General features: G+C 41.7%; 1 protein-coding gene across 1 annotated transcript; it reads left to right on the top strand.

Annotated features, from left to right (window-relative positions):
- Window positions 1-26,656: 26,656 nt before the first annotated feature.
- Window positions 26,657-129,273, top strand: PPP2R2A (protein phosphatase 2 regulatory subunit Balpha). The gene is made up of 10 exons (XM_036750477.1): window positions 26,657-26,777; window positions 29,564-29,638; window positions 98,999-99,096; window positions 111,748-111,913; window positions 117,002-117,114; window positions 119,741-119,918; window positions 120,333-120,497; window positions 122,005-122,174; window positions 124,209-124,300; window positions 128,267-129,273. Exons 1-10 carry the CDS (start codon window positions 26,771-26,773, stop codon window positions 128,544-128,546), a joined length of 1,344 nt encoding a protein of 447 aa, XP_036606372.1. The 5' UTR covers window positions 26,657-26,770; the 3' UTR covers window positions 128,547-129,273.
- The last annotated feature ends 14,906 nt before the right edge of the window (window positions 129,274-144,179 follow it).

Below are 144,179 nucleotides of genomic sequence, written 5' to 3'. Positions count from 1 at the left end.
CAGAACAGCCCTTTAGACACCCCTCCATGTCACCCCTATCTTCTGCTTATCTCCCACTTCCTTTCTGCTAAGAGGACAAATGTGAAGGTGAGCAAGGGGGATTAGGCCTTTTCTCCAGAGGGAGCAGGGACCAGGGGAAAGAGATTTGGCTTGTTTTCCCCTTGCTCCTGGCTCCATGAATTTAATAGAAAAAGCTCTGGTTTTAGATCAGGAGACACATTCAAGTCTGAACTGTGGAGAAGCCAAGGACTCATTTGCTCAGCTGGAGCACACGGATCAGGGGCTCCCCTTGGCTCACCCCAATTATATACATGGGAAGCCTGGGCCAGATTACCTACCCACTCTCAGGGTCTCAGTATCCCTTGCTGTAAAGTGAGGGAGTTGCATTAGACAATTTCTGAGGCCCTTCCAGCTCCAAGGACCTTGATGCTACAACCTTCAATCCATCTAGTATTCATTAATCTATCATGTGGCAGGCACTGTGCTAGGCACTGGGGATAGCAAGACTTTAAGAACAAGTCCCCGCCCTCAAGAAACTTATGTTCTACTGCCCTCATATACATTGATATTTAAACAAGCATTTTATGGCTTTCATTGACCCATTATCTATAATTAAGGTCCTTAAATAGAAATTAATTTTGAGATAGATGAATGGCAAAGTAGTGTTGGGCCTAGGAATCAAAGTCCTGACACTCACTCAGTGTGTGGCCCTGGGCAAGTCACTTAAGCATTGCCTGCCTCAGTTTCCTCAACTGTAAAATGGAGATAAAGATAGGACCTACCTGTCAGGGTTGATGGGAGGATCAAACGGCATAATATTTGTAAAGCATTTGACATGGTGCCTGGCACATAGTAGGTGCATAATAAATGTTTATTCCCTCTCTCCTCTGAGATGCATTATCAGTGAGGCTCTTCCCACCGTGAGCTTCGCTCCACAGCCTGGACATTAGTTGAGTGATATGATTATTTTCTTTTTTATGCATAGGTGTCAGGGCTCAGAACAGGGTGGGATGGTATTTACATTTTTGGCCAGCTGCCACATCCCACATGGGGTGGGTCACCTGCTCCTAAAGAGGCAGGGTAGCCTCCAAGTAGCCAGGCTCCAGATAATTTCAGCCTATTAGCTGACAAAGACAAAACAAACAAACAAACAACCTCAGGCCCTGCCCTGAAGGAGCTTACAATCCACTTACATCCATTAATAGATATTTCAAGCAACAGACATTTCCTCTTGGATTGTTTTATTAAGTAAAGAGGGAAATTGAGGTGTCACAGAATTGGGAAGTTAACTTCTAAACTAGAACTTGGAATTATGTGCAACTGCAAACCCTGAGCATCCCTCCCTTCCCCAACGGTCCCTCTTCCTGGAACTCCCCCTACTGCTTTGGGGACTATTTCGCTCACTCAGACCCAAGGATGTGAGCTTCATGGGACAGACATCACACAAGGCTAGCCCTTTTGGAGCTCTTTTCAAACTCCCAATATCATCCTTCCATGATTCAGAAAGTAATCCCACTCACCTGGGCATTACATCACTTTACTCATCCCTCCCCTTTGCTTCCAATGTCTCATCTCAGAGTGAAGCCAATATCCACTGTCTTCATCCATTGACTCTAAGCTCTTTTAATGTCACATAACATCTCATTCTAAAATTTGTTATCCAGCCACCACAATAAGCCTCATTTACAAAGGGATGAGAGGGAGAGAAGGAGGAAGGAAGGAAGGAAGGAGGGAAGGAGGGACTAGGAAGGACTATCGACACCTAGAGTAATTAAACTGCCCACCAGATCTGTATATCTATACTATGTCCATACTTTCCTGATGGAGCAATAGACAAAGAGAATAGGGGAAGGAGGGAGGGAAGGAAAAAGAAAGGAAACAAGGGACAGAGGAAGAGAAGCAGAAACCGAGGAAGATTGGTTTTCAGGAGGCAGATGATTCAAATAGCTCTGAACAAATAAGGAAAGCAGGCAGGGCAGCACTGACAGAGTAATTCTTGCTTGATTGTGGGAGGCAAGCTAATAAAGATTAAGATGGAGCAGGTGGCATTGAGTAGGCGAGGAAGAAAAAAAAAACCTTTTCTCTTCCCCCTCCTCCAATCCTCCAGGAGAATCCAAATACAGCTAGAAGGGTCCTTCAATCCTGATTCTGTTACTCACTGGCTGTGTGACTTTGGACAAGTCATTTAACCTCTCTGTAACTCGGTTTCCTCATCTATAAAATGAAGGAGGTGGGCTAGAAGGACCCTAAGGTCATTTTCTAGTTTAAAAAACAAGATACTAAAAACTTATGCCATCTAGTTCAAAATCTCCATTCTACAGATGAGAAGAGTAAGGCTCAGAGAAGAGAAGGAGCCAACAGCTTGTTAGTGACTGAGCCAAGAATAGATCCTGGGGTCTCCTTGCTCTTGGGCCCCTGCTAGGACACCCCCACTGTATTGAGGGGTAGGGATCTCATGGTAGATGAGCAGAGACCCAGTAAACCTGAAGAAAACAAACCAAGTCATTAAACCACTTTGCCCCCCTTACCTAATTGGCTCTTTCTGAAACCTACACTCACTGGCGCCCATGCAACATTTTCAAGTGTGTGGGTTGGGGAGTGGGGAGGCTGTGTTCTTTTTCAATTTTCTATCACATCACTAACATTCATTCACTCAACAAGCATTTACTAAGCTCCTACTGTGTGCCAGATTGGGGACCCAAAGATGACAACAATCCTTAAGGACCTGATGTTCTACCTTCTATTCCCATTGTTTCAGAACTGACCTAGGACTTCATCAGTAGAGGATCTCCCAATGAGGGCATCTCTGAGGGAGATCGCACTGAGGGATACCGGGACTGGGACCCTGTTAGAGGTCAAGGCCAACACCCTCATTTTACAGATGAGGAAACTGAGGTCCAGAGAAGTTAATGGTCTTGCCCAGGATCACAGAGCTAATGTCAGAGGCAGGATTCGAACACAGGGCTTCCTGACTCCACGTCTACTGTGCCACTTAGCTTCCAAAGCAGATCAGCCTCTGCATGTTTGCTCGGGGCCCTGAGTGGTGAAGTGATTTGCCAAGGCAGGTCTAGAACTCAGGTCTTCCTGACTGAAGCCATCATTCTCTTTACTGCTGCCTCTCTAACCTAACCCTTACAATGATACTTTTATGGGGGAGGAGGGAGAACTTGTGATTGTTCTCTAGAAATATCCCAGCACCCTTCAGCTCACCTGATTTAAATGCCAATTAAGCTGTGTCAATCAATAGTTTGCTGGCTCCAAGCCCCACCTGTGACTTCTCTTCCTTGCCTTTGTTTGCACTCTAGCCTTCTCTGGTGACCTTCCAAGAACAGCTTCATTGGTAAACCCTGGGGCATCAGAAAAGGGCCCCTCTCCCTACTTTCTGCTCTGGTCCTGTGTTCCCTTCCTAAAACGAAGGCACCTACCCATACACATGTCACTTCTCTTTGCCCAGAGATGCAGTGTTGCTTCTCAGGTGAGTTCTCAGCATTTTCTTTCATACGGTGCTTCTGTGGAAGTAGGCAAGAATTACACACCTTTGCTAGGACTGCCCTGTTCTAGTGCTCTTGGTAGTCCTGGGGTGTGAGTGTGTTCCTGAGGACACATCACAGACCCAGGAGGCAGCTTCCTCAGGGCAGAGGAAATCTGCCTTGCAACTTTTAGCAGATTTCCTGTCCATATTATGGCTTAATGGTAACTGCTTTATGGAGGGGTCCTGTTACCTTGAGATCCTGATATCTTGGAACAGGCCAGGAGGAGGGTCCTGGTGGTCATTTAATTTAACAGAGGCTTATTAAGCACTGAATACATATGGTACCAGCCCACTGTCTCTCACATAGTAGGTGTTTAATAAGCATCTATTGGACAGAGAATTGGCCTTGGAGTCAAGAAGGTCACAGATTTAGAGAAGGAAGAGCTATAAATGACCATCAAATCCAATCCCTTTATTTTACAGATAAGTGAATTGAGGCAGAGCTATGTAACTTTCCATGAGTTATTCAGCTAGTAAGTATCTGAACCTAGACTTGGGTTCCAGTCTTGCCTCTGACAAGTAGTAGCTCTCCAGTGCCTAGCACAGTGACTGGCACATAATAGGTACTTATTGCATGTTTATTGACTGACGAATGCCCCAGGTAACTCTCTAAGACTTAAGTTGCTGAGTAGGTGACAATCTGCATCAGAAGTTCTCTATATTAATGAAACCCCAAGTCTGGTTCAATCCAATTATGTTTGAGGCTTTGGGTTAGATTTGGGAACACAAAAGTGAAAAAATGCCACCACCACCCCCCTTGCCCTCAAGCATCTTCCATTCTATTAGGGGAGAAATTATATGTACAGGGATGAGAGTTCCATATGGCAAAGGAGAAATCTGGACATAAACCCTTCAACCGGGGGATCAGAAATGGAGAGAGGAGAGTGCAAGGTCAGGGAGATAGGCCGGCATTTCTGGAGGAAGTAGTATGTGAGCCTTGAAAGAAGATAAGGATTTTGACAAACAGGTCATGGGATCACAGCCATGGAGCAAGAAAAGACCCCAGAGGCCTTTAGGTTTAAACCTTCCCTTTACATACATGGTAACTGAGGCACGGAGAGGTTGTGACTTACCTAGCGTCTCACACAGGCAGGATTTGAATCCAAATCCTGGCTGCCAGACCAGTGTGATATCCATTTCACCATGCTGTAAGATGAAAAATAGGAGCATCTTTCAGGTAAGGGATATGGTCTGTAGGAATGCACGAGGGTGGGAAATGAGATACTGAGTTTGGAGAATAGCTAGTCATCCACTGTGGCAAGAATATGCTGTGTTTGAATGAGAATAATACGCCTAGGCTAGAGGCAGAAGTCGGAAGGGTCTTAAAGACTAGAAGGAGGAGCATACGTTTTATGGCAGAGGCAACTGAAGTCACTGAAGGCTTTTAAGTGGGGAGAGTGGCATGGTCACTTTTTCCGTACTAACTTGATTTTTGTGGCTCAAGTCAAAAATGGATTGAAGAAAGAAGGGTCTGGAGAAAGGTAGACAATTTAGGAGATTATCAACCGGATCAGGTGAAAGATGATGAAGGTCAGAAGTTCAGTGGGACCTGCGTGAACAGAGAGAAGTGTGTCTCTGGGAAAATCACTCCGGAAAACTAACATTTGTTTTGGTTTCATTTTCACAAATTGAGGGCAGGAAGGCAGGGCTTGTACCGAGCTGGCAAGACTCTCTGCCCCTTGGTGATTTCCCCGTTTGGGCTTCTAGTCCCTGCATACTCAATTACATCTGTATAAGCTCCATTACTGAGCTTGATACTTTGTAGCATCCCAGAAGCTGCTGGTGTTATCCAAGGTCTCCTATCATGACTGGTTTTGGCAGTAAGGAAGACCACAGCTTTGACTAATTCAGGTTGATTATTGGCCCTTTAGATTGTCCAATGATGCCCAACTTTCCCCAAGTCCTAGCACTATAGTAATGTATTTGTATTTCATGAGCTCTCCTCTCAGCCTAGAAAGAATGTAGATCAATGAATGGGAATTAAATTCAGATTTGTTTTGAAATTTTTCTCAGTATTCATGGTGCTTATTTGAGATACACTAGAGTGTCTAGAAACACAGGTTGGGAATCCATTTGTGCTAGAAAAAAGAAATTCAATCATTCATTTCAGCAGGCACTTAAAAAATAATTGTTGCTATCTTTTGTTTTTATATCGCCTTCATTTCCAAATATATCCCTCTTCAGTCTCCTAGCCAGCAAGGAATCCCTTGTAACAAAAACATTAAAAAGAAAGAGAAAGGAAAAAAAGTCATTCAGCCTAAACTAACATCTTAACTAAGTAAGAAAGTATGTACGATGCTCCATGCCAGAGCTCAGAACTTAGAATCAAAGAGATCAGGGTTCAGAAAATCCTGGCTGTGCAGCTCAAAGTCTGCTAACTTGTCTCTGCCTCAATTTTCTCGTTACAACAGAGCCTGTCTTAGAGCTTGTTGCGAGGATCAGATGAGATGCTCTAGTGAAAGCATGTTGCAATCCTTGGAGTTGTCTACCAACCTAGTCCTTACTCTTATTACAATCCTCCAACTATCCAACAAAGAGACAAAGGTATAGTTTCCTCATGTCTTCTTTGGGGATAAATCAAATGTTTAAGTGCCTACTACGTACCAAATAGTAAGAAGACAGAAATGAAAACAGTCCATGCCCTCAAGGAGCTTACATTCTACTGGGGAAAAAGGGGATAACAAAAAGTAATTTTGGAGGAAGGGACAATGACACTAAGAAGCGGAAAGAGAAGGGAGTCAGAGAAGGGCTCACATGAGAGTTGGTACCTGAGCTAATTATTGAGAGGGAGAGATATTGAGAGATGGAGGAGAGGAGGGAGGGTGTTCTAGCAAAGCAAAGGCTCGGAAGTGGGGGATGGGATGGTAGGTGTATAAGTTAGCACATAGGCTAGGGACCACCCAACATGATCCTCATGTGACTCCAGTGTCTCTTTTGGGCAACTTGCTTGGGACTGATGGGTGGAGGAGGTTCAGTTCGTGAAGGCAGGAACTTGGAATAGGGAAGGAGTGCCTCATCTAATTTCCCTTGCTTAAAGCTATTATGAAATTTGGCTTTCCAAGTGAAGAGTTTATTAGATTTAAAAGTCGACTTCAAATGATGCCGAGGCATTATTATGTCAGAGAGCTTCAACAGCTCAGTTAAGGCTGAAAAGGATTGTACTTACTGGGCTTTACTTCGGTTTTTAAAGTTAATTTTCAGTGCTTCTAGAAACACCCCTTGCCATGCTTCAGGCAGTCTGCTCTGAGGAATGTTGATTCAATGGGGGCGTGAGAGGATGTCGGGTATAGCTGGACTCAGAAACCTGCCACTGACATTGACTAGCTTTTCAGGATAGCCCCTCAGAAAATTAACCTTCACCTTTCTGCCTTCATTTCCTTATCTGTAAAACAGCAGTAACAGTATTTGGAATACCTCACGAGAGGCAGCAGGGCGGCACAGTTGACAGAGTGCTGGACCTGGAATCAGGAAGATCTGAGTTCAAACCCAATCTCAGATATTTCCTAGCTGTGTGACCCTAGGCAAGTCACTTTACCTCTCTCTACTTCAGCAGACAGTTTCCTCATCTGTAAAACGAGTATAATGGCACCCACCTCACAGGGTTCTTGTGAGGAGCAAACGAGGTGATAATATTTGCCAAGGGTTTTGCAAATTATAAAGCACTACATGAATGCACTATTATTACGATGATGCCATAGTGGAGAGAGGGCCAGCCCAGGGGTCAGGAAGTCCTGGGTTCAAGTGTAAATCCTGACACACATTAACTGTGTGACTCAAGGTGAGTTGCTTATCTTCCGTGGGGTGTCCCAAGGCACCTCTGAGTCTGTAAGTTGTGAAGCAGGGGCTGACCTGCATGGGTGGAGGCAATTTCCTCACCAAGGAGCTCTTAATCCCAATGAAATCACAGGTCTGCTCCAAAACAAATAAACCTCATAGGAATCTTGAGAGAGGGAGGGAGGAAGGAAGGAAGGAAAGAAAGAAGAAAAGAAGAAAGGAGGGAAGGAAGGAAGAAAAGAAAGAAGGAAGAAAGGGAAGGAACGAGGGAAGGAAGAAAGGAAGGAGGGAAAGAAAGAAAGGAAGGAGGGAAGGAAAGAAAAGAAAGAAGGGAAGGAAAGAAGAAAAGAAAGAAGGGAAGGAAGAAAGGAAGGAAGGAGGGAAGGAAAGAAGAAAGGAAAGGAGGGAGGGAGAGAGGAAGAAGCAGAGAGAGCAGAATGCATTGTGACGTAGCTCCCTTTCTTGGAATCTATGCAATCCAAGGTTATGTTAGTTTTTAGTTTTTTTTTTTTTAATGCTACATCCCACTGCTGATTTATACTTAACCTGAAGTTCACTAAAGCCCCTCCATCTTTTTTCAGAACAAATGCTGGTTTCTTTGAGCCACTTGTGAGTGTTTATACCTCAACCCTAATAAGCTGTTAAACTTTTATGGACAATTATTACCTCTTAAAAATGATCACCTACTTGACAACTCACCCCAATTCCATTCCTTTGTCTCATCAATTCCACAGCCACATGCCCCTCTCCTCCCAAATTTGGCCAAACACTATCTGTTTTACCAGTTCTTCCCACCCACCAATCAACTTTATCAACAATTTCCTTAACCTTCTTATTGTAGTGGGAGGAGGAAAAATATTGGCTTTTTTTTTGTTACTGCCATGTCATGAATTTAGTCCCTCATTACTTCTGAGTCAGAAGTAAAGAGGAGGAGGAGGAGGAGGAAGATTGGGCTAAGGCTCTTCTCTCCCAGAAGCACATTGCCCAGAACTCTCCTCTCTAGAAGCCAAGATCCTAAAACTCAAAATTGGAGTTACTCTTAAAAATTGTTTTTTTTGGTGAAACTAATCACCAGGGTTCCTTTCAGTGCAATTTCTACAGCTGGCACTGCCCAATAATTCTCCCTTCTCTGTCTAGAAGGCTCAATTCCACACTGCCTAGGAAATGTTCTCCTAACTAGGGGCTCAGGAATGTCATAATCCTGGGACTCCTTTCTGTGGTCATGTGGGCAGAGACACACAGTTTCTCCAGGATGCCCCGCTCTTCCTCTGGCTGCTTCCATCTCTTGGGCTGGGGACAGTCCACGCTCTGCTTGGGCAAAAACATGCAGCTCAAATGTGCTTTTGTCCCAAGTCAGTCATTAATTATTGGGGAGACTTTGGCTATACTCAGTAGTTGTCTTTACCATAGGGTCATCCAGGCTTAGATGTCAGGAGGATCTGTGGTCTTGGATAAGAAAAAAAAATTAGGTCTTTATAGCAACATCATAAGTTTCCCTTCTAATCTTGTGTATTTTATTCTATACATTTAAAATCATTATTCTGAGAAAGAGTTTATAGATTTTGCCAGACTACCAAAGGGGCCCATGACAGACAAAAGATTAAGACAATCTCTGCTACACAGCTCTTCCAGGTCAGTCTGGCTGTGTTCTTTCTGGTCTGTCCTCTGAATGACAGCAGCAAAAAAAAAAATAAATAAATAAATGGTGAAAAGGGATGAGCATATTTGTCATCTTACCTTTATAGGCCAGCACAAAGAATTGTTCCAAACACACACATATACACGCATATACACACACGCGCCCATATACACACACATGCACGTGCATGTACAGTAAACTCATAGGAGAAGAGGAAAGAATAAACATTTATATAGCACCTATTATGTGCCAGACACTATACAAAATGCTTTCTTACATTTACCATCTCATTTGATCTTTGTGCCAACCCTGGGAAGTAGATGCTGCTATTATCTCCATAACTGGGGAAACTGAGTCAGAGGTTAAGTGACTTGCCCAGGGTCACACAGCTAGTAAGTTTTGATCAGATCTTTCTGATTCCAGGCCTAGTGCTCAATCTGCTGTGCAGCTACCTGGCTGCCACGGACTTTGGAGTCAGAATGGACTCTATGGGTTTTCTAGATCAGTTGCCTCAGTTTACTGATTAGGGCAGTTGGCTAACTCAAGGTCACATGGGTACTAAGTGGTAAATCCAGGATTTGAACCCAGGTCTTCTGACCCTGAACCAGTGCTGGTGCTCTTATCTGGTTGTCTTCCAGGTGCAGAGGCAGCTGTGAGGTATTCCTTGTTTTGTTTTTAAACTCCAGGTGGTCGACCCACTGGGACTGGATCTGGAGGCAGTAAAACTGGGCAGTGAGCCTGGGTAACGAGCTAACTGCTGGTGAAGAGGAGGCTTGGCACAGAGGTTCCTCGGATGGAGACCACCCCTCCCTGCAATGTCAGGGCCCTGTTTTGCCATCTGGGCCTGAGCAGAACAGCGTGGCAGTGGTGCTGAGGGCACTGGATTTGGAATCAGAGCACTTGGGGCTGAATCATAGCTTTAACACAAACAGGACTCTCATCTACTAATAATAGCTGGCATTTATGTGGCATCTATCAGGGGCTGTTTGATCCGCACAACTCCTCTTGGAGGTAGATGCTACTATTATGACCATCTCATATTGGAGAAAACCAAGGCAGACAGAGGTCAAGTGACTTGTGCAAGGTCACACAGCAAGGACGTGTCCGAGGCTGGATTGGAACAAGGTTCTCTAAGACTCCAGGTCCGGTGTCCGCCCTTCTGCTTAAATGCTTCAGTCTTCTGATCTGACCCCCTCATTTAATAGAGGAAGAAACTGAAGCTATTGGAAGTGTCTTGGTGAAAATCCAGCTGTACGCTTACAAGTAGTAAGTGACCATGGCAGTATTTGAACTCAGATCCTCTGACTTCAAAGTAAGCACCACATTGACTACCATCAGGGTGAGTGGCCATGAGAGGAGATGGAAGGGGTACGTCAAAGTGGCTACGTGAAGGCTTTAACTTTTTTTTGGAGGGGGGAGGCTAGGCAATTCAGGTTAAGTGACTTGCCCGAGGTCACACAGCTAATGTCAAATGTCTGAGGCTGAATTTGAACTCAGGTCCTCCTGACTCCAGGGCAGGTGCTCTATTCACTCTGCCACCTAGCTGCCCCAAGGTTTTAACTTTTAAAAGGTACATTATCACTTCCGAATCATTTGTTGTTCAGTCATTTCAGTTGTGACTCATTGTGACCCCATTTGGGGTTTTCTTGGCAGAGATACTGGAGTGGTTTGCCATTTCCTTCTCCAGCTCATTTTGCAGATGAGGAAACTGAGGCAAACAGGGTTAGGTGACTTGCCCAGGGTCACACAGCTGACAATTAAATGACAAAACAGCATTGCTGCCAGAGAAATCCTGCCCACAAACTAGCTAGATAGGACAGTGGATAAAGTGAGGGATCTGGAATAAGAAAGTTCTGAGTTCAAATCTTTTCTCGGATAGATCAGGTCTGAAACTCACACCTCTTGCCCTTGGGGCCCCTCCTTCTCTCTGATTGGAGAGGGTGGACCTTGGAGAGCTCCTCTCAGATCCTTCACCATTTTATGAGATCCCCCAGGGTATTCACCTCATCATTTCTCACCCAGCTACAGGACATCACCCGGTCCTTGCCCCTTGTACCCACTCTTCCAGCTCCCCTGCCCCCCAGTTTAGATTCCTCCTTTAGATTATGAGCCACTTGAGGGCAGGGATAGTCCTATGCCTTTTCTTTATAACCCCAGAACTTTGCACAGTGCCTGGCATAGAGTAAGCACTTAATAGATGTTTACTAACTGAGTCTTAAACCCATTGCTCTTGGTTTTGTCCACTGGGGCACTGAGACCAGCCTTCTTTGTGCTGCCAACTCGTTGTTCCCAGTTTGGTACCTTGGGGCCCAATATGGTTCTGACCTTGTTGAAAGGGCCCTGCATTGGGGTGGGAGAACCTGCATCTGAATCCTGGATCTGCCATTTACTTTTTATATGACTTCTCTGGGTCTTAGTTTTTTCCTACACCAAATGCGAGGGTTGGATTCAAATACCCTTAACGTCCCCATTCACAGCCCTAAATCCGAACTCTTATCTCTCTTCCATTTTTTCCCTCTACTAGAAAGTAGGCATTGTGTGTTAGCTAAACTTTGTCTCTCCTCTAGTGCCTAGCGTGGTGCTTAGCTGTCATGTAGGCCAATGGCAATTAAACTCTCGAAGAACTGAAGCTTCACCTGTATAAAACTGACAGCAAAGTGCCCAGGTGTTTGAGTGTAAAGCTGAGGAGAGGACAACTAAAGAAAGAAAGTCCAGAAGCCACGACTTTGGGAAGTCCTATAAGTATATTATCTAACCCGGAGGCATGCCACTCACTAGTCAAACTGCTAGTAACAGTGGCAGCTGATAGACCACCTGGGTGTGCTGCTGGAGAAGAGTGAGTCAGAGAACTCCGATGAAAGCCTTCGAGCTGACCCTGAGGCTGGGCTGGAGAGTTTCAAATAGTCTAAGATGACAGCCACAACTGCAAATCAAAGAATGTTCATTCCATGTGGCCATGCTGTGATTGTGTGTGAGTGAGGGCAAAGACCATCCCATCTCCAGTGGCATTATGGGGCATCCCTCGCCAGTCCAACTGATCTTCCTAAAGATCTGACCCTGTCACTCCTCCACCCAAGAAGCTCCCAGGACCCCTCTTGGCTCTGTGACAACCTATAAATTCCTCTGTTTGGCTCTTGGAGAGGAGTGAAGGAAATATTTTTTAAAATATTTTGACATATCACTTTTGTTTTTATATCACCTATATTTCCCAGTGTTTCTCTCTTTTCTCTCCTCCTAAGGACACATGTTTTTTAACAAGTGAGTGAAAAAGTGAGGAGAAGACTCCAACAAAACTGAACAACAATCTACCAAGCCTGACATGTTCAATTCTATGCCTATAGTCCACTATCTCTGCAAAGATAGAAGGAAAATGATTTCACACGGCTTTTCCTTGAGACTAAGCTTTTTCCATGACGCTTTCATAGCATTCTGGCTCCATTGCGTTATTGCTCTTTCCATTTATGGTTGCCATATTATTTTCCTTTTGTGCTTACTTGATTTTGTATCAGTTCATGTGTCTTCACATATTTCTCTGAATTCTTCATATTCATTATTTTTTAATAGGGCCACAACATTCCATTATGTCCCAACACCATTATTAAATTAGTATTCCCCAATAAAGGGCAGCTAGATAGGTCAATGGATAGAGCACCAGCCCTGGAGTCAGGGGAACATAAGTTCAAATCTAGCCTCAAACTAACTAGCTGTATGACCCTGGGCAAGTCACTTACCTGTTTACCTCAGTTTACCCATCTATAAAATGAGCTGAAGAAGGAAATGGCAAACAACTCCAGTATCTTTGCCAAGAAAAACCTGAAAGGGGTCACAAAGAGTCAGACATGACTGAACAAAACATTCCACAATGGACAGGCATCCGCTTTGTTTCCAGTTCTTTTACTCCTACAAAAATTGCTTCTATAAATATGTTGGCATAGCCTTTTTATCATTGACCTCATTGAGGTGTGTGCCTATCAGTGGGATCTTTGGGTCAAAGGGCATGAACAAGTTAGTCACTTTATTGGCATAATTTCAAGTTGCTTTTCTAGGATGGTTGGACCGAGTCACAGTTCTACTAACAGTATGTTAGTGTACCTGTCCTTCTGCAACCACTCCAACACACATTATTCACCTCTTTTGTTATCTTTGCCAATTTGTTGGATGAGGTAAAACCTCAGGGTTTTTTTTTAATTTTAATTTCTCTTATTTTTACAATGGAGCCGTCTTTCACGTGACTGTTAATGACTTTCATTTCTTCCTTTGTTTGCTCATGTCCTTTGACTACTTCTCTATTGGAGAATGGCTTTTCATCTTATATATTTGTGTTAGTTCCCCTTATATCTTAGATATCAAACCCTTATCAGAGATATTTGATGAAAAATTCCCCCCACCCTTTAGTTCTTGAAGCCCCTTACAATCTGGCTCCAATTACCATTCCAGGCTTATTCTTCATTACTTTCATTCACACATTCAACAGTTCAATCAAACTGACCTATTTGTATTGCTCATAAATGACATTCCATCTCTTACCCCAAAGCCTTTGCATAGTCTGACCCCATGTTTGGAAATATGCTTCTTCACCCCTACCTAATGGAATCCCTGTCTAATTTTCAAGGCTCAGTTCACGTGCCTTAATCCTAAGGAAGTCTACACTGATATCTCCTTCTCTTTCCCTGCATCTTCTAGTATCCTCCCCCCAGAAATTACTCTGTGTTTACTTTGTGCAAATATATTAAGTTTTCTCCATACTTGTTATTTTCTTCTAATAGAATGTAAGCTCCCTGAGGGCAGGAATAGTTCCTTCCTTCTTCCTTCTTTTCTCCCTCCTTCCCTCCCTCCCTCCCTTCCTCCCTTCCCACCCTCCCTCTCTTCCTCCCTTCCCTCCCTCCTTCCTTCCTCTCTTCCTTCCTCCCTCTCTTCCTCTCTTCCTTCCTTCCTCCTCCTTCCTTCCTCTCTCCCTTTCTCCTCCCTCCCTCCCTCCTTCTTTCTTTCTTTCCTCTCTTCCATCTCTGTATCTCCAGTACAGCACATAGCAGGGACTTAAAAAATTCTTGTTGATTGGCTGAATGTGCCCTCTCAGTAGAAGAGACAGTGCTGTGTAGGGGGAGGACTACTGGACCTGTTGTGAGACAAGTTGTCCTGAAGTTCCACTTTGCCCTTTTGTTAGTCACCTGACTTTGAGCAAATCCCTTGACTTTTCAGGGACTATTTGTCTCTTCTGTAAAATGGGTGTAATATCTTCTAGCTCCTTTAAAGGTGCATATGTACACTCTAGAGCACTGTGGTTCATTCCTATTCATGCAGTGCCAAAAGGACTAGGGATCCCGGGGTCAAAGAGATAATCAGAGGCTGGGGAGTGATTAGTCTCTCCTGTTCAGGCCCCAACATTTAACAGCAACAACTCCCTAAATGGATTATTACGTGGTAATAATTGCCACCCCGAAACCAAACAGTGAAAAGAGCCCAACCTATAATTTCTATATCTGAGTGGGACTTATTAAAGGATGTAATCTACCCAAGCACCACGATCCTAAGGTGATATGAAGTGCCAACAAACCTTCAAGCTCTATAAAAATGATCAGGAAGAAGGCCTCTAAAGTTCCTTGAAGTCTCCCTGTCACTACACAAACCATGGAGAGTGCAGGGATTCATGTTTCTTGGGAATTTGTGGGATTTGAAGCTGGATTGGTTTTGCTTATGTAGAGGAAGTTTATTGCTTAGCAGTAAGGTCTGGCCTTGAAAGTTAAGGGGGCATTGATTGGCCAGGGTACAGGTAGCTGACGTATGTTTGAAAGTTGGGGGGCATTGATTGGTCAAGATCCAGGTGGCTGATCTAGTCTTAACTCTTGATCAGTCTGTTGGCAGCTTGGCCTTGGCAGACAGCAACCTTGGGAAGCAGCTATGAGCTCAGGGCACAGATTTTTTTACAGTGGAAAATACACTGATTCCAGATTCAGAAGACTTCAGTTCAAATCCTATCCCTGGCACTTATTGTCTGCCTTTGGGAAAGTCACTTAATCCACAGAGCCTCAGTTTTCTCATGTATAAAATGAGAGCATTGGACTAGGGAACTTCTGAGGTTCCTGAGAAGTCTAGATCTATGAGCAACCAGAATGAAGCGACTAGCATTTGGTAAGTACCTCTTATGTTCTCAGCACTGTGCTGGGAATATCAGCACAGACATGGAATAGTACCTGCCCTCAAAAAGCTTACATTCAGTAGAATATAATATGTTCATAGATAATTAAGTATACAATATAAATGCAATTGTTTGGATACGGAGTGGTGAATGAAGTGAGTATTGCTGAACCTTGCTAACTGGAATAATGGTAGTATCCTTGACATCAATAGGAAAGTTAGGAAGAAGGATGAGTTTAGGGGGAGAGGTTATAAGTTTGGGCTTGCAGTACCAGCAGGCCATCCATGAGATGTATGACCTTGAGAAAAAGCAGGAAACAACAGTCTATATGGTAAGGCTCATCCCCCAAATTACCAGGTGGGGGGGGAAAATCCTATCGAACTTTTAACAGGTAAGCTAAGAGCTTACAATAGATTATTAATATACTTCAAAGAAAGCTATTTAACTCAACCTGTAGGGAGAAGAAGCAATAACGCATTATACTTAAGAGCAGCACGTAATCTACCAGAGAAGGGAATCTCCCAAAATGGGAGGCGTATTCACAGTTTAGGACGTAGTAATCACAATGGCTAGCATTTTCAGAACTCTTTAAAGTTGACAGAGCACTGTACATATATTATCTCTACATGTATTTACATCCATTGTCTTTACACATATATTATCATTATTATCCAAGAAGCAATAAAAGGAACCCCTCTCCCACAGAACCTTGGGTCATCATTTAACCTCGTAAAACAGAAATTTGAACATCAGTGTGACTCTAGGAGTCACATAAAGCATTGACATCTGAAGCAAGCTCCCCAATACTTTAGGTGAACCTCATGTGGCAGATTTGGGGGGAGAGGTGGGGCATGGACAGAAGCGACCCGGGATAGGCAGTTGTGGATGAAATAAGCATCAATGGAGGACATACTGCACTCTCGAACCCAGATTCATTCCAGTGTATTATACAGCATATTTCCGATGATCTATAAATAAGAAATGACATGAAGGATGTCATCTAGGAAAGGGACAATCAGAGAAAGGAGGTGCACTACACTGGTACTTAGAGAATATGAAGAAATTTGGAGGAAAACCTCCAGAATATTTGGTGAATCTTCTATGGGAGGAATTCTCAGACTTTTTGTGTGTTAAGGTACCCTTTTGGCTTTCCAGTGAAGCCTTCTCAGCAAAATGTTTTTAAATGCATGAAACAAAATACGTAAGATTACAAAGGTATATTGAAATATAGTTAGCAAAAAAATGTTTCTTTTAAAGAACAAGTTCATGTTGCCTAGGCTAAGAATCTTTCTTCCATAGAAAGTTTTTTTGGGGGAAATAAAAAGAATTGCTCTGGATGAGAAGGCATGGGCTTTTATATTTGTTAGGGAGCCAATGGAGTTTATTGAATGGGGGTGACATGGTCTGACCTATGCTTTGGAGGATCAATTTTCCAGCTGGAGTGGAGTGGGGGGAGACTTGAGGCAGGGGGACCTACTGGCAGGCTATTGCAGTAGTCCAGGCATGAAGGAATAAGGGCCTGTACTAAGGTGGTTTTAGTGTCAAGGGAGAGGAGAAGTCACATTGGAGAGGTATTGCAAAAGTGACAGGACTTGGCAGGAAATTTGCTGGTTGGGTGGTAGGCATGAGAGGGTGAGGAGTTGATTAGGACAGGTTGTGAGCCTGAGTGATTGGGAGGAGATGCCCGCAACAGGAATAGGAAGTTTGGAAGGGAGGAGAGCATGGGAGAAGGGGAGATGAGGAACTCAGTTTTAAACATGTTGAATTTAAGATGTCTGTGGGACATCGAGCTCAAGACATCCGATAGGCAGATGGAGATGTGAGTCTGGAGGTCAGGAGAGAGGCTGGGGCTGAATAAATAGATTTGAGAAACATCAGCATACAGATGATGATTGAATCTGTGGGAGTTGGTGAGATCACCAAGTGAAGCAGTATCAGAGGGAGAAGGGAAGAGGCCCCAGCACAGAGCCCTGTAGGATACCCATGGTTAACTCGGATGAAGATCCAGCAAAGGATACTGACATTTTCCTGACATCTCTAGGATACTATCGGTACCCTCACCTTAAATTTAATAATAATAACTAGCACTTTAAGGTTTGCAAAGATATTGTAAATATCTCATTTAATCCTCTCAACAACCCTGGGAGGTAGGAGTTATTATCTCAATTTTACAGATGAAGAAACTGAGGCAAGCAGAATGAAGCGACTTGCCCAGGACCACACAGAAAGTATGTGTCTGATAGCAGATCTGAACTCATGTCTTCCTGACTCCAGGTCAAGGCTCTATATACAGTGCTAAATAAATTCTTTTTTTTTTTTGAGGGGGGAAGGCAGGGCAATTGGGATTAAATGACTTGCCAAAGGTCACACACTTAGTAAGTGTGTCGAGTGTCTGAGGCCGGATTTGAACTCAGGTCCTCCTGACTCCAGCGCCCATACTCTACTCACCATGCCACCTAGCTGCCCCTAAATAAATTCTTTATGGAATTGAATTAATACAAGAGATGTCATACCTTGAGATAAACATACAGGAGAGTGTGGTATGATTATGACAAAGGGGCAAAGAAAGCATTCCAAGGGCTCAGGGAAGGGAGAGAGGGAGGGAGGGGTGCAATGAAGGAAGGCTTCATGGGTCAAATCCCATCCCTTTGGATCAAAGGAGAGAGAACAATTCACAAAATCATGTGAGAGGCCCATAACACAGATGTTGTCTGTGTTCACCGTCGCTATTATTATGAGCTTGTTGTAGCACCCGTACTCTTGGCCTGATTTTCACTCTTCTCTGAATTCCGCGTTGATTTTTAGGAAAAAAAAAAAAGGTGCCCAAGGGTGAATGTGAAGATCTACATACAGAATCAGTATGGAAAACCTGCCTATCCCACCGCCCTGCCCTGGTGAGTCAATTCATGTATCCCAGGATGATTATGGCTCCAAAGCCATGTTTGATTATGTGTTTGCCTTATTGCTACACCTTTTCTGGCTACAGCCCCCAATTTCATCTCCAACTCCACTTTCCTTTTCAGTTTTGGCCCTCAATGGGATTTTAACCTTAGGTGTGGCTTGAGGTGGGTGCTAAGACACCTGGGTTCCGTACTCTGATGCTTAGCTCTTTGTGTGACCTTGAAGAAATCACTTCATCTCACTGTCCGTCCCTTGTAAAATAGAGGTTATATTTGAACTCCCTGTCTCCCAAAGTTATTGTAAAGATAACTAGGAGGTGCAGTGGATAGATCACCAGGCCACAAATCAGGAAAATTCATCTTCCTGAGTTCAAATCCAGCCTCAGATACTTACTAACTGTGTGACTCTGGGCAAGTCACTTAACCCTGTTTGCCTCAGTTTTCTGATCTGTAAAATGAGATGGAGAAAAAAATGGCAAACTATTCCGGTATCTCTGCCAAGAAAACCCCACATGGGGAGCACAAAGAGTTGGACACCCCTCAAAATGACTGAAAAACAACATTGTAAAGACCAGGAATTCCTTACTTATAGTCTGTGGGCTCCTTGGTTTGGAAATGGACTCATTCCTTCTATTGCACAAGTGAAAAAGGCAACTTTCTTTCTTGGCCCTGCAGATTGCAAAGGCAAAGCCAGAAATCTTTTGGAAAAGAATACTGCCCTGATGTTACACTTACATGGAATTAATGTGACTGTAGTCAGTTGTTGTTCTTGTCAAGACATCATGAAGGACAAGGCAAGAAGCTGCTAGACTTAATGGAAGACTCATTTCAGGGAGTTCACGAACTTAGAGAAAATATAAGATTTATTTTCATTATCCTTTGGTTTCCTTTGTATTTTATTTTGTGCATTTAAAAACACGATTCTGAGAAGGACCCATCAGCTTCAGCACATCGCCAAAGGAGCCTTGGTACTGGACAGATGTAAGTGATGACTATTGGTAGGGATGTGGGAGGAGGGGCAGTCGAACTTGTATCTTTGCATAACTGAGCCTCAGATGAACTCCTTCCCTGCCCTGGGTCCTTCCAAAGCACAGCACGCATCCCACATTGTTTCTAGTATGTCTTTGCAGCCATAGTGCCAAGCCTAGTACCTTGTGCTTAGTAACAAACTCTAGTTGAGTTGAATGTAAGCATACTACTAATCCAGACTGGAGGAAAGTCCAGTGTGTCTCAATCTTGCAATTATTTTAATCATTTCAATCTCTGGTAGACCTAGTTCAGTCTCACCTTTCTGGTCTTTCTTCTCTTAGACTCAAATAGATCTGTGCTAACCACTTAGCAAACTGTGTGTGGGTGTGGGTGTGTGGGTGTGTGTGTGGGACAATCCACTATATGTGTGTAATCTTGTACTTGCTTCACTGAGATTGGAATCGAGAGATCTCCCAGACTTGGAAACTGAAGGAAAGGATTTCACTAGGCATCGGCTTAAAGGGAACTTTTGTCTGGTGTGGCAGCAGGGACTCTGGAGTTTATCTATGCAAGGAACATTCTTTTTGTTCCTAAGCCAAGGTAAGGCTTTTGAGTCTGGGGGAAAGAAGCTTGAATCTAAAAGACATGTGATAAATTGGGTCCACTACTTAGTAAGGGTGTCCATAGGCAAATCAGAGCACCTTTGAGACTCAGTTCCACCGTCTGTAAAATGGTAATATTTGCACGATAGGAAGAAAGTCCTATTGTAAAATGCTACCTAAATGTAAGCTAATAATAGTTATTATTCACCTGTTTTTCAATCTTGTCCACTCTTCATGATGTCATTTCAGGTTATTTTTGGCAAAGATACTGTAGTGGCTCACCACTTTCTTCTCCAGTTCATTTTACAGATGAGGAAAGTGAGGCAAACAGAGTGAAGTGACTTGCCCATAGTCACACAACTAGTAAGTATCTGAGGCTGGATTTGATCTCAGGAAGAGTCTTCCTGATTTTTGGCCTGGCACTCAATCCACTGAACCACCTGGCTGCCCAAGCTAATGATACATGAAGATTATCTCAGGAAGGCTTAGTCTGGTATAGTGGAAATAGCTTTGGACAACTGTCAGAAGATGTCAAGTATCAGTTCCTATAATTACTAAGGTCATAGATTTAGAGCTGCACTCTCTTAATTTTGGAGACAAGGAAACTGAGGCCTAAAGAGGTTAAGTGACTTGTCTAGGTATAGCATGTATATACTATGGAGCCACTGACTATCTATTTATGCTGGCAGGCTGGGTCCCCAGGGCAGGGCTACTAGGATTAACCCTCTGGAATTGGAGAAGGTCTTTTCTAATGCTAGAGCTCATAACCTTCCCCCCTCTAAAGATCATCATTGTCATTGGGCAGCTGTGGGTTGCAGTAGCCCTGGAGTCAGGAAGACCTGAATTCAAAACTGGCCTCCGACACTTACTAATGGTGTGACCCTGGGCAAGTCATTTAACCCTGTTTGCCTCAGTTTCCTCATCTATAAAATCAGAGTCAAAGCTATGGTTTTTCCAGTAACAATGTATGGCCATGAGAGTTGGACTCTAAGGAAATCTGAGTGCCCCAGAACTGATGCTTTTGAATTGTGCTAGAGAAGACTTTGGAGAGTCCCTTGGACAGCAAGGAGGTCAAATCAGTCAATACTCAGAGAAGTTAATTCAGGCTATTCACTGGAAGGTCAAATACTGAAGCTGAAGCTTAAATCCTTTGGCCATATAAGGAGAAGACAGGATTTATAGGAAAAAACCCTGATGTTGGGAAAGAGGGAAGGCAAAAGGAAAAGGGGATGGCAGAGGATGAGATGGATAGAGAGTGTCATGGAATCAATGAACATGAACTTGGACAGACTGCAAGAGATAGAGGAGGGTAGAAGAACCTGGCAAGCCATTTTCCATAGGATCACTAAGGGTCAAACATAACTGAATGACTTTATCGCATTCTTTTCTCTCTCTCTTCCCCTCTTGTTGCTCATTCTCTCTGGTGGTGTGGCTTTTAATATGTAAGTGGAGTTTCTGTTTTGAGATTATTGTATTATGTGGTATAAGTTGATGATCTAAACCTAATTTCTGCCAAATGGCTTTCCATTTTCCCCCACAATTTTTGTCACATAGGGAATTCTTCCCCAAGTAATTCATATTGTTGAGTTTATCAAACATTGGGTTATTGAATTCAGTTGTCTCTGATTCTTCTTTAGCCTGTTCTAATCACCTACTTTTCTGTTTTGTAAAGCTAGTACCAAAGAGTTTAGCTGATACTTGTTTATACCATAATTTTGAGTTTGGAAATACTATTCCCTTTCTATTTCTACTCTCCCTCCCTCCAGCCATGATTCCCCCTGCAAGTCTAGGCCTTTTGTTTCTCAAGACAAATTTTATAATTATTTTGTTTGTCTCTCTAAACTATCTCCTTAGTAGTTTGGTATGGTGTATAGGTAATAACATTTTTATTATACTGTCATGACCTAGACTAGTACAGAATATTCTTCCAATTATCCTTTATTTGAGTAGTGTTTTATAATTGTATCTTTATAGTTCTTGAGTATGCCTTGGTAGGTTGACTCTCAGATATTTTATGTGAGTAAATAACAAAGTAGTACACAATTAATTCGAAGGAGGAGAGAGAGGGTTAGCAGCTAGTGGGGATCCTAAGATTGGGAAAAGCTTTGGGTAGGAGATAGGAGGTGGTTGCTAAGCTGGGCTTTTGAGGTGAGAAGAAAGGGAATGCCAGATATAGGTACAACTTAATATAAAGGCCAGAGATAGAAGGTAATGTATGGGAAATGCCTCATAGGCTAATTTAACTGGAATGGAGAGTGTGTTCGGAGAGTCATATGAAATAAGACTGGAAAGATGGATGAGTCAGATTTTTGTGGAGGCCTTTAAATATGAGCTTAAGTATTTTCAGCATTTCTTTTGGGCCAGGCACCATGTTAAACACTGGAAATACAGATGTAGCACCCTCTTTGGTCTTATTCTCCCAATTCCCACTTGTGCTGATGGACTGGGTCTTTGGAGGATGGTAGGCTATTACTACTACTAATTCGGGTTCTAGGGTAACTCTGAGGGGTTGGGTTTCTAATAGTCATGCATGAGCCCCAAATTAGCTTATGCTGTTCATTCATTTCAGTCACCTACATCTTTGTGATGCCATTTTAGGGTTTTCTTGGCAAAGATGCTGGAGTGGTTTGCCATTTCCTTCTCTAGCTCATTTTACAGATGAGGAAACTGAGGCAAACAGGGTTAAGTGACTTGCCCAGAGTCACACAGCTAGTGTCTGAAATTGAATTTGAACTTGGGTCTTCTGGATTTTCAGCATTTAGTAAAGGCATTCACTCAGATAAGAACTACAATTAGTTCAACAACCCTTCCCACCGCCCCCCCCCCCCCCCGGCACTTTCCCTACAAATACCCACAAGATCATTGCAAGACAGAGAGGTGAGCAGATAACTTGTGCCGTGATGTAACTCACAACCTTTAGTACTTTATGTTCTAGACATACTTTCTTGAACCCACGAGGAGCATTCTTCTCAGGTGGAAGGGGTAATACTTCTTGAAACTATCTTGGAATGAAGATTGCATTGTTTCCTCTGGGTCCAACTTCTCCAATCTCAGCTACATGTACTATCTGCTCCTGGCTCAGCCTCTCTGATGAAACTCTTTCTTCCTCCCAACTCAAGCTGTTCCCTCTCAGGGAATTGATTGGGATCCTCCAGATTGGAACTCTTCCACCACTGGTTCATGGCTTAGCTGGACTCCATCTTCTCAAAAGGTCCCAAGATGTTTTCTATGTGGCCTCATACGTCTTTCCTCCAATTGGCCAAACCCCACAATCCTCTTAAATTTATTAAATAGTAGTTCACAACTAGCTTATATTTTGAACATTCAGGTGACATGTCTGGGCTTTCCGTGATTATGTTAATTGTTGTGGGGGTGGAACCCCATCTTTGACACAAAGGAAAAAAAAATGCCTGCCCTTAAGAAGTCTGCATTCTATGCAGGGTTAGTGTATACCTACCAGCAAAGAGAAGATTATTTGAAGTAAATACAAAGTAACATGGATTTGGGGTTTGTTTTTTTTGGAGGGAGGGAAGGGGTAGGAGGGGCATTAGAAGTTGGAGACCAGACAGGAAAAGCCTCAGATAAGAGAGGGCACAAAATCTGAAATTTTCTTGTAGGGAAGGGGTATTAGCAAGTGGTGGTGACGGGCTGGGTGCAATCAGGAAATACTTATATTTTGTTTACCCTAGAGATAGTGACAGCAGGGAACCATTGAATATAGTTGAAGGGGCAGCAGTGACAAACATGTAGATTAAGAATACAGCTCATCTGTAAGATAGAGAGACTAGCCGCCCTGTTTACCTCCTTCAACTGTTGGGACCAAATGAGATGATGACCACCATGTCTTGCAAAACACTGTATGTCTTTTTTTAGGACAGGACTGTCCTGTCTCTGAAATCTGATTATGATCCATTATGAGAGGAGGCTGGGTTTGAAATAAAGACCCAAGACTGAGGTTAATTGAAAAGAAAAATAAATAGATAGGAAGAGATCCTGGGAAATATTGTGAGCAGAGCCAGCCAGCACAGAAGCATCATAAATGGAACACCCAGGGGGCGCGAGGGGCTTTTTATTATTTTTTTTTTCCTGTGCTGAATCTGCAGACAACTTAGCTAGGCTTGTCTTTCTTTCTTTTTTTTTTTAGGTGAGGAATGTTAACGAAGAAGTAGGGGAAAAAATAGCCGGGCTTGAGGTGCGATCCTGTAGCTCTGCAGACTCCAGGCATTTTTTTTAAACTGATTAAAATTAGGCTGAGTGAGCTCTAGAAAGAAGAACAAGGTGAAGAGAAGAAGGTCAGACCAGAGCTCAGAACGAGGTGTGGAAGGGAAGCTCAGGTGAGGGGGAGATTGTGTAATTTCTCCTAGACTTGTTTTGTAGTGGGATGGTCCGAAGCAGAAGTGCCAAGCTGAATGCCAGCTCTGCAAACATCCCTCACCACACCCACGGGCAGGCGGCTCAAACTTCCTTATTTCCAGCCCCAAATGCCTAGTGCGTTATCCACTGGGCCATGAATGCCTTCTGAAGGTCTGATGCTTCACAATTCTGTAATTGCCACATTCCTAGAGTGGGGAAATGCACCCAAATGCTCAGTCACCCTGGTTCTTGGCTGATTTCTTTGCCTGATTCCCTGTTTATGATCTCTCTCTTTCTTTCTTTCTCTCTCTCTCCCTCCCTCCCTCTTCCCCCCTCCCTCTCTCTCTTTTCTCTCCCTCTGTGTCTGCCCTCTCTCTCCCTTTCCCTGACTCTGTCTCTCTCTCCCTCCTTTCTCTGTCTGTCACTTCCCTAGCCCCCCCTCCCTCCTCTCTCTCCCTCTGTCTCCATTTCTCTTCTCTTCCTGGACAGCTGTGCTTGGAGTTCCAGGCACTGAGGGCTCTCGTACCACAATCCGTGCTCACGTGGAGCCAACCTTGGAGGCAGCTCTTTTCTCAGCCTCTGACCTTTCACCCTCTGGTTATCAGTGTTGGTCCAACTCCCATTATTTCCTCTCTCTTCTTGGCTCAAGCCCAGCCCCCACTTCCTAGGTGGCTGCAACAGATGTTCTGTTTTGTTTTTGTTTTGAAAAAGTGAATACAAGGGACCGCAAGGTAGCCCTGGAGTCAGAAGGACCTGAGTTCAAATGTGACCTCAGACACTTACTAGCTGTGTGATCCTGGGCAAGTCACTTGACCTCAATTACCTCAAAAACAGAAAAATAAAAAGGTGACTACAACCCTGCTAGCACATTACTGGACAACTGGACAGCGGAGCTCAATTTCTACTGAGGGCATACAATTTACAAACAGGAAATAGAAGAGGATTTTAGGGTGAGGCAAGCTTTGTCACAGGAGTTGATGCTAACCCAGTTCCCTGGGCTCTAAAACCAATTTTTCCTTCCACAAAACCAGGCTCTGCCCTCACAGAACTTAGATTCTTTTAAGACAGCACTGATGCCTGCAGACACAGTTAGCAATCAGGATTATGGAATGATTTTTAACAAATATAGCCCCCATTAGAATGGAAAGTGGGAATTGTTTTGATTCTGTCTTGGTGACCTCAGCACCTTCTACTACTGTTGCTGCTAGTACCGTTACTACAGCACCTACTATACACCAGGCACTTTTCAAAAGCTTCATAAATATTACATCATTTGATCCTCACATTTTAACGATGTTTAAGTTTAAGTGACTTGTGCAGGCACCCAGCTAGTAAGTGTCTGAGGCCCGATTTGGGCGGCAATGAGAGCAGTTCTTTCACTTTGGTCTTTGAAACCCTCCTTCAGGTTGAGGGGCTGATAGTAAGAGCGTGACAATCTCCTAGATTTTAGAACCGGAGGAGCCTCGAACCTAAAATGCCTGATTTTGCAGAAGAGGGAACTAGGTTTGGAGAGGGATGAGTGACAGAGCCGGGATCTGAAGCCGGGGCAGTAGTTTTCCTGAATCTAGAGCATGGAGGGACCAAGGGAGCCATCTATTCCAAACCCCTCACTTTTCGGAAGAGGAAAATGAGGTCCCGAGTGATGTGTCCAAGTTCACAGCGGGAGTAAATTTCAGGTGTAAAATTTCAAGCTAGGACAGAGTACTGGCCTTGAAAACAGGAAGCCCTGGGTCCCAGTTCTGCCTTACACGCTTCCTTTGTGACCCTGGGCAAGTCGTTTGACTCTCCCAGCTGGGTCAGTCGGGCAACAATCATTTATGCAACTTTTGCTAGGTGATGAAATGGAAAGACAGGTAGCCATGGTCCCAGGGCTCAGAGAGATGGCGGAGCTCAAAGGTGCAAGGTGTCCGTAGCCCTGAAGGAAAGCGCTCTTCTGAGCGGGGGTGGAGGCACCTCTCCTGCAGAGGTAGGGATTTAAGCCGAGTCTCTGAGGAAGCTGGAGCTGTTCCGAGGTAGGGGCGAGTGTTGATGCACGGCCGGCCAGTTCATCTCCCAACCCCAACTTTCACAGAGGAGCGTTTGCACCAGCTGCCCCGGGCCTGGAATGCGCTCCCTCCTCATCTTCACCTCCTGGCTTCCTGGAGGTCCCAGCTAATCTGCCACTTCCTGCAGTAAGCTTTTCCCCACCCCCCTTCATTAGAGTGTCTTGCCTCGGTTGATTATCCCCAATTTATGCAATCTAGATCGGGGCGCACGCTTACGGACTGGCTGCACGGAGAGTTCCCGTTAGACTATAAGCCCCTGGAGTGCAGGCACGGTGCCTGGCGCGGTGCCGGGACAGAGGAGAAAAGTGATGCCGCCCCACCCCCCCCCCCTCGCCGGGCACAGCCAGGCCCGGCACCCCCGGCTTGGCGCCAGCTCTCTCTCCCGGTTAGCTAAGGCGCAAGGGGGGGCAGGGGGCGGGGCGCCCGGAGGGGAGCGCCGAGCGCGTGCGTGCGTGCGTACGACGGCAGAGGCGAGGGGCGGAGAGGGGGAGCTCCGCACGCCGCCGGCCCCGCCTCTTCCCGCCCTCAGGGCCCCGCCCCCAGTGACGTAAGCACCCAGGCCAGCCGGCGCCATTTTGAAAGTGGAGCCGCTCGCCGCCCGCCGCCGCCGCCGCCGCAGCCGCCGGTGCCGCCGCCGGGGGGGAGAAGGAGAGCCGGGAAGCCCCGGAGCGCCGCCCTGCCCTCCTGCCCCGTCGCTCCCCGGCCCCGCCGCCCCCCGCTTCGCGCCCGCGCCCGTAGGGGCCCCCCGCGCCCGGGGAGGGCGGCGGCCTCGGCCCGGAGAGCTTGAGCAGCCCGGCGGGGCCTCCATCGCCCGCGCGCCATGGCAGGTGAGAGCGGGAGCAGGGCGCCTCGGGGCTCCCCCGAGATCCCCACCGGGGATGGGGGCCTGACGGTCCCGACCGGCGCCGCAGCCTCTAGGGTACCTGCCCAAGGGGGACCCACCCCCGGCCCAGGTCGGCCCCTGCCCCTCCCCCACCCCCGCCCGGCCCCGAGAGGAGGGGGAGGGGGAGAGAGGGGGACCCCCCTGAGGTGGCCTACTCCTCCCTTCGACCCCGAGCTGCGGCCTTGCCTGCGCCCGTGATCCGGGAGGAGGAGGAGCGGGACACGCGGGAACCCGGCCTGGAGGCACGAATGGGCGTGGGGGGCTGCACTCCCCGCGGCCTCCGGGCCTTCCGCTCCTCTCCCCCTCCTCCCCTCCCCCCTGACGCTTGGGATCGGGGAGGGGGGGGCGCTTCTTGCAGCTCTTAGTAGAGAGAGATTCGAGGCACCTAAAGAGGTCATGTGCCATTTCACAGAGGCGGAAACTGAGGTCCACGAACGTCCCCGAGGATCGTGTGTTGGGGCTTCTTGAGACCCAAGAGGTCACGGACTTAGAAGACCGTTCATTTGCCAGAGGAGGAAACTGAGGCCCAGAGGGCTTCCTGGGGAGCGCGTCTCTAGAGCCCCCGGAACTCCAGAGGTCATGCTTTATCTCCCGGACCTGCCTTACACGTTGTCTCCTCCTCCGGTCCTGAGCTCCTGGAAGGCAGGCACTGTTGGCCTTTGGTTAGCACAGCGCCTGGCACGCAGTAGGTGCTTAATAAATACCCGATTTGACCCAGGAGCGTTCATTTAGAACTTGAAGGACCTAAGATGCCGCGAAGTAGGATACCCCTCGGTTTTACAGAGAAAGCAACTCGGACCCCAAAAGTTGCTGAGGATCACAGGCTTGAAGGTGGAAGGGACCTAAGAGGTCACATTATTCAAAGGCCCCTCCTGTTAGAAGGAAAAAGGCGGCCCAGAAAGGTTCCTAAGGGGCGCATATTCAGAGGTGTGGGAGGCCCAAGACAGCCAGCCCCCCGTTTTTATAAAGAAATGAAGCTCAGAGAGTTTCCTGAGACCACATCTGGGTCAAGGGTGCAAAGGGGCCAAGCAGTCATGGCATCCAACCTCCTTTATTTTCAAGCAGAAGAAACTGAGGCGGCCCAGAAAAGTTTCCAGACATCATAAATCCATCGAGATCAGCCTCCTCATTTTGTAGATAAGCTGTTGAGGCCCAAGGAGTTTGTGTGGTGCTGATTTGGTGTAGCAAGGGGGTGGAAAATGAATTTAAACTTCTATCATGCTTAAAAGGAAGGCCTTTTTCTGTACCAGTTGTGACAACCCCCCCCCCCCCGTGGGCGTTTGGGGGGCTGGTTCATAGAGTTAAGTAGTTTGTGTGCTTATTAGTTGTGTAGTTAGCTGAGAACCAGTGGAGGAAGAGAAAATCACAGTCTTAAGAGTTGGAAAGGCACCGAGTAGCTATTGATTCCAATCTATTCTAACCTGTACTGGAAAAATGAGAGATTTTATGTACAGACATAGGAGGAAGAGGAGTTCCTATGTATGGGGAAAATCTTTCATTAACAAAGAATGAGAGTAAAGGAAAATACATTTTTTTCCCCAGCAAATTTCCTGGGTCTGAAAGATTTCCATCACTTAAGAGAATCTGGAATAGACCAGTTAATTTTGGTGCCCTCACCATCTCCGCAAATTTTCTTCACTGTGCTTCCATCTATAGCAGTGTGAAAGATAGAAGCATCACAGACTGAGCTAATTCTTTATCTTGAAATCCAGATGGATTTTTGCACTTCAGCTTGTATTTTCTATTTTTTAATGTGTTGGATTGAACTTGTGATTTTGCTAAAAGCACGTTGCTTTTTGGCCTTGTTAATCTAGTAAAATTAAAACTGTTGCACAAGATGGTAAATTACATCTGTTGCTTGGCCCTTTGGATTCTGAGGGGTGGGGTGAAGGAAGAAAGAAACTTCCTTTTGACAGCCTCTTTAGCAGCATTCATTTCAATTACTTTTCCTGTATGTGATGAATGAGTGATTGGCTGGCTACGAAATGTAGAAAAATGGGTGGTGTTTTTGGGGGGGAGGGGAGGTGTTGGTAGCAAGGTTCAAATGAATCACCATCATTCACGGAGCCAGTAATGTTCCTGAAGTTGTCGCTTCGTGCAGTGTTTCATGGTAGTTTTAGTTTATCAACTGTAACACGGGATATTGTCTATGCAGATTTAAAAAGAAAACTACTTTTCAAATGGTTTAACTTTTTGTGCTGCTTTCGGATCGCTCTTAACTATACGCAGTTAGCATTGTTTTTGGAGAGGAGGTGAAGATTAAGAAAAGTTTTGAACAGAAGTGCAATGTTAGTGATCAGCCAATGAGTTCGTGCTCTTAAAAAAACGTAATTCCAGCATTAAAAAAAACTTGGAAGTTAAGGCTGTTTTTTTTTTTTTGAGTTAATGTACTTTCTCAAGGGTCCAAAGGCACAGAATAGGTCAGAAACTTTTAACAAACTAACTTACTCTCAATAACTTTTTCTTTTTAAGTAACTAGAGTTGTTATGGCTTTTTTTCTTGATCTTAAATCTAGACCTGATCACAATAGTAGAAAAAATTCCTAGTGATCATCTACCAGAGCTTTCTCCAGGTTGGAGACTTGGGGGCACAGAGGTTCTCCTAGCGGGCAGCCGTTGCTAATGGTGCTATGCTAACCTTGGACACTAGCTCTTTGCTTGGGGGGGGGGGGCGGGAAGAAGTGAACAAAACTCCCGACCCGATGTTAATGGGGATTGTTTTTCCTTTTAGGAGCTGGAGGAGGAAATGATATTCAGTGGTGTTTTTCTCAGGTGAAAGGGGCAGTGGATGATGACGTAGCAGAAGGTAAGAATCTTTTTTAACAGTGGAAGAAGTTGAATATAAACTAAGCTGGAGTCTTAAATTTTGATTCTGCAGAAATATTTTCTTGTGGATGATGGCTTTAAAGCTATTGGTTGTGAGAGCCTTGGCCAGCCTCAGAGGCTCTCTGGTAGGGGCTTGATTGGAGGGCAGCAACACCTCTGACTCCTGCCATAAAAACAGTCCTTTGCTCTCTGTTCTGAGTGCTTCATTTTCATCCTCCCACCCACCTGCCTTGGTAGTTTGAGACAATTCATGTCTTAATGTTAAGACGAATAGTTCACACAGAACTACAGACTTAAAAAGAAAAGGTCTTTTGACTTGGGAACCCTGCAGGCTGGCTTGGTGCTTGCTGGAAGCATTTTGCTGCTTGATTTTCTTTGTGATACATTGTACTCATCTTGAAGGTTTTTAGCTTAGACAATCAAGTGTGGAAGCTGTACTTTTGAAGGTTGACTATTTCATACATGTTCTAAAGAGTTTTCTTTTTTCTGTCTTGAAGTTTTTTCTTCTACGATTACAGAAAGATTTAAATGTTGCTGACTTTTTATTTGTTTCTGAAGCTAACTTTTCATATTAATGACCAACATGAGTTCTCAAAAGTAAACATTTCAAAGCTCAAAGTTTTCATTTGTCTCTGGAAAGTATAATAGTATTTATTATTTGTGCTATCAGCAGCTCTAATTTGATGCTTGCCATTTAATGGTATCTAGAAAGTGGCTTGTAATATTAGTGAGTTTTACTACTCATTTGCTACACATTTAAAAATTTTTTCTCATTAGAAATCTTACTTTCAGTGAAATGTGAGAAATTGGCAAACCTTTTGTGTCTGGTTTGAATTATTTTCTCTTCTTCCTGTGTTCTGCCGTCACATAGAAGGAGGGCATTAATGGACTTTCCTATATCTAGATCTGCATGTTTTTTTCCCAGGAGTTGTCACAGATTTGTGTTGAGCCAGCCATGGATCTTTTCCTATCAAGTTGTATCAATGGGGCATGCATTAATGATGTGACTGGCCAGAGTTAGGTGGAGTCCTGATCATGAAATGGATTTTTCTTTCAGGGAAGCCAACTGGCACCAGGTTCATCTTAGAGTGCTTGTGCTTTGAAGTGGGCTTTGCCTTCAGGGAAGCTTTCATGGAGAGGTGGCATTTGAAGTGGGTTTTAGCTTGAGTGAAAGCTCTGAGGTAGGGAACGGAAGGCTTGTCCAGGAAATGTTCCCGACTGGCAGTTGGGACTCTAAAAGGGGTGGGGTGGTGTTCATTTGTGGAGGTCTTTCAGGAGCAGGTTAAGGTATTTGGACTGTATTTGGCAAGTAGTGGAGTTATTAGAGGATAGGTTTGATCTTCACGGGGAAGACCAAGTGTATGGGTTATTGGAAGGTGGAGTGATATGGGGTGGGAGGGACTATTATAATACACCTTTTAGTAGTAGTCTTGTGTCTAAAATAAATTAATTCTTGATTTCATCTGAATTTCAGCTAAGTATTACATGGGTATATGTATATGAAATACCTGTTTTTAACCTTTAGATTGTGAGAACTGAGAACAAATGGATATTTAGAAAGCCATATCACAATCTCTTGTTCTACTACTTTGTGTTGAAATAAAATACATTTTCCATTTTTCCTATTTTTCAAATGGATGCTTTTTTATTTTGTGGGTGATTTTGTTTGCAAAGTTTTTTCTTTCTTTCTTAAATTGATGTCGTTCATATGCCTGCTGGACTATTTCTATGCCTAAGGATTTTGCCTCATTTTCAGTCAACATTTTATTTTGAGAATAAAGCAGGATATCAGGCTTTTTGACGTATCTGTTTTAAGGGGCTGTTCTTTCAAGGGGTCTTTTAGGTCTTGGTTGGGTGATATCTTCTGTGTCAAAGCACTTTACGAGCAAAACCAACATTAAGCAAGGTCATATTTTATATACTTTGCTCCTTTTTTTGAAATTGGGTTCTGTTTTTTTTCCTTACTCAACCTTCTGGGATTGTGGATTTGTTAGTAATTTGTGGGGATGCCAGCTACTAGTTAGGGTTAAAATCGGGTAGATGCTGCATATGAGAAGTTAGAAGGCTGTCTATTTTTGGTTCTGCACTTGCTGTATAACCTTGGGGGAGTTTGCTCATGAATTAAATGAAGAGGTTGGAGTAGAAAATCTTTTCCACAGTCTAATACTAGATAATAATTCACATTTATGTAGTACTTTAAACTTGTACAAAAAACTAGATTTCCAAAACAATGTAAAGTAATAAAGCATGCCTTTACTTTTCTGGTAGACTTGGTAAATTAAGACTCTCACAGTAATCTCATTTCTCACATACTTCCAAATTAAAACCACATACAGTTTGTGTTTTATCTAAGTCTGGGTATATTCTCACCCTTTCACTGAACTTCTTTAGTCTCTTACTAAATTTTTTTCTTTAGAATATTGGGGGTTTTTTTTGGAAAGGGGATAATATTTTTTGACAGTCTTAAAACGAGTGATAATTGTGTGCTTATATGTAGGAGGAAGAATTCTTTGTTGGTACACATAACCAAATTACTGATCATTGAAATAACAAGTTAAAATTTGTCACTCCCTGCTTAATAAACTCCACTGGCTCCCTATTACCACTGTGTTCAAATACAGATCTCACTGACAGGCTGTCTCTTGTGGCTGGAATACTCTCCCTTGCTGTGTCTTCATAATAGCTTCCTTTAAACCTCAGCTCACAAGTGACCTACATAAGGGCTTTCCTAATTTCTCCCCTCTTATCTCCTCCCATTACCTTGTATATATTTTATATAGTCTCACCATTTTCTACCTTGTGGTGATGTGCCTTCCCTACTCATTCTCCCTTCCCCCCCTTCAATTCCCCTTTATGTAATAGTTTCCCAAATTAGAATATAAACTCCTTTAGGGCATACCATCTTCTGTTTGTATTTCTATCTTCAATTTTTAGCACTGTTCCTGGTAGTCAGGCAGCAAGCATTTATTAATAAGCCTATCAGCTATGTGCCAGGCACTGTCAGAGAATCTCTAAGCATTAGGATACGCTGGCAAGGTAAAAACACAGTCCTTTCATAGAAAAGGAGCTCCCATTATAATGGGGAAGACGATGTGTGGAAAAAATATGCGTACAAGATAAAGGCAGTGTGCATGGAGTGGGGTGGGGAGACAAATGAGACCTTCTGAAGATTGGAGCTGAGTCTTGAAGGAAGCTAGGAAGAACTGCTCAGAGGAGGAGAGGAGCAGAGTGGGAACAGCACTTCAGGCATGGGAACAGCCAGTGCAAAAGTATGAGGACTGGGGATGGGAGTGTGCATTTTCAGGAATAGCAAGTAAACCGGTGTAGCTGGATTGTGAGTGTGTGGAAGGAAGCAAAGTGTAGAAGACTGGAAAGCGCTGGGTTGGGAAGGGCTTTAAATGCCAAACAGGATTTTATATCTGATCCTAAAGGTAATAGGAAGCCAGTGGATTTTATTGAGTAGGGCTTTACAGGGTCAGAGCTCTGCTTTAGGAAAATCACAGCAACCAATTAGAAGGCTCTTGGGAGGCGATTGAGAGCCTGCCCCAAGGTGGTGGTGGGCTATGAGGGAAGGGAAGGAAATAAGTGGGGGAGGAATGGAGGATAACCCCAAGGTTGCTGGTCTGGGTAACTGGGAGGAGGAAGGATGATGCCCTTGCTAACCCTGAGGGAGTTTGGTAGAGGGGAGGATGTGCGTGTGGGGGTGGGGTGGGGTGGGGTTCTGTTTTGAATGTGGTGAGTTTAAGGTGACTAAGTCACCTAGTTTGAAATGTCTCAGAGGCAGTTGGTGAGGAGGGTTTGGAGCTCTGGAGAGAGAGTAGCTAGGGCTTGATTTGTAGATCTGGGAATCATCTGCATAAAGATAGTTGAACCTAGGGGAAATGGTGAGATGGGGGGCACTCTGGACTGGTGGATGTGCCAGGGATGAAGACCCCTAAAACGAGACTGAGAAGGAGTGGTCAGGTAGGAGAACCGGGAGAGAGTAGTATTACAGAAACCTGTGGTAGAAGAGTGGAGTGTGGAGAGAGTATCTGGTATCAGAACCTTCAGGAGGTCAAGGAAGAGTAAGATGGAAAAAAGGCTGTAAGAAATGCTTAATAGCATCATTAACATTCGTTGTATGTACCCCCATACCTCATGTAAGCCTCTCATGGCAGGGGCTGTTTGTTTTTTGTCTTTTTATATCCAGCATTTGGCTGTGGTAGGAATTGAATAATTGTGGATTTTAATGGCTAAACTGGAGAACATCTAGAAGATGGCATCAAGGATATTCAAGGGTTTTGAGTCCCAAGAGCATCAGTTGAGTCTGGGGAGGAGAAGACCTAGCAGCACCTGAGAGTGTAAGGTAGCTGAAAGCCTATAGGGAGAGGAGGGCCTGTAGACAGTCTTGTTCAGTTTGGCTCTGGAGGAAAGCACTAGCAGCAATGACTAGAAATTGTCAAGAGGCCCACAGAGGCTTGGTATCAGGAAGCTCTTCCTAAAGCTGCCCCAAAGTGGACTGGGCTACTCCAGGTAGGAGGTTCCCCCCCATCTATATAACAACTTGTCACCTTATAGCATGGCTGAGGTACTTCTTTTCCCAGTATGAACTACAGGAAATAGCTTCTGAAGCTGACCTTCTGGGATTCTTTCTCACTCACCTTCCCCAAGTGCCTTACACAGTGCTTGACCCAGACTAAAGTGCTTAATAAATGCTTGGTGATTGATTCTATGAATCACACAGATCTTTACAGGAAAAGTTTACAACAAAGAAAGGAGAGCCATAGCCAGATAAGAGAGAATTAGGGACTGGGCAGTGTTGGTCTCTGGACATTTTCCCCTAAGACCAGGGTATAAGAATAATAGTGTTCTGATTTATTGTTTAAAAATGAGTGGTAACTTGTTTCAGTAACCAATAATTTGATTTCTCCACCCATCCCCTTTCCTCTCTTAAGTACAAAGTTCTCATTTGTTAATTTGAAACTTCTTTCTTGGGATTTTGCCTATGAAAATATAATTACAATTTATTCTATTAAAGTAAATTTTGGAGGAAATATTAAAAATGAATTCACCTTTTAAAAAAACATCTTGTCAGTTTTCCCCTACTACCATACTTTTAACCATCTTAACATTTTTTTTCCTCTCCACCTGAAATTTCCAATCTAGGGTATTAACTTATTAGATGAATCTTCTCATTTTTTAGTTATATTTATAATTTTATAATATAATCTGTTGCATTGCATCTCTTCAGCACTTTCCCTATTTGTTTTTGGTAGGATTTAAAGGCGTCAGATGAAGGTGAGCTAATTTATTGTTTTTATTAAAATGTTGCTTCACAAACAGCATGTGAGGGTGACTTTTACAGTTTTTTCTTTGGGGTAATAAATAGGAATATGCTTAATGAAGGATGAGTTTAAAAGAAAGTATGTTAGAGCACCATCATTTGTGGATTTGATATATTGCATGTCAAATCCTTTCTCCCAGAAGCTAACTACAGTAAAGGCATAATGTGGTGAAGGTGTTTGTTCTGTCCCTTATTAATGTTTGTGAAGTATAAACCTGAGGTTATTTATCTATAACTGTGAGTGGTCATAGATGAATTGTTTGCATAAGGAAAGGTTTTTGTTTTTAAACATACTGAACGTTACAGGTAATACACTCATTTTCTTTTTTAAAGATAGAATAATGAACTGCTTTTCTTGCCCCTCATAGCATATTGTCAACTATTTTGCCTCAAGATGGCACACTGAATTACAGATTTGTCTTATTGTCTAGCAGTATATTAAGATCGGTCAAAAACAGTTGACTTTTGAAGGTGTTTCTAGAAACTCAGCATGTTGGGTTGATGAATGGCTTCAGTTGGCAAAAGTGTAACTTATATTTAAAATTAATAGCAAAAAGAAAGGTAAGATAATTTTTGTGATTATTTATTACAGTTTTTTCTTTTTAAAAAGGTATTATGGACATAGGGTCAGGAAAACCTAGGTTCCGATCTTACCTCAGGCACCTTCCATTATGTCACTTAATCTGTCGCAGCTTCATTTTTCTCTTCTGTAAAATGTTGTAACAGCTGAGATAATGTACAGAAACCTCTTTACAGACTTTAAATTGCTGTATTGATGCCAGTTATAATTTAGAAGGCAACATAGTAACTATGGAAAGGGTAGTGGATTCGTAATCAAAGGACTTAAGTTTGCATCTGGCTCTGTCTTTCTTGTGTGATCTTGGGCAAGTCAGTTAACCTCCTGGGTCCTCAGTTTCCTCACCTGTAAAATGGAGCCTCTTCCAATTCCAAATCTATGATCTGCATTATTTTGCAACAAGGATTGCTAGGTGAATTTAATATATTAGTTTGCCCAGTAGGCTCATCTTATCCACTGTACTTTTTTATAGCCAGGTTGCTAATAAACAGAATCGACTGGCTTTATTTTCAGTATCATTTCTTCCTTGTTTTCTTGCTTAGCAGTGGTAGAAATTATACTAGTGTCAATGCAATGGTTAAAAGTTGGGCCCATAGAAAGAAATGTAGAGGCCAGGATCTAAACAATTCGCTTACTCAACAATCACTGAAAACCTTGTTGCCCAGTGTCACTGCCTAGGAAGATTGTCACAGTCCCTCTTTGGGGTTTGTAAACAGGGATTTTTGTGAGTCTTCTAGATGATGGTGTCTGTCACTGCTTTCTGGGAGGCGCATTCAGTTGGTTTGTATTGTAAGTTCTTTTGGTACTTCACTAACAGTACCTGCTTGGTCATTCCTGCTTTCACCACTCTTTAGATGTACCAGTATGTACACATGTTGGGACAAGGGCCAGGCAGTAAAAGGGGGGGGCGTTATGAAAGTTTGTTTCTCTAACTTTATTAAAGCAGCTAAATTGAGTATTAGAATCTGGTTTAGGTTACTACACTGTGTTTTTAGGACCCAAATTAGATCTGCTTTAAGCTCTTACAAATCTGGTGAAGGTGAGGAGGGAAAAATACCTTTAGGATTCTGAACTCAATTTTAAAATCTTCACCTCAAAGAGATTAGAAATATAATAGCATGAAAGGCACCTTAGATATCAGTCTAATGTAATTCTCTGATTTTACAGATGAAGAACATGAAGTTGAAAAAAGTTCTGTGATGACCTGAGTTTAACTTTGCTCCTAGTTCGTTACCGAAAGCCACTGATGCTAAGAGTTTTCCCCTATTGTTTGTGAGGAAGGACTATTTAAGACTTAGATTGCCTTCCAAAGTTAGTTATGTCAGCAAGGATTTATTAAGTATCAGACATTGCACGTAAGCTAGGAAGAGGCAGGAAAGGAAAGTCAAATGTTGCACTTTAAAATTTCTCTGAAGTTGAAAGGGAAAGAGATCTTCTTGGTTTTGTGTATAAATGGGTGATTTATTTGTTAATATCTCTTTTCAAAATTTTGGAAAGTAGAGCTTTTGGCTTGTGCTTTCTGAAAGGTTCAGGTCTTTTGCTCTTGTTACCAGGCTCATTTGCCTGGGTTTTTGATTCTGTCCAGTTGATAAAAGATACTGTATGCTGTAGGTGGGAATTTGAAAGTTGTATTGCAATCAATTGCCAGTCCAATTGCTTACTAAGCTATTTGAAATACAATAATTGTTATAGTAATAAACTCATTTTCATAGGCCTTTTATAATGTACCTTTGTGGTTTACTGGAAAATTACTGGATTTTGATTCAGAGGAGCCTGGGTTTGAATACTGCCTTTCCTGACTTTTTTTTAATCCGTGTGACCTTGATAGTAAAGCCTTACTACCTCTGGGCCTCAGTTTCCTCATGTTTAAAAGGGGGAGGGGCATATTAGACTGGAGGAGTTCTGAGATCCTTTCCACCTCTTAAGTTTTTGATACAATCAGGCAGGCTAGCATTTTTCTCCCAGACCTGTGATTTCATCAGTTTAGGGAATTTGTTGTGTGGAAATCTCACATCAATTTAAGTTCAGCAACTTGCCTATAACTCTTGGATAGATTAGTGTTCCATTCACGAAGCTTCCCTTGATGCCTGGTATTGTGGAGTGAGTAGCTGTAGATGGGAATTTCTCACGTAAGCAAAAATGTGAAACTTACAGGGTGCATTCTATTAACGGAAAAATCTGAGGAAAAAGAATGTTTCCAACCTGAGCCAGTGCCTCTTCAAAAAAAAAGTTTTCTTTCAACCAAGTTTGTAGTAGAATTTTTAAGATAACTAATTAAAGTGCCTCTGTCAGAACTTGATAGGTTTAATAGTGATTGAATTGATGACAGGTGTTGGGAGCTGGGCACTTTCCAGGAACTCTGCAGGGCCGGGCAGGCCTCAGGTTGGTCTGCTTTGGTGACCTCACCTTGTGGGGACACATTCAGAAGATGGGCCTTTTTCATGTTCTTTCTGTAAAAGTTAATATTTATTTAGAAGCAGATGGTACCTGCCCTGAAATGCACTGAGAATGCACAGGGTCACAAAGCAGCTGGTGGCAGAGAGGGACTTCAATCCAGGTCTTTCTAACTTGGAGGCTGACTCTGTGCTGCCCCAGAATGCCTCTCAAGTAAATAAGAGGAATGTGATTGAATTCATCTCCTTTATTAATTTCATTAAAGCACAATTTTATAATTAAGGTTTATTTCTGGATGGAAGTAAGTACATGTAATGAAAGATTAAAATTATGGGAAATGTTCTTTTTGTCTGTTGCCATTCTCATCCATCCTCTACTCAGCTGACAAAGTGAATTCTTAATGCGTTACTGACCATGTCACCCATTTTCTACCTCCCCTGGAATAAAATACATGATTCCCTCTTATCTCTAGCATCCTTTAGTATGTAAAAAAAAAAAAAAAGATCCTGTAGCCTTGAAAACTCATCATAACCTGGCCTCCCTACTCCTTAAGTCTTAGATTTTCTTCATCTCCGCATAGTCCATGATCCAGCTGCAGCAGCCTGCTTCTCCATGTCTGGTCTCTGGGCCTTCATGTTTGACTGTCTCAGGGACAAACCCCACCAATACATTGCCACCTCACTTTTGCGTCTTACTTTCCCTGGCCACCTTCAAGTCTCAACTCGAATCCCACCTTCTGTAGGAGGCATCTCTCTCCAGAGATTCTCTCCTGTATACTCACATAACTTGTGTATACCTAGTTATTTATGTGTTGTTTCTGCTATTAGAATGTGAGCTTGGCCATAGTAACCTGGCACATACCAAATGGTGAAATCTTGGTCACTGATTGACTTGAGTACAAAAAATCTACTTCACAAGGATAAGATGGAAAGACTTGGATAGGCAGCAGTTATTCTGAAAAAGATCTGAAAATGTTAGTGGACTACAAGCTCAGTATGAACCAGCCTTTTAATGTGGACTTGGGCTGCATCCAGGGGTGCATGATTTCTGGGAATAGGGATGTGATCATCCCACTGTGCTCTTCCCTTCTCATTCCTCATCTGTAATATTGGTTTTGGTTTGGGGCACCATGGTTTGAGAAGGACATTGATCTGCTGGCGTGTGTCAAAATTGGGGCGGTAAGGAGAGTGGACTGAATCCATTGCTTAGGATCAGTTGAAGGCACTTGGGCTTGTTTAGCCCAGAGAAGAGAAGACTTGGGAAGGGAGCACATGATAGCTGTTTTCAAGTACTTGAAGGGTGGTCTTGTGGAGCTGAACTAGAGCGGCAGAAGCTGCAGTAAGAGCCGCTTGAGGCTGAGTGTCAGCCAATAATGAGAGCTGTCCCAAAGTCACATGAGCTGCTACCTCTCCTTAAAGATCTTCTAACAGAGGTTGGACTGCCATGGATTGGATCTCTGCTGTGCATTCCTTTTCTCCCTGGGCTGGATCTGAGGTCCCTTCTAAATCTCAAATTCTCTATATGAGATCAGATGAGAGAGAGCTCCCTTGCTGGTGGGATCCGAGAACGTGTTGTGGAGGATATGGTGTTTGAGCTTGGCCTTAAGAACCCCTAGACAGTGCTGAGATATTGTGAGCCAAAGTTTGAGACCCACTTGGAAGAGTAATTGTGTTGACTAGGCAGAGCTTCTTAAACTTTTTCATTTGAGACCCCTTCAGACTCCATGTGGGATTGAGACCCACCGTTTAAGAAGCGCTAGGCTAGAATGATTTTGTTGTGTACCTTGCAATGTACTTACTGTATCCTGGGGAATACAGGGATTTGAAGGATGGTCCCTACATTCAGTGCCTTTTGTTTACACTTTAACTGGAGGAAGGAGAGTAACATGAAAGGTCCTTTTTACAGTTAACCTTACACATCTTGACTTTCGCCCGTCTTGATTTTAATATATCTCAGGTTGGCATAAGAAATTGGGAATTTGGGGGGAGTTTTATGAAAGCTGAAGATGACACATGAAGGTAATTAATAAACATTTAATTTAAACAATTACATTTTAATATATTGATGCAGCCTAAAGTTTTAAGGCCTTAAGTCCAAAATGACCTGGCTGTGCCACCCTGGGCAGATCATTTGAATTCTCAGTGCTCTGGGCACAGGTGCAGAGAAGATGGCAGCCTGCTTTGGGAGAGATGTTTCCTCACTTGAAGTTCTCAGTACAAATGAAATCAAAGGCTCCTTCACTATCCCTAAGGTCACTATCTAGCCCATGTGGCCTTGCTTATACTTATGGCCAACTATTGAATCGGATTGTCAATACAGAGCTGGAAAGGACCTCTTGAGATCACCTTAGTTCAACCCCTCCTTTCCCCTCTACCCCTCTCCCTGAAGCCTGGGTGATGTTAAATGATTTGCACATAAGTAGTAACACCAGCCTGCTCATAAAGTCACTTGGGCATTATCTTACAATCCTGTAGTTGGGTATATGTGTATTATTATTTTTCTAATTAACCAAAGTACAGGAGTTTACATTCTTATTACATTTTGTTGTTCCACCTTATTGAGATCTTTGTGGATATGTCACCTGTTGTTCCATTTATCCCTTCCAACTTCATCATCCTTAAATTTGACGAACTTCCCATGTGACTGGCAAAGTCGGTGATTAAAAATATTGCGACCCCAGGGCCCAGGACAGCATGTACTACCAGAGTCTTGGCTGCAGGCTGCGACAGACCTGTTCATTTCGACTTCTTGATTTACACATGTATCTTGGCAAAAATTACTAGTTCATTATTCAAGAAAGACCATTTGGGGTGGGGGTGTAAGTTCCAACAATTCTCTAATGAGTGTTCTCAAGTGGACCCTGTTAAAACTTGGTACATTGACCTTATGAAGAAGATTACTTATGATATTAATGGCAGTATAATGTGAAAATGCGTAGCTATGCAGTGTACTACCTCTCTTGCGCACTTTGTGTAAAACTAGGAAGGAAAAAGCCTAACTTTGTGTACAAACAAATGGAACAATAAATAACTCTTTAACAACTGTATAATCATCCTACACCCACACCTTCTGTTTAAATTAGTATTCAGAGAGAACAAAAATACCAGTTTCTGGAGCTTTCCTTTGGGGTTTTAACAAAATATTTGCCATTTTAGCACACCCTCCAGTGTGTCCAGAAGTTAATTCAGCTGTAAGCAGAACCTCAAGATCTTTGATTTTTCTAACTTGTTCACAACAATGACATACTCTTAACCTGGTAAAAAATGTTTTCTAAAGCTATTCTTTCCCTCTGGGAAGCTACCAAGTGAAGTGTTAAAAGACAAATCATGTTTTAGAACAATTAAGTTAATGACAAATGTAGGAATTCACATGTGTAAACCATAGACCCTTGGAGTTCTAGGGGGCTTGGGGCCCTCTCCCTTTCTCACTGAGAGGTCCTTAACTGTAGGCCCATACATACGGAACCTGGGTTTGGTCCTGGGAGAGCCTATTCTTCTAGTTGTCTTTGGCCCATGTCCAGGGTCTTCCCAAAACATGGTAGAAAAATACTCAATCGTGTTAGGTATGGGATAGTTATTTTCTCCGCACAGAAGACATGTAGATGTATATTGACAAAGACCTGAACTAGTATCACCTACCATCTATAAAACTTTCCTTGGAGGTTGATAATTAAAACACAGGACATTATTTGGGCCTATTGAAAAGGCATTTCAGCTTCACCTCCTGTTTCCATTATTTTAAAGGTCCCAGTTTCCTGGCAAGCTAGGCCATCCTTCTGTAGGTGATCATCTTCTCCTAAGCACTCATCTCAGTAGAGCTAGCACTGACTGATGGACCCAGGAGCTCCTGACATCTCAGACTGACTAAAGTCACTTCCCCAAGCTGGAATCCTCCATCTTAGGATCAGTGTTTAGTCATCAATGCTCAGGAAAACCTGGGGGCCCTGAGACTCTGGTTCACCTACATGTGCACATTGCTCTAGCTGCTGTGTGTGTATCTACCATAGGTGTACCCTAGAATTCTGAAGAGAAGGAGAGCAAAAGTTTTTACTCCCTCTGAAGTCTGAATGTAAATGTTTTTTCCAGGCTCAGTGGCCTTTCCTCTCTGATACAGGCACCTCTTGCTGCCTTCATGGGACCAAGAAACTGATAAGCACTAAGAAACATGCTTCACTGGGAGTGCCCAGGGGAGCCTAGCTGAGTTCCAGATATGCTCCAAGGGGATATGGGCAGCTAGGTGGCGCAGTAAATAGAGTGCCAGCCCTGGAGTCAGGAAGACTCATCTTACTAGCTGTGTTGTGACCCTAGGCAAGTCAGTTAACTCTGTTTGTCTCAGTTTCCTCATCTGTAAAATCAGCTGGACAAGGAAATGGCAAACCATTCCAATATCTTTGCCAAGCAAACCCCAAATGGGGTCACAAAGAGTCAGATACCACTGAAAAATGAATTGGCAACAATTCAATAGGATGCTATGGCCAGAGGAGATGGAGGTGGGGCATGCTAGTCCTCCCTCCCCTCCAAATACAAATTTACTGAGTATTCAAGCCTCATGTAATCGTGGAGAGAGCTAGTCTTGGGCCATAAAAAATAGTTTTTAGGGATTTTTTTGGAAATCTCGGCTCAATTTAAACATGGGGGATAGGACAGGAAGGGGAAAACTATCTAGTTATAACCAGTTTTTCCTATAGTTTATCTTGCTGTTCTTCCCTCAACTTAACCCTTCATTGATCTCTTTTCAGCAAATATTTGTGAGCTCCTGTTTAGTGCCCACCACAGTTTGAAAGAAACATGGTTGAGCTTTGTGAATCCCCTGCTGCAAAGTCACTGCCACCCTCGGGAATTTGGACTCGGAGCTGGGAAAGCTAAGGAGGAGGACTAAGGAGGGAAGCTGGAATGTGAAGCGAGATATTCTTGATCATGAAGTCAGAACCAGGATTAGACTCTGGTCTCCTCCCAGTCTGTGGCTGTGTAGGGATTGACATTGGAGCTTCTGAGTCTAGTCTTTTGTTCTTTGATCTTTCTGTCTCTGACTTCCCTTACTCCCCTCTCCCTTCCCCCAGCTCTGATCTTCTAAGGATGTCTCTTGTCAAACATCCTCATCTATTCTATTTTGTAGCATCCCTCCCCAGGGTTATTCTACTTTACCAGAAGTTCAGGTACTGAGCATATCAGAAAGTACCTTTCAGTAGCAGCTTATTGCTCTGCTTGGTACCTTTCTCAGCCCCTAATTACCTATTAGTTGTTGCAGGAGCAAAATCTGGAGCAACTTGGTCCCTCCCCCGCCAAACACATACTAGGTGCTTAATACATGTCTGAATTGAAAAAAATTTTTTAAGACCAAATTGTTTTCTCTTCCTCTCTGCTTTTGGTAATTTGCTTTAGAAACTCTGAAACCCATAATTGAATGTTGAAAGGGATATATATTATTGGACCGTCTTTTCTGCTCTTAACTGTGCCCTGCTTCTTCACTCTACCCTTATTTTTTCCCCTCTGTAGCTGTTGATATGATCTGTATGCTTATATTAGAACCTTTAGCATCTTTGTGTCACCCAAAGGGAAGCTTTCTTGGATTATAAGAGGGACTGAAGTCACATTCCTCCTTAGCTACTTGGAGGTTGTCAAAAGGCCAACAGGAATAAGAGGTAACCTGAACAACCCGAGTCATCCATTCATTTGAAGAGAGTGCAAAATACTGATTCTCGCTTCTGTGGTGCTGATTTTGGGTGGGGAGGTGATGATGATGCCAGAGATGAGTTCCTACCCACAAAAGCGGTACAGTGGATAGAGTGCTGGGCCTGGAGTAGGGAAGCCTGGGGTTCATTTCCTGGGTAAGTCACTTACCCTGCCTTTCCTCATCTGTAAAATAAGGATAATAATAGCCCCTATTTCCAGGGTTGTTGTGGGGCTAAAATGAGATAATATTTGTAAAGGGCTTTCCAAGTCTTAAGGTTGTATGAAGGTTCTTATAAAGGAGCCAACGAAGGAGGAGGATAAATGGACATCAATTGTCTTTGTACACAGCATAAATATTTGTTAAGTGAAAGAATTGGAGCCTTTAGGAACCATGAGTTTTCATCATTGGCTCTGCCTGGCTCCTGGCTTAAATTCTTCTTCAAACCAGAGCCTATTGGATTTAGACTAAGGTGTTACCATGCTTCCAAAGACCTGTTAATTTATGTTTAAAAGCACATTCACCCTGGAGTTACTAAATTAAAAGCATTTATTGAACCTACTGGGTTCAAGACAATGATCCTCATCTCTGCCATCTGTGAGCTTTACATTCATTCTACTGGGAGGGAATAATATATACACAGCTGGGCAAATTTGAAGGGAATTAGGACTGGGATACCATTAATAGCTGAGGGATCAGAAGAAAACTGATGATTTTTATCATTGCTTCAGAGGCCTGAGGAGGAAGCATGTTACCTGCCTGTTACAGTGATGTCCAATATACAGGGTGTCCCAAAAGTCTTAGTGCAATTTTAAGCTATTAAAGCTTTTGGAACACCCTGTGTTGGCAGAATAAGGTATTACCAGACGTGGCTGTTTTGTTTAATTGTTCTTTATTACAAGGTAGGGAGGGGAGCAGGTAGATAGAATCCCAGTCATTTGAAAAAGATAGGGATGTAAACATTGATAAGCAGTTTTCACAAAGGTTTCATGGAAGGGGGGATGCTGCAGTAGAGACTTGAAGGGGACTGAGGATTCTGAGGATGAGCTGTGTAGGGGCCCAGAGGAAGGTCGTAGTGTGTGATCTGCACACTGGGAATGGGCCAGGGCAGGTGGGCTGTGAGCTGGGTCTGGGAAGGCTGACTTGATCTGCCAGGGAAAGGCTTGATGTGCCCAGCTGAGGAACTGGCATTTTAGCCTAGAAGTAGTGTGGAGCCCTGGTGGACCTGTGTGAGAGATTCTTTTTGATTATGAGCTTAATCATTGACAAGTACAAACATGTCAGTCTGCAGAGAACCTAAGAGAGTTGTATATGAAACTGTGAACTTGGCTATATAGTTTTTCAAAGTGTGGTACACTGTTTACTTTGTCTCTATAACTTTTTTTTTCAGTTTTGTTGATAGCTCTTTTCTTTTGCTTTGCATCTCTCACTACTGTGCCTTTTTTCCCCTCCCTCCCTCTGGCAAATATATAAAGTCAAGTAAAACAAATCAAAACACTGTGTCTGTCTCATTATGTCTCCCTAGTTCATTATTACACCGCCGGGAGGTGAGAGGTAGGCTTCCTCATCAGTCTGCTGAAATCATCATTGGTCAGTGCAATGATCAGGGTTACAAATTCTTTAAAAGTTGTTTTCTTTTAAGCCATTGAGTAATCCTTTAAATTGTTCTCTGGCTTTACCAATTTCACTCTGTCAATCTATACAGATCTGCCCGCGTTTCTCTGAATTCTTTGCGGTGCTATAACAAAAAGACTGGATTTTAAAAAAATTACTTACATGTCCTCTGACTTGGGATTTATGCTTAACAGCAGTATTGGTGGGTCAGAGGGTACAGTTAGTGACTTTTGGAATATAATTCCAAATTATTTTCCAAAAAGATTGTACCATCACTGAACCTTCTCAAGTAGGAAAGCGATTTGGCCGGTTTTTTTGTTTGTTTTAGTAAGGTTATTTTAGCTGTTGTACAGAGGCTAGATTGGAGGTATAGGGGACCAATTAGGAGTCTATTAGAGGTAGAGAAGTACTGAATAATGTGGCTTTATGAATAGAGAGGATGGACTGTTGGATCAGAGAGATACTTGAGATAGGATGGACAATACTTAGTAACTCTTTGAATATATATAAATTGGGGAACAGTAAAGAGTATTGATATTAGGAACTTGATTGACTGGAAAGATGGTGGTTCTAGATACATGGGGAAGTTAAGGTACAGGGACAGGTTTAGGGGGAAAGATACTGAGTTCTAGTTTGGAATTTGAATTTGAGAGGATAGAGATATATAGCTCTTAGTTGGTGATGGAAAACTGGACTTTGAGACAAAGTATGATTGCATATGTAGGTTTGGGAGTCTTTAGTGTAGAGAGTGGTTGAGTCACCTAGAGAGAGAAGAGCTGGTCCTGAGCCTCCAGGCACACTTAGGCTTAGGGCGTCAGCAAGTGGTTGAGAACAGTGTCTTGAAAGTAAAGTTTTGTGTCTCTTGGTAGCCATGGAGGGGAGTTACATGATAAGTTTACATGTTTAAAAGGAAAAGCACATTGTACATAAGAGATTTGCGGTTTCATGTGCAGTCTTTTTTTCTATTCTGCTTTGTTATGGAATTCTTGTTTTATTTCTTAAGTTGGGGGGACAGGAAGAAAGAAAGTAAAGGGAGGAATTTGTGTCTAGGAATTGCTGAGAGGAAAAGAAAGGTGAAGATGGAAAAGTGAAAAGGTGATTGGAAGTAGAGAACAGAATTTTTTATGTGATGGGGTTAGAACCAGGCTGCAGAGAATGAAGAAATGCCTGGGTGGGGAGTAAATAGAGGCAATAAATGTAGATTGCTGGTGTTCTTTTTTTTTTTCTTTTAATGATTTTGGCTGTGAGAAGCAGGAGAGAGGAGATGTGGTGATAGTTGGGAGGTATAGTAGGGTCAAGTGAAGATTTTTAGGAGGATGTAGCTTTGCTACCTTGCTAGGTGGTGCAGTGGATAGAGTGATAGGCTGTGAGTCAGGAGGACCAGAATTCAAATGCAACCGCAGACACTTAATAGCTGTGTGACCCTGGGTAAGTCACTTTACCCTGTTTGCCTCATCTGTAAAATGAGCTGGAAAAAGAAATGGCAAACCATCTTTGCTAAGAAAGCCCCAAATGGGTCCATGAAGAGTTGGACATGACGAAAATAACTGAGCAACAGCAAAAGCCTTGGTTATGTTTATTGGGAGAGAGTGAACCAGTAGAGGAGACATTTGAAGACAGGGAGAGAATATGTGAGCATGTGTGGGGCTGGGGGCGTGGAAGGAGAGGATGGAGTGTAGGTCAAGGTCTGGAGACCTGCAGGGATAGGATTAAGGCTTGGAGAAGGCCCATCTCATTATTATGGACTGGAGCTAAGGATGATGGAAAGAGAGGCTCTAAGAAGAGAAAGTGTAAGCTTCTGCTGGGCAGTATAATAGTTACTCAGGGAAATATTTCATCAGTGAAGGCCCAGCTGACACTACGGTAACCTAGATGACAAATTCATAGTGGACCCAAGCATGTTGAAGCATCTGCGGAAGATGGGGGGAGGGAGTGGCCAGCCAACCTTTCTGCTTGTATCCTTTGCAAAGCCTCAATGGTAATAGCAGCTGGAAAGGGATTGGGCATAAAAGACAGCTTGTGAACTCACAGGGAGGAAAGTGAGGCCAGAGCAGGGTGAGGGACAGCTTGGGATAACAGGGAGGGTGTGGAAATGATTGGAGGTCAGGAGAAGGACAAAGAAGAGTTTTAGGAGTGAGGTGTCCAAGGAGAGGTGGAAAAGCACAGCATTGAAAATGTCCCAGCTCCTCAGAGGACCTGGATTCTTGCCTTCCTCTGGCTCTTGTTCTTAACTTCGTGCTCTCTGGCAAGTCCTGTCACCTCCGGAGAGTTCCATTTCCTCTCCTGGAAAATGAAGTCTGGAAGTTCTGAGGCCCTTTTGGCTCTAAATTTGGGATTCTGTGCGAAGATGGGAGGTTGTAGTCAGAGAGGAATTTCAAAAGCTGGCACCTGGGAAGTAGGATCCCAGTGGGGTGAACCAGAGATTGCTTGAACCTTAAAGGAAGAGAACTCGCTGAGTATTGATGCTGTAGACGGGGTCTGCAGGCGGCACAGAGGGGCATTGGGCAGGTGCTCCTGGGGGAGCTAAGTTTCTGTGATTATAAAAAGTTGAGTGAGTGTTAATTAATCAGTCAGCAGGTATTTCTTAATTGCTGTGTGCTAGGTGATGCAAAAACAGAGATGAAACAATCCTTGTCTGCAAGGCCCTTACATTCTTTTGGGAGGAACAAATGTATATATAAACATCTTGCAATGGGGAGTAGGCCTGTGATATCATTGGTATAGGGAAACCTTCCTGAGGAGTAAACTCCTACACAACTTCTCTGCAACTTAAAAAGTTGTTCAGGGTTCCCTTAGAGCACTGAGAATGAAACCACCTGCCCGTGGGTTTCCTAAAGTTGTAGGTGTCTGAGATGGTTCTGAACCAAAGTTTTCTTGGCTTTGAGGCCAGCTCTGGCCATGCACTGTACCCTACTGCCTCCTGGGTGGAATGATAGAAAGGGAATTTGGGGGGTTACACTAGCATTTGGAAAAGGAAAGTCTGGTAATAGAAGTTCAGAGGGTAGAATGGGAGGGGAGAGGGGGGAGCAAAGTAAAATAGGGGCTGGATAATCTTAGAGCTGGAAAAGAAGAGGAAGAGAGTATTGACTAGTCACAGGCCTGGATCTGAAGACTGCCTTTGGAGCGGAATGGTAGCGCCGTCACTGACGTTTTCAGTCTCCTCCTGTGTAAAACTTGGAGTTCGGACCTGACTACCCTGAAGAAGCCAATGCTTCTGGTGCTAAGCTTAAGATCCTACTGATGACTGTTGATTTTCCTTGTCCTTGCTACTAAGCAACAGCAGCTGTATCATGAGTTGTACAAGAGTAACATTTGTAAGTTCCTTAATTGAACTGTTCCAATAAGCGTCTTTCCATAGGTGTATTTAGGCCAAAAATATAATTTGTAGGAATCTTGTAAACCATTATTTTTGTGATTTCTCAAACTGTGTTTGTGGTCTCTTGCTTCTTTGCGATTGCATTTGCTTATTTCTGATTGTGGGTGCAGCTTTAACTCTTCTTTCATTGACTTCTTCTGCATCAGTGCCACAAAAATGCATTGGGGGCTCAGCGAGAGAGATGCCCGGGGAATGTTTTGGGGGCCTGAAGGACTGGACTGGGTTGGGTTTGGAGAGGAGAACATGGAGAATAAGGTTACCAAGGCAAGCTGGGACAAGCTCTTGGAAGGTGTGAGAATATTAGGCTACAGCAGGCTTTAACATAGTATTCAGACAGTAGGGAGGTTTTTTGTGTAGGACGGTGATGTCATTTTGCCTGTGTTCAGACCTACTTCCAGTGACAAGGGAGCACGATGGTTGTTAGAAAGTTCTCATCATGAACTAGTTTTATTTTTTTTCTCCCCTTTAACCAAGCAGAGTAAGGTTTAATTTTTCCAGATGACAGTCCTTCAGGTATTTGAGGACAGTGGTCATTCTCACTCAGTCTCTTATTGCCAAACACTTCAGTTTTTCAACTGATTCCCATGAGGCATGATTAAGAGTCCCCTTCCTATCCTGGTGATCCTTCTGGGGCACATTCTGATTTACTCATTCCCCCTTTATAGGTGGTGCCCAGAACTGACTGTGCTACCCTAGGTGTGGTCAGACCAGCAGAATACACTGCGGTTGTTAGCTCCATCGATTGGGACACTATTCTCCTGAAGTCGCATTAGTTTTTTTTTGGTGTATTGTCACACTATTGGTATATTGAGCTTTTGAGCAATAAAACACTCTGGTCCTTTCTATACAAATTGCTGTTAAATTAGGTTTCTCCCATGTTCAGCTTGTTCAGGTGACTGAAAAAACAAGTGAATACAGTATTTAAAATTAACAGGAATAAATGTCCATTTTGTTTGTTTCTAATCTGCTAAGATCATTTTGAGAGACTGCATGGTGTGGTAGGAAGAACACTTGATTTCAAGTCAGGAACAATTTGAATTCAAATCCTGCCTTTGATAGTTACCAGAAGCACTTCTGTAATGGCTGGCAGTTATTGTGAATGATTCAGTCATCCGTTGTATTAAAGATCTTTTCCTGCTTTGTCATTGACATATATAATAAATATGCCCTCTGTAAAGTATTGCTAAAATTATTGACTAGGGTGAGATATAATAAATATACTCTCTCTAAAATGTTGCTAAAGTCATTGACTAAGGTGAGACCTAAGCCCTGACCCTGTAGCATTCCAGTGAAGACCTCTCTATTAAACATCATATGATTGCAGCTGGAAGGGCCTGTAGAGATTATCTAATACAGTCTCCTGTTTTGCAACTAAAGAAACTGAGGTCCAGAGAGTTTGTGACTTGCCCAAGGTTATTCAGCTAGTGTCTGGTAAATGGACTTTAATCCAGAGTTTGACCAGTAGACCTCTTTGGTCTGGACCCATGCAGGGACCTCCAGGTATAGATTCTTCTTCTACCAGTCTGGATCAGCACCTGGGCTTGAGCCTTGGAGAACTGCCGGGAGCTCTGAGGGGCTTGCCCTTGGTCACATAGCCAGCGTGTGCTTCCTGACTACTGTACATCACAGCCGTTTAAGCCACCAAGCTATATTATCATTAGCCTTTTTTTTTTTTTCATTGTTCTCATCCAAAGGCAAGAAACTTTGGTAAAAGCCTTGCTGAAATTAAGATTAGCTTGTCCTAAGCATTTCCTTTACATGCAATAACTCTAATCAGAAAAAAGTACGTGCCTTTTTTGGTGAACCCACACTGAAGGACGTGAAACATAGGAGCTGCATGAAGCAGCGTCCATTAGGATATAGGGCTCACGGTCCAAGATTCTCAGTGGGGAAGAGGAGAATGTGGCATTAGAAACTTGGTCTCTTGACTCTTGGTAAAATGAGTGGTCTGGTCTTTTCACTGTAAACCATGATGGTAATAATAGCTCCCATCGAGTGCTTTAAGGTTTGCCAAATGCTTCTTATACGTTCTCCCATTTGATCTCCATAATAACCCTGAGAGGTAGGTGCTGTAACTATCCTTGTTTTCCTTGTGAGGAAATTGAAGCTACAAAGGGGAAGGGAAGGGAATGGGATAAGCATTCATGTAGTGCTGTGCCAGGCACTGTGCTAAATGCTTTACAGATTTACCATTTGATCTTCACAACAAGTCTGTGAGGTAAGTGGTATTGTTATCTTCATTTTACAGCTGAAGAAACTGAGGCAGACGGACATTAAGTAACCTGCCCGGTGTCAGCCAGCTAGTAAGTGTCTGAGGCTGGATTTGAACTCTGATCTTCCTAACTCCAGAGCCAGCACTCCAGGTGCTGTGGTGCTCTTTAACTGCTCTGCTCAGCCTCTAAGAGGCTAAGTCATTTTCCCAGGGCTATAAGCTACTAAGTGTCTGAGGAGGAATTGAAGTCAGACCTTCCTGAATCCAGTTGCTACTGAGCAGCCATGATACCTAATGGCATGCTAGTGAAAGAAAACTGGTAGTAGGCCTCAGTTAAACTGTCATATTTTGAAAGTCTTTCAGGTTTTAGAAAGTGCACTCTTTAGTTTTCAGTGTTGTGATATTTTCTTTGTCCATTTATTTGCAAAATGTGTTGCTTTTTATATCTGGTGACATCTATGTGAGATTACTATAGGAAAAAAGTTGTTAGAAATGCATTATTTCGATATTAGCTCTAACTTAGTGAAGAGATAAAATAACCATGTTATTTCATAGTGCTAGGTTGATATTGTAAGTTGTTGGGATATAAGAAATAGATGTTTTTTGTTTCATCAGTTGCTTATTTTCTAGATTTTTTTTTCAAATAAATTGATAAGCAAATTAGAAACCCTTCATAGTTTCCTGATTTGTTAGGAAACAAGCCTAGTTCAAGTTATACTTGTGACCTTCAAGTGCCTTTCTTTCCAGCTAGCCAGTGTTTCTCTTGTCTCCCCTTTCATGGCCTACCCCATCCCATTTCTGGTTCCCTTTACACACTCTCTCTTTCACAACCTTCTTCTTTCCCTGTGATGGCAGGTAAGAATACTTTTGCCACTATTTCTTTAGGATAACCTTGAGGTTATACCTCAGTCACTTCTTAGTCTGCAGGTGAAGAGTTTTAAGTCAGATATTAAAATGGTATCCTGATAAAGGAGTTATTTTCTAGTTTTTGTTTATAGTTTTAAAATGTGTAAATAAGCCATTACGCAAGTTCTATTATTTACAAAGTGAAATATTCTCATACTGTAGCTTCATATAGATCACCATTTATAACTACTTGCTTTTCAGTGTGATTCCATTTTTGGAGATTCTGACTATCTTGTCTGCAGCGGTTTTTCCATAAATAGCTCAGTGTTGCTTTAGCACGGTAGCCAGATCTCTGAAGAGTGAAAGGCAAGCCTTTAAAAGACCAAGCTATAACTTAGGTTCTTTATATTTATGGCACCTGCATTAAGACCTGAATTTCGTACCTTCAAGGCACAATAAAAACAGGCTGAATGAAACTGTATAATACTAAATTGTCCAATTAAAGGACTGATACTTAAATGAGAAAACTTTTTTTTAAGATTAGTTTTCCATTACCAGAGTAATTCAGTTTTGCATTGTGGTGTGTTACAATGAAATCTTCGTAGGAGGCAGTTCGTAATTTGTCCTTTCTGGGTTGGTTAAAAGCCTTTGACAAAACCAGCAAAACTTTATTGGCTGATAGAGCTAGGACTTTGAAACTTGCAATCGCAAAGCCATATTCATAGAATTTCGTCATTGTGAGGTGACATGCTTGATGTAGTGATCTAAGTCTTTAACAAGTGGCAAACTTATGTGAAGTGGGGAAAGATCTGAACATCTCAGCACCTCATGAGCCCTAGCTGGGAAGGGGCAGATTTAGGGAACATTGCACATCAGCACTGGTCCTAGTGCTGGTGGAGAATAGAAGGAGCCTAGATCTAGCTAGTGTGGTTTCATTGACATGCACAGAGGACCTTCTCTACCAATTACAGGACGGGCTGGATCTGAAATGCAGTCAGGCAAGAGAGATTGTCCCCTCGCTGATGGCAAGCAGGTTGTTCCAAGTCACTGTTATAACAAGGTGACTTGCCAAGATTGAAAGTCATGAAGGTTGGGCCCAGAGGGCCCAGTGAGTGCAAAGAGGAAACAAAAGGATCGGTTTTTAAAGATAATATGATGGTTCTTGGTTTCTCTTAGAGAGTTAACTAAAAAACTAATAGAAATTAATTAGCAGGATATAAAATCTATAAAACTCATTAGCCTTTTATGTATATTACCCATCAGAAAGAGATAGGAAAAGAATTTTCATTCAAAAATACTAAAGAATATATAAAATACCTGGGAATCTACTTGCCAGGACACGAATAAAAATTATATGAATGGAACTGCAAAAAAGACTCTTTACAGAAATAAAGGAAGACAAAGTATTTTAAAGACAACATCACAAAGAGAAAACACTTCTGATGAGATGGAAAAGAGGGAGCTTGTCTGAAGACATTGATGTGATGTACTGACTAATTTTAATTTTTAAAAGACTTTCAGAACATGGAAGTAAGGTCAGATTGTCAAGGATGAATACAAAAGTGGGAAAATAGTCTTGCAGAAATTTCTAAAATTGTAGGTCCCCCATGCACTTAGTAAACCCCATTGGCTTCCTGTTCTTGCCAGGATCCCATAGAAAATCCTCCGGTTAGCATTAAAGCCCTTTACAATGTTCCTCCTTCGTCCCTCTCCCATCTTCTTTCACTGGACCCCCTCCCATCGCTGTGCCAGCAACAGTCAGTCTGATTATTATTGTTCCTGGAATTCAGCATTAAATGTCCTGATTCCAGGCCTTTTCATTTTCTATTCTCCAGGCCTAGAATGTTCTCCCTCTTCACCACTTGGCTTCCCTGGCCTTTGTCAAAATTCAGCTTTAATCTCACCCGTTGCAAGAGGCTTTTCTTGGTCTTCCCTTCCTCAGCTAGCTCTCCTTTATGCTGTGTATATGTCATGTATACTGTAATTAACCATATACATGGTTGTTGACATGTTACTTCTCCTGTTCAAATGTGATTTCCTTGAAGTCAGGAGCCTTTTTTTTCTTTTTTCTTTTGTATCTCCAGCTATTAGCACAGTGCCTAGCACATACAGTTGTTGTTTTGCTATTGTTCAGTGGTTTAGTCATGTCTGACTCTTTGTGACCCCATTTGGGGTTTTCCTGGAAGATAGTGGAGTGGTTTGCCCATTCCTTCTCTAGCTCATTTTACAGAGAAGGAAACTGAGGCAAACGGGGTTAAAGGACTTGAGGCCAGGGTCATACAGCTGCTAAGTGTTTGAGGCTAGCCTCCTGTCCCAGGACTCTGTGCCACCCAGCTTCCAGCACATGCATGGTAAACACTTAAATGCTTATTGATCATTTAATTGGTGAGCCATTAATTATTATCTGTCTTTGAAAGATGATTGTGTATTGTGGTGGTATTACAGGATTGGATAAAAGCAATGTTCCAATTTTTCATAAAAAGAATGAAGTATGGAGACATGAGGCTTGTAAGGGTGACTTTGATTCCTAGAAAAATTCTAGGATCAATTAGACTTACTCATAAGTATTGTTATGTTATATGATTGATTTATATATAATATATATACATTATATGTATACATATATACACACATATGTTCAATATGGAAAAAAAATCATTGATCACAAAGAGCAGGCATGACTTCATCAAGAATAAGTCCTGCTAGTTTAATCTTATTTCCTTTTTAGATAGTGCTACTATACTGGTGCTATAAGGTGGCCAAGAAATCCCATCTTCAGCAGGCTGTCTTGGGAGAGGTGGAGCTTCCTGGACTAAGGAGGCAGTAGAGGCCCCTTGGCCTCTGCCCTGGCAGACCTCTTCCAGAGTATTGTGTTTGGTTTTGGAGATCACATTTTAAAAAGGACATTGATAAGCTGGAGAGTGTCCAGAATAGAAAAAACAAATATTGAAGGGCTGTAAGTCCATGCCGTGTAGAGATCTGTGGTTGAAGGAACTGGGCTTGTTAACTCAGAGCTGGGGAAAAGAGAAGCTTAGGGGGGATAGGATTGTTATCTTCAAGTCTTTGAAGAACTGTCATGTGAAAGCAGAGTTGGCTTTGGTTGGTTTGCTTAGCCCCAAAAGCAGAACCTGTAGCAGTGGGTGGAAGTTGCAAAGTATGGAATTTAGGAGTCAGGAAAATCTGTGTAATCACAGCTGTCTAGATGAGGAATGGGGTCTGACTCCCCTGAAAGTCTTCAGTTAAAGGCTGGATGATCATTTGAAGGTTATGGTGTAGAGGTGATTTTTGCTTGGCTGTGGGGTTGTTAGATGACCTCTGAAGTCCCCATTCTGCTCTGAAATACTATGATTTTTCAAAAAAATAATTATGATTGGCATATTTTGTTATCACCTTCATTTATGAATATGTCCTTCTCCAGCCAAGTGAATTATCCTTGTTAGGGGAAAAAATAATCATTTTAGTGCAACTACAGTGCTCCACACCCATAGTCCCCTGCCTTTCCAGTTGGACTAGATGATCTCCAAAGTCCTGGCAGTGAAGGCAGGTATGCATTCTAGCCTAGTAAGTCCAGTTTATCCCTTTCCCTCATGTAACATCTTGATCATAGAATTCACATTTGTGTAGGGCTTTATAGTTTTTCAACGAGTTTTCTGTCTTTTGGAAATTAGGTGAAGTGTTGTCACCCCCATTTTTCAGATGAGAAAATTAAGGCTCAGAAAAGTTGAATGACTTGCCCATAATAGCTTTACTAGTAAGTAGTAGTGCTGGGTTCCAACTGTGAATTTCACATGCCAGAGCAAACATTCTGTTCACTTGACTGGGCTTATTGGGTGGATCAGGTAAGTAAGGGTCTGTCTTCTCCGAGATCGGACAACTCTGAAAGAAGTGACAGGAGGCTAGAGCGCGCTAGGTGTGTGGGGAGGTGGGGGCAGAGGGGGATGAAGTACAGCTCTTATATTGCAATTTCAGACTGTTGTAAAATATTTCATTTATATTTCTGGGATTTGAAAAGAAATCCGTTTTCTGAGATGCTACCTTTCTTCTACATCCCGTCAGGTAGCTCCTGCTGTTGGTTCATAGGGTCTTGTGTTATGTGCTGCCAGGCTCAGCAGAAAGGATGCCCTTCGGTTTAGCTCTCCAATCAGGTCTGTACTGTACACTTACACGGCTCGATCAGAGGTGGGGGGAGGGGGAGCTTTATAGAGCACTGTATTTTAAAACCGATGTCTACTGGGTAATGTCCCATCGAGATCCCTCCACAGCCCTCAGCCTTCATAGCGGTGAGAAGAAAACAAGCTAGAGCTAGATAGCTGCAGCAAGGCCACTTACCTACTGGGTGCCAGCTTTTTTCTGGTCCTGTGAATTGTTTGTGAATTTTTTTATTCAAGTTGTTTATACTGAATTCTAAATTAGGTTATCAGGGCAGGCTATAAAGAGATCATCAGGAAACACAAACCTCAAGAAGATGAGGCTTGTTTTTTGGTGATTCTGCTCTATTTGTGCTCATTGTTTTAGAAAACAGGTTTGGTCTTGTTCACATTTTTCTTTGGGGTTGGGATCTTTGTTTCTGTTCATTAAAGTTGAAACAAAGACTGGGTGACCCCTGATCAGGTGTGTTGTGGTGGAAATTCTGTTGGGGGGTATGTGTTGAACTAGATGGCCTCTGGAGTCTCCTCCAACTTTGAGAGTCTGTGAAATAGGTTTGGCTTGGTGAGTCGATTAAGTAAATTTGATGTGGTTCTTTACAGTTCTTAACTTTTGGTGTGATAGGAATAAGACATTTCTAAGTGCCAAGTGCGTAGGTACCCAGTTGGTCAGTTTAGGGCCCCAGGCATTACTTAATGATTTTACAAGTCAGGATAGTGTTACTAGGTTTTAAAAAATCAAACTATTAATGACTTAGTAACATTGTTTTAGTTCCTTAGAATTCTCAGAGCACGGTTTGGTTAGTGATTAACTAAAAACTTATTTCAGTGTATTTGTATGCTGGTTGAAGGCATATTAAATTTATGAAAATATTTTAAATTATGAACAATTTCTGTTCAATTTTACATGCTTATAAGGTTATTTAATACTAATCTTATAATAATAAGTGGAGGGTGACACTAGATCAGTTTATGTCTGTGATATTAATAAACTAGTGTTGTGTCCTGGGAATAGATAATTTGGACTGTGAAAGACCCTTTGTTGTTTTAAAACAACAGTAGGACTGAAGTACTATGAATACGAAAAGCAAACAGGTACTTCCTGGCATATTTATCAGTCTCTCAAAGCATGTCTAAAATACCCAGTTTAAAAGGTAACTATTAGGACAGAAAGTTAGATGATAAATTTCTGTAAACTTAGAACCAGGCAGAATCAGGTTCTGCTTAAAGCCTTTTAGATTGCTTTAGTCTGTGGGACTAAGAAAGGGAGGGTGCTGTGGTGGAAACTTCCTGAGCAACACAGTGGCTTTTTCCTCAACTATAGAAGGAGAATAGTTAAACCTACTTGTTATAGATAATTGCAGGTTCAAATAAGATTACTTATACACACACACACATTCACACATGGTGTTTGATAGTAGGGCTGTGGAATTAGGGGCCTTGTAGGTCTGAGCTAAAGCCTTGAGAGTAGAATCACAAATTTGTGTTTCTCTTTGGGTAAAAGCAAATGGTTTCATTTAGTTATAGTGAAAGGGGAAAGATTTTGGATAGTATTCATAAACTCGATTTCTGCAAAGCATTTCACAGCCTTATACCTTTCTTTGTGTGCTGGGTAAGAGTTGAAGTTAGGTTTAAATGTGCATTTTGGATAGGTTAAGACATATTTCAGTGTATTTAGAACTGGTCGAATGTTGGATTATAACTTGGAGTGTTTCCAAGGATTTCTAATTTGTCCTGTTCTGTTGAGTATTTTGTCATTAATTTGGATAACTGCATAAATGGCATAATCACATTTGCCAATGACAAAACCTGGGAGAAAGGAAGAGCTAACACGTTGGATAAGACTATTAGGGGATTGACAGGCTCGAGAGTTGGGTCACATCTCTTAAAATGAAATGTCATAGGGATAACTATAAAGCCTTATATAACTTTTAGTAAATTTAAAAAACAACACCAAATCAGAGATTAGAAAACAATTTCTCATTGGTAGTTTCTAAAAGATCTTTGAATTTTCTGTTAGTCAGAAAAGTTAATATGATTTTAAGCCACTTTAAAAGAATAGCATAAAATCTCTTATGTACTTGTTCTTTTTGTTTGCCACACCCTTAAAATACTTTTAGCTTGCCTTTGCCACCATTAAGCTATTATTTTATATCTCTCCTCCCATTTTGTGCTAAACTCTTAGAAAGAACCTTTTCCACAGGCTTCCTCTCACTTCTTAATCCTTGGCAATCTGACTTTGAGCATTACTACCCTTCAGAAGGAGCTCAAGGTTACTGCAAGGTAAGCAGTGATCTCAGCTGCTCAATTTGATGGTTTCCCCCCCTCTTAGTTCTGATATTTCTTGACTCCTGCAGTGAACCCTAGAAGATGGAAGGAGAATGGGAAGAGATGTAGGGTAGGTTGATGACAGAAAAGGACACCAGAGGACACATTGGAAAGGGAGTATGTGGAGGAAGTGGGGTGGCTGCAGCTCCTGCCTTCCCTGCTGATGCCAAGTGAATCCAGGTTGACCCCTTGTGTGGGTCATTGCTCTAATATCTTGTACTTTACTTTTTTCATTACCACTCGCCTGCTCCCTACCACTTGCCCCATGAACTTCTGCGTAACTTCCTTATCTAGAGTACTGTGTTTCATTCTAGTGGCCTATTTTAGAAAAGATATTAATAAACTAGAACCATCCTCTGAACAGTGACTAGAATGATGGTCTTCAAGCTGATGCCAAATGAGTGCTCCTCCTGTACACTCTTCTCCCCCTTTCCCACTCTATTGCTGTTGTTCATTTTTCACACTCCAAGAGGACCAATGACAAGCTCTTGGGGTCAAGGTACAGTGTGTTTGATTGTGACTGACCAATCCAGTATGAGCTCAGAAGGCACTACCACAGGTCAGGCACAAATAGTCCATTTGACCATATAGGATGGGATGTCTCTATATTTGCACATCTCGTGTTTCTTTTGTGCCACCAAGATTCTACTTTGCTCAGCAAGCACAGTGCCTTCTTTGATGTGGGTGGTCCTGTGCCAGCATCTCCCATGTCTCACAATTGATACTAAAGCTCTTCAGAGAGACCTTGAAGGTGTCCTTGTACAGCTTCTTCTGACCTCTCTGAGTGCTTGCCTTGTGCAAGTTCTCCATAAAATAGTCTTTTAGGTAATTCAGGCTGCGTGGCCAACCTATTGGAGTTGCTATATGCTGGGCGTATGAATGAATGAAGCATTTATTTAGCAGTTGTTATGTTCAAAGCACAGTGTAAGTTCTGAGGACACAAATAGAAAGACACACACGCTCCAGCCTCTCCGTGCCTTTGTGATACTGTGTGATTCTTGTCCATGTTTATGTGAAACCTCTTTAGAGACTCACCAAGTATCTTTGAAGAACTTCAAATAACTTGGGTAATGTTTGTGGGACTGTTGTTTGTCTCATTTTTGCTATGTGATTGGCCTCACCATCTTTCTAGGCACTGTGTCCTTAATTAGGTGTCTTTTGCCATTTTTGATGCACAAATTATAGTTTGTGATAATTGGCAAATGCTTAATTACCTAGTCTGTGCAAGGCACTGGGGATATGAAGATAGACTGGTCATTTTTGGCCTTCTCATGCTCTGGTTCATTCCTGCTTTTGAGCTTTCCCAGGACTGATTATATCACCAGGAAAATTAATGGTAAAATGAGGGACTTTTGTAGCAGCAAGTGCTTAAGATCATTGGATATATGTTCTGCAAGATCTCCGGTTTCTTCCAGCCCAGTCTCCTACTTAATTCTGGGCCCAGCTCATTGCCTTGCTCATTCCTGCAGATTTCATAGGAAGCTTTGTGTCTAGAAGCTTCCATGTTATTAGGACAAGATTATGTATTTATTTATTTTGGCGGGGGGAGGCAAGGCAATTGGGGTTAAGTGATTTATCCAAACACACAGCTAGTACAGTACAAATACACAGCTAGTAAGTGCAAAGTGTCTGAGGCTGGATTTGAACTCAGGTCCTCCTGATTCCAGGGCCGGTGCTCTATTCACTGTGCCACCTAGCTGCCCCAAGGTTATGTATTGTGGGAACAGGAGTAGTTTGAGGACTTTACAAGGTGTCATTGTTTTTGTTTTTTTAATTACATGAGTGAAATCACTCCTGAACTGGAGGGTGAAACCTTGCCCTGACACTTTGGACAAGTCACTTCTGCTCTTATTTAGAGCCTTCTTGTTTGTTGGATTAGAAGGAGACCCATGCTGGAGTCGCCACCTGTTTGGAGATTACAGCCCTCAAGCTAAGAATGGTTTTTATGTTTTTCAATAAAGTTTTATTGCATGGGCTGCATTCTTAGCTCATGGGCCGTACTTAAAGGTTGTGTGGCTGAAGTAAGCATGTGTCTCTTTTTACCAGTTGTTTCATGTCAGTATTTTACAGATTGTTGAACAAAGCTGTTTCTATAATAGCATCTTAGAAAGCGTTATGCAGGAGATATCTTAATTAAGTAGAACCTTTGAAGTGACATTTTGTTCTACCAAGTCAGATTGCTGTTTAAAAATCAGAATCCTGAACAGGCTCTTTTAAACACTGTGTCTTTCATTCAGTTTAGTGACTGTGAAAAGTGGTCTTTTATAGGAAATCAAATACCAAAGCTTTCCTGTTCTCTGGGGATACTGTTGATGTGAACTTGGCTATTCTCATGAAGGCATTCCCATTTTATAGACATGAGGGCAAGGGCTTGAGGCCATGGGTTGCTGATACCTTCTTGGTATCACCCCCCCCACCCCCCACCCCAGCCAATAGCTTTTCTCTTCTTTTTGGAATCTACTCTTCTTTGAGATAGTGGAAATTTTTTGCCTGTAACAGAGTAGGTGACACTTCCGTTGCTTTTGGGAGTTTGCAATGCCTTCAGTCAGGCTCAACTTCTTAAATGCCACTTTCTTCCTCCTGTAGATGTTCTCTGCTTAAATTTCCTACAGAGCTTGAGGAAGGCTCATTCTCTTACTGTTTTTGAGGCTGTACTGTTTGCAATATTCTGTCGCCTCTTAGTATGTTGTGAGTGAGAGTATGCTCTTAAAAGGGGGACACTTAACAATAAAGTGCCTTACAAATATTATCTCGTTTGAATCTGAACAGCCTTGACAGGTCGTTAATACGATTATCCCCATTTTATACATGAGGAAACTGAGGCAGACAGTTTTAAGTGACTTGTTTAGGGAAGGGTCATAGCTATGCAACTATCAGTGTCTGAGATTGGATTTGAACTCATATTTTCCTCACTGCATGTCCAGCATCTCCACTCTGCTACGTAGTTGCCGTGTCTCCTTTAAGGGAGGAGATGGTGTTGGCTGACTGAGTACATTTACATTGGAGTCATCAGGTATTCAAGGTATATGTTGACTTCTCTTAGATTTTACCAGGTGGCTGAGACTCTTGTCTGCCACAAATGTCATCAGTACCTGCACAAGCTGCAGTTAGCTCCATGACCGGCTGCTTGGTTTTAATGTCATCATGGCTGTCCTATCACATGATGCTTCTTGGTTTATCCTGCCTGTAAAAGGTATTAATTGCCAGCTCCTATTGTTTGTATCTGAGGAGAACCTTCTGACAGCATTTCATTTTAGCTGTAGGTTCTCATTCATAGTGGAGTGGGACTCTGTAAGGGTGTGGTTCAGCTCCTGTTAATAGAGAATGAACTAGTTGGGGGACAAAGATCACCGAGTTTGTGTTCCACATCTGGGGTCAACAGACCAGAGGTAGATTACAGCAGGTCCTGGAATTTGAAAGGGAAAAAATAACATCCTTATTTTCACTAATGTTTGGTTTCTCTTGTAATAATGTGTATTTTATTTTTTGCCTTTCAAAGCATTAAGAAAAGGGGGCCAGCAGTAAGATTTATCATCTGCCCACGGGGTCTGTGACATAATAGGTCAAGAACTCCTGGAGTAAAGCCTTAAATACTGGGATTTTTAGTACTAATTCTGCTCTTGTCACTCAGCAAAAATTAATTAAACGCCAGATAGAAGCAATGGCTGAGGGGAAGACAGACAGAAAGAAAAAGACACAGAGAGAGGACAGTGAGAGAGAGAGATGGAGATGGAGATGCTAGCAGTCGGGGTTACAAGGATGAAAAAAAAGAGTCCCTGCCCCCACTCGTAGATTCTTTATTTAAAACTGTAAAACCATCCTTAGCTTGTGGTACCAAAACAGGTGATAACATTGGCATAGGTCTCTGTCTATTCTAGCTCCTTTGTTTGACAGATGAGGAAACTGAAGCTTTGAGAAAAGAAGTAAAAACCAAAGGTTAACTTCTTCCAGGGAAGACCACATGCTCATATAAAGGTATAAGACAAAACATCTGTACTAACTAAATAGGTCCAAGGTAACCTTGGAGGGAGGGGGAGATGATCACAAAGGTCTTGTGCAGAATATGGCACTCAAGCTGATTATTGAAAGAGATTAAGAATTCTAAGAGGTGGAAGTGAGTAAGGAGGGAAGAGCATCCTAGGCAGAGAGCACAGCCAGATTGCAGAGGATTTTAGATGCCACTTGGATTACTCGCAATTTATCCTGTATATATCTTGTTTTATGTAGTTCTTTATCATCTCCCCCATTAGACTGAGCTCCTTGAGAGGAGGGATTGTCTTTTGCCTTTCTTTGTGTCCTCAGAACTTAGCTTAGTACTCAGCACATAGTAGGAGTTTAATAAATGCTATTCGATTGACTGAAACAGAGGAATTTGTATTTGCTAGAGAACCACTGGAATTTATTGTGCAAGAGGTTGATGTGATGAGGCCATCACTTTAGGAAAATAGCTTTGGTGGCTGGATGGAGGATCAATTCAGCTATTGCAGTGGTCCTACTGAGAGGTGTGGAGTGATTGAATTAATGTGATGGCTGTGTGAGTAGAGAGAAGGGGATGTTTGTTATGTGAATGTGTACATATATGTGAAAAATAACCCAGAAGCAGTAATGACACTGTGATGGGGTAACAGTGAGGAGTTGAGGTTCACGCCGAGATCTTGAACTTGATGGCTGGAAGATGGTAATGTCCCCTGGTAGTAATGGGGGAGTTGGGAAGAGGGTGGGTTTTAGAGGAAAGATGCTGAGTTTGAGATGTCAGTTTGAAATGGCCAAAAGATAGTTGGTGATGTGAGACTGGAGCTCTTGAAATAGATCTGCAGTCATCTATATAGAGAAGCCCAGTGACTCAGGTCAAGTATTATTCCCATTTTACTGATAAGGAAAGTGAGGCCCAGAGTCTTAAAGAGGCCTACCTTTGGTCACAGCTTATAATTAAATGATTGACTAAGGGGATATAGGTTTTACTTTATGGAGTAGGCAGCTGAAGGCCATTGAAGACTTTTTAAGCTAGGGAAGGAAGATGATCAGAGTAATGGACGAATATTTTTTTTTTTCTAATGTTTATCGCCCTTAGCACCTAGCCTCAGAGCATAGCACATACTGGGTACTAAGGAATTGCTAAATGAATGGATGGAGGAAGAATGGGGAGACAGGGGGATAGTGAGTTTATAAGGTATTACCTTGTATCAGTGAAGGCCCATTTGACGTTATGTAACATAAATTTGTAGTGGCCCCCATCCGAACATTTATGTGATTTTTCTCCACCTTTATTTAATAGCACGTGTGTAGGAGTGAAGACAGCGAATGGTGGGAGTGATCCCAGGCTGCAGTTTGGCTAGGTGTAACCAGCCAAATGATAGAAGGGCTTAGGACTGTGTAGAGCTGAATTGTTTCACTTAGGGGCTGTAAGGATGCAAAGAAAAGGAGAGAGTGGCAGGGGGTGGGGGGAAGGGGGGAGACACAATCTGGAAGAGGACTGAAGTGTCAAGGGATTTGAGAAAAGCAACCATTAATTTTGTACTTGATTTTATTCTGTAATTAATATTTGTCTGGTAACTGCCTCAGTCATGGTTCTTTGTCTCTGAAATTAGTGCAGAAATTAAGCTGGCCTGTAATGGGTTAATTTAGAAAGCCAGATTGCATTCTTGCCTCAAGGAATTCTGCTCTCCTTGGGGCCTGTGGGTGGACATCAGAGAGTCACAGGTCCAGTATCTTTATGCCACTGAGTTATCCTTCAAGGGTGTCTGGTTTGCTATGCAAAAAAGTCTGGGCCACTCTAACCTTGCAGGCGGACTCAAACAATGAATGCTTCCTAGTCAGTCATAGGAGGGAAGGAGGAGGATTGTTACTAGCCCTCACCTCAGCTATGCAACCAGTCATATCCTCCACCCCACTATGTTACTTACCCTGTTCTGTTTGTTCTAATCTCATAAAAATGAGTTAAGTGGCCATCTTGGGGTCTTTGGCATAAATTGAGGAATTCCATTGACCCCCTTTATTACTAGTTTCAGCACCCTACTAATAAGCCGTTATATAGCTTAGAGAGAACATGCCTCAGTCCACCTTTGTGGATTTTTTATTCAAGACAGATTAGATGTCATGGTAAGGATGAAGAGTAGTATTTTGTAAGGGGGCAGGGAAAATAGATGAATGGAGAGAGAGGGGGAGGGGAGGGAGAGGGGTGAAAAGCCAGTGGATGATGGTTAGATAAAGGGACTTCATAGAGCTGGTACATTTGTGGGTGATGGCAGTAGTAATATCAGGGGTATGGCCATTTTTATGTGTGCGGCTGAGGTGAAGTGGAGGAGGAACTCATGAGAGAGGAGTGTTTTTGAGGAAAAATCGTTATGTATGATAGTCCCCTAATTTGGGGAGGAGAGAAAAATTGTAAGCCTGGTACTGAACTCATTGAGGAAGGAAAGAGACTGTGGGGGTGGGGGGTGGTGGTCTGTAGACAACAACTACCACGATTTTGCTTGGGTGGTAGATATGAATGACTCTCAAAGGAAGAGAGAGAATATGGAAGTGGCATTGAGGAGCAAGGAATATACCAACTCCCTTGCTTTGACCAATGAGCTGAGGAGAATACTAGTAAGTATTGTAAAGGGTGGCCATGGAGGCTTTGTCATGAGGGAAAGCCAGGTTTCATAAGAATGAGTAGATAGAAGGAGTGGAAGAGGAAAAGATTTAAGATGGAGGGAAATTTGTGGCCTTTGCATCAGGCATTCCAGAAGGCACATTGAAAAGAGGTCTGGGTGCAGTTAGGTTGAAACTTGTAGTGGGAGGATTATGAGGGATAAGAAAGAGGAATCAGGTGGTAGAGGGTGTGGAATGGTTCCGGTGGTGATCTACAGGAATTCAGTATCTTTGGGATGTGAAGGGTATGACCAGGAGTGAGAATGTTCATCATTGAGTAGAGTGGAGGGCACCATTTCCTCTGTCCTCAGAGGTGCAACTGGAGAGGGGAGGCCTGGAGTAGAAGGGAGGGTGGCTCTTCTTTGCCTTGCAGTTCTCCACATCCCAGTTAGGAGATTGGGCTGGAAGCAGGAGGTGACAGGTGGAAGACACTTGGCCCAGCCAGTAGAGCCTTTTTCAAAGGGGACCCACAGTGCCCATCAGGAGGTGAAAGGCCCAGGGCACTAGTGCAGGGGGTCTGAGGTCTTTTCTTCTGCTATGAGGCGGCAACAAGAAGTGGCACCACCATCATCATTATTTTGTTTTTATTTGCTACCTGAGTAACCTCAGGGAAGTCATATATCCTTGTGGTGGGTGGGGGTGGGGGTGGGGGGAATGTGTAAAATGAGGGCCTTGGACTAGGACAAGGAGTAAGTTAGAGGATGCACCTGGGATATGGATCTGTGTAGGAACTCCTGGTTTAGGAAATTCTCTCCTAGTGTGGGCTGCTACCTTCCTTGCAATTTACAGGCTCAGTGACCTACCTGGCCAGATGTTCTTGAATGTCCTTTCCATTATTGGCTGTCATTGTGTGACTGAATACAGGTAGATCCATTAAGTGTGGCACAAATACCTAAGGTGCATTATCACCTCAACCAGGGAAGGGGGGTGGGGAGGATTTCTGTAGTGCCTACTTTGTGTCGGGCTCTCTGGGCTAGGTTTCTTTTACAAATATTGTCTCATTTGATCCTCACAGCAACCCTGCGATATAGGTGCTGTTATCTCCATTTTACAGGTGAGGGAACAGAGACAGATAAGAGGTTAAGGGATTGTCTGAGGCTGGATATGAACTCGAATTCCTGACTCCAGGCCCAGTGCTCTACCCGCTGTGGTGCCAGCTGCCTCCGATGGCAGTGGAAAGGAAGGGATACTGGAGAAGGACTGGACGGGTGATTGGAATGGCTGCTGAAGAGCTCCGAGTGTTGGGGCCAGGGCTAGCACTGACAGTGGTGTTGACTTGGAGGCAGCAACAAGAAACACAGATTCTTGGTATGAGCACCGCAGGTAGGAGCAGCCTCAGGCCTGGCCAGGATTGTGCTCAGCTTGGCTGGGTAAGTTACTCTTGGTTGTTACTCGCTGCAGATCTCTTCCCCACGGCCCCACCCTCACTGGACATTTGTACTTCACCCCGCCCCCTCAGATCTTGTGGGTGAGCTTGCTGCATGCTGTTGCCACTTCCTACAGGTTCTTTGGAATGCCCCTGGGCCATATCACTACTCCCTGCCCACCATTTTTTAGTTCCCCTTTATGGGTTGTCTTCGTCCGTTAGATTGCAGGCTCCTTGAGGACAAGGACAGTCTTGTATCCCTAATATTTAGCACAGTCCCTGGGACATAGTAGGTCTTAATAAGTGATTTATATGTCTGTCTAATCTATCTTCAGTGAGAGGGAGGAATCAAAGATTCTTCCTTAGTCCCTTTCACTTAGTGGCCTCATTTACAGAAATTGAAAAGTCAAGAGGGAGGTATATTTTTAAGGTGCTGGTGGTGTAATCAAGAAATTATTAAGTGGAGAATATGAGTATGCCACCATTTGAGTCCTTTGTAAAATAGCTATTTTATCCATAAGGTTTAGACTTAGAGATTTTAATATTATGTGCAGTTAACTAGTTGTGGTCCCTTGCTTTTGCTTCTTTCTAGAAAAGTAACTCCTAAGGAGATAGAACAAACACTTCTCTGGAGTAACCTGGTTTTTTTCAGCTTTTCTGGTCTTTAATATTTCAGGGTAAAACAAATGACTTTTGGAGTTCCCTGAAAAAGAAATGAAATTATTATTAATTTTCTTTTGTGTTGTTAAATTGTTTCAGTCTTGTTGGATTCTTTGTCACTCCATTTGGGATTTTTTTTGGGGGGGGGCAAAAATCCTGGAGTGGTTTGCCATTTCCTTCTCTAGCTCATTTGACAGATGAGGAAACTGAGTAAAAGGTGAAGTGACTTGCCCAGGGTCACACAGCTAGTAAGTGTCTGAGGTCAGATTTAAATTCAGGGAAGTCTTCCTGACTCCAGGTCAAGCTCCTTACCCACAGTATCACCTAGTTGCCCCATTACAGAACTACACTTGTAGGCGGCACCCAGCTTCTAAAACATTCCGACTTAGGAGTGACCTGTATATAGGAATGCTATTGTTACTGTAAGGGATGGATTGAACTTTTGTTTCTACAGAAAACATACATGTAATACCAAAAAGTCTTTTATTTGCTGCAGGAAAACAAATGGATTAGAGGGAAAGTCTTGGGAATGTTGATTAACACTTCACTCAACCAACTATGGGTGCTTGCTTATCAGAATATCTAAAGGCCACCATCTCTCTTGTACTTTGGATAAAATCCACCACCCCAAAGGTGTGAGGAGAACTTCATTCTACAACCTTGTTCTGGATATTGGGACTCTTTATGATAATAATGAAGGAAACTTCAACCTCCTGGGTTCTACAACTCTTATCAATTGAGAATGTTAGCAGGGATATAGACCCATGTAGGGGTGGGTTTAGGTATTTTCAGATAGGCCATGAACCCGGAAATACCTAACCACTGGGATGCCAGAGGGAAGTTTGAATCAGGATGGGTTATAAAAGGGCTTTGTAATTGTCTTGAAGTGTGCTTGAGCCTAAGAAGCCACTCTTTTTCTTAAGGGGTTAAAGTCTAGGTCACCTGGCAGAAATGAGGTAAAATAAAAACCTTTTTTTTTTTTTTCTAAATTCACTCATGGTGAGGTTGAATTCTTGGTAAGACGGTTGTTTCTAACACAATTGGGGAGCTCAATTTGGGTCCCCACACCCGCCCTGCAGGATGTATTTCAACTGCTTCACTCATTCTGAGACTATCTAATTTACCAAGACTATTTGGGCACGAGGGGTTATTTCTCACATTACTTTCTGCAGCACCCCTTCCCGTTTTGAATCCACCTTTGCCTCACTGTTGGGTAGGATTCTAATCATTTTTTGATGAACCTGTGATTGTTTCAGAGGGAGATTACAGTCTGTCAACAAAGCAATGTGGAGTTCTGCCTATGGTTTCTGTATGTTAAGATCACCAGCAGACACTGTGATTTTTGGTATTGATGGTAAAGCAAGACTGTCTTTTAAACTCTATATATGGAGTTTTGAAGACCTAACAGTTGCTTTTTATTTGCATTATAATTAAAATATCTCAGCAGTTAAAATGATAAAATAAGGCAACAGAAAGACTTAGGGTGAAAGCAGGCACTTAGTAAGGACTTGACACAAAAATGACTAAAGGACTTTAAGAATATATACATACACTTCACAAAAATTGACCAAGTATTAGGGCATAGAAACCTCACAAGCAGATGCAGAAAAGCAGAAATGTTAAATGTATCCTTTTCAGGCTGCAATGTAGTAAAAATTACTTAAGAAAGGGCCATGGAAGCATAGATTAAAAGTTAGTTGGAGTCTTAATCGAATCCTAAAGAACGAATCATAGAAACCATTAATAATTTCATTAAAGAGAATGACAACAGTGAGTCAACATTCCAGAATTTGTGGGTTTCAGCCAAAGCAGTATGTGGGGGGAAATTTCCATCTCTGAATTTGTGTACATCAATAAAAGAAAGAGCACATAGGTGAGTTGAGTATGCAAGTAGGACTAGAGTTAAATTAAAAATCTGCAGTTAAACATCAAAATAGAAATCTCGAAAATCAAAGGAGAGATTAATAAAATTGAAAGTACACTGTTGAACTAATAAATAAAACTAGGATCTGGTTTTACTTTAAAACACACGCGTCAATCATTGGTAAATTTGACTTTTTTAAAAAATACAACCAAATTACCAGTATGAAAAATGGCGTGAATATACTTTTTTAAAAGGGTGAGTGCACCACCAATGAAGAGAAAATGAAAGCCATCAGGAGTTATTTTGCCCAATTATATGCCAATGAAACTGACAGTCTAAAAGATATAAATTATCCATATTGACATAAGAGCAAAGAGAATATTTAAAAGAAAACACACACACAAATATCCCTGGAAGAACAGTAGCTTGAGGTGATAGTCCTGAGATTCAGAAGGAAGAAGAGGAACATATCTAGCTTACTTGGTAAAACTTTTAAGGGAAGCCAGCAAGTGTCCTTTCTCCTGTACTGCACTGCCAATGATGGGGTGATGGGACCTGGACCCCTAAAAGTCCCTGCACATTCCTGCAGTGGCGTTTCCCCTGACTCATCTGGTTCATCCCAGCCCACTTAGATACTCAATAATCCTTTTAACGCCCCTTTCACTGTGGCTCTCTGACCTTTTAATTCATTTCTTTTATGCACCTGGACCACCCCAGGCTATTTACCATTCCCTAATCCTACCCACATCTTCTCGCAGTCTTTTTTGTATATAAGTATCAATCCCATCCCTATCACCTCCAGGCTAAAGAGTTGTGGGAACGAAGCTATTAAGAGCTGCTGCCCATGGGTTGATTATCTGTGCTTTTCATGGGACGCCATATTAACTACTGCCCCAACATTGCCTTGGATCTGGAATTGACTTGACTCCGCAGTTCTGGCCAGCCACCACGTGCAGCTCTTGTTCATGTCTTTCTGCAGCTTCTCCACATGTGCCCGAGGCATTTGAGATTTTGACGTGATTTGCAGGTGACATATTGTAGTCCCTTGCTTTTCAGTCTCCCTCTGTAAAAGTAACTCCTAAAGAGATAAAAAATAAGCATTTCTCTGTAGTGGCTCCCTCACTTCACATGTCACTCCTCTCATTAACAAATGGGAAGGGAAAGTACTAAGGGCCTACTACGGGCCTGGTACCATCCAGTCTTAATATATTTTGTATATACTTTATATATACACACAGTAAATGCTTCTAAAATGCTTAGTTGAATTATGTAGTTTAGCAGTTGTTAATTTGATTTGAGGTCCTGAGTTCCCAGTAGGAAGTTATTCATAAGGTTTGAAAATGTATAGAGTATTTTAGGGAGTTATTTATAAAGCACTTGGATCTTTCTGAGAAATGAGGGATTCCATATAAATTTTACATAAAAGAAAAGTTTGTCCCTTTAAATGTCAAAACTTTTAAAATATCTTAAAAATGTTTTTCTGAGACGTTATATTCCTTTTTCATATATTGAATTTAAGATTTTCTTCATGACTCATTGCTGTCATTATGAACATCAGTTATACTGTGCTGTGGTAACTAGTATCTTCTGAGCTACCGAAGCATGTTATTTGGTTTTGTTCGTCCCACATATCTCATCAGGTGCCAGCTCTTAACTGATTCCACCTCCACAACCTCCCTCACCTCAGTTCCCCTTATCATGGCCCTCCTCACCTTGAACATGGTTTTCTAATTGGTCTCTTCCTCATTCTAATCCGTTCTTTACACAGTTGCTAACATGATTGTCCTAAATATCGCTGGTCTGACAATATTATTCCCCTTCTCAATGAACTCTAGTGTCCCCTGTTAATCTTTAGGATCTAATAGAAACTCCTGTTTGGCATTCAAAGCCTAGCTAGCTCCTTCCTACCTTTCCAGCTCTATTAATCACCCATCACTCCCCTTCTGACTTGGTTCATCTAGGTATTATTATGATCCATATTTCACAGTTGGGCAAGCTGAGGTTACGCTACTTGCCCAGGGTCACAGAGCTATTAAATGTCTGAGGTTGCATCTGAACTCAGGTCTTCCTGACTTGGGGTCTGTGCACTATGACGCCACCTAGCTGCCAAAGACCAGAGTAAGTGATGAGATGAGAACAAGGAAAAAAAGGTGGAGCTGTCCGCCAATGACCTCAATGTTTTAGTGAAATATGAGACAAAGTTCTGAGCCTGAGGTGGGGAAGGAGGGAGCCCTGAGGAGGGATGAAAAAGGTCTGGAAACCTTTTGCGGTGGTGAATGGCAGAGTGAATTGATTAGAGAGGCTTCAAAAGATTGCTTTGCCCCAGTAAAGGCCCAATTCATCTTCTTGTTGTTCAGTCCTGTCTGACTCTTCATGACCCCATTTGAGGTTTTCTTGGCAGAAATCCTGAAGTGGTTTGGCCATTTCCTTCTCCAGCTTATTTTACAGATGAAGAAACTGAGGCAAACAGGGTGAAGTGACTTGCTCAGGGTCACAAAGCTAGTAAGTATCTGATGCCAGATTTGAACTCAGGAAGATGAGTCTTCCTGACTCCAGAGCCAGCATTCTATCTCCTGTACCACCTAGCTGCCCAATTCAACTTAGGTAATATAAACTCAGAGTGGAACCAGTAAGCATGGTCTCAAGATTTTGTTCAGCTTCATTCAACAGCAGATTTTGGGAATAATCCAAGGATGAGCCTTGGTAGAGCAAGACTCGGGATAAGATGGGGGGTGGGGTTAGGGGTAAGAGAAGAGAATAGTGTAGAGTTGAACTGCTTCACCCCAAGGAGAAGAATCTTGCCAGTGTAGGAGTGATTACTTGGAAAGAATTGAGAAGTGGAGGTACTGGGGGTGGTAGCAATTAGCAAAGTGCTTGGCACATAGTAGGCACTATATGAATATTAATATTTCCTCTTTCACCCACATCTCACATGAAGAGGTAGATATTCTCATTGCCAAGGCAGATCCCACTATCTGCACAAATGATCCCATTCCATCTTGTCTTCTCTAATAGATTGCCTCCTCTATCACACTCACTTTCTCACTAATCTCTACTTTGTCCCTGACTACTTATTACTTCCTTGCTGCCTACACATATACCAGTGTCTCTTCAAAACTCCAATTTGGTCCATTCATTCCTATCTATGATGCTGTATCTCTTCCCTTGTTTGCTGAAGTGCTTGAGAAGCTCATCTATAATTGGTGCCTTCACTTTCAGGCCTCTTTCTGTCTTCTTGGCTCCACCGTCTGGCTTCCAAATTCACCATCCAACTGAAACTTCTCTCTCCTAAGTTACTGATCATCATGCTCCAAATCTTGTGGCCTTTTCTTAACCCTCATCCTTTTTGACCTCTCTGCAGCCTGTAACACTGTCAGTCACTCTCTTCTCGTTGATACTCTTTTTCTGTTAGGGGGTTTCTTGACACCATTCTCTCCTAGTTCTCCTACCTGTGTGACTGCTCCTCAGTCTCCTTTGGTAGATCTTCATCCATGTTGTGTCCCTTAACTGTTGGTGTTCCCGAGGTCTCTGTCCTGGGTTTTTTCTTCTCGCTCTATGTTATTTCACTTGATGACTTTGTCAGCTCTCATGGATTCGGTGATCAGCTCTATGAAGATGATTCTCAGGTTTGTTTGTCCACCCCTGACTTCTCTGCTCCCCTCACCACCTGCCTGCTGACCAACTCCATCTGGGTTCCTGCAGGCATCTGCAGTTCATTATGTCAAAACTTAATCCATTATCCATCTTCCACCTTGCCCTCTTACTTCCTTTCTTATTCCTGTCAAAGTTGCCATCATCCTTACAGTCACCCAGGCTGGTAACCAAAGTATTATCCTTCCCTTAACATCCAATCACTTGCCAAGTTCTCTTGCTTCCACCTTTATATCTCTTGTGTATGTCCTTTTATGAAGGTAGATGATGCGCAGTGTATTGGATATTGGTTCTAGAGTCATTGTGACTTTAGTTATATGACTAACCCTGGGTGAGTCCTTAACCTCTGTCTGCCTTGGTTTTTTCACCTGTGAAATGGGAAGAAGACGACTAGCACCCACCTGGCAGTTCAGAGGATCAAGTGAGATATTTGTCCAGTGCTTAGCACGGTGTCTAGCACTGTAATTAGTGATAAGGCACTTAGTGAGGCCTTCCTTCTCTCTTTCCTTCTACAGGTTCTCATCACTTCACCTGTACTGTTGCAATAGTCTTGTGTTTGTTTTTTCCTGCTCTTGAGTCTCTCTCCACTCCAGTCTGTTCTCCATTCAGCTGTCAATAATCTTCCTAAAGCACAAGTCTGACCATGTCATTCGCACCCCCCCCATTACTTTAAAAGGTCAGATTAAGCAATAAAGAAGCATTTTCAGGCTTGTATAGAAATACTGTTTATAGACTATATGTTCTATATCATCTTACTGGTGGGGTATAAAATTCTTAAATTTTCAGATCATGATCTGCAATGATTTCCTAATAAAAATAGCTAACATGTAATATTTTAGGGTCTACAAAGCACTTTGCAAATCTGTCTCATTTGATTTTCATGATAACCCTAGGAAGTAAGGTGCTATTATTATTCTCATCTTACAAAAGAGGAAACTGAGGCAGACAGGTGAAATGATGTGTTTTTCTCAGTTCCTTGAGAGTTGATCTTGGTGTCTGTCATGTTTAGGCTCAGTAGGAAGGTAATAAAAAGTTGCATTTGATTGGTCTCTTTATCAACTGTAGTTGTCCTTCTTGAGACTTGACAAAATAGATAAAATTCAGTAAGCATTTCTAGAATGCCCATGGAATACAAAAGATTGTGCTAAGAAAAGATAACCAAAATAAAGATAAAGACATGAAGGCAGTTCGACTTGGCAAACATTTATTAAGTGTGTGTGAACTGGGCCCTGCTTTCTTCCAGCTCATAAGTCTATCCTAGTCAAGATTCAGTTCAGAAATTGAAAGCCTTTGCACTTGGTCCCCAAAATACAAAGGCAAGATTCTTGCAAACTGGCCTTTAGCCTAACAGAGTTTTAGGGGTCTGTAGTGATTTTAAATAAGTAAACATGAGTATAAGATAATCGGAAGGATCAAGAAAGGCTTCTTAGAGAAAGTGGTACCAGAGCCTTGTGGATTCTAACAGTCAGTTGTTAGATAGTGATGCATTTCAAAGTGTGGGGTTGGCATAAGACTGGAGATGGAAAGTTGGAACTCCTGAAGGTAGGGATGGGATGAGGAAGAATAGCATTAGGAGAAGTGAGGTATGGGAAAATATGGAAGAATAGGTTGTGGTCAGAGAATTTCTGAGTTCTGATTCATGGTTAAAGCCGCTTTTGTGAAGGATGGTCAGACATAAATTAGCGTATGTGTGCCTAAGACAGTGGCCAGGCTGTCTTGGACTGACAGCACCATCTGGTGGCCAGCACTGAAAATCATCCTGTTCAGTGCTTCTCTTTGATTGGGGGGTGGGGAGGGCAGGGGGTGGTAGAGATTGAGGGTTTTCTGCCATTTATGCTCAATCCAGCTACATCATAGAGCTGGAACAGACTTTAGAGGCCATCTAGTCAAACCCCTCAATTAATAGATGAAATAACTGTATCCGAGAAAGGTTAAATTACTTAACCCAAGATGACACAGGTAACAAGGGAAAAGGGGAGATTTCAAACCAAAGGTCTTTTGTCTCCAAAATCCTGCAGTCTTTCTGTTATCCCACAGCTGCCTCTCCCTTCAATAACTCTGTTGAACATGGAGTATGTAGTAATAGAAGGGATAGCCTTATTCACTGGGGCTTCAGGGTTACTGGACAAGTAGAAACAGTCTAGATCAATAGCTAATTGTGAATTTTGTAAAGAAGAGCAATATAAAAGGATATATTAGATGAGATTGTGTGAAAACCGATTATTTCCCATCTTTTCTTCCCCTTATTTCATTTTAGCCACCCCCTCCCCAAATTGTGACTGATAAATTTGAATCATGTTAATACTTGCTTCAGTGAAAAAGAAATAATAGATATTTTGATTTGGAATTGGACATCTGTATTAGGAGGGCAGAGTTTATAATCTCAAATAGGATCATAAACATGTCTGAAACGTTCGGAATCGCTGGATATAAGAAACTCTCAAAGTAGAAGGCAGAAGAATCAAAACATTTATTTAGGCTCCACAGTAACCAACCCATGAACCAGCAACCCCATTTTGATATATTGATCAAAAGCTTCCAGGCCCAATAAGTACGCCTTGAAAGAGTAACCAGGAGGCTACAGAGAAGCATGATTGCGTAAAGCAAAATCATGTTTCCCCCTCTATGGTAATAAGATTACCCACTGGCCTGAAGTCTTTGTTCAGCTTTCTCCCGTAGGTCAGCTCTGCTACTGGCAGCTCCTGCTTCAGCTGTGTCTGTGGCTGTGGCTGTAACTGACGTAACTGTCGTAACTGCCTCTGTAACTGCCTCTGGCTCCAACTGTAGCTGTAACTGTCGCTGTAACTGTCGCTGGCTCCAACCGGAAAAGGAAAAGAGAGGATCTTCAAGCTGTCCTCTCCCCTCTTATAGAGTTTTTGACATCATCAAGCACCGCCTGAACGACCAGGGCCGATTGGTTCTTGACTTGGCCCCTCCCCCTAGCATAGCCGTTAACACCTCCCCTCAGCCAGCCCCATGACTCATCAAACAGGAAGTTGTCTACTTCCCTGGAATGCTCCTTGGGCCTCCTGCCCCGGAAGAGCAAGCCACAGTGTCCAGAGGCTCAATGAGGTAAGCTGAGTCATTCAAAGAAAACAAAGGCCATTCTGGCTACACTCCACCCCTTGTTATAGGATACATAATCTAATCAGCCATGTATCCTAGAACATACATTGTGATCCAATTACAAAGGAAACTAAAACATATCATTCATTATAAAGCAAAACATATCATTTGGTGACATTCCTAAATATTGGTTTACGATTCAAATGTGATCCACCCCTAGGTCCCAGCAAGATAATCTCTTCAATCAATCATCCCCAAAATAATTATTAATAATTCAAATGTCCACCCCTAAATCCTTGTATCCATTACATAGGATCAATAATATCATAACAATAAAACAACACAGCAAGGATAACACAAAATAAGTAAACAGAACACTATCATCATTTCCACCCCCCTTGGACGATTGGGGCTCAAAATCTTGGGGTGAGGGGTGAAGGTCTCATTTTCCATAGCTTCTTCATGCTGAAATTGGATGTAGAGATGGCCCTGCCCCCAAAAAGTCCCATTCCAGAGGTCATTTCTTTAACAAGCTGGCAGGAATTCCAAGAATGCTACATGCTTAGGCAGTCACCGGAAAGTGCAGGGTGCTTAAGCCTGAAGGAAACAAAACTAGCAACAAGGTTAGCCAAAACAAAGGACAAAAAGAATAGACAAGTATGGACTATAATTCTTCAAATAAAATCATCTCAAGTTTGGTTGAGATTTCAGTTATGCAAAGATCCAACATCAGAGCCAAACTCAGGTGGGAAATGTTTCTTTTCAAAAGGAACATAATGAGGAAGCCAAGAGGATCCCACCCTAGATAGAGACTAAGATTGTCCTCTCAGCCTTTCCCCAAATGTACAAGTTTTCATCCGTTAATCACACAAGGTCACCTTCAGTCTGAGTGGCTTGTGGGCTTGCAGGAGCAGTTCTTATTTCCCTATTTCTCGTGTTATCAAGTCCTCTATACATTCTGTATAATTCATTGGTTGGAATTCCATCTATCATTTCAAAACCTACCCCTGCTCTCAATAAAGCAGTAAACATTTCTTTCCTTGTTACTCTCCTTTGGCGCCAAGTTTGCTGGTTATTCACCCTTCTCTCTCGAGGAGATCTATCCCTTCCCCAGTCACCTAAGTCATGTAACTGTAAAATCTTATTTATCACTGTTGTAAGACGGCTCCCTACTTCTCCAAGTAATAGATTCAAAATTAGTTGTTTATAAGCAGGGGGAGCTGTCCTAATTATTAAATTCCTATGAGGCAGTCCCATTGGATCATTGTAATATTTGTCTGCAGTTCCTATCATAATGGCAGTCTTCATTACCTCCTCCTTTAGTCTCATGATACAATCTCTAAGTGAATACCAGGGTCTGTGCTCAGTGGGCCACATAGAATCAGTAGCATATCTCTTATTGCATCCCACAGCGGCTAATGCCAACAGAGTAGTCCTGCTATCACCATCTCCTTGCTGATGATGTTCCCTAAAAGCTTGTTGAACTAGAGGATCATGGCTGATACCTATGAATCTCATGCAGTCTGTCCCATCTACTGATATTCCACTGGCCCCTTGATCACTGAGTCTTACCATCCAAGATATCAATGGTTCTCCTATTCTTTGGCTGAATCTACTCAAAATATCTGTGACCTCTTGCGGTGAGAAATCTTCCTGAATTTCCCTTGTAACTGAATCTTCACCTCGGGTTTCTGTCTTCCTCCTTTGTATGGGTCGAGCCCTTGTCTGATCATTTAACCATCTCCTATTCTCTGTGTGAGGCACATCCTGAACCCCAGTAGTGTTTTGTGCCTCAGCCCCTAACATTGTCTCATTCTCTCCCCACTCACTTCCTCTGCCTCTGTCATTCCCCAGCTCCATTTCATCAAATCACTTCTCTTCTGGCTAAGATATCTCCCCCGAGGATGAGGACATTCCCAGTGTGAGATTCAAGGATTGTTATCTTTCTTTCATCTGAAAAACCGTTTCTGTCTGAGGAAAATGTATCCTAATGAGTCTTCTTTTAGCAAAAGGTTTGGGGCCTTAAATTATTGAGGCTTGAATAATGGACTCTTAGTATTATGTAACTGGATTGCTTCCTTCACATTAAAAACCAAAGTCTTTCTATTGTGAAAAAAAAAAAAAAATTAGTGTAGCCAGAATGGCCTTTGTTTTCTTTGAATGACTCAGCTTACCTCATTGAGCCTCTGGACACTGTGGCTTGCTCTTCCGGGGCAGGAGGCCCAAGGAGCATTCCAGGGAAGTAGACAACTTCCTGTTTGATGAGTCATGGGGCTGGCTGAGGGGAGGTGTTAACGGCTATGCTAGGGGGAGGGGCCAAGTCAAGAACCAATCGGCCCTGGTCGTTCAGGCGGTGCTTGATGATGTCAAAAACTCTATAAGAGGGGAGAGGACAGCTTGAAGATCCTCTCTTTTCCTTTTCCGGTTGGAGCCAGCGACAGTTACAGCGACAGTTACAGCGACAGTTACAGCTACAGTTGGAGCCAGAGGCAGTTACAGAGGCAGTTACGACAGTTACGTCAGTTACAGCCACAGCCACAGACACAGCTGAAGCAGGAGCTGCCAGTAGCAGAGCTGACCTACGGGAGAAAGCTGAACAAAGACTTCAGGCCAGTGGGTAATCTTATTACCATAGAGGGGGAAACATGATTTTGCTTTACGCAATCATGCTTCTCTGTAGCCTCCTGGTTACTCTTTCAAGGCGTACTTATTGGGCCTGGAAGCTTTTGATCAATATATCAAAATGGGGTTGCTGGTTCATGGGTTGGTTACTGTGGAGCCTAAATAAATGTTTTGATTCTTCTGCCTTCTACTTTGAGAGTTTCTTATATCCGGCGATTCCGAACGTTTCAGACATGTTTATGATCCTATTTGAGATTATAAACTCTGCCCTCCTAATACATTTGGCGACGAGGATGGGATCGCTAGGTATAAGATCTCTATTTAGAAGCAGAACAATTCCAGAGGAAGAGATGAATATCCCAGGATGGGAGGATCCATTTTATTCCTCCCTAGCAAAAGAATTGGCTAAAAAAGCTGGACCCTGTGAAAACTGGGAACCAAGGCTACGGAGAGGAGATCCTAGGGATTTGGAAAAGTGTTTACGAGAAGTTGGGATTCAGTCAGGGGCATCACTATCTAGGCAAAGCTGGATAGTGTTATCAGCCTACCGGCTAGTACACGAAAGATTGAGATTAAGTGAAAGACATGGGGGCACTCCTACCCCACAGGAAGAAGGGGAATCTCAGATAGCAGGAGACCAAACTGACTCAAATGAGAACTTTTCTATTAATGTGGCTAAGAGCAACAGGAGACCAAAAAAGCCCAGAGTGCATTTCAACCCAGCCCAGAAAGAGCCTGACTGCCTGCTTCGTCCTAGCCATGGTGGCAGAGGAAGTGAGTGGGGGGAAAATGAGACAATGTTAGAGGCTGAGGCACAAAACACTACTGGGGTTCAGGATGTGCCTCACACAGAGCATAGGAGATGGTTAAATGATCAGACAAGGGCTCGACCCATACAAAGGAGGAAGACAGAAACCCGAGGTGAAGATTCAGTTACAAGGGAAATTCAGGAAGATTTCTCACCGCAAGAGGTCACAGATATTTTGAGTAGATTCAGCCAAAGAATAGGAGAACCATTGATATCTTGGATGGTAAGACTCAGTGATCAAGGGGCCAGTGGAATATCAGTAGATGGGACAGACTGCATGAGATTCATAGGTATCAGCCATGATCCTCTAGTTCAACAAGCTTTTAGGGAACATCATCAGCAAGGAGATGGTGATAGCAGGACTACTCTGTTGGCATTAGCCGCTGTGGGATGCAATAAGAGATATGCTACTGATTCTATGTGGCCCACTGAGCACAGACCCTGGTATTCACTTAGAGATTGTATCATGAGACTAAAGGAGGAGGTAATGAAGACTGCCATTATGATAGGAACTGCAGACAAATATTACAATGATCCAATGGGACTGCCTCATAGGAATTTAATAATTAGGACAGCTCCCCCTGCTTATAAACAACTAATTTTGAATCTATTACTTGAAGAAGTAGGGAGCCGTCTTACAACAGTGATAAATAAGATTTTACAGTTACATGACTTAGGTGACTGGGGAGGGGATAGATCTCCTCGAGAGAGAAGAGTGAATAACCAGCAAACTTGGCGCCAAAGGAGAGTAACAAGGAAAGAAATGTTTACTGCTTTATTGAGAGCAGGGGTAGGTTTTGAAATGATAGATGGAATTCCAACCAATGAATTATACAGAATGTATAGAGGACTTGATAACACGAGAAATAGGGAAATAAGAACTGCTCCTGCAAGCCCACAAGCCACTCAGACTGAAGGTGACCTTGTGTGATTAACGGATGAAAACTTGTACATTTGGGGAAAGGCTGGGAGGACAATCTTAGTCTCTATCTAGGGTGGGATCCTCTTGGCTTCCTCATTATGTTCCTTTTGAAAAGAAACATTTCCCACCTGAGTTTGGCTCTGATGTTGGATCTTTGCATAACTGAAATCTCAACCAAACTTGAGATGATTTTATTTGAAGAATTATAGTCCATACTTGTCTATTCTTTTTGTCCTTTGTTTTGGCTAACCTTGTTGCTAGTTTTGTTTCCTTCAGGCTTAAGCACCCTGCACTTTCCGGTGACTGCCTAAGCATGTAGCATTCTTGGAATTCCTGCCAGCTTGTTAAAGAAATGACCTCTGGAATGGGACTTTTTGGGGGCAGGGCCATCTCTACATCCAATTTCAGCATGAAGAAGCTATGGAAAATGAGACCTTCACCCCTCACCCCAAGATTTTGAGCCCCAATCGTCCAAGGGGGGTGGAAATGATGATAGTGTTCTGTTTACTTATTTTGTGTTATCCTTGCTGTGTTGTTTTATTGTTATGATATTATTGATCCTATGTAATGGATACAAGGATTTAGGGGTGGACATTTGAATTATTAATAATTATTTTGGGGATGATTGATTGAAGAGATTATCTTGCTGGGACCTAGGGGTGGATCACATTTGAATCGTAAACCAATATTTAGGAATGTCACCAAATGATATGTTTTGCTTTATAATGAATGATATGTTTTAGTTTCCTTTGTAATTGGATCACAATGTATGTTCTAGGATACATGGCTGATTAGATTATGTATCCTATAACAAGGGGTGGAGTGTAGCCAGAATGGCCTTTGTTTTCTTTGAATGACTCAGCTTACCTCATTGAGCCTCTGGACACTGTGGCTTGCTCTTCCGGGGCAGGAGGCCCAAAGAGCATTCCAGGAAGCAGACAACTTCCTGTGTGAGGAGTCATGGGGCTGGCTGAGGGGAGGTGTTAACGGCTATGCTAGGGGGAGGGGCCAAGTCAAGAACCAATCGGCCCTGGTCGTTTAGGCGGTGCTTGATGATGTCAAAAACTCTATAAGAGGGGAGAGGACAGCTGGAAGATCCTCTCTTTTCCTTTTCCGGTTGGAGCCAGCGACAGTTACAGCGACAGTTACAGCTACAGTTGGAGCCAGAGGCAGTTACAGAGGCAGTTACGACAGTTACGTCAGTTACAGCCACAGCCACAGACACAGCTGAAGCAGGAGCTGCCAGTAGCAGAGCTGACCTACGGGAGAAAGCTGAACAAAGACTTCAGGCCAGTGGGTAATCTTATTACCATAGAGGGGGAAACATGATTTTGCTTTACGCAATCATGCTTCTCTGTAGCCTCCTGGTTACTCTTTCAAGGCGTACTTATTGGGCCTGGAAGCTTTTGATCAATATATCAAAATGGGGTTGCTGGTTCATGGGTTGGTTACTGTGGAGCCTAAATAAATGTTTTGATTCTTCTGCCTTCTACTTTGAGAGTTTCTTATATCCGGCGGTTCCGAACGTTTCAGACATGTTTATGATCCTCTTTGAGATTATAAACTCTGCCCTCCTGATACAACATCCTAAAGAACTAATGCCATAATCCCCACAAAGCACTTGGATATAATTGAAGTTCTTTAAATAATTTCCAGAAAAGTCTCCATTGGCCTCTTCATCCTCAGTAATGGCTATTTCAAGCATAAATATTCAACATACGTAGAAATCCTTTTCAATGTTTGTATTTCTCAATTTCAAGTATTGCAGAAATATTTCTTTGTACTCTTTCATTCCATATCTGCCACATTTATGGTGGGCTAGCTTGGGACTACTTCTTATACAGTAATGAGCTTGGAATTTCAGATAGCCAAATTCAGATGAGTTTAGGTAGGGACTACCTCTCTTGCTGTTTTGGTTAAATGATCAAAATGAGCAAAGAGAGGCTGCTATGTTGCAGTGAAAAAGGCCCAGGATTTAGAACTTGTCTTTTCTACTTACATCCTAGGTGACCTGAGTAAGTCACCTCATATTTTGAGGTCTCACCTTCCTTATCTGTAAAGATGGAACATTAGAGAATACTCAAGGTCCCTTTTAGTTTTAAAGCTTTAGTTAATGATCCTAGGTCCAGTTGGCTTCTTATGGGAAAAGGAGTTGGAATGAGAGATGGATGACAGTGTTGCAGTGAACAGTGGTACCTACATGACCAACAGATTAACTCTCTTCTCTTGGCATATTTGTAGTCTGAGGGTTTACACAGACAGGAATTTCTTGCCCAGGTTGGCAAGATGGTCTGCACTGATGGAAAAAATACCAACAAGAAGCTGGTCGATACTTTGGTATAGTAAAGTATTCAAGTATGTGCTTCATAGAATTGCTTTTAGGTTCTCTGGATTTGAAGCTGGAAGAAATCTTATCAACTCTTTAGTATAAGCTCCTTCATAGCATCATATGATGACAACTTTTGAGCTGGAGTTGGCCTCTTGAGGACCATCTAGGCCAACTCATTGAGCACATGAAGTGTTTGATGCCCACAAATATTCACTGACTTGTCAGTCATTCAGGAAGTGAGTGAGGCTGCTGACTCCAGGGTGGGCTGCTTCTGTGTACCAAGCCTTCAGATGATGGAAGAGGGAAGTGAGACCCCTGGTGTGAAAGTTCATTCCCAGCGTTATACTGGTAGTTAACAGTAGAGCTGGCCTTCATACTCCTGATTACTGGTTTAAGCTTATGTGGCTTTCATAGTTCCCACATGTACTAGTAGTTCTGTTATTAGAATTAGTTGATTACTTAATGACAAAAAAGCTATAATGAATATGATAATAGTGTTAAATGAATTTGTATTTTGTTAGTCCCAGCCCCTGTGTATATTTGAAAAATAGCAATATATGTATGAGACAGTCTGGACACTAATGTCAAACTTGAGTAGAAATAGATCCTTCTGAGCCACATGCTGATTTAACATCTGTATTTTTTACTGTATATTTATTTTGTTAACTATTTCCCAAGTACATTTTAATCTGCTTCAGTGGCTCTCAGGCACTGAGTTTGACACTTTTGGTCAAGATATTCTTAACCTCTTTTTGGATCATGGATCCCTTTAGCTCTCTGGTAAAGCCTATGGACCTTCTCAGAATATTTTTAAATGCATAAAATAAAGTACATGGGGTTACAAAGGAAACCAATTATGTTGAAATACAATTATCAAAAATGTTTTTTTTTTCCTTTTTCTTGGACCCCAGGTTTGGATTCTGATTGGGGGATCCCTTGGAATAATTAATGCACTCCATAGGTCAGCACTGAATAGGCTGGGTGGAATCTGCTGAAGTGTACTGTGAAGCTTCCTGTCGTATGGTATCAATGAAGTATTTTACTATAGCACCTTGTGAAAAATAAAAGCATTTTCAAACTTAAAAGTGGAAGAATTGTTCATTGGGATCGTAGGTTTAGAGCTGGAAGTGGCCTCTGGTACAACTTGTTTTAGAGTTGAGGAGAGAGAGAGGCCCAGGAGGATTAAGGGCCTTGCTCCTCCTTGAGGTAGCTTTGAACATTTGGGTTAAAACAATTATCTCAAGTTTTATTTGTAGTATAAATATATAAATTATATGTAACGTGTAAATTAGTATATAAATATCTAAAACAGGTTATAAAGGACAATGATACTTGTCGGCTTCATAAGACTGGCTTTCGCTGGGGTTCAGCTCTGCTGCTGCCTCCTTCCCCAATGTTCCTACAGCCTGGGGGCATGCCATGTCTTCTCCTGTGTCAGTGTGACCTTCTGGAGGTCAGGGACAATTCTTTTCATCTTTGCATCTACAGTTGTTTGGAACACAGGTATTTAATTGTCAAATTGAATTGTTAAATTGGACCGAGATAAGGGGAAATAAAGAATAGTCAAGCATCAAGGGGGAATCTAGGTTTAAGTTTCACCCTTTATGACTCTAGTACCACCTTATTTTCTTTCTTAGAACCTCCAGTTTTCTCATTTGTCAAATGAGTTAGAGGGTCAGTCCCTTCCAGCCCTAAGACCAAGATACTAAGTCAGCTCTTGCTTTTCAGCATCACTATTGTTCATAAGATCGTAGAATCCTAGATATAAAGATGGACAGGACCTTATGGAAATTTTAAGTCTTTTGGCCAAGGAATATAATTTTATACTATGGGGGGGGGGATCTCCTTACTTTCCCCGTCTCCAGCAACCAAAAAACCCAACAATATATTCTCAAGTCATTTGAAAAAATTTTTTTTAAATTTATTTTAGTGACTGGCTATCCATTGATGTTGCTTATCCTTTGTTTTCAAAGAGGACCAGTGACATCACGGGGTGATTTCTTTATGTTTTGAACTTAAATGAGGCAGAGTTGCACAAAGTCATCAGCCTTGCTCTCTTCCTGAGTCATTGAAGTCCAGTGGCAGGACAGAAGTCAAGATGAGTGGTAATGGCCCGGGATGCAGTGGATGACCTTGGCATCTTTGATGCCTGAGTAGGCTCTAAGCTCTTCAGAGCACCTGCTTCAGCCACCTTCATGGCCCTTGGAACAGCTGGTTCTCATCCACCCATTCTGTAGGGGAAGGTCTTCACATCCTTTGGTAGACTTCCCCCAACTCATCTGTGGGTTTGAGGCTGGTCAGTTACTCTCAACCTGGTTTAACTCATCTGCTGAGTTGGGTTTCCCCATTGTGGCTGCTGAGCATTCTGCAGCTTCTTGGAGTCACAAGTGATGGTTGAGTGAATTGGGTGGCCACCAAAGGTGGATGTGTAGCCCTGTAAAGGGCTCAGCAATTCCTCACACCAGAGGTGCTAGTCCTCCTGAACCATATACCTAGTCATTGATATTGGAGAGCTAACTGCATGTGTAAAGGAGAATGCACTTTTTAAAGTACACTAAATGTTAAGTTACTTCAGGATTTGCTCTTGAATAGACCCAAAATAATTTATTGATTTTACAAAATTTATTTTGAAATTGAATGTCTGCAGATTTATGTGAATCTTTTATCTTCTGTGACATTGAGTAGAGGAAAACATTTGAACACTCCATGCAGTTAAATTCTTCCCCCTCCCCCTTTTTTCTATTTTGAAAGTGCTCAGAGATGTTCCATTTTTAGATTATAATGTGATTGTCTCAGCTTTAAAAAATATATTTTACCAAGCCCTCAGTGTTTAGCTATGGAGCATTTGCAGACTTCTGACCAATACATGTCACCTTCTCTGTCTGCAAATCCACCACCTAGAGACTAGCAAAAAATAGCCTGCACTGAAGGGGGGGTGGGGGGGTGGCTGGTGGCGGGGAGGAGGAGGAGGCAGCAACGGCAAAAGCTCTGTCTGCCACCCAGTGCCGCATAACCCTGCCTGTAATTAGCATTGAGATTCTATTTACAAATACAAAGAAAAGACCAGCATTCATTTTGTTTGGCAACTGGGGTGTTAACACAGATGAAAATACACAAGCGAATCAGTGTTCCCAGAAGATGAAATGCTTCCCCTGTCAATTCTCACATAATGTTAAATCTACCCAGTCCAACAGCAGTGCTTTGATGTCTGCTTATTTCTTTGACCAAGGTACGGGAATAACAGTATTCTTAATGGTGAGTTCTTTGATTTTCGAAGGAGTGGTCAGCTGCTTGGGTTATTTTCCATAGCATACAATTCTGCCAAAAAAAATGTTTGATAATATATTTCTGAGGTAATAAAATTGATTCACTTGGATTATGACCTAAGTAAGACTGGAAAAGGTTATTGAGGATGATGTTACTAAAAAAAATGTGTAAGTGCCAGTTTTGATTGACATGTTTTTGATTTATATCTCATTGACATGTTTGTTTATTTTGTAGCTATGAAATTAATTGGAACGATAGTGTGTATATATATGGTGTGTATATATGTATACTCACATTTATATATATGAGAAAAATAAAATTCTACTTGTGTATTTTTATTTTGAAGACACTGTTTATGGGGAGAAAAATGTTTATTCCCTCTAAGGGGTATGGAGACGTATGCTGGAGAGCTTACCAGTAATTCATTCATGTAGTGGATGCTATAAAAAAGGCTAGAAGCTGTGACAGCTACTTTACACAGACCTTGGGCCCTCTACACACTGCCCTGCAGTGCAGCCAGAGAAGTAAAAGTCGCAGGATTTAGAGTGGAAGTGCCCCCAGGGCAGAAACAGCAATTTAAATCTTGACTTGGATTCCCTGGGGTTGAATTGTAAAACTATAGAACCGGCAGGTGTGGAAAGTGATCACCACCATCTAGCTCCTTTGGGGCCAGTGAGATGGCAAAAGAGCTGCTATTTTTAGTCAGCAGCATTGGATCCTTCTTATTGACTTCTCGTCATATTTGTAAGGTTTCATTTGTGTATATGATTATTTTAATAATGTGGGAGGTAACTAAAACTTTTAAAGGCTGCAATGAATGTATACTTTGCTTAGTTTTTCTCTCTCTCCCTCTTGTTGAAAGATGTATTTGGATTGCTTGATAAAGATCTAGTAGTATTAAGAGTGTCATGTGTATTAAAATAGATCTACATGAAAACTGCCCCCTAGATATTTACTTTACATACAGTATTACAATATGTACTATACCAATACAATATTACATTATAATCATGGTAGCAGAATTTATCAGCTGAATCACTAAACTACAAAACTTCTAGCTTTCTTAGTTGTCTGGCAATGGAACGCTTGAAGCATCAGTTGGAACTCTGTTATTCAGGGTACTGGCTAAAGGCTTGTGCTTTGATCAGGGCATCTTTAGGAACCTTGATTGTGTTCCAGTCCTTTTTTGGTTTCCATGTCTAATGATGATCTGTTTTCTAGTTTTCCTTTGTCTTTTTACATTTCAGACAGTTTAAAGTCATCCCTGGATCTCTTATCTGTTGAAGAGAATTTCTTCTTTCCAACTTTTTTCTTGACAGATGGAAAGGAGGAAGGCAGCTATATACTTCCCCTTCTCCCTTCCTGGGAACATATTTTTCCAGTTTATGACTTGAACTTTTCACATGTACTAATATCTCTCGGAAGATAAACTGATAAAATTAGAGAAGAAAGTACAATAGTCAGATACCAACAGGGGTACACCTGTTTTACAATTTAAATCTCACATTCTTCAAAATGGTTTTTTCATGAATGAAACTAGTTACCTTGCTTCCAGACTTATCTTCAGCTTTCTTAGCTTGGCATGGACATACCCCCATTTGTCTATGCTACTCCTTCTTAGCTGTTCTCAGGTTCCTATGAAATTGTATTATTTGCCGAGTTCTCTCCCCCTCCCCCTCCCGCCCCCAACTGCCCTTTCACATCCTATGATACTCCTTCATACCTGGAATGGTCTTCTTACCTCCTCCCCCAATGTTGGGCATTTTTAAATACCAAAATCAAGTGGCCCTTCAGTGAAGGCTTCTTTGACTGCCTTCCCTCTCCTGGACTTCCCTTCCCTTCAAATTCATAACGTCTTGTTTGTACTTCACATTTATTTGTTATGTTGTGTATGTGCTGTACTCTTCTACTTGTCCTAAGGGCAGGGATCATGGCTGTCAGTACTTAGCAAAGGACCACAAGTAGAAAGTATTGAACAAATGTTGGTTAAATTAAAGTTATTGGATAGAAAGCTGAATATCTCAAGAAGATATAAAAATTGGCAAAGTGGGCAACAGTGATATTTTGACTCAACCTTACTATATCAGTACTGTTATTTCTCTTAATGCAGAACTCTTGCCATGGTACTGGGGTCGGGAATAAGTAAAGGGTTCCATTGCCGTATGTATACCTCAGTGTCTGTTGGGACCATCATCTGACAGCTTAGAAGCACCCAGAAACTTAAATCCCAGGGGCTGCTGCAATATCTTATTTGGGAATTAGTGGGGAAATTGGGTTTTGATGGAGAACTTGTTGCAGTTGTTGTGTTAACATTCAGTTTTATGTATAGTTTGAGTCTATTACTCTGAGGGTGGCTGTTGTAACAGTTGAAATGTCTTTTAGGGAGGCCATTCTACCTACCTGACCACACCCTAGTCTGCTGCAGTCCCCAGTGTGGAATTGTAAAAAGTCATTATCTGAGTGGCTAATTTGCCCTCTTATTAGTAATGGTAGGCAGGCACGTCTCTGTGCCACTAGAGGCATCTATTTGTTGTACAAGTTACCACAGGTGGTATTACCGATTTTAACTTTCCGGTCTTTCCATCACCCTTTTTGTTGTTTGGCCTTAAGCCTCAGATATGTACAAAAATAAAATGGAGATAGATGACAAGTAAATTCAATTAACATAGATTTTGGATTCAACATTTTAAAAGAAATTTTTGGGAATAGCCTTTTTGCTCCCTTTACTTGACCAAGTACCCGTATCTTTATTTTTAATTATTATTGACTGCCTGTATCATCTTCTTTCTACCCCCTTGTGTTTTTTCCAAAAGAAAAAAGATAATACCAGTTGCTATTGGAAATTGCCTAGTTACTGCCATATATGTATTACTTCTTTCATTGATTCCTATATTTTTGTCTTTTATTTCATTTCCGCCACACTTTATGTCCCCAGCTAAGACTCAGGAAACCTAAACCTAGCCTCCTTGTCACTAAATAACGGTGTAACTAACTTTGGTAAAGTCATCTCTGTGCTTTATTTTCTTCATTGTAAAATAAAGTGGTTGACCTTTAGGAATATTAAGACCCTTTTAATTCCCCAAATCTGGTTTTATGTTCTTTTCTCTCTAGCAACGTTGTAATAGGGTCTTTGAAGCCCTATTATGCTTTATGCCCCGCAGTGCCTAGGATTGTACTGAATTAGGGACTACGTAAATATTTATAAAATGAGGATGGTAATAGCATTTGTCTCCCACATTTGTTGTTTGGATAAAATGTGATAAAATTTGGAAAGCTCTTTGGATACTTTAAAGTTCTTTATAAGTATTAGCTAAGCTAGCTAATGAAGTATTTATTAAGCTTTTACTGTGTGCTTAGATGGGTGCTAAGCTCCAGTTTACGAAAACAAGTTAGTCCCTACCCTCAAGAACATTACATTCTAATAAGGGAAAGCCAGATGTAAGAGGGAGCTGGGAAAGAGGTGTGGGGGAGGGATGGAGAATGCAACTGGAACTTCTTATGATTTAGAGGTTCCAAGCATAGACTCATCAATAATTGAAAAAGCCTCAGAGTAGGTACTCATCTTCTTGTAAAGTGTCTATATATTTTTGTCTTCCATGGTTAGTCATTAGTTTGAATTCTGTATTAGCTAAAAGAATACTTGTGTTCACATGTCTTAGAATTAGCTCTCCAGCTGGTGCCTAGGAGCATTTATGTGGCCGGGTTGTGTGGCAGCTGCCTGGACACACTGGGACCTGGGACCAGGACTGGTGTTCTGGGCTCATATTCTCTCCCAGCTCTTGGAGGCCTATGCCAGTAACCCTGGTGTTGAAATGGGTTGGGCCATACAGGTTCTGCCACATGCTGAGGTTTATTACAATCTGATTTCCTCAGTTGACAAGACTCACTAATGTGGATGCCCAGATCTAGCCAGAGTTCCTGGGGAGCTTTGAGAAACTTGAGATAGATGTGTTGGATTCAAAGGAGCTCAAATTTGAATATGCTAAAAAGAACCAGAAGCCATTCTGCTTGGAGTTCCCTGGCATTGTGGAAGATTTCAGCTGATACCCTTGCTGCAGGCAGTTGGACCATGTTCAGGAGTACAGTGAAAAAAACACTATCTGTGTGCCCAGGATACAATCTTTGGATATTGAAATAGCCTGGAATGGGGAAAGCTATACATAACATGGCTGTTGATAATAGTGCTCTGAAGAAGGGTAGCAGTATGTGTAGGCAAAAGCTCATGGTCTTTGAGATTACCTGGACTAATAGCCAAAGGTAAGCACAGGAATCTTTCTGGATTAAAGGAATATCATTCAGGATCATTCTTCAATATTTGTAGTTGGAAAAGACAGAAACAAGTAGCTGGCAGAAATGCTGGTTAAGGAGCAATCCATAAATACCAGTTTTGTTCAAAACTTGTGATACGGTACGGGTGATGCAAACCTCAAGAACTTGACAAAAATACAAGATATGTTTGGTATATGTGTGAACTTTATACAGAAACTCTTGTAAAAAATGACTGCTGTCCTTTACATTTAATTTTCTGGATGTTACTCAGTGTTCCTAGGAGCAAATAGTTCCCTAAATGCTTTAAAAATCACAATCTAATATTAATAAAATATGACCACCTCTTTAAAACACACACACACACACACCCTCTCATTTCCCAAATCCTATCATTATCACTTCTTTGAGTTATAATCAGGTATTTTCTCTTCCATATACTGTCCTCTACAATCAGCCACTTAGGTGTTTTATGTATAGATCTAGCAGAACTACTCCTCAATGTGTGAAATCCTTTAATGCCTTTTTTATTACCTATGGTTGTCAAGTATAACCTTACCCTAGCATTCAGACTCCTCCACAGTAGTTCAGTATCCTCTGCTTGTCTGTGGGGCTGTCTCTCATCCTATGTGTACCCTTCTTTTCATTCCTTGTACTGGGTGTTCCTTACATTTTGGTTTGTTTCTTTGCCTTTGCCCACACCGTACATCGTATGTACCTGGAATAGTAATAAAGCCTAGTTTAAATGCTGCCTTCTTGCTGAAGCTTTGCTTTTCCCTCAGTTGGTAAGGATTCTTTCCTCCTCTCTTGGACCTCATATATGTGCTTGTATCAGGTGAACTCCCTGAGGGCAGCTACTGGCGGGGCGGTGGGGGGTGGGGAGCTTTCTTTGTGTCCCCAGTTAGCACAGTGTCTGGCGCATAGCAGTAAGCACTCAATAAATGTTCTTGATTTGCTAACTGACTAGCTAATTGTTTCTCATTTTCAGAATAGGGGTACTGTATAAAGACAACTGTACTATCACCGTCATCAAATATTCAGAGGGGTGATTCTTGTTTTCTTGAAAGATATACTTCAGGCTGGTGGTGGTTGCACTGTATATGCCTACATAGAACAGCGAAACTAGATGTTTAAATGTTTAGATGTTCTAGTATGCCCCAAGGAAAGTATTATATTAATATAGCTCAGTATCACAGTGTATCCTTTTTGGAAGAGACCTCAATGGTCTCTAGCCTTTGCCTGCAGAAGAATCCCTCCACCAGCATACTAGACAAGTAGTCAGTTGTTTGGCTTTTGCTTGAAGACCTCCAAAGAACTCCCCACTTCCTGAAGCAGCCTGTCCTCATTTGGAATAAGACAGTTGTTAGGATTTTGCCTCCAACTCATTCCTGGTGTGGTATTCCCAGTTATGTGCACTGGTTTTTAATAGAATAAGTCAGTTTCTCTATTCCTCTTCCATGTTATAGCCCTTCAGTTACTTGGACAACTGTTATGTCTTCCCCAGCACATGCCCATTTTCTTATCTTCAGGCCAAATGCTACTTTTCTATAATTTTATTTTGCTGTTAATTATAATAACAACAAGCCACATTTATGTAGCACCTTATGTTATGTGCCAGGCACTATGCTAAGTGTTTACAAACACTTCATTTGATTCTCATAACAACCTCACCAGGGGGGTTATCATTTTTTTATTTTACCTCCAGTTCAGGAAACTGATGTAAACAGAGGTTGATTGACTTGCCTGGGTTCACAGTTAGCAAGTGTCTAAGGTAGGATTTGAACTCAGATCTTTCTGACTACAAGCACAGAACTATGCAGTGGGCCACCGAGCTGCTCCATATTGCAAACACTGGGATTTCCATTTGCATTTCCTGTTTGTAAATGTAAAAATTGGCTTTTGGATTATTAATGATGTCATTGCAATATGAATATCACAAAATGCTGTATTAAAATTGTTTCATTAGAGGCCATTCACATGAGTACCCCATCTCTACATCTCACTCCTCTTGACATTATGCCTATCGTCCTCATTTATTAGTCTTTGATGGAGATAGTGGATCACTATTTCTCACCAAGATCTTTTCCCCTTCTTTCTCTGTCAGCAGATTGCCTCCACAATCATCTGCCATCTGTTCTTCAGTTTCTTCCTATCAATTGGTTCCTTTCTTGATGTCTACAAACATTCCTGTGCCTTCTCCTTACTTTAAAAAACACACATACCTCACTCACCCCTACTCATCTTCTTAAGCCATCATTCTTTACTTCTCCTATTCTAGAGAAAACTGCCTATACTGGTTCTGTAGTTTCATTTCTCTCTTCAACCTTTTGCAGTCTGGCTGCCCACATCAGCACTGAAAACTACTCTCAGAAGTTACCAGTGAAATCTTTATGGTCAGATCCAAGAGTTTTTTTTTCACCCCTGCCATTCTTGGCCTTTCTTCTGTATTTGACATTACTGACCACCATCTGCTTTCTGTTACATTGCTTTCTCTTGGGTCCTATGCCTCTTTTTCACTTTGCTGGACCTTCCATCCTACATAGAGCACACCCTGCCCCAGCTGTGGATGTGGTAAAGTGTTCTTGACTCCAGGTAGGAAGACCTTGTTTGAAATCCCAACTCTGACCCCAACTGCTGTGTGACCTTGGGCTTCTGTTGCTTCCATTTCCTCAAATGTAAAATGAGAGGACTGGACTCAACCTTTAAGGTCCTTTTTAGCTCGCTTTGATACCAAGGCTCTATACACTTTCTTACTTGGTCATATCAACTACCATGGGTTTAATTATCTGTGAGGACTCCCATGTCTGAATAGTCAATCCTAGTCTCTTCCCAACTGCATCCCCTAACCATGTGTTGGACATTTACACCTGGATTCCTACATATAATAGGTCAAAAGCAATCTTCTTTCACTCTCAAATCTTTCCTTTCACCTCTCAGACTTCCCCCTCTTTCTGTTGAGCATCCAGTCACCTTGTTTCACAATTTCGATGTCATCCATCACCTCTCATTTTCACTCATTCCCTATGATCCAGTCTGTTGCCCTGTCCTGTCATTACTAACACCATAGAATCTGTTGTAGCCTCTTGGCTCACACTGCCACTACTCTAGGTCCAGCCCATATAACCTGTTGCCTCTATTTTCTCTCCAGTGCAGTACATCTTCCACACGTTGTATTTCACTCTTAAGATGGTGTTAGTATTTTTGGATATCTTGTCACATTTCAGGCTCAAATTGAGCCTATATCCCATTAAAATTCCCAAGTCTTATAATAAAAAAAGGATATCTTCCATACTTTTGCAGTTTTCTTTTTTAACTCAAGTGCTGTGCTGTCGGTATTGAGCCTCCTTTTCAGCAAGGAATGGAAACTCTTGGAGGTAGTATCTGTTTCCATTTTGTCTTTGCTGTGCTGTGCTGTGCTGTGCTGTGCTCTGTGAACAAAGCAGAATTGAAGTAGCTCAAAAGAAAGGCAAGATGCACAAATTTAGAAAATGCATCCCAAATGTTCACATGGACTATTTGTGCCTGAGCTGTGGTAGAACATTCCCAGCTTGTACTGGTTTGATCAGCCACAGTGGGATATACCGTAACTTTTGACTGTGGCCTGGTGATGTCATTTTGGTCCTCTTTGGGAATGAAGGACAACAACCAACTGACCAGCATAGTCAAAGATAGTATAGTGCTTGTTAATCTTATTAATGGAGTTGTGCCCTCCTTCCCTGCTTCTCCTCATCCTCTGCTGCCCCGCCCCCGCCAAAGTTGCAGCCCATTGAGCTTTCTCATCATCCTTCCTTAAATTCTGATATCTCTGCAACTTTTCTGCACCATACTTGTGTAACCCTTGGACTAGCTAGTGATTTTCCCCTACTCTTGATTGCTTCCAATCATACTTTTTCTGGATTATGTCTTTTATACAACTTGTTATACAGCCATCTTTTATATGAATCGATAGATCAAAAAGCATTTAGCAAGTACTGGCTTTTGCTCCAGGAATAGTGCCAGGTAGATTGGCACACCATAGGCAAACTTGCCCTCGAGGAGCTTGCGTGTGTATAGAGCAGGAGTTAGGGACTCTTGGTCTTGGACCCCTTTGACAGTCTGGTGAACCTATGGATGTCTCAGAACAGTGTTTTTAAAGAATGAAATATGTGGGATTACAACGGAAACCAGTTACTGAAATAGGATTATCAACGAAAAACCTTACAGACCCTGTAATAAGGGGAGGTAGCAGCAATGGGTAGTTGGTGGCCAGAGAATTTTGTTGTGGAAGGTCATCGCCATAATAAGGGGAGCCATAGGCAGCCAGGCAATGTAGGACTGGTTTGCAGGATATTTTTCTGTAACAAGAGATAGAAATGGGGAGGAGCAGCTTGCAGCAAAGGGCCAATGGCAAGAAGCCGGGGCATGCTTTGGCTTCTTGGTAGATGGCCAGAGAGATGGGGAACCATGGTCTGAGGCTGCCAGGGTCAGGTCAGGTGACATTTTCACCCATCCTCATAGGCTAGCCCTGGGGCAGCCCTCCACAGCTGCCCTGACTATCCACTGGGGTCAAGTCTACACTAGGGGGAGCTATGAGGAGAGGAGTGTGATGGCAGGACAGGTGCCTGGAAACCGAGGCAGGACCTGGTCTGGGTGGTAAAATGCTACAGCCTACTTTGTTTCTTCCTTGCCCTTTGGTTTGCCTCTAATTCAAAAAATATCTGTGTCTCAGTCATGTGGTTGTTTTACACAATGGTCATTTCCCAACAAACTCTCTTCTTTCTTAACAAAGAAAATCAGCTAAGCAAAGCTCCCTGCCCCCACCTGATAATGTTTTTACCACATTCTCTACTTCCTTCTGCCCACTATGTACCCTCCTTCCCAAATGCCCTTCCTCTTCACCTCAGCCTCCTGGCCTCTATCCCTTGGCGGTATGTGCTATTATCCCCGTTCTGTAGATGAGGAAATAGGTGAATTTGCTAGGGTCACACGGGTGGGAAGTATCCGATGTCGATCTTGAACTGGTCTTCCTGATGTTGGGGCCAGGCTCTATCCATTTCACCACCTAGCTGCATCTTTCCAAACGAATTAAATTCTAGTTTTTGCTAGAGACCTTTTCCCTTTTTAAAAAATAATTATTTTTAGTTTTCAACATTCGTTTCCACAAGATTTGAAGTTACAGATTTTCTCCCCCATCTCTCCTCTCCTCCCTACCCCAAGATGGCATGTATTCGGATTGCCCCTTTCCCCAGTATGCCCTCCCTTCTGTCACACTCTCCACCCCACCCCCCCTTTCCCCTTACTTTCTTGTAGGGCAAGATAGATTTCTATGCCCCGTTGCCTGTATACCTTATTTCCCAGTTGTATGTAAAAACAATTTTTTTAACATTTGTTTTTAAAACTTTCAGTTTCAAATTCTCTCCCTTCTTTCCTCCCCACCCACCCTCCTTGAGAAGGCAAGCAATTCAATATGGGCTATACATGTATTGATGTGCCAAGTGCTTCCATAATAGTCACGTGGCGAAAGACTATCTCCCTCCATTCTGTCCTGTCCCCCTTTATTCAATTTTCTCCCTTGACCCTGCCCCTTTTCAAAAGTGTTTACTTTTGATTACTTCCTCCCCCCCCCCCCCCATCTTCCCTCCCTTCTGTCATCCCCCGTCTCTTATCCCCTTCCGCCTACTTTCCTATAGGGTAAGATGCCCAATTGAGTGTATATGTTAAATCCGATGAGAGCAAGATTCACTCATTCCCTTTCACCTGCCCCTCTTCCCTTCCATGCTTTTTCTTGCCACTTTTACTTGAGATTATTTACTCCTATTCTATCTCTGCCTATCTCCTCCCAATATATTTCTCTCTCACCCCTTAATTTAATTTGTATTTTTTTAAGATATCATCCCTTCATATTCAACTCACCCTGTGCCCTCTGTCTATATCTATGTATATTCCCTTCAACTACCCTAGTACTGAGAAAGGTAGAGACCTTTTCCAATGAAGAATAGAAGCTTTGGCTAGGAGAGCCAGGACGTAGAGGAAATTGAGGTGTGGAGAAGCAGAATTGAAGGAACTATGATAGTATGTTTTGGACTTTGCAAGAAGAGCTAAACCATCTCTTCTAAAGTAATTTTTTGCTAACCATAGAAGGCAGCTAGATGGCTAAGTACATGGAATGCTGTCACTTAACCTGTGTTTGCCTCAGTTTCCTTACCAGAAAAATGAGGATAATAATTGCACCTATATCCCAGGGTTGTTGCAAGGATAAAGTGAGATATTTGTACTTTGTAAACCTTAAAGCATTATGTAGATGTTATTGCACTCCCTCCCTGGGAGCTTACTTTGTCAAGCATAGGGCTAAATACTGGGGATACAAATAGGGGCGGGGGAGGGGTTCCTACTCTTTAGAGCCCTCATAATAATAGGGAGAGGCAACATAGAAAAGTTCGGTGGCAGGGGAAGAGACAAGGCCTTTGGGTCTTCTCCACACTCTCAAGGTACCCTCTCCCCCTACCATTTCAGCTGAGAACCTTCCTTCATATTTCACTAAAAAAAATTGAGACCATTGGTGGAGAGCCCACCCTTGCTTCATTCTCTTCCTCATTTCAGCATTCAAATGCCTTCCAACTCTATTTCCTCCTTCATTCATGTCTCACATGAAGAGGTAGATATTTTCCTTGCCAAGGCAAATCTCTCCTTCATCCTGTCTTTTCCAGCAAATAGATTGCCCCCTCTAGCATCCTTACTTTCTCACTAATCTCCAGTCTCTCCTTGATTACTGGCTGCTTCCCTTCTACCTATAAATATGTCCATGTCTTACCCATTCTTAAAAAAAAAACCCAGACTTGATTCATTTATTCCCCACTAGCTTTTGCCCTGTATATCTCCTCCCTTTTTGTAGCTCAAGTCACTGAGACTCCTCTATAGTATGTGTCTCTCTCAACACTACCCTTTCCTCAGTTGCCAGTCGTTTGTCTCATAAGTGCCAAATCTAATGGTCTTTTCTCGACCCTCATCCTTTTTGACCTTCTCTGTAGCCTTTAACACCATCAATCACCTTGATATTCTTTTCCCTCGCGGGTTCCTTGACGACACCATTATCCCTTGGTTCTTCTCCTACTTATGTGACTGCACCTCCATCTCCTTTGGTGGATCTTTGTCCACGTTGTGCCCCTCAATTGTTGGTGTTCCCCAAGGCTCTGTCCTGCGCCCTCTGTTCTCCTCCCTCTATGATATTTCACTTGGTGACTTCATCAGCTCTCATGGATTCAGTTATCATCCTTATGCAGATGATTCTCAGGTTTGTTCAGCCCTAACTTCTCTGCTCACCTCTAGATTCCTATTTCTAAATGCCTATTGGAATATTCATCTACATTTCCTATCAGTATCTTAAGTTCAACATATTTCAAACTGAACTCATTACTTCTTTTCTCCCTCCCCTTTTCCAAATTTTCATTTTACTATTGTGAATAGCTTGCTTGTTGGTTTTCCTGCCTTAAGTCTCTCCCTATTCAAATCCATTCTCCACTGAGCTGTCAAAGTGATCCTCCTAAAGCACCAGTCTGACCTTGTCATCCTTATTCAACTCAGGTGACTCCCTGTTACCTTCAGGAGCAAATATAAAATCTGTTCAAAGCCTTTCTTAACCTGCCTCTGTCCTGCATTCCCAGTTTTCTTAAACCTTAAAGTACACACCAACCCCCTGACCTGATTACTGTTCCTTTAACAAGGCATTCCATTGCCTTTCTCCGGCTGTCTTTCATGCTTGGAATGCTCTTCTGTCTTGGCTTCCCTCACTTTCTTCAGGTCCCAGCTAAAATCCCACCTTCCTGATCCCCCACAATGCTTCTGCCTTACCTCTAAGGTTAATTCCGGTTTTTGCTGTCTGTAGTTTGTTCATAGATGGTTGCATGTTGCAGACTTAACACTATGAGTTTCTTGAGAGCAGGGGCTTGTGGGGGCTGTGGGAGGAGGTGCCTTTCTTTGTGTCCTCAGTGCCTAGCGCAGTGCCTGGCACATGGTAGGTGCTTAATAAATCTTGTTGACTGATACAGCAACAAAGACAAAGATAAAATAGTCCCTACACTTGACAGGCTTATGTTCTTTAAAGTGAGGCATATAAACTTGTTTCTCAAAACTGATAAAACATACTTCATACTATGATTTTGTACGGTGGTGTCAGATTAGAAATTTATTTAATTAGGCATTCCAAAATGAAAATGTAGCAGTGTAGTAAAATTCACAGTCGGCAGTCATGTCTTAAGATTTTCAGTATTTACACACACACACACTCTTACACTAAACATATATTAAACAAAAATATATATTAAAATTGCCAGAAGATTATCTCCTGTTGTCAGAAATGTAGAAAATAATGTTCATATTGATTTTTATAGGACTCGCTGGCACATTTCTTTTTCGTACGAATGCTTTACTTTGGAGAATTTGTTCAAACATCTAATGAAAAAGCGCACCCAGCCTTCAGTGTGATCTCTTCATGGTGATGCCCGTTTCCTTGCCTTAGAATTTTCCTCATCGTGAAAATAATGGTTCTGTTACTTGGGGAAGAGAAAGACTAGTGACCGTATTTGAACTCAGCTCTGATAATCAATCTTTCTCCTCACTTTCTACGGTCTCCTTGAGATTTCCTTACAGAAGTTTTTCTGTATTCATGTAAAGAAGGGACTAAGGTAGGCAGCTAGGTGGCACAGTGGGTAGAGCACTAGGTCTGGAGTCAGGAAGATCTGCGTTCAAATGAGGCCTTGGACACTTACAAGCTGTGTGACCCTGGGCAAATCACTTAACCCTCTTTGCCTCAGTTCCTCTTCTGTAAAATGATCCGGAGGAGGAAATGGCAAACCAGTCTAGTGTCTTTGCCAAGAAAACCCCAAATGGGGTTGTGAAGAGTGGGACACTACTGAACAGCAACATGGTCTTTTAAGTGTAAAATAACCTTTTATTTCCATGAACATAAAACAAAACTCCAATTAGTTCTAAATGCAGAGTTGTTTTTTTTTTACCATATTCATACAGATCAATTAGAAATAAGTTCATATTGGGGCAGCTAGGTGGCGCAGTCAGTAGAGCACCGGCCCTGGAGTCAGGAGGACCTGAGTTCAAATCCGGCCTCAGACACTTGACACAAGTACTAGCTGTGTGACCTTGGGCAAGTCACTTAACCCCAATTGCCCTGCCAAAAAAAAAGCAAAAAAAAAAAAAGAAATAAGTTCATATAATATACTTTATGTTTTTGATGGTTAGAGTTGACAATTTCTGCCTAAACTTATAGAATCAGAATGTATTTTTAATTTGCTTCTTGATATTTGGATTGTGAATAAATGTTTTCTTTTTAAAATTACTTTCTATGACAGAGATGTGTGGCTTGATTCAGGAGAGAAACACTGACTTCTTATTTCTTTTTGGTTATACAGCAGATATAATTTCTACAGTAGAATTTAACCATTCTGGAGAATTGCTAGCAACAGGAGATAAAGGAGGTAGAGTCGTCATCTTCCAACAGGAGCAGGAGGTGAGTCCTTCAAACTTGATCTTGGATCCCTGTTACCAGTAGATCCCACTTAAATCTATTGGGAAGCTTAGACTGACTGCCTAGTCATTTTTTTGAAAGAGCAAATAACAGCAACAGCCACAACAGCATAGGGTGCCCTAAGATTTGCAGAGTCCTTTGCATAGATTGAATCCTTTGATCCAAATGGCATAGACCAAACAAAACGGCTCAAGCCGATGGCTTAGCATTTTTCTCCACACTTGCTTTTTAGTTTATTTTGTTTTTAAAAACATCTTAGGAAAATTGGCTAAAAGAATGATGTTCTTTGAACTCTCAACCTTGAGGACTTCCTTCACTGAAGTTGTCTCTTTTTTCTCAGAAATATGAAGAGCAGGTATGGGCCCACCTTTTCTGTGCTCTCCTTTAAAGAAGCTGCCAAATTAAATCAAAAGGCCTATCCTTTTAGTCTTGTCAAAGCATTTTAATCTGCCCATTGACATCCAACGTTTGAAGTGCCTGTTGCATGGTATTTGTACTTAAAAAAAAACTGAGCATTTAAATTGGATTCTTCCTATTTAATAATCCAGGAATCACTCAGAACCATTTTGCCCAATTTAGTAGGATTTTTCTCAAAATAGAGTTTGCTGTGAATTAGAACCTTCTCTAGTCTTGGTTTTACAGAGCAAACAGCCTTACAACCATTTAAATGTTGTGACTGAAGGATGTGGCTAGAGTGGGCCATGCTTCCTAGATCTGACTGACAAGATTTCCTACTGAAATGTGGAACATACTTGGTGGAACTTGCCTCCTTGTTTTCCCCATGGCCCTGTCCTTCCCTTTGCAAACCAGGAGTAAAGCTTGACCAGTTTATTAAGCCATAGGCACAGCCCCAAATTCCCTGGGCGCTCTCTACCTTCTATCCAACTCTGGTGTTGGAGCTTCACAATTGGGTGGTCTAAGGCCAAGTCAAACAGAGTTAATTGTCTGAAATCTGCTAAAACTCATGCAGTTCAAATTCCAGGGTTGAGGTTTTAAAGGCTTGGGAAATTCCTTATGGAAATCAAGAACATGGTAATAATACTCCTACTTTGCACTTCTATAGCGCCTCTGACCTGAGGATCTCAAAGTGCTTTACAAACACTAATGAATTAATCCTCACAACACCCAGTGAGGTAGGTAATTCCATGTTAAAAGAAATGATTGATAGTGTCTGATAGATACACACAGGCCAAGGGTGTTTGTTTATGTTGAATCTAAGAGTGGGGGTTTTTTCCCTCTTCTCTCTGTGCTTGGGTTTCCAGTTAGCTAACATCTTGACCATAGGTATAATCACTGCGGTTTTTTCCTTGTCCATTTTGAAATTTTCCCCTTAAAGAATCTTGTATCATTGGATAGCACAGACTTAAAAGTTTAAAAGAGATTCTCTAGCGTTAAATGAAAGCCTTGTATTGTTTCTCTTTAAAACATAAGTAGTAGTTGGCTTAGTTAGAAGTCTTTCACCTTAAAATGAGGTCATTTTTACATTTGGGAGAGGTTTTAAGTAAGGTTTGTTAAAATCTAGTTCAAAGTGAATTATGACTCTTTAAAGGAAAGAATGGATACATTTTTTGATCATGATTAATTCTATTCATGTAGATAATTGTATAGTTGAGGCTACGTTGATCCTTTTCCCCACCCCCAGTATTTACAGGTCTGCTATACTGAAATTAGAGTAAGAAATAAAGTTGGTGACATGTTTATAAGGCCTTGGAATATTTAGGAAAATCCCAAAGCCAGAATATATTGTAAAAGAAGTTGTTTCCTCTGTTTTTCTTAACCTCTTTCTACTAAAATATTCTAAAGAGATACTATTGTAGGCACTTGTATAAAAAGAAAGGATCCAAATGACCATTTTCTGGAATAGTTCCATTGGTGGAGAAGATTATCTCACTCACGCTAGACTTAATAGTTGTGAATATACATTTAAGCCTGTTTTTAAAGTGACAGATGAAAGACAGTGGTCAAGAACTGGATTTCTGCCTTGAAACTTGGTCTCACTGTTTGTAATTGCCACTTCCTGTATATTACAAGTCATTATTTTCCAGGTGAACTTCTGTGGACCCAGAATCATGTTGTCCTCTCCTCTGCTTGTGTGACCCTTTGACAAGGACCTTTGAGTGCTCAGGAGCTCAGGCTTCCCTGGGTTGGCTTCAAGTTGGTTCTCTAAATGCTGTGTTGTGCTCCAGCAAGTAATATTATACTATGCCAAATGACAAAATCCCTTGTATCAAACATGGTCTTAATTGAAAATAAATCATAGAATCAAACCAGTTATCTGCTTGAGTTGTGTGGTGGAGCTCCTATGACAGATGTGCAGTAGAAACAGATTATGCCCACAGCTTATTTTTCCTGGCTGCTTAAGGCAAAAATGGCTGAACATCTCCAAATTGCCAAGTGAATAAGGTTTATCTTAAGTGTCCATAGCAGTCCTTTCCCCACCTCTTCTCCCCCTGTTACTTTGTGAAACAAGAGTGTATCTTAGTCTGCTATGTTTCAGATTAATTGACTAATAATAACTTTTTACTGTTACTTTTTAAAAATTTAGCCCTCTGATTTCCTTTATTTTCAAACATTTCTTACCTTACCCCAGCGCCCCACCCCTTGATTTAATATTGAGAGGTGGGTTCGGGCTCATTCCCATTACTGAGTACTCTGTTTTCTATCCAGAACCTATCTAGGTTCTCTTTAAATTGATCTTCTTTAAACAGTAAATTTGAAATGTGGGTTACCCACTCTTGGGCTTATTCCAAGAGAGCCTTGGAAGACCATACCTGAAAGCTGTTGGAAAAGCTCTTCCTGCAAGAGAATTCAAACCAGATGAGGAGATGATCTCTAAGACTCCCCTTCCTCCTCTGCTAGAATGAAATTGACTGAGTTCAGTCTTCCAGTCTCCCACAAGAGGAAAAAAACATTCCTTTGTGCCTTCTGCCACCCCAGATCAGATATCTGAAGTTTTTGGATTCCCTTGTTTGTTAAATCTGTCTAATCTAGTCTCTGATGACTTGGTGACTTTGGGCAAGACGTCTCATCTCTCATGGTGCCTTTAAAGTGAAGAGTTTGGATTAGCTGGTCTCAGAGCTTCCATTCATTGTTGTTGTTCAGTTTCCAACTCTTTGTGACCCCATTTGGGGTTTTCTTGGCAGAAATACTGGAGTGTTTTATCATTTCATTCTTGGGTTCATTTTATAGATAAGAAAACTGAGGCAAACAGGATTAAGTGACTTACCCAGGGTTACACAGCTTGTTAAATGTCGGAGATTTGAACTCGGGGAAGATGAGTCGTCTTTACTTCAGGCTAGCACTCTATCCACTGCGCCATCTAGGTGCCCCAGGTAGAAGCAGATCTCTGATCAGATAGTTGATGTTTTGTTTCTTCTGGAACAACATTTTCCAGCTGACCTGAAGATTAACCTTTATTTAATATCACGTATCTTGCTGTACAATAAGGCCTAAATTCCAGAAAGCCTCAGTTGGCCAAGATTGAAGAAGTATTTTTTGAAAATTTTTGTTTGCTCACTTGGGTTTGGGGCATTTAATGAATTTGCATCAGCTTGTGGTTCTCTTCCCCGCCCCCAAATCACACACAACTCTGGGGTTAGTCACAGAATTTTAGACTTGGAAGGGACTGACGAGGTCATCTAGGCCAGCTCCTTGATATTAGAGGTGAATAAGGGAATTGCTCGGGGTCATTCAATTAATGACAGAGGAGGAAATAATTCCCATCTATTAAGTCCTGGGTCCAGTGTTCTTTTCACTTTGGGTGAGTTCCCATTTAGGTAAACTTCCCACACATATAATATTCTGTTACATATATTGATTACGTAACCCTTATTTTCATAAGCCTTTGCAAGAAAATACTTCATAATTATATTTTATTGGTGCAGTTCCTGGGTATTCAAAATGATGGCTCTTAGGTTCTGAATGCCATATTCATCAAAGAATGACCAAGTACTTTTAATAGTGGCAGTTGAGTACACTGTACCTGGGCTCAGTTGGACTAGATTTGCAAAGGCTTTTTTCATCCCAACAGTGCTATGAATATGTAGTGCAGTTTTTTTTTTTTAAGTAATAGTAAGAAACTTTTTAAAATGCCCTTTAAAAGGATTTTCAACAAACATCAAATCTATAGGGGAATGTCTAGTTCAAGTTCATTTAACCAGAACTTAAAATTTATTAGAATGCCATTTACTGAGACCATTCCAGGCAATTTAAAAGTCTAAATGTCTATAAAAATCAGAACTTAGGAAACTGGTGGGTTTAATATTTTCTTCAGAATTCGTAGACAAACATAAGTTTTATTTTTTGGAAGATCGACATTTCGTTTTAAAGCATTGATATTTATTTCAATTTTAGATTAATTTTGTAGTTGGATCAGAAAACTGATTTTAGCCTTTCTTTTGTGCTAGGGCTATATGAAGTTGTGGAAGCAATGACTTGTTTGTTTGTTGGGCCGTACTTTTGCAATTACTATATGGAATTGCAGACTCCAAAGTAGAAGGTAGAAAATTAAAACAGCCTTTGTTAACCTAGAGTGTCCAGAGGCTTGGCTTGATTATAATGAAGGACATTGTGGAGAGCCCTTTGCGCTGCATGCATTCTTGCAAGGAGGTTCTGTAGAAGGGCCTCAGCACTCAGCCAGAGCTGCTCTTTGCGGAGTTACTAACAATCTTCGTAACTGCCAAATCCAGTAGCCTTTTTTTCAACTCTTACCCTTCTTAACTTCCCTACAGCCTTTGACACTGTCAGACACCCTCTGCTCCTTGGTTGTCTCTTTGGCATTCATTTCTGGTCTCCATGTTGGAGGGTGGATGTTAACAACCTGAAGTGCACCCAGCACAGGGTAGCCAGGTTGGTAAGAGTTTTGGAGCACTTAGCCTATAGAAACCTAGGGTGGAAGGTTTGAGGGAAGTGGAGCCAGAACTCTGAAATCTATTTCTTAGTGTTAAATCCAGTGACAGTAAACATGTACCTTGGGAGAGTATTAGTGACTTCTTATAGAAGAAGTGAATACAAGTTATCCTATTTTGTGCAGATCTACAAGAGTGGTTTTGATCATCGTCTGGCAGGGATTTTCACTTTATGAACTCCTGTAATAGGGCATCAGGGCCCCCTGCTACACCAGCATTGGCTCCCTCACGCTCTCTGGTAAGCAGCAGCAGATATACATGTGTTAGTGGTGTGAAGGATGGTTTAGAGGAGGTTGCTCCCCATTCTATTGCAGTAGCCTCTAAGCTGATTCGCTTTCATCCTTGAGGTGGCTGCCAGTGCCCAGGTCTGATAGATTCCCTACCTATTCAGGAACTTGTAGAGGCTCCCTGTTAGCTGCAGGAAACAAATACAGATTCTTTGGGATTGAGGGCTGGCCCCAGCCTGGCTCTCACCAGCCCTTTCAGCCAGATTCCTTTGTTGCCCAGCTAGCCTGGATTTGTTGGTATTTCTTAATCTCCCTGAGAGCCAGAGAAGGCCCAATAAGAAGCATTCATCAAGTGCCTTCTCTGTGTCTGGTGTCATCATCTCATTTGGTTGGTAATATGGGTAGTGGAGTCGGGCTTGGGCTTTCTTTGGAGTGCCCTTTTTCTCTGTCAGAACATGCTGGAGCTGTTTGCTCCCCCCTTAGTTTACATAGTAAACTCCTAATAAGTGCTTTATCTAGCTTATACGAATTGCTACCCATCTCTGTTCTCTCTCATGGCTAAACTCCTCAAGAAGGCTACTGACAGTGGGTGCCTCCACTTCCTCTTCTCTCACTCTCTTCTGAGCTCTCTGTGGTGTGATTTCCAACCTCAGCTGCTCTCTCCAGTTACCAGTGGTGTCTTAACTGCCAGATCCAGGGGCCTTTTCCCAAGTCTCCTTGACCTCTCTTCTCCTTTATACTCTCTTCTCTAGGTTTTTCTGTTACCACTCTCTCCTAGTTCTACCTATCAGACCACTTCTTGTTATCCTTTGCTAAATCTTCATTCAGGTCATACCTGCTAACCATGAGTATCCTAGAGGCCTTCCTCTTCTCCCCCTATGCTGTTTCATTTGGCGATCTCATCAGCTCCCGTGGATTCAGTTAACATTTCTGTGCTGACGGTTCTATGATGACCTCCATTCATCTATCCCATAGACATCTTAAACTCAGCATGTACAAAAGTCTTGTGCATCTCTCCTCCCTACCCCTACCCCCCAGCCCTGCTCTTTTCTTAGGGTAGTAACTTACTGATTACTATTGAGGGCACCACCATCCTCCCAGTCATTCGGGGTCGAAACCTAGGTATCCTTGATTCCTTTCTCTCACCCTCCACATCTAAAGTTGATTTTGTCTTCATAAAATTTCTGGCCTTATGAGCCCTTCTTTCTTCTGATACTGTCACCGTCCTGGTTCAGGCCTGACTGTTGTAATAGTCTGATTATTCCCTACCACAAGCTCTCCCCACTCCAGTCCACTCTCCCTCCACTCAGCTGTTAAAATTGTCTCCTTAAAGTGCAAGCCTGAAAATGGTGGACATTCAGTAAACTCCAGTGACTCCTTATCACCTTCAGGACCAAATATTAAGTCTTTTGTTTGGCATTCAAACCCCTTCATAACCTTCTTCCTGCACCCTTCTCCTATCCCCTTCTCCTGCCGCCTCCCCCCAATATTTTTCTTCAGTGACACTGGCCTTCTTTCTTTTCCTCTCAAGATACTCTTACCTCCTGACATTTTTACTAGCTCTGTGTCATAACTCAAATGCTTTTCTTCTGCACTTTGTGACTGCTTGCTGAAATCCCACCTTCCATAGGAAGCCTTTCCTAATCCTCCTTTAATACTAGTGCCTTCCCTTGGAGATTATTTCTGATTTATCCTGTCTTTAGCTTGTTTGTACCCAGTTGTCTGTATGTTGTCTTGCCCCTCCCCCTTTAGATTGTGAGCTCCTTGAGGGTGGGGTACTATCTTGCCTTTCTTTTTATCCCCGGTACTTAGCAGTGTCTGGTACATAGTGTAGGAGTAATCAATGTTTTAATAACTGACTTTACTGGACACACCCTCCTCGCCACTGCCTCATCAAATCTCTTCATTTTCTTCTAGGCTGAGCTCAAGTGGCAGCGCCTCCATGAGGGCCTTGATGCTCTCAGTTGCAAGGGGCTCCTGGTGCCCCTCAATTATTTTCCTTAATATTAATGTTGAGGGGCAAGATGGTGTTAGTGGAAAGAGCCTTGGCTTGGCTCTCAGAATATCTAGGTTTGAGTCCCAGCAAGGCCACTTAATGCCTTTGTGAGCCTGTATTTTTTTTTAACTCCCAGAGAATGTCAGCTCCTTGAGAATAGGCCCAGTGTCATTTGAAGAGTCAGTGAGGCAGACTTGGAATCCGGAGAATCAGGCTTCAAATACCAGTTCTTACCTACAAGTTGTGTGACCTTGGGTAAATCACTTATTTGATCTTCAGTTTCCTCATCTGTAAAATGGAAGTGTTTGTACCTACCTCACATGGTTGCAGTGACCAAAGGTCTTTGCAGATGTTTAAGCCTCTGTAAACCTTTGATGATGCCGCTTTCTGCCTCTCCCTCCTCCTTGCACTTTCACTTGCCATTCTTCCTACTTGGGACACAAAGGTGAATTATTTGAGGTGATTACCATAGCTCAGTCAGGGTGCTAATTGAGGGCATTTTGAACAGATGTAATGGTTTGTGAATGTAACATCAAGGGAGAGACCCAGAGGAAGATGTCATACAATGAGCTGCAAGACTATGCCCTTGATCCAGTGATTTCCCCCCTTTGGGTCTTATGGTGGGAGGCATGGGAGTTTATTACATTTACCTGTAAAAAAAATTTCTGACCATCATTACTTATAATAGAAATTGAGAAGAAGGGAGGAGGTGAGTGAGTAGTACTTCTGTTGGGAGGCAGCAAGCAGAATTCTAGTAAAATAAGATTATTCAGTATACACTTTGAGCCCTTTTTGTTTTTCATCATGTCACAGTCATGACTTAGCTCACAGAAAGTGAGCGTAGATTGCTCTGAGGATCTGGGAGTTCACTGTTACATTCAAAACGAGCAGATGGTCACACGTGCTGCAGTCCATGGCATTTTGTGGCTGCTTACATGTTCTTCTTAGAAAGTTGCCGGTGTGTGTTCCTCTTTTCAGCATGGGTTTTTTTGGGAGGGGGGGGAGAGGCTAAAGACAGGTGGTGCTGCTTTTGTGTGAGTTTCAGGGGAGGAGATTATTTAAATCTGTTTATATATGAATACAGATGCAGTTATTTAGCAGTTACTGCCCTTTCTATAAGGCTTTATTTATCTGGCAGCCTTGGGTAATGAATTTTCCAGGCCATTGAAGTTTAGCCTATCAAATGCCAGTCTCCCGTTTTAACCATTTTAGTGGTAATATTTTATAAATATTTTATATTTTTTGCCTCTTCATAGGTGTGATTGAATTTTTTCTTGATGACTCAGTGTCATGATGAAGTTGATTGTGTTCTGCTCTAGTCCAAAACCAGGAGCATCTGCTTGAGCATCTCTAGAGCCTAACAGTTCTCCAGAAGCCTTCTTAGTTTTCTCCTCTGATTCTGTCATGGTCGGAAAAATTAGCTCAGTAATGGAAGGTGACACGACGTGTTTAAGTAAACTACTTAAGAGAATATCTATGTATCAGATTACCGTTTGTCCCAGAATTAGGGCACTCTTCTACTTAGGGAATCGACTGCCATTTGCATACCCGCTTCGAAAACCCCTCTCTGTTTTTTTCTGGGAACTTCCTACATTCCTCTTGTCTCACTTTGGTTGCTTGAGGTTTTTCTCCCTTAAACTACCGCAGTTGCTGCCTAGGCTAAGAGCTGTTTTTTTCTTCACACTGTGTGCACATTAAGGTGGACCCTGGACTCAAGGATTAGCGCTCTTCTTTATTGGAAAACAGTTCCGTTTCCTGTGTACATGCATGTATTTATTTTAAGCTTTCCTCATTTTCTGAGCTAACCTAGGAACTTAGCCACCTGGCTGCTACTTCTAACGTTGGAACATGGGATCCACTTTCACATTTCGGAAACACAAACTGTCCCAGAAATCCTAAGCTACCCGTGCTGGGTAGTTGTTACTTTCTTTTTTCTTTCCACATATTTTGGTATTTTGTGTTTTCAATATGTATAGTTTTTAAAAATGTTTTTTCTTATTTGATATTTTCTCATTCATAGGTTGCTTTATTCCTGATATTGTTTCCCCCGATTAGCTTAATTAGCTTGTCCAATCAGGGACTGATTTTTGTTGTTTCTGTTATTCCATAGCACTTAATATAATGACAAGTGCAAAATAGACATGCAATAAATGATCAGTAAAACAATTCTAAATATGGTGATTGATTCAGGAGGCCCTTCTGAACAGGCTCAGGAGGCTGAATCTTCATCGTCGTCAGTTTACCATTGTATTAGCAAAGGCAAAGTTAAGTTTTCCTTTATGTGCAACAGACATCAGTGTAGTAGTAATAATAGCTCACATTTCACTAGTGCTTGAGATTTATTAAGGGTTTTACATATGTTATCTCATTTGATCCTTGCAACAATCTGTTTTATGGGTGAGTAAACAAGGTGCTTAAGAGAGGTGAAGTTTACTTGATTCATGGTCACACAGCTAATGAAGGAGGTGTAAGACAAGATTTGAAACCAGATCTTTGCTGACACCTTGTCCACTGTTCTTTCCACTGTACAAATCTGATGGTCTTTTCTCAGCCTTCATCCTTCTCAACCACTCTGTTGTTTGAACACTGTCCTTCAATCTCTCCTTTCTGGGTTTTTGTTCCACTACTCTTGGCCCTCCTCGTTCTCCTTTGCTTACTCATTATCCATATCCTGTCTCCTAACAGTGAGAGTTTCCCCAAGATTCTCCAAGACCCTCAGAAAGTCCAAAACTGAACCCATTGTCTTTACCCTCAAACTCAGCCTCTTCCAAACTTGTCTGTTTTGTGTTGAAGGCACCACCCACCATTTGTCCTTTCTCATGGGTTTATAACATTGATGTTCTCCCACACTCCTCATTCTCCTGTAGTTTTAAGATTTTTGCCTTTTGTGCATCTGATGTACCTCTTGCTTTGCCCAATGGTCTCTAGTAGATACGGTGTGTCTAGGTGAAAGCTGTTGAACAGCTGCTGCTGTTCCGTGCCTGGAAAATGCCACCTGTATGACCTTAGCCTCCTTTCTGGGTGGGTGTCTAGGAAGAGGAAACTTGGCAAGATAGGGAAATTCCCAAGTAGGAGAAGTGATGTCTGTGAATTCATGTCCTTGTGAGAATCAATGTGCTATTAGTTGCCCAAGTCTCAGAGATGTGAAGTGATTACCCAGGGCTTAGAAAGCAGAATGGGAACCCAAGTTTTTTCTGGCTTTCAGGTGCGGTCCATTCTGCCACTGATTGCCCTGCCTTTATCTTCACTCACACTTGGCTTGACTGTCCTCTCCTTGGCTGCTAAGTGAAGTATGGAAATACACCTAGCAAGTTAATTTTGTTAATGAATTTGTTTTCTTTGCAAGCCCACTAGGAAAAAAGATACAATATGCTGTTTTTACTAGTACCACCTAGTGGCCATTTGGCAGAATTACTATTTAAGATTTTTACAGAGCTTTTGTGTGATTGCAGATTCTTACCAAAAACAAACAATATTTTGTGGTTAAAGAAAAGTGAAGTTGTCACTAACTTATCTTATTTATATTCTCTTTGATAAGATTTTAGCTAAGTTGTATTGCCTTTTATTAATCTATCCTTAATCTTAAAGATTTTAAAAGTCTTAAGACTTTGATTTTGAATTTATATGCTTAAAAATCTCACTGTTGGTCTGTTTTTAAGGCCAAACAGTAGCTGGGCTAACATTGTCAAAAGTGACACCAAGGCATCACTTCACACCCATCAAATGTGTAAACATGCTAAAATATGGGGGACATTAATAACAATGACAAGGCAGACACTGATTCACTCCTAGAGGAATTGTGAATAGAAATAAATTGTGGTATATCAATGAATAACGTATATGAGGAATGCAGATAAACATAGGAAGATTTCTTGTAAACTGATTCAGAAAGAAAAATGCAAAGCCAAATGATTAACATACACTGACTGTAGAAATCGGCATGGAGAATCATCCAAGCTCTGGTTCAAAACCATAGATGTTGTTAGTATTGGACCTTCACAGCTAAAGAATATGGTCTATCTCCCCCCCCCCTTTTTTTTTTAACAGTTAAGAGTTTTTTGCTTTTTCCCCCCTGCATTCTAAATGTACAGTTTAAAAAGGGGGTATCTTAGGTGTTGGGAAGTCTTCATTGTTTCAAAACAAAATAGAGCCCACCAGGACACATCACAGCCAGTGCTGGACTGAGTACACAAGTCCTTCCAGAGAGGTGAAATGATTTCATCAGGGTCACATTGCTAGCTAGGGTCAGAGCTCAAGTCTTCTCGACCAGTCCTCTCACTGTTATACCACATGAACTCTATAACATTTTAAAAACAAAATGATTTTATGATGTGCTTTTGCATTTCAGCACTCACATAATCAAACTATTTGTTAATGCTTCTTTTTGTATATATGTGGTGTTTGAAACTAAAAGGAAAAAGACAATATGGGTTAGCGGCAAGAGTGCTAGATTTCAGTCAGTCTCCCTCTTCAATATTTAGTAGCTGAGCAATCCTGGGCAAGACCTTTCACATCTCCAAGCAGATAGATAACTCACAGACCTGCTTAATAGGGTGGCTGTGTGTGAGGCTCAAGATGAACTTTCTTCTGTGCCATTTGTGCTTCATGGGTGTTCACTACTGTCTAACTCAGTTTCTCCATTTGCGCATTTATCAGTAGCTGACTTTTGAATAACATTGTGTTGGAGCATTTTCATTTGAGCAATATTGTAACAGTCCATTGCAGTAACTAGTGAAGTACCTTTTTAAATTAGCTGATAATGGAAAAAAATAATTTTATTTATACTTTTGAATATACTTTTGTTTATACTTTTGAATAGGCCAAAGATGCATATACAGTTAGTACTCTGAATTAGCTCAGTTACCAATTAAGAAAGAAAGCCTGTGGATAGTTTGAAATCCTCAGCTTGGCTGCTAGGCATTTGCTTCCTCAGTGCTAATCAGATCAGATACATTTCTCAGCAGTTGTGAGGAAGCCTTTTCAGTTGTGCAGTAGTCTAAAGGCAGACATATAGAAAAGTGAACAAAAGAATAAGAGTAAACCACATATCAGATAGTTGGGGAATTGATTGTAAAATTACCAGAAAAATACTATTGAGATTTAGTCTTTTCTGGATTGGCTTTCTAACCTCATTTTTGCTAATCTAAGCAATGATACACATTCAAGGTCTTCATCCAGCTAGAATATTTTGGAATTCCAAAAAGTATTCTTTTCTTTTTTTCAGAATAATTTTTAGAAATGCTAAATGACAAAAAGGTGAAGTTCAGGTAATTAAAGTATTTCCATTAGAGTGAAAATTTCCTCATAGATCTTTAAAAACAAAACATTATTGTCCCAATATTGTGGTCAGTAAACATGTTTTGAAACTGTATTGACTATTTGTTTAAACTTGTTTAAAGGTCTTTTATAACTGAAAAAATATATTGAATTTACCTTGTTGCAAAGAAGATTATTCTAAAATTTTCTCAATAGAGTCATCAGAATATCTTTCTTTACATTTTAGAACAAAACCCAAACGCATAGCAGAGGAGAATACAATGTTTACAGCACCTTCCAGAGCCATGAACCTGAGTTTGACTACTTGAAAAGTTTAGAAATTGAAGAAAAGATCAACAAGATTAGGTGGTTGCCTCAGAAAAATGCTGCTCAATTTTTATTATCCACCAATGGTAAGCAAAATATTTTTTATAATAACTTTGGGAGAAACAAGATGGGATCTTGGTTAAATATTCACTGTGGGCTAAGTACCATAGGATTGGAAACCATGCTTGTTTGTGTGGTATAGAGGCTAGGGAAGCCCTTGGAATTTGATCTTGGCACACACTTTTTTAGAAGAGCTTTCACTTTCTCTCCATGACTCTTGTTTCTTTTTTAAAAAATTCCTTCACTTCTTGCTAAGTTGAGACAAAGCCTCAAGATAATTAAATTTTTAAATGATAGTAGAAGTTTATCCATAAGACACAGTCCCTGCCTTCAGGTACTGTCTTACTTTAGTATTCTGTATACTCAGTGCCCAGAATAATGCCTGCCACATAGTATGTGCTTAATAAATGATTGTTTGCTATAGCTGGAGAGTCATATGTAGACAGCCCCTATTTTGATCACCCAATTTAAGAATGTTCATTTGTATGTATCAGTGGGCTGCCCAGATACCGGACAGAAAGTAGTTCACTCTGGACCTTGGGAGAACTGCTATCTTCCTGAATAGTCAATTTGTGAAAATTGTTCCTATGCGTGTAATATAAAAGCTTTTATTCAGCATGTTCAGGGAAAGTTGAGGAAGAGGAATGTTTCCAAAATTTCTATGGGACCTTCTTTCAAAAAATGTAAAAACTACTAGTTAGCCATTACTGGGGAAGATATTCCAGAGTGGCAGGGCATTCTGGTTTCATTAGGATTAGGGGAAAATAGGATTAGGACACATTTCCCCGTTTCTCACCTCATTTCCAGAAGGACATTGAAAAGCTAGAGAGTGTCTGGGACAGGGCAGTCAGGATAGTAAAGGAACTGGCGACCATGTATTCTATATGAGGATTAGGGGAACCAATTGGTGTTGTCTAGGCTGTGCAAGAAGGAGCTTAGTGGGGAACACAGTAACTCTTCAAGTATTTGAGGGGCCCCCTTGTCAAGATCTCTGAGCTAAGAGCAGGATATAGAAGCAGAATTAGGACTGTGTTCTCTCATTTGAAATCTTCAAGTGAAAGCTCTTCTAATTGTGCCCCTTTTGTAAGAGCTCTAGCTGGTTACCAGATTGAGAATCCAAAGAGACATCAAACAGCCAAACACTGGGCCAAATCAGATAAGATTTAATTTAGTAGAGAGAAGTATCCAGTCCTGTATCGTTCCTTTGGTTTAGTTAGGTCTTTTTTTAAAGCTCTAAGAACACAAATACCCTATGGGGGAAGAAATGACTAGGTCATTCATGTGCTCTGAGTCAGCAAGTGTCCTAGATTCTTAGGGGAACTTGGGCTGTAGGAAGGAAGTATGGTGCCCAGAATCAAGGGCAGGATAGGCCTTACAGTAGATTCTGCTCTGCGTAGACCACATCTGTGTTCACTTGTAGGGATGCTGGCCAATTATAATATGTCCTGGGAAAGTGAGCAGAGTGGCTGAGAAGTCTTAAAACCAAGTCAGATGTGTATATATATATATATAGGAGAAATCATGAATCATGTTGAGGATCCCCAAACTTTTTTATAGAGGAGGAACTGAGACATGGAGGTTTAAGTGATTTATCCAAATGATGGAGCTATTACTCCAGAGCATGGATTGGTAAACCATGGCTGGTGGGCCTAGATCCAGCTCACTGCCTGTTTTTGTGGCTGACAGGCTAAGATGGTTTTTATGTTTTTAAATAATTATATTTAAAAACCACGCCCACGGCGCCCCCCCTCCCCCCCCCTCCACACACACACACTTGTAGGTGCTACTCTTTGTGTTAAATCATGCCATTGATATGGTGGTACTATTGGTAGAGATAGGGAATTGTGGAAAAGAAGATTCCCAAGTAAGAAACATAATACACAAATCTGGAAAGACCTGAATGGTCATTGAGACCAGCCCCTTCATTTTACAGATCAAGAAACTGAGGTCCAGAGAGAATAAATAAGTTGTATAAGGGGTAATAAGCAGCAGAGTCAGAAGTTGTGCTAAAGTCTTATGATTCTAAATGCACAAAATTAGTCTTTGGGATGAGGATGATGATGACGGTGACAATAACAATGACAACGTTAATAAACAGTAATAGACATCCATCCAGCACTGACTGTGTGCCAGACACTGTGCCGAGTGCTCATCGCTGGCTCATTTGATTCTCGTAACAACCCCGTGAGGGAGGTGCTGTTAGACTTGAGGAAACTGAGGTAGAGGTTAAGTGACTTGCCCAGAGTCCCACTGCTATTAAATTTCTGAGGCTGGATTTGAACTTAGGCCTTATCTACTCCAGGCCCAGCACTCTGTGCACTGTGAACTAGCTGTCTAGGTGGAGAGACTGAGCCACAGCAATTTGGAGAGCTTTACAGAAAGAAAAGAAAATTGATTTTGAATGAAATGTTAAGAGTTAGGATTGGAGTATATCTGCTGTTCCTCAGGTCAGTTCCTAACATATATTGAACATTCCTAGTTAGAGGTATAGATTCTCTCTTCAGAATGAATCTTAGCAAATACAGACATCATACACAGAGTTAGCATTGCCTCAGTAGGTAAATGAGTGTCATTTACATATTATCTAGAAAAGAATAAGGTGGGTTAGGGATTGCGCTCATTTCGCACACCAGCAAGGTTATGCTTAAGATTTTGCAAGTGGGTCTTCAGCAGTATGTGAACTAAGAAGTACAGGGAGAGCAGGGTGGTTTTTGAAATGGCCGAACTAAGGACCAAATTACCAACTTTGCTGGATTATGGACAAAGCAAGGGAGTTCCAGAAAAATATCTACTTCTGCTTCATTGATTACATTAAGCCTTTGACTGTGTCAACAGCAAAACTTGTCACAACAAAAATTGGCAAGTCCTCAAAGAGACAGGAGTACTAGATCATCTTCCTTGTCTCCTGAGGAACCTGTATGCAGGCCAAGAAGCAACAGTTAGACCTGAACATGGAACACCTGATGTAAGATTGGAAAAGGAGTATGACAAGGCTGTATGTTGTCACCTTATTTATTTAATTTATGTACAGAGTACATCGTGCAAAATGCCAGGCTGGATGAATCAAGAGTCAGAATTAAGGTTGCTGGGAGCTTAACAATCTCAGATATGCAGATGTTACCACTCTACTCTGATGGTAAAAAGTGAAGAAGAGTTAAGAGTCTTGATGAGAATGAAAAAGGAGGATGTAAAAGCTGGCTTGAAGCATAACATTTAAAAAAAAAACAACTAAGATCTTGGCCACTAGTCCCATCATTTCCTGGAAAATGGAGGGAGAAGAAATGGAAGCAATGTCAGATATTATATTCTTGGACTCAGAGGTCACTGAAGATGGCAGCTGCAGCCATGAGATTAAAAGATGCGTGCTCCTTGGAAGGAAAGCTATTGAAAATCTGGACAGCATACTAAAAAGCAGAGATGAAGATCCATTTAGTCAAAGCTGTGGGTTTTCCAGTAGCAATATATGACTGGGAGACTTGGACTATATGTAAGGAAAGCTGAGTGCCATAGAAATCAGTGCATTTGAATTGTGGTATTGGAGAAGACTTTTGAGAGCCCCTTGAATAGGAGGAGATCAAATTGGTCAATAATTAAAGAAACTAATTCAGACTATTCATTGGAAGGTCAAATGCTGAAGCTTGCTTAAATTCTTTGGACCTATAATGAGAAGATAGGACTCATTGGAAAAGACCCCGATGTTGGGAAAAGATTGAAGGCAAAAGGAAGAGGGGATGGCAGAGGATGAGAGTGTCATGGGAACAGTGAACATGAACTAGAACAGACTTCAAGAGATAGCATGTGCTAAGGTCCATGGTGTCACAGAGAGTTGGACACGAGTGAATGACTGAAGAAAAACAACAGAAGGGAGTTTTTAGAAGAACTGAAAAGTTGTATTGGTATTGACCAGGGATGACTCCTTGCAGGGAATGCCCGTGATTTCTGATTCATTTGGGGTGATGTGAACAAAAGCAGAATGTATTGGAACAGAGAAGTCAAACATGAGGATGCAAATGATTGGGAATTAAGAAAAAACTATACAGCTGAACATTGATAATGTTATATGTGGTTTTCGAAGTAATTATGTGACTGCAGGCATTTTTATATGGCCTTCATTTTTATATGTGTTCAACACAACTGTATTAGAGGCTTCTCTTCTTCATGGGTGGTTCTTACTCCCACTGCTTCACTGCCCATATGCCTTTGTCATTCTCTCTGCACTTTTCACAGTTTTTATTTATTATTGTCAAAAAACCCATTTTCCTTATTTAAAAGCTTCTCTTAGGAATACTGTGAAATTTATTTTTTTAGTAGTTTATCTTTTCCAATTACATATAAAAACTATTTTAACCTTCTTTTTTAATGTTGAGTTCCAAATTCTCTCCCTCCTATTGAGAAGGCAAGCTGTTTTATATAGGTTTTACATGTGCAATCATATAAAACATTTCCATGTAAGTCATTTTGTGCAAGAAAAGATGAAAAAACCCCATAAAAAAGCAATAGTATGCTTCGATCTGCATTCAGACTCACTCCATCAGTTCTTTCTCTGGAGGTGGATAGCATTTTTCATCATAAGTAGGAATATTGTGAAGTTTAAAAAAACTGCAGCGTATCTCTAGCATATTGAGTATGTCCTTTAAAATTCTGTAACTCCCTTGTCCTAGCACTTTTTCGTCCTTCTACTGCCAATTGTATTGCATTAGAACAAATAAAGGACAAACTTGAAGTGACTGGCCTAAGGTAAGCAAATGAGTCATCCCATGGATTGTTGAGCATGCTGCCCAACCGGTTCTGATTCTTGGCTCCCAGGAAAGGGAGATCAGGGAGATGTCTAGCTATTACCTATTGGTTATGATATCTGTGGTTTGGGGAGAGAAGGGGGGTGGGAATGTATATACTTGTATGTATTCAAGTTAAATGTTTTAGATTATTCACCTGGTTGATAATTTAAAATGTTTTTAAGTACCCCATGTGGTTTTGAATTGATAAGGGAGTGCTGATAGGTAGGGCATCAAATACTGTGTCACAGACATTTATTTTAAAATGTCTTCAGTTCTTGGTTAGTCATAAACTTGGTTTTATGAGGAAAGTGATTTTTTTTTTTGTTTTATTCCCAGATAAAACAATAAAGTTATGGAAAATATCTGAAAGGGACAAAAGACCGGAGGGCTATAACTTAAAGGAAGAAGACGGTCGCTATAGGGATCCTACAACAGTCACCACACTACGGGTGAGTATCTTTTAGATGGCATATTACAGATCTTAGTTATCAGCCAGATAATGATTCTCAAGATTGGGATGTTCCACAGCTCCAAAATGGGGAGAGGGGATGTTCCAGATCTCTAATAGAGATATACAGATAACAAACACTTCTGGATTCTACTTCATCCACATTAGGTTCACCAGTGACAAATGTTGGAGGGCCTGTGTGGAAACAGGCAATTGATGCGGTATGGTTGGAGCTCTGAATTGGTTCAGCTATTATGGAAAACAATGTAGGACTCTAACCCCTAGCACTAAAATGTGCATACCCTGTGACAGCACCACTATGCATATAGCCAAAGATTTTAACAGAAAGAGGAAAAGAACCCACATGTACAGAATTACTTGTAGCAGCTTGTTTTGTGGTGGCACAGAATTGGAAACTAAGGAGGTACCCGTCAATTGGGGAAATGGCTGAACAAGTTATCTTTTATGAATGTCATAGATTACTATTGTGTCCTAAGAAATGTTGAAAGGATAGGAGCTCAGAGAAGCCTGGGAACAGTGACCAACAGTGATCGTCAGGGACCACGTGATGAAACATGCTGCCTACCTCCTGATAGAGAGGGTGGATTTGTAGCAGAATGTGGATATAGTCAATGTGGGAATTGATTTTGCTTAACTGTTTCTAGGGATTTTGTTTTTCCTCCTTTTCTCCCCCGGTTAGGGGTAGGAGAATAAAGGCCTTTTGGACGTCTTACTAGATAAATAGGATTTTATGGTTTTTGTACCTGTTTGTTAAACTAAGAACCAGAGACACTATTTTCTCCTCATGGCTAAAGTTTTATTTTTGACACAGCAGACAAATACAAATAAATTTGGAGAAACCACTCAGAAATCCATTCCCTAATTAAGCAAAACAACAAAAGATTGAATTCCCCTTCTGTAATTTGTTATTCCTTAAAAGGAACACTAGGCAGGGGTGTGCACTTTAACAAGTTACTGCTGAATGTATCCAGTGTGTTTTATTTTTAACTGTTATTCTCATTTATGTGATTGAAGTTGTATGTTACTGTTTTGGCTCAGCTTTCTTTGATTGGAATTTATTAGCACAAGTCTTCCTAGATTTCTTTGAATACTTCACTCTTGTATTTCATTGCGTTCCTGTGTCACTGTTTGGACATTCCTGAATTGTTGGGCACGGGTTTTTTTTCCCCTAACTTTCTTTTTAAACTATATGTAGTACTGCAATGAGTATTCATATAGATATTTGGGGGAGAGTATAGGCTTTCATCAACCTTCTTGTAGAAGAAACATAAAGCTAAAAAAATTTTCATTGTCTGTAATCTCCTTTACCTTGTAATATCTTTATTGTGTGCAGTTTTAGGAGTTTTTATTTTATCCACACCACACCATTGATGTATGTGTGTGATGTGACCTTTAAATAATTTGGACATTTAGGTTGTATTATGGTATGTGGTATAAGAGATTAGTCTGAACCCACTTTCCACTGAATTGCTAATTTTTTCCAGCACTTTCTTTTGAATAAGAAGGTCCACAGTAGTTTGTCTTCCTGATTTACCAAAGATTAGACTGCTATATGGTCTTGCTTTAATGTTTTACTTCTCTAATCTCTTGTTGTTCAGTCATTTCAGTTTTGTCTGATTTCTTCATGGCCCTATTTAGGGTTTTCTTGGCAGAGATGCTGGAGTGGTTTGCCGTTTTCTTCTCCAGGTCATTTGTAGATGAGGAAAATTGAGGTAAACAGTTAAGTGACTTGCCCAGGGTCACACAGCTTATTAAGTGTCTGTGGCCAAACTTGAATTCATGAAGATGAGTCTTCCTGACTCCAGGCCCTGTGCGCTACCCACTGTACCACCTAGCTGCCCTATCTAGTCTCTACTAGTGATCAGCTCTTTTTCAGTCTGTTACCAAAGCACATGAATAATTATTGCTTTGTAATAGGATTGGGGATGTGGCATTGCCCCCTTATTTCCTTCTAAAAATTGTTTCCCTTCACATTTTAAACTTTTTCTTCCTCTATATGAATTTAATTTTTAATTTTAATTTTTTTAATTCTATGTAGTATTTCCTTGTTAATTTGATTGGTACAGCATTAAAGCTACAAGTTAATTTGGATAGTGTTGTCCTTTTGACTGTACGCATGGCAGTAACAATTTCTTTTGTTAGGACTGCTGAGTTCTAGGCCCAGATCTGTACCTTTGGGCTGATGTGGGTGATTTTGACAAAGCCATTCTCACATCCTTGGAAGCCATTAGTGCCTCCTCTCTAATGAAGGGCTGGGGGCCTATGGGGCTCTCATGTGTTTGTTTCTTCATTTAATTTATCTAGACTAGAAGTATTTGTTAGGGCATGGATCTGTCATGCAGCAGATTTAAAACTGGCTATAAATTATGGAAATAATCTCTGCGGTATCACTAATGTGGATTAAATAAATTATCTAGATTTCTTATCTTTATTGAATCCTCTTCTCTTGCTTTTAAATGTAAACATATCAAGTGCTTAGAAGACAGTAAATAAGAACTTTAATTTTGTCTTCATTACAAGGCTAATGTAAAGGGAATATTACTGTGAAGTCTTGAAATGTTTTTTCCTGTATAAATACTAATATTTTCCATTTATCTAATTGACAGGTGCCAGTGTTTAGGCCCATGGATCTGATGGTTGAGGCGAGTCCAAGGAGAATATTTGCCAATGCTCATACATATCACATCAACTCTATCTCTATCAATAGTGATTATGAAACATATTTGTCTGCAGATGATTTGCGGATTAATCTTTGGCACCTTGAAATTACGGACAGAAGTTTTAGTATCCATTTCAGTTTGGGTTCTGATGGGAAATCATGTGGTAATAGGAGATTTATTTCTTTTTTCTAATTCTCTTGAATATTGTTGTAATCACCATTTTCTGACTAGTTGCTACTTATTACAAAGACTACAAAGTATCTGACTTATACAAAGATAAAGGGGTTTTAAATGGTCTCTTTTTTTCTTTTGGAGGGGATTGCTTTTAAAACTTTACATTTTAAAAAACTGGGTTTTTTCCCCAAATTTTGGCTTTTTTTGTGATCCCTCACTAAGAATTGAAAATTGTGTTAAGAAAGCAGAAACAGCCTGTGTTTGTAACTATAGTTTAGAAATTAAGTAGCTAAGAAAGGTGCTTCAATGGAACATTAAGACTGCATATTGTTGAGCTGAAATTCTTTAATAAAACACTAACCAGATATTGTAGATATCAAGCCTGCCAACATGGAAGAGCTGACCGAGGTGATCACGGCAGCCGAGTTCCATCCCAACAGCTGCAACACCTTTGTTTACAGCAGCAGTAAAGGGACGATTCGACTGTGTGATATGAGGGCATCTGCCCTCTGTGACCGGCATTCGAAATGTGAGTCAATGAGCTGAAAGGCAGCGTTAGGGGCAATGACTAACTCATTGATAGGTCCCACAGGATGGGACTGGCATCTGTCGTATTTGACCAGTCTTGTTTCTTTTCTCTTGACTTGATCCACATGGGTCATAGTCATTGTGCATTGTTCTTTTAGCATTCCATTCTTCACTTGACATTACTTAATATTTACCTTCCTACATTTCTCCGAGTTCTCTAATCCTTATCTTGGTTCCCACTGGCACATAATAGATGTTTAATGTATGCTTGTTGACTGGAACTTTTCCTGTGTGTGTCATGTTTTTAGCCCTTCCTTAACAGTTGGGCATATATTTTGTTTCTAGCTTTTTGTTGTCATTAATAATACCTGAAATTTTCATTTTTTTATTGCTGTCAGCCTCCCTGGGATGTAGTTTCAGTAGTGGGATCTCTGGTCCTGTGGGTGTGAAGAAGTTAGTAACTTTTATTACATAATAAAAAGTGACTCTCCCAGTCTCACATTTTGCCAAAATCTTTTTAATATGTTGGTCCATTGTTCAGAATCTTTTTTAGCTTGATAAGTGTGAGATTATTTTAATATGCATTTCTCTGGTGGCTGCTAATCTTGAACAGTTTTTCAGGTGGTTAGTGATAATACACATTTCATCATCTGAAAATACAAAGGACATTTCCATTATTTCCAATTACCTGTTTTGTAATTACAGCATTCAGCCACTACAAGAAATTAAGCTTTAAGATTGATAAGCTAAATTTTCTTCGATCCCTACTATGGTGTCATTTCCTTTGATTTCCTCTTGGCTGCTGCACTAGAAGGAGATAACTTTGCTAAATGAGCCTGACATCAGGAACAGAGCATTGTACCACAAGTTAGCGCCTTGGCCTCTGGTAACAGTTCTGGGTGGCCTTATCCTAGGCACATAGCTCCCTTGACTTTTGCCCTTTTTGAATATGAGAAAGTTGAACTATGTGATCTCTAAGGGCACATAACACTCCATCTGGTTTTATGTTTCTGTTTAAGCTTAGAATGGAAGAGACATCTCTTTCATTTGTGACTTTTTATTTGTCGAGGCATATGCACATTTCATTAATCCGTCTTAAAAAGTTGTTGGACTAAACCACTTCTTATAACTGTTTACCACTTGGATGTGACACAGTATTACATTTACTATAAAATGGCACTAATTTATTCACGTGGTGCTAAGAAAGCAGAGAGCCAGAATATTGATGAAATTCAGGGAATCACTTGGAGAGCTGGATGAGACTCCAGAGGCCATCTGGCTACTTCCAGGCTCACATAAGACTCTGCTCTAAGTTTTCAAACCAACTGGTGTAGAAAACTTAAATCTTCTGGGAAAAGGAGGAGGCTTCATGAAGATGGGCAGATTCAAATCTTTACACTTAAACAACACATTCTTCTTTTTTGTATACGTATTGATGAGCAGTTGTTATGATATTTTCTCTGTCTGAATTTTCTTTATCTTGCCCTTTTTTGTTTTGTTTTTTTAAGTGTTTGAGGAACCCGAAGATCCCAGTAACAGGTCCTTTTTCTCTGAAATCATTTCCTCTATTTCTGATGTAAAATTCAGCCATAGTGGTCGATATATGATGACTAGAGATTACCTGTCAGTAAAAATATGGGATTTAAACATGGAAAACAGACCTGTGGAAACCTACCAGGTATTTACAGTTTTTTAAAATCTTTGAACATCATATGTGCCTGTATGTGTGTGTACTTTTGTGTCTGTACAGTAGGGTTTTATACTGAGTATTCTCAGAGATTATGATAATTGTGTTGTGTGTCCTTGACTAGGCAGCCATGGCTGAGTTTGCATTGAATTTTCATGTACTTCCACAGGACCCTGCTCTCTTTGGTACTTGACATTTTATTATAGTCATCTGCTAGGCCATGCAGTCAAGTATTAGCTGCCTCTTTTAGCTAATGTAAGTAATGGTAGGCCAGAGGTGGGGGTGTAATTATGTGGGATTGGTGGACCAGAGGAGCCTGTAAATGCTCAGGGTTCAATCCAATAAACATTTTTCAAGTTCCTACTATGTACTAGGCACTGTGCTAAGCTCTGGGGGTATAATTAGTAAAAAGAAAGACAGTCCCTGCTGCCAGGTAGTTTTTAACACAAAAAAAAGGGTGAGGAACAGACCAGAGGTACCCAGCACCAGCCATCTCTTTCCATACAATTGAAACCAGGTGGTATAGCAGATGCTGAGTGGCTGGGAGGAGTTTGGTGCTCCACCCTTCAGCCCTCCAATCAGAGGGGGGTCAGTCTTAGATGGAGTTAGAAGGGTGGTGGTAGGATTAGAGGTGATGAGTTTATCCTGAGAGGGATATTAGTGGAGCAGCCGATGCACAGTGCAGCTCCCATTGGGTCTGATGTGAGGGAGAGTAACATGTGTAGGGTGTCCTGGGTGAGATGTCCTAGAGGCTGTGAGGAAACAGGAACAAGCCCCCACCCCTATTACTGTAATGGTTAGCAATGCAGCTGGAGTTTGGCAGGCTCATGTTTCATCCTCTGGCTTTTAACCCCAAAGGAAAAGATCAGCGCCCATAGCATGTTTTTTAAAAGGGTGCTCACCCCGTTTCATTTTGTCATAGATTCTCCTCTTTCCTTGGCTACTACCATTTATGTAGAACTTCTACGAGAAGCCCTCCCTTAACTTTAATGGCTCTAGAGGAGTTACCGAACGAAGGCCTCCATCAGCCTTGGTCAGGCCCCCAGGGCAGAGGACACTGCTGGAGCAATGCAGAATTCATAAATAGTACCGTGCTTGTGGGTTGGGTGTCCTGGCTACAAGTGTCTGAAATTGCATATATACAAGGAAAGTCTTAATTGTTTATATTGATAAAATTAATTATAAATTATCTTCTTTTCTGCTATGGAAACACAAGCCAAATAGAATAATTCAGGCCCCCAGAAGAGTCTTATTTTATCTGATTAGTAAGATTGTCTATTGATGAGGTTAGTGAACTTTACTATGTGAGAGATATGCACATACATTCTGAATCGCCTCATTCCAGCACAGCTCCTTGGTAATGTGCATTTAGGAGCTCCAGGATCCTAGGAAATGCAGAAGTGCCCATTCTGTTCCTCCACAGTCTTTCAAGATTTGCTTTCAGTAAAACAAGTAGATCGTTTTGATTTTTCCCGTACAGCAAAATAAATCTTTGTATAATGGAGAGCTGTGAAGGGTTTTAGGGTACTAGTAACTTATTGGGGAAAAGGTTCTTTGTTGCTTCCTTCTTTTCATTTTTAAATTAGGTCAAGTTTCTTTAACTTTTTTGGTCTAATGACTCATGTTTTTAAATTATAAAATAAAATAACAAAGGAAACCAATTCGATGAAAATACAGTTATTATTATATTAAGAAAATCAAGTTCTGAGACCCCACTCCCCCAACTCCCTTCCTTGTGTGCACAAGGAACAGAGGGATGATGCTGTTGCTGTCATTATCACAACACAACATTCTTTGATCTGGGGCTGTCAAAGGTGGATTGACTTATTGTCTCTTCTTCCAGTGATAAGCAATTTTATTTGAGGGGGAGCTGTGGTTCATAAGTGTAATGCTGGAATATTGTCCTGGTAAAATTTCTGGATCTTCCTGTTTTAGGTATAAACTTCAGCGACTTTCTCAACTTCTACAAGCAAGCTATAGAGTGTCAGCTGATGTAACCGTTTTGTTTCTCTCACTCCCTTCCAGGTGCACGAATACCTCAGAAGTAAGCTTTGCTCGCTGTATGAGAATGACTGCATTTTTGACAAGTTTGAGTGTTGTTGGAATGGAGCAGACAGGTAATTTAGCTGTAATTCAAATGGTCCATGAAACTGTGACCATTACTTGGGGACAGGCCAAGTCAGAGATGAGGAATCCCATTCAGTTTGGGGGAGGTACTCACTGTGTGTGCTATGGTTTCAATATTCATAACATTAGGACTCATTTATTTGGATGTAAGATTGACGTGAGTTTTTAATTTTCATTCCCAGGGGCTCCCCTGTTGTTCAGTGAATTCTGAAATGTTCTGGCCTGGGTGACAACTACCCTTTAGATGGATGGCTATTATTTAAAAACCTATTTCTTTTCTCATTCTAGGATCCCATCAAATGACTCATTTATGCCCTTCAACATAAATAGTAGAATAAAATATTTTAGGTATGAAAGTTTGGAATTATCTGTTTTTAAAAAACCAGAACGCTTCTTCACATGCCAGATTATCAAATATGTGGATTAAATTGTGGCCACTTAACTAGAACAAAACTGTACCTTTATTTCAGTAATTACCCATTCCTTTTGACTTGTTTTTCTAGAGGAAGGGCTAATTTTGAGACCATTCAAGTTCCTGTAGTAAATTTGTAATCATAGCTGACATGTGGTCCTGGAAGGGTTGGCAGACACCTAATGCAAATTAGAAACAGTGCTGTGTGAGCATGCTAGATGTCCAGAATTTGGCTGTGGGATGAGGTGGCCTGGGCAATAAGTTATCCTTCCAGCTCTAGAACCTGATAACATTAAAGTGAAACCTCCTCCCCAGACTTCTCTTTTCCAACCTGTGACCACGAAAAGGTCACTTCTCTCTTTTATCTCGTTTCCTAATAGGCTTTGATACTCAGTCAGCATTAAGCAGAATGGTGCCTTATTAACTCAGTCCAAGGAGGGAAAAGGTGGCATCAGTGCCTTGTGGCTAGCTGGCTGCAAGAGTCTGTAGTAAAAGAAAAATAATAATAATAATAATAATAAAGAAAAAGGGGGGCAGCTAGGTGGCACAGTGGATAGAGCACCGGCCCTGGAGTCAGGAGGACCTGGGCTCAAATCCAGCCTCAGACACTTAACACTTACTAGCTGTGTGACCCTGGGCAAGTCACTTAACCCTGATTGCCTCGCGCCCCTTCCCCTCAAAAAAGTCTTTAGCACTTTTGCCCTTGGGAGGCCATGTTGACTAAGAGAGAGTGCCAATCAAAATATTTTAATAAGATTGTAGTATTTTGCTCTTCCTGCCCCATCCTTGTGCTCTCTGACTGGGTCCCCACAGCAGCTGTGGGAGGTCAAAGTACCGGAGGAATTATTCTCATCTTCCAGGACAGGAGATTGAGGCTTCTCCCAGGACTGCCTGGCTACTGGGATGGTGCAGCTCACAGTCAGGGACCTAGCAGTGGGGAAGGAGCTGCTCCTGCCACCTTACTTTTACTTCCTCAGTCTTCATGAACTGGCTTCCCACAGTGGCTGCTCTTACTTGTTTTTATCATCTAATTTCCCACACCTACTTTATAGTGAACTTTTCCCAGGTTTTATTGAGAACTACATGGAAAACAGTGTTTGGAATCTGCCCTTCTTTCCATTGAGGTGACCACTACCCTTTTAGCAGTTAAGCAAAATATCCACACATTGGCCCTATCTGAAAATGTATGTTTTACTCTGTATCTTTAGTTGATTATGTCTCTGGAAAAGAGGTAGAAAGTGTGCTTCAGTGTAGATCTCTGGAACTGTGGCTGGTCCTGGCATTGTACACATTCTTCACGGTATACTGGTTGTGTAAATTGTTCTCTTGGTTCTGCTCATTTCACCCTGCATCACTTCCTACAAGTCTTCCTAGGTTTCTCTGAATCCGTCCTCATCATTTCTGATGATTCCATTCATATACAGTCATTTGTTTAGCCATTATCCACTTCCTTTCAGCCACTCCCTTACTTTCCAATTCTTTGCAATAACAAAGAATATTACTCTGAAGGGTTTTCTGTGTCGGTCCTTGCCCCTTCTCTTTGATCTCTTCAGGGTATATACCTAGAAGTGGTATCTCTAGGTCAAAGGATATACATGTTTGGTGATTTGGGGAGTGTAGCACTTCACAGCGCTCCCAGTGGGCTTAAGTACACCTGCCCTCCTGCATTCCCTCTTCCAGTTTGTTTCACTTTTGAAGCTCTTTTACAGCTTAGCTGCAGCTTACTTTTTTAGGCTTATTATATGCTATTTCTCATCACTTATTCTATAGTTCAGACAAAGTGGCCTTTTTGCTTTACCTTAAACATTCCATCTTGTCAGTAGATGTTTATTAAGTTCCTCTTATGTTCCTGGCATTGCGCTAAGTGTTAGACATTCAAAGAAAGGCAAGAAATAAAAACAAAATAATAGTCCCTGCTCTCAAGGAACTCACAGCTGGTGGGAGAGACAATATGAAAAAAACTATGTACAAACAACTAGTAATACTAGTAATAACCAACAGAGGGAAGACACTAGAATGAAAGGGAATCAGCAAACACCACCTGCAGAAGGTGGGATTTTAGCAGGGACTTGAAGGAAAGGGGCGAGGGGAGAGCATTCCAGGCATGGGGCAGAGCCAGTGAAAAGGCAGAGACTCAGGAGATAAAGTGTCACTGGATTGAAGAGTTGGTGGGAGGCTGAGGGGCGTTGTATGATGTAAGAAGACTGAAGAGGAGGAGAGGTCTAGCTTAGGAAAGACTTTGGAAGCCAAATAGTTTCATGTTTGCTCGTTGAGATAATAGGGAGACACTGGCATATATCGAGTGGGTGAGGGAACTGACGTGGTTGGGCCTATGCTTTAGCAATATCACTTTGGTGACTCAATGAAAGTTGGACTGGAGGGGGCGAGGCTCAGGAAGGCAAACACCCCCCAGGAGGCTGCTGCAGCAGTCTGGGAGCCTGCATTGGGAGTGTTGGCAGTATTGGTTTCTACAGTGGTAAAAATGGGCAAGACTTGGCAGCACATTGGGTATGGGGAGGGAGGTAAGAACAGCTGGGGGGAGGGTATTGGGGGAAGAAGAATCAGTTCAGTTTTGGATCGTAATGTTTAAGATCATCATCATTTTTGTGCCCATTCCTTTGCCCAGATTGTCCCCTATGGCTGGAGTGCTCTCACTCCACTTCTTCTGTGGAGGAATCCCTAGCTTCCGTCTTAAGCTCAGCTCTTAAGTGTCACTATCTACCTTTCCCAATTCTTCAGCTTGCTTAGTGTCTTCCCCCTACTGTGAAATTCCCATACTTAGTTGGTATTTATTTTAGATGTACTTAGGGGTCCGTGCTCTTTCTCAAGGAGAATATGAGCTCCTTGGGTCAAGATGGCCTTATTTTTGTCTTTCTACATTAGGCACAGGGCCTAGCACATAGTGACACTTAAAGGGGCTTCTTGATTGATTTCATAGAAGATAACAGAGTGCCTCTGAGAAACACTCTATTGTCACCACCAAAAGTGGCCATTTTGAATAATGGAGCTACAATACATATAGTTGTTCTCTAGTTGAGGTGACCAGTTCAGCCTTCTAGGAGAAACTTAGTAAAGACTATATGATGCTGATGAAGAATTATTTACTCAATGTCCTAAAATGCATCCCTTATGGCCTGGAGGTAACCCCGGGGTCTTGAAGGCCATGCTACATGAGCAAGAGTGATGGAAGATTCTATGAGCTTTTTCATTTATCAGTGGACTCAGTAACATCATGTGTTCACAAGCAAGGGTGTGTGTGTGTGTGTGTGTGTGTGTTCTCCAAAGGCCATCTTAGCCAAATTTGGGTCAACACCAAGTTGCCGCCTGTTGTTGATGAATTGGGGGGGCAGGGCGTGGAGCGGGAGCAGTTAGCACACACTACAGCAGTCTGGAAATCATCTAGATTGCATATGTTAGACCACAGGTTGGATTCTGATCCAGAAGGAAATGAATTTGTACCTCTCCACCCACCCACCCCAGTTTCCTGCTAGAAAATCATTTTTATATTCAATAACTGACTTTTTTTCCCTTCTTGGTTTTCTAGTGTTGTCATGACGGGATCTTACAATAATTTCTTCAGAATGTTTGACAGAAATACAAAACGAGATATCACCCTGGAAGCATCCCGGGAAAACAATAAGCCACGCACTGTTTTGAAGCCACGCAAAGTCTGTGCAAGTGGCAAACGAAAGAAAGATGAAATAAGTGTCGACAGCCTAGACTTCAACAAGAAAATCCTTCACACAGCTTGGCACCCTAAGGAAAATATCATTGCTGTAGCTACTACAAACAACCTGTATATATTTCAAGACAAAGTGAATTAGGGTTGGCATTCCTAGCAGGAGTCCACTTCTTGCATAGTTGAGATAGTTGAATCTAGCATTTGTACCTGTAAGAGAGAGAGAGAGGTCCATTGTGGCACCCCTTTCCAGTGTTTAAAAATGTGCCATGTGACAACACATTTTTATAGCTACATGGAGAAAGCGCTGTTGATGATTCACTGTGGTGTTCTCCATGTCTGCTAGCCATTTAGGTAAGGGTAGGGCACTTTTAATTTAAATGACTACTTGCACCATCTTGCCTAATGGACTAGATTGGACTGTATCAACATTGGTTTACTCCACTTTTTATGCCTTCCATTGTGATGACGTCAAACACAGTGAAAGCCTTCAGTCATGCTATGGGATTTAATTGTGTAACCTCATTACTGTATCATTTGTGGCCCTTTTTTATTAAATACAGCTCATTCTTACTGTGGCTTGTAGCATTCCTCCTCCTCTGGCCTCCTGGACTCCTCCCCATCACCTCTCTTACCCACTTCCCCTCCACCCAGCCCTGGTGGTGGTGTATTCAAAAAGAAAGAAAAAGAAATAAAGCACATGAAATGGGTCAGTTTGGGGTCAATGGTAAAGGGGGTTTATGTTGCGAACAAATGTTTTAATGACAGTTGGACTGTAATCACTCCTTGCCGTGTCTGGCACCAAAAACAAAATAAGAGAGAGAGAAAAAAAAAACAAAAAAAACTACTGAATAAAAGTGACAAAGAATGGAGAATCTGGTTTTTTTCTTTGTAATCTACCTCTTTATACCAATATTTTATGTTTTACAGTAGATGCATTGAGATAAAAGTGGTCATTTTCCTGAATGTTTTTCCCTCTTTTGTGGTAATTACTTTAACCAGTGTTCTTTACGTATGGAAGGAGGAGTTACCAGTCCTTTAGAAAAATGCTTTGAAGAAACTGAACACCCTCATTCCACAGACCTCAAAATGCTAGCAGATCTTGCCATAGAGAGAAAAGAGGATGGGCACGTGTATAGCCCTTTATCTCTTCTCAAAATCCTGCTGTTGTATCTGGGAATCAGATTTATGGAACTTCAATCCATTTTATGGGACTCTTGACATCGCACAATCTCATCCCAATTTTATTTAATGCCTTGCTACTAAATAGAAAGTCACTGACAGTGTTCATCTTTAAAAATATTGTTAAATTTTCCTTGTTGTTCAACTATATAATGTAGTATGAAATATCAAGTGATTTTTATATAGATAAGAAAATTTACACTGCATCGAATATACCTGGTATTTTTCTCTTGTATTTTATTGCTATCAGTAATGAACGAAGATGTAGTTTACCATGAATGTTTCTCAAATTTTCCTTTGGCTTTCCAAAGCTGTTGCAATTAGAGACAGACTTAAAAGGTAAAACTTACCAGGAAGTGCTTCACGAAGTCATGGAGCCCCATGAAATAAACGTTGGTGGTTGTCACTAGATGACACATTTTCATAAGCAAATGATTTATCCAAAGATGAACAGTGCCGCCTTTGCTTTTTGTTATTAGTGTGTAGAACATAACGTCTCTGGTCTGCCAGAAGCTTTAATTAAGAAATATGGACTTTATATTTTAACTACATAATGGGGGGGCGGGGCATTTAAATTGGTAGAAAACTTGGTATATTTTGGTTAAGAGGAATGTAACTCTTGACCTTGACTTGTAGCGAGAATTGTAAGTGCTTCTATATGTATCCATAAGTCATCATTTTATTTTTTTAATCTTTCAATTATGAAGATTTGATTATAAACAGTTGCCTATTTAACATTCCACCTTAATTTAATTCCCCTACACTTTTATTAAAATATGTCTTGTAAATTTTACATGCCTGATTGTGAGCACGCACAAATACTTTTATGTAACATTTAATGCTCCTGTATCTTTGAACTTAAGAATTCTGCATTTGTATTTTTAAAAACTGAATTTCTTTCTAATAATTAGAATCTAAGATGGTGGGGGCACTTTTGACTAATGTAATTGAATATCTTAGGTACATTAGTTAACTCCAATAGGTTATTTACTCCTCAGACTTGAATTGGAAGCTGGGGTCTGCCCCATCATGTTACAGGCATTAATCAGGGACATTTTAAGCTCAAGCTGAATGGGCAGCTTTCCAGATTTTTATGCAAGGCTGATGGTTTCCTTAATCGCGGGTTCATGTCTTAAGACAAGCCCACTCAATAGCTCTTTGGAATTTTCCTTTGATTGGTCACTAGCTGTGGTGATATTCTGTCATGACCCTATGGGTTAGAGATTCTCGGATTCACTGAACCACCTCTAATCAATCATATTCCTCCATCAGGGACTGCTATTGACTAATCATTGTAACAGTATTCTCACAAACTCATTTTTTATTTCGTTGGTGTTACAAATGATAAGCCCAGCCATTCATTTTATATGGTCATGATTAATATTTTTATTAATAAAAGTGATACATAGAATAAACAGTCTTGTCAAGTTGCTTTGTATCCCATTCTCTAACCACTAATTGGTTCTGCTACCTTCTATCCCCACCTTAATTATTTGGGAGTTGGGGTGGGGAAACTTGACTTGCATTTCCTCCTCCTGATATTTCCTTGGCTTGGCAGGAAGAATGGATATTTTCCATATTTACATAAATACATGTACATACATATCTAATGTATACACATATACATCCATGCGTACATACATACAATTTCTGATCAGCTTCTGGCATCTGCACAGAACCAGCCTGTTGATAATACTTCTTACACTGGTTCTCTGGTAAGCTTTTCAAACAATCAATGCAAGAAATCTTCCTTGGAATCCAAAGAGCATCCTGTCTGTGTTTTCTACCTCCACATAGCAACAGACTGCCTCTCTGTGTGTGCATGTGTGTGTCTTGGTAGAATGTGGTTTTAACATTTGCTTTTTAAAAATAAACTTAGTGATAACATTGTAGGCATACTTGCCTTACAGCCCTAAACATGAAAAATAGGGCTAGGGAAATCCACATGTGGGCCCACATCAGTAATCTACGTGTATGGGCTGCATGAATTTAGTGATATTTACACGTAATTGAAATAGCTAAGTGACACACACCTGTCAACATGAAGTGACAAATCAGTCAAAAATTAGAGAAGGCAGGTGGTTAGAACCTACCGGCTTTACCACTTCATGAATTCTAGCTAGTTAGGTTAAAAAAAAAAAGATTGCAAAAGATTTCAGGTCACGTATTAGATACTAAGTAGTTAAGATTAATGATTTGCTTAATGATTCACTATCAAACTACTAGTAAAGGAGTTTTTCTGGAGAGTTTAAAAGCAAGATTTTATTTATATGGAGCTTTCCAGAAATATCTTACGTGTGCTACCCACTCAAAAATAATTGCACGTAGTTACATGCTGCTACTTATAAATTAGTTTAACCAAATTGAATATACATCGTTTTTCAGAGTGGCTTGTATAACCCTATTTCAGCATATCTTTATTCCCTTCCTACTTTTGTGTACAGTGAGGTAGCCAAATGTGTTAAGGGGGAAAACTTGAGAAGCCTGAAGTATTGGAACATGGCAGTCCATTGGGTGGCCTTGCTTGAAAAGATTGTTTACAAATGTGAGCCAGCTTGTAACCTGAGTAAAATGGATGTTTTCCTAAAGATCCATTATTATTAGGTTATGACCCTGAATTAGTGGTGGAGCAGAATTTAAGCTGCTTTTGTGTCTTACTGTTAACTGCCCGAAAGTATGTTAAAAGCTGTCCAGTCTATCTTGAAGACTCACTCTTCCCCATTTTGGTAAACAAATAGTATGACTTGGCTGCAAATAACAGGGTGGGGAGTGTGCTCACTCCTTTATTCCTAAATCTGCTTTGAAAATTTGTCAAGTTGGGCAATTGATAACAAAAAGAAGTAATGGTCTGGTACTGTGGAAAAAAATACTGGATTTAGAGTCAGACCTAATTAAAATCTTACCCTTCTACTTCTTGTATGCCCTTGAGAGGCTAAGTTGCCCTCCTTGGGTCTTGGTTCTCTCTAACATGAGGGAGGCCCTTCCAGCTCTAAATACTGGATCTAGCAAGGGAAACTGAATGACTAGTCTTTTGCAAACTGTAAATAGGTCAAGGAACAATATGGCTAAATTGTTTTTGTTTCTGGTTTATTTTTCTGTTGCAGTTTGGATATTTCATAATGTAATTTGAGTAGTTTATTTCTAAACCCTGAGCTGTCTGCCTACACATACAGAATTATTTATTCTTGGAGGATTCCCCCACTAGGGGGCAGTGAAACATTTTCTTGGACAATCACCTATGTAAGAGAGACTGAAAATTACACAGTAGGAGACAAGGGAGAAGACGTATTTCCGTTAAGAAAGCATTTCTTTGTTGTCCATCAGTGCCAATGGAAGTTCAAATGTCACGTTCCCTTTCTTGTCATTTAAAATGTATTCTTTGCTCATAGGTGATTAATAAGGTGCCATCTCCAGTGCTTGGGGAGCCCCCAGTGGACAAGCCCATGGTAGTGGCCACCATGGAGAGTGACTGGCTGGTAGGACATCCCAGTGGAATCCAGAAGAGGGCATCTAGCTGGCCCTTTCCCTAAACCCAACCTGTGAGTACCACCTGCTTCCCTCTTACACAGAAGAGCCTTGGATTTCAGTTTATGTCTATAGTGCTTCTGCTCCATGGGGACTCCTAGGATTGTTGATTTAGAGTTGGAAGGGGCCTTCGAACTCCCTCCCTTTCTCAGGTCTAGCAGCACTCACTGCCTCCCCACGGTGGGGATCCATTTGGTGTTCAGATTCTGAGCTCCAAGAAGCCTCAAGATCACACAGCTAGTGTCTGTGTCATGATTTGAACTCAGTTCTTCCTGATTCATAAGTCCACTATGCTACCTCAGTATTCCAAACATGATACTTGGGAAGTGGAACGTCACCCATGAGTGTCCATCAGACTTAAGAATAAATCTATGAATCTGGGTCATCATCTTAGCAGACAGCAGGTTACGAATATAATGGGGGAGGGAGCATAGGATTAGACTATATCCTAGGGGTGTCCAGTCATTTTTCAGTCATGTCTGACACTTTGTGAGCCCACCTGGGGTTTTCTAGGCAAGTGTACTGCAATGGCTTGGCATTTCCTTCTCCATTTCATTTTACAGACGAGGAAGTTGAGGCAAACAGGGTTAAGCCACTTGTCTGAGGCCAGATTTGAACTTTGGTCTTCCTGACTCCAGGCACTCTATCCACTGTGCCCCCTAGCTCCTCCAGATCCCAGGGAGAAGGATGTCATGATCCAGGCCCCTGGACATCTTAGACCAGAGATTGTACATTTAGGGAAAGGAAGTAACAGTAATTAACATTCATGTGTTGTTTTAAGATTTGCAAAGGATTTTACAAATACCTCATTTTATCCTCCCTGGTGCTATTATCCCCATTTTACAGATGAGGAAACCGAGGCAGGCAGGTCAACTGACTTCCTCAAGGTCAAACAGCCAGTTAGTGTCTGAGGTTGGATTTGAATTCAGGTCTTCTGAGCCAAATATGGGATAAGGCCCCTCTACCATGGCAGATAGAGGAATGATTAAGTCTAGGGCTGGCCTGCCTTCTACGTGGGGTCTATCATTACTTGGCATTTTTTCCACCCACCTGACCTGTTGGACTTGAAGGTCATCCTTCCATTTTTCTCTTCCCTCCTAATAGGGATAGGGACTGGGCTTGTGAATTTATTGGTATAGGAAGCTTCTGGATAAGCATTTTGGGTTGGCTTCTTTTCTGCATTGGAATAGTCTTAGAGAGTTGGCTGGAATACTAAGTGATTTGTCCCAGACACACAGCTAAGGGTGAATCAGGTGGGATTTGAGCCCAAGTCTTCCTGCCTTCAGGACCCATACAGTCTCCTCACTGCCAGCCAGGATGCTTTTCCCTCCTGAATTCTCCTTGTCCTAGAACCATAACGTCCAAATGCTCTAATTCTCTTTCTTATATATAGACCTGGGCATAGCTCTACTGCCAACTAAATCAAATGTCTCCTACAGAAAGCCCACTCCCAGCAGCTTTTTGCTCTGTAACTCTCCCATGCACCTGTCCCAGTAGTATCTCAAGCTTGGCCCCAGCACCTAGTACCCTAGCACGGGCCTTAATTTGCATATCACTGACCATGGATTCCAATAAATCTCCATAATACTGGAGCCTTGTGGGACCACCTTCCCTCAGATAGCCTAATGACAGTTGTGTTGTAGATGAAAGGATACTGATTTGCAAATCAACTAATTCTTCCCTGGCAAGTTTAAGTTCTTTTGCCAGGTTTGGATGTCACCCAAGCTGGCCCTTGAAATACTACAAGACCTTTGGAAAGAGGGAAACCCATTAATGGTATTAAAAGTATGTTGAGGGAGAGTAGGCTCGAGGGAAGACCGTTTGCAAAATGACACTTACTTTAATGGATCTCAGACAATAAACAACCCATACCATCTCACTCAGTGTAATTTTTATCCATGCGCCCCATGATGCTTCCTGGGGGTCATTCACTTCACAGCCTCCTGGATTCTCCCTCCACCCCAACCAAAAAACATGAAATTCAATTTGGTTGTTTTTTTCCTGCATGGTCCTGTCAACCTAGGCCCCACTCACTCGTTCTCTAAGTTTTAGACCGAAGTGTACCACTCCACTCTCCTTTAGAGGAGGAACTTGCTTTTGCCTCTTTCTGTATCCCCAGTCTGGCACTTACTGTCTCCCTTTTAATCTTGTTAGAAACATACTTAGTCTAGGAATAAACAATACTCATTGGAAGGCCAACAAGGTCTTAATTATATCTTTCATTTATTCCTCCTGAATAAATGGCTACGTCCCCTGAGCAGAGTAAGGGGAGTACAAGGACTCAGATGGATGCCAGTCCTTTTATTGATTCCTAATTTGAATCTCCCACCAGGTCCTTCATTGTCCAAATGCAACCCCCTGACTGCCAAGTCATGTCCTCCTCAAATGGCTAGTTTAAGCATACGTACAAGCCTCTAGCCTTCCACCAGACCAGAAGCCTGGTCTCTGCTAGATCACAGCTCTGCTAAAGCTGGGAGATACTTTCAATTCTGTGGAAACAAAACTGCTTCCACCATTTCTCACAATCTGTAAACTCTTTGAGGGCAGACCCTCATTTTGCTTTTGTATATATATCCCCAGAGCTTGGGACATAGTAATGACTTCATAAAATTAGTTTTATTCATTCATTCATGGATACCAGTATAACACTTGGTCTGTGTCCATCTGTTAAACTTTGTTCTCACTGTATGAGCAACCTGTTATCTCTTTAAATGAATGTTGGTTTAAAAAAAAATCCCTTTCAATTCCTAAGGACAATCTCACCCCACCTCAAATATAACCCTCCATTGTAAAAAAAAAAAAAAAAAGGAAGGAAGGAAGGGAGGGAGGGAGGGAAAGGAAGAACACAAATCAACACATTGGCCTTGACCGCTAATGTGTGCCTCATTCTGCACCAATAGCTTACCCCCTCTGAGTATGCTGCCCATGTATCACCATCAGCCCTCTGAAGTCATGATTGGTCACTGTATTGATAAGAGGGCTATTGTCTTTTAATGTTGTTTTTCTTTAAGTTGTGGTCATTGTTTAACTTGTTCTGGTTGTGCATGCTTCCTCATGAGTTGGTAAAAGTCAATCCATGCAACTGGGGATACATAATCCAATCCAATCCGATAAACATCTATTAAGTACCTACTAAGTGCTAGGCCCAGTGCTAGGTGTTAGAAATACAATTAATTAAAAAGACAGGCTCTCCCCTCAAGGAGCTTCCAATTTAAAGGGGGAGAGAACATACAAAAATAGGCAGGAAAACAAGGTGGGGGGTGGGAGTGGGAAGCACCAGGGGGTACCTGGTAAGCTGAGTGGCCGGTCTCTGCCCTCTATAAAGGAGAAGTTTGGTACACCACCCTCCAGCCCTCCAATTTAGAGGAGAAGGGAGGTTGAGGGAGGTGGAATCAATGGAGGCTTGAGTTTGCGGCTGAGTTTAGAAGTGATGTGCTTAACCAGGGAGGAGGATCTTGCTCTCTAGTGTAGAAACCCATCAGAGAAACAGATGAAAAGTTGAGTAAGCAAAAAGGAGATATTCCCTGCCCTCAAGGAACTTACATTCTATCAAGGCAGATGACCTCTACATATTTAAGCAAATATTAAATATATTCAAAATGAATTTAAGATAGTTGGAGGGGGCACTGTAGCAGCCAAGTGTATCAGAAAACAAGCATTTATTAAGCACCTACTATATGCCAGGCACTGTATTAAGTCTTAGAGATACAAAGAAAGGCAAAACACAGTCCCTGCTCTCAAGGAGCACACAGGCTAATGGGGGAGCATGTAGTAAAAAACTATGTACAAATAAGAAAGGAAATATTGAAGGTAATCAGGAAAGGCTTCTTCTAGAAGGCCATTAGTCAATAAATATTTATTAAGCACTGTGCTGAGGTGGGAAATGGGCACATAAGTGGCACAGTGGCTAGAGTGCTGGGCCTTTAGACAGGAAGACCCATGTTCCTGAGTTCAAATCTGGTTTCAGACACTTAACTTAGTAGCTGTATGACCCTGGGCAAGTCCCTTAACCCTGTCAGCCTCTGTTTCTCACCTGTAAAATGAGCTGGAGAAGTGATGGCAAATCACTCTGGTATCTTTGCCAAGGAAACACCTTAAGGAGTCACAAAGAGTCAGATATGACTGAAAATGACTAAATGACTACAAATAAGGTAGAGATACAAATAAGAAAAAGATAGTCCCTGCCCTCAGGGAGTTTACAATCTAATGGAAGAAGTCAATACCTAAAGGAAGCTGTTGTTGGAGGAATCCCAGTAGAGCAGCTGATAGAAAATGAAGAGTGGTATCTTAGTTCAGGTGGGTAGGTGGGGAGCAGTGGATAGAGCACCAGGCCTTGAGTTGGCGATACCTGAGTTCAAATTTGACCTCAGACACTAGCTGTGTGACCCAATTTGCCTCAGTTTCCTCATCTGTAAAATGAGCTGAAGAAGGAAATGGCAAACCCCTCCAGGATCTTTGCCAAGAAAACCCCAATGGGGTCACAAAGAGTTGGACACAACTAAAAAGCAATTAGAGCTGAGTTTTGAAAGAAACAAGGGATCCTAAAAGGTGCTGTCAGGAGGAGAGAAATCCAGCCTTGGGCAATGGCCAGATCAAAGCTAGGGAGACAAGAGATGGGGTGTCATGGATGAGGAACAGGGTGAAGTCCAGGCTGGCTGGCAGAGGCTCAGAAGGAAAGTCATGTGTAACAAGATTCAAAACAGGAGTGGGGTCTGGTTGCCTGGTTTTCAGGGTCAAATAGAGGAGTTTATATTTGATTCTAAAGAAACCAGAGGCCCTTTGGAGTTTATACAGTAAGAGAATGACATGGTTAGATGAATGCTTTAGAAAAGTCACTTACGGATGGATTGGAGAAGAGAGAGATTTGAGGCAGGGAAGCCAGGAATCTGCTACAGTTGTCCAAGTGAAAGGTGATATGGACCTGAACTGGAGTAGTGGCCGTGTGAGGAGAGAAAGGGACAGAGAGATGTTAGGTAACGTTCTTATTGGGAAGAATGGGACACTTACAGATAACTGTCCAAGACACGTGCTGATGGATTAGATCTCATTCCATTGTTGTCATACTCCGGGTGATAAATATGCTTCCTCCACTTGCTTTTTCCTGCATTGGTTGTAGCTATGTCATGTAGCCATGTATCTCATTCTGGATGCTCAGGCTTTAGGCAGTCAGCACTTCTATCTTTTCCAAGCAGGTGGAGTGAACAATAGCAAACATAGGCTAAGTCCCTACTGTGTGCTGGATGCTGGGGATACAAAAATAAAATGAAAGTCCCTTTTCTCTAGGAACTTCTATTCTAACAGGAGTGAAAACAACATGTTCACAGGATCAGAGCAATTTCTTTTGGCTGGAAAGTAGATCGTGTGAAGAAAGAAGCAGCCTGGAGCCAAATGAGGAAAGATCCTTGGGGGGAGGTCAGTGCCCTGCCCTGCATGAAGGACTGGCCAGAGTAGGAGAGAGGAGAGCTAAGTACTTTTCACCCTCTGACGGTCTTGGAGTTTTTTTGGGCTCTGCAGTCACTTTGGGTGTTTTTGGCTTCTAGTGCTGAGAGAGAAGGTGAAAGATACCAACTCTGCTTCAGAGGCCAGAGAAGTTTGTTTTTTATCCTAGAAGCAAATGAGAGCTATTAAAGCTTTATGAGCAGGGAAGTGATATGGTGAGAACTGTGCTTTATATCAATTTGATATAAAGAGAAATTGGAGAGGGGAGAGATGATGCAGGGAGACCAACTGGGAAGCTTTTACGACAGGTGAGGAAGTGGGGGATGAGTACTTGACCCAGGGGTACTGTTGTGAGTGGACAGGAGGGAATAGGCACAAGGTCTGTGGTGGAGGAAGAATAGAAGACTTGGCAATTGGTTGGATACATAGGGTGAGTCAGGATAAGATGTCAAGGATAACCCTAAGGTTGTGAATCTGGGGGGATGGAAGTAATGGTGTTGCCCTCAGTAGAAACAGGGAAGTTCATAAGAGGAGAAGATTTGGGGAGAAGATGATGAGTTCTGGTTTGGGTGTCACAGGCCATCTGGTTAGAGATGTCTGATAGGCACTTGGTGACATGGACAGCAATTGAGAAGAGAGACGGGGGCTGGGCATGTAGATGTTAACTCTCTAGAAATGATAGTTGAACCCATGGGAACTGAGGAGGTCACTAAGGGAGTACAGAATGCGAAGAGGAGCACCCAGACAGAGGGGGCTGGACATGACCTAGCAAAGGAGATGGAGAGGGCATGGCCAGACAGGTGGGAAGAGGAGGGTTATGAAAGTCCAGATGGAAAAAGTAGTCCAGTAAGGGGCAGTTTGGCAGAGTTTTCAGTGTCAGGAACTGATTCATAGAACTGGTTTGGAGTCTAGCCCCTAATGTTTATTAGCTACGTAATTATAGTCAAGTCCCAGCTCAAATCCCTCCTTCTACAGGAAGCCTTCCCTCACCCTTCTTCATTCTGGTGTTCACCTTCACTTGAGTATGTCCTATTTGTCTTGTATGTAGCTTGCTTTACATAGATTTGTTTGCATGTTGTTTTCCCTGTTAGACTGCAGGCTTCTTGAGGGCAGGGATGTCTTTTGCCTCTTGTGTCCCCAGCACTTAGTACAGTGCTTGGCACATAGTAGGTGTTTAATAAATGTTTATTAATTGATTGAAGTCACTTAACTTCTACCAGCCTTAGTTCCCTCATCTGTTAAATGAGGTTGTTAATAATAATAATGATGATGGCAAAAATGCACAGGGTTATTGGGGAGTAGAAATGAGAGAGTTATTAGAATAGGTTTGGAAAGCTTTCACATCTTATGTAAAAGTCAGCAATTATCATTAAAAGGAATTATCTTTCTTTTTTGGATTTTATGCAGGTTAGCTTCCATTCAGCTTTTATTTTGGATTCAACAAACACTTATTAAACACCTATTATGTCCTAGGCTCTCTCTCTCTCTCTCTCTACATATAGACAGATAGGTAGAGAGATAGATATACACAGAGAATATATTAAAAAGATAAAATATATAAAAATGCACAAAATGCATAAAAATACACCCCTCACAAAACAAAACAACACCAATCCAATACCTGCTGTAAATATATACTAGAGGAATATAATACATAGACAGATAAGGGAACACGAAATACATACAAAATGATTTCATGCGGGAAAGGTCAGTGGTAAGTAGGAGAAGGGAATCCCAGAAGTCCTTGTGTAGGAGGTGGCACCAGAACTGTGTGGTGAAGGAAGCTAGGCATTCTGGAGCTGGAGATAAAGAAGGAGGCACATTTCAGACATGGCCTACCACCTCTTCAGAGGCACTAAAATGGGAGACAGAAGGTTGGTGGAAGATAGAAAGAGATAGAAGCACGTACTAGGCCAGTTGGACTGGAACATAACAGATGTGGATATTCAAAGGTTGGTTGGGAAAAGTTATTTGGTTATCTATCAAGAAGTTTTTGGTGATCTTAATACCTATATGGGAGACATGTTCTTGGAGGCAAGTTTTAAGGCTACTCTACCAAGCCAAACATATCTACAACAAACAAGGAGCATAGTAGGATCTATGGCAACCACGTGATTTTGAGGATGTAATCTGCTAAAAGAACTTCCTGCTATAAAGAACTATGCATCCTCTTCTTATTCCTACCAAGGATGGCCTTGGTGCTTGCAGAGAACATTCTCATAAAGGTTTTCTGGAAGCAAAAGTGGCATATAAGTTGGCGGTTACGGCTGTCTTCCTAGTTGCCTTTGGAGACACCACTTATGCTTTCTTCCATTCTTTTGGAATTTGCACCCCTCTGAAATACTTAGAAAATTAATCCCCAGGGGCTTTTAAAAGTATTTGCAACAGCATATTTTCTTTCATACATTGCCAGGTCCTACCATTTTCCTTAATTTTGAATGTTGTTTTCCCTTCCTCATCTAGAAGTCCATATGTCTAGAAGTCCATATGTGATGGTTCTATTATCATCCATGAGAAGAGAATCCTATGGAAACCCTGGCAGTCTGTGCAATTTCTTCTTTTTCCGGTTTGATTTCTTGGGACCAATTGGTTTAGATATGGATTTTACTCAATATTTTGCTGGCTTATTTTCCCACATGCTGCCTTTTGTGAGATTTCCATTATCCTCCTTTATAATGTTTTGCAAATTTATTTGTATTCTGAGTTAGTGTTGCCCTGGCTACTTTGTCTCTTAGCTTGGCAAGGAGATCAAGAGATGGGCAGAACTCTGGATCCCAGCGGTCTGTTCAAGTCTAAGCCATTCTTCCCTCTAAAGGAGATGTTACATTCCTCCCCAATGTTGGGAATTTTTCAGTCCCTTACAAAATCAGCTGCACAGATCTGCCATCTTTAATTTTACAACATAGCTCCAGATATAAAGTACATAACAACAACAGCAACAAAAGGTAATTGCCCCTAAACCTTAGAGTGCCATGAACAGCAAATAAACATCAGAAATACATGCAACAAAGAATGGAAATCTGAGGAGATGCTCATAAATTATGGAATGGCTGAACAAGTTATGGTGTATAAATTGTTCTAATATTATTGAGCTTTGAGAAAAGGAAGAGAATGGTTTTAGAGAAACTTGGTAAGACTGGGATGCAAAGGGAAGCAAACAGAACCAGGAGAACAGTTTATATATAACAGCAATAGGGTAAAGAAAAAAAATTGAAAGAATTGGAAACTCTGCTCAGTATGATGATTGACCATGACTCCAGAGGGCTAATAATGAAACATGCCATCCACCTCCTAGAGAGAAGTGAAGGACTACAAAATGAGACATAATTTTTTTTTGGGGGGGGGGCATATGACCCAATGCAGAAATTTGTTTTACTTGACTATACACGTTTGTAACAGGTTTTGTTTTTCTTTCGTTCTCAATGGAGAGCAGGATGAAAAGAGTGAGAGAAGGTGAATTTTACTTGTTAAAAATAATTTTAATAATGCAACAAATAGAGCATGAGGCAAAGCATCACTTTATAGTCCATTTCTGTAAATTCTGTAATGTGCAGAATATATTACGAGCACATTTCACAATGGTTCATGCCTATCCACAATACCAAAGTGAACAAGCCTAGCAATAGTGAGGAGCCGTTGGAGTGTGTTGGGATTTTACCAGAATATGGCAGAGAGACTAAAGGTCTGGAGGAAAGTGCCCCCAGAAAGAAATGAGAAAGCAGTGGACCAAACTGAAAAGTATGTCGGAATGTGTCTGTATAAATATGTATTTTGTCTGGAAACTACTGATGAGGAGAATCTTGCAGTTCATTTTTTTTCTTGCAGGGGGGAAGGCAAGGCAATTGGGGTTAAGTGACTTGCCCAAGGTCACACAGCTAGTGTGTCAAGTGTCTGAGGCTGGATTTGAACTCAGGTCCTCCTGACTCCAGGGCCGGTGCTCTACTCACTGTGCCACCTAGCTGCCCTGAATCTTGCAGTTCAAAAGAGGATTAAAGCCTTGTACTGGTGAGTACTGGAGATGCTTTGTGTCCCTGTTAAGGTAGAAATTCCAAAAGTCTCTGATAAGGTGGTGAAAGAGAGGATGGTTACTACATTACCACCTTGTGCTATGTTGTAGTTTCATTAAGAAACTAGATGTTTATTATACCCATCAGATTGGCTAATATGACGGAAAAGGAAAATGATAAATGCTGGAGGGGATATGGAAAAATAGGGACACTATTGACTTTTGGTGCAGTTGTGAACTGGTCTAACCATCCTGCAGAACAATGTGGGAGCCCAAAGGGCTATGCATACCTTTTAACTCAGCAATACCACTGCTAAGTCTATGCCCCAAAGAGATCAAGAAGGAAGGAAAGAACGTATTTGTACCAAAATATTTATGGCAGCTCTTTATGTGGTGGTAAAGACTTGGAGATTGAGTGAATGTCTATCAATTGGGGAATGGCTGAAGAAGCTGTGGTGTATGATTGTGATGGAATACTTTTACATGCTTATAGCAGTGATAAGGGGGATGGTTTCAGAAAAACCTGGGGAGACTTATATGAGCTGATACAAAGTAAAGTGAAGTAGAATCAGGAGAATATTGTACACAGCAACAGCAATATTGTATCAGGAAAAACTGGAGGTTATCTCAGAGGGAAGGGACTACCATTAAAGGAAGTCAGAAAAGACTTCCTGTAGAAGGTGAGAATTTGACTGGAACTTGAAGGAAGTCAGAGAAGCCAGAAGGCAGAGCTTTCCAGGCATGGGAACAGCTGGTGAAAATTCCAGAGTCAGGAGCAGCAGAGTCTTGTCAAAAGAATAGCAAGGAGGTCAGTGTCACTGGATCCCAGTGTGTGTAGAGTAATGTATAAGAAGACTGGAAAAACAGGGAGGGACCAGGTTATGAAGGCTTTAAAAAAGACTTCATATTTTCCTGGAAGTAATAGAGACTTCCTGGAGTTTACTGGCTAGGAGGAGGTGACAATGTCAGATTTGTACTTTAGGAAGATCAGTTTGACAGCTGAGTGGAGGATGGACTGGAATGGGAAGAGAGTTGAACAGGGAGACCAGAGATACCTGGGTGGCATATATTTAAACTAGTAAAATCCAACTGGACAGATTAAATTAGTCTTTATCTTCCACTGCCAAAGGAACCTGGTAATAGCCACTGTGCATATTCAACATAGAAAACCATTGGTTACCAAAAGGAAAATCCAGGTCATCTTGAGCTCTCAGCATGATGGATTGGGGTTACTTCAATGTATCCCAAAAATGGGTAGTTTTTGTCACTTAGTCCTCAAAGAAAATTTCTCTTTTATTTGAATTTTGTGCAGGTCAGCCTCCATTATATTGGATTCAACAAACACTTATTAAACACCTACTATATGTCCTTGGCACTGGATATACAAAAAAAACAAACAAAAAAACCCAATAAAAAACCAAAATGAAGCTCTGCAAATATTTTCTTCAAATTCCTCTTGTACAATGACTGGAACACGATGCCCACTAGTGCTTCGCTTTCTGTTTTAGCTGTGCAGTCTCTGGGTAGCCATTTTCTTGACAGTTGTAACAAAAATCCAGCTTGACTTTCTGTATACTGCTTGATGGTGTACCAGTGTCAGTCCTATGGTCCAGTACATTTCCAAAG

The sequence above is a fragment of the Trichosurus vulpecula genome, chromosome 3, assembly GCF_011100635.1.
Source record: "Trichosurus vulpecula isolate mTriVul1 chromosome 3, mTriVul1.pri, whole genome shotgun sequence".
Lineage (NCBI taxonomy): Eukaryota > Metazoa > Chordata > Mammalia > Diprotodontia > Phalangeridae > Trichosurus > Trichosurus vulpecula.
This window is presented reverse-complemented; position numbering and strand designations above follow the sequence as displayed.

What these genes read in the sequence shown, in the direction of transcription:
- PPP2R2A (XM_036750477.1), top strand. An exon ending in CAACAGTCACCACACTACGG is followed by an intron (nt 117,115 to 119,740) that starts GTGAGTATCTTT and finishes TCTAATTGACAG; the next exon opens with GTGCCAGTGTTTAGGCCCAT. An exon ending in GACCTGTGGAAACCTACCAG is followed by an intron (nt 122,175 to 124,208) that starts GTATTTACAGTT and finishes ACTCCCTTCCAG; the next exon opens with GTGCACGAATACCTCAGAAG.